This window comes from Daucus carota, chromosome 7, assembly GCF_001625215.2.
Source record: "Daucus carota subsp. sativus chromosome 7, DH1 v3.0, whole genome shotgun sequence".
In the NCBI taxonomy this organism is placed as follows: Eukaryota; Viridiplantae; Streptophyta; class Magnoliopsida; order Apiales; family Apiaceae; genus Daucus; species Daucus carota.
This window is the reverse complement of record NC_030387.2, coordinates 4,919,312-5,047,314: the sequence shown is the minus strand read 5'-3', so window position 1 is coordinate 5,047,314 and position 128,003 is coordinate 4,919,312. Positions and strand designations below refer to the sequence as shown.

The 128,003-nt window shown below is 33.8% G+C and overlaps 15 protein-coding genes across 22 annotated transcripts; 1 reads left to right on the top strand and 14 right to left on the bottom strand.

Annotated features, from left to right (window-relative positions):
* Nucleotides 1–4,751: 4,751 nt before the first annotated feature.
* LOC108195685 (uncharacterized) lies at nucleotides 4,752–6,304 on the bottom strand. The gene is made up of 4 exons (XM_017362663.2): nucleotides 6,219–6,304; nucleotides 5,659–6,102; nucleotides 5,373–5,516; nucleotides 4,752–5,267 (listed from the first exon to the last, which is right to left on the bottom strand). Exons 2-4 carry the CDS (start codon nucleotides 6,088–6,090, stop codon nucleotides 5,037–5,039), a joined length of 807 nt encoding a protein of 268 aa, XP_017218152.1. The 5' UTR covers nucleotides 6,091–6,102; nucleotides 6,219–6,304; the 3' UTR covers nucleotides 4,752–5,036.
* Nucleotides 6,305–10,178: 3,874 nt separating this feature from the next.
* On the bottom strand, nucleotides 10,179–10,965 carry LOC108194519 (thaumatin-like protein 1). The gene is made up of 2 exons (XM_017361480.1): nucleotides 10,914–10,965; nucleotides 10,179–10,825 (listed from the first exon to the last, which is right to left on the bottom strand). The coding sequence occupies exons 1-2, from the start codon at nucleotides 10,963–10,965 to the stop codon at nucleotides 10,179–10,181; spliced, it is 699 nt and encodes a 232-aa protein (XP_017216969.1).
* A 3,161-nt stretch (nucleotides 10,966–14,126) lies between these two features.
* Nucleotides 14,127–18,327, bottom strand: LOC108193428 (uncharacterized). Its single transcript, XM_017360077.2, has 4 exons — nucleotides 18,025–18,327; nucleotides 17,804–17,928; nucleotides 15,661–15,765; nucleotides 14,127–14,771 (listed from the first exon to the last, which is right to left on the bottom strand). The coding sequence occupies exons 1-4, from the start codon at nucleotides 18,094–18,096 to the stop codon at nucleotides 14,345–14,347; spliced, it is 729 nt and encodes a 242-aa protein (XP_017215566.1). The 5' UTR covers nucleotides 18,097–18,327; the 3' UTR covers nucleotides 14,127–14,344.
* A 5,042-nt stretch (nucleotides 18,328–23,369) lies between these two features.
* LOC108193318 (zinc finger CCCH domain-containing protein 22) lies at nucleotides 23,370–26,782 on the bottom strand. Of its 2 annotated transcripts, none has more exons than XM_017359923.2 (9): nucleotides 25,763–26,782; nucleotides 25,280–25,465; nucleotides 25,019–25,198; nucleotides 24,852–24,934; nucleotides 24,515–24,763; nucleotides 24,282–24,426; nucleotides 23,968–24,162; nucleotides 23,823–23,885; nucleotides 23,370–23,711 (listed from the first exon to the last, which is right to left on the bottom strand). In XM_017359923.2, the coding sequence occupies exons 1-8, from the start codon at nucleotides 26,674–26,676 to the stop codon at nucleotides 23,870–23,872; spliced, it is 1,968 nt and encodes a 655-aa protein (XP_017215412.1). In that variant the 5' UTR covers nucleotides 26,677–26,782; the 3' UTR covers nucleotides 23,370–23,711; nucleotides 23,823–23,869. The 2 variants fall into 2 exon arrangements, with proteins under 2 accessions (XP_017215412.1, XP_017215413.1); XM_017359924.2 differs by having other exon boundaries at nucleotides 23,503–23,711; nucleotides 24,539–24,763; nucleotides 25,763–26,781.
* An 8,712-nt stretch (nucleotides 26,783–35,494) lies between these two features.
* Nucleotides 35,495–36,198, bottom strand: LOC108195203 (uncharacterized). The gene has a single exon (XM_017362157.2). It carries the CDS (start codon nucleotides 36,110–36,112, stop codon nucleotides 35,591–35,593), a length of 522 nt encoding a protein of 173 aa, XP_017217646.1. The 5' UTR covers nucleotides 36,113–36,198; the 3' UTR covers nucleotides 35,495–35,590.
* Nucleotides 36,199–37,621: 1,423 nt separating this feature from the next.
* Nucleotides 37,622–47,747, bottom strand: LOC108194038 (V-type proton ATPase subunit H). The gene is made up of 11 exons (XM_017360929.2): nucleotides 47,604–47,747; nucleotides 46,624–46,749; nucleotides 45,965–46,067; nucleotides 45,820–45,889; nucleotides 44,841–44,906; nucleotides 44,620–44,737; nucleotides 41,517–41,678; nucleotides 41,133–41,258; nucleotides 40,871–40,996; nucleotides 39,819–39,998; nucleotides 37,622–38,139 (listed from the first exon to the last, which is right to left on the bottom strand). Exons 1-11 carry the CDS (start codon nucleotides 47,637–47,639, stop codon nucleotides 37,891–37,893), a joined length of 1,362 nt encoding a protein of 453 aa, XP_017216418.1. The 5' UTR covers nucleotides 47,640–47,747; the 3' UTR covers nucleotides 37,622–37,890.
* Nucleotides 47,748–49,188: 1,441 nt separating this feature from the next.
* LOC108194292 (uncharacterized) lies at nucleotides 49,189–52,740 on the bottom strand. The gene is made up of 5 exons (XM_064080745.1): nucleotides 52,231–52,740; nucleotides 51,485–51,769; nucleotides 51,182–51,369; nucleotides 50,059–50,272; nucleotides 49,189–49,742 (listed from the first exon to the last, which is right to left on the bottom strand). The coding sequence occupies exons 1-5, from the start codon at nucleotides 52,591–52,593 to the stop codon at nucleotides 49,308–49,310; spliced, it is 1,485 nt and encodes a 494-aa protein (XP_063936815.1). The 5' UTR covers nucleotides 52,594–52,740; the 3' UTR covers nucleotides 49,189–49,307.
* Nucleotides 52,741–57,643: 4,903 nt separating this feature from the next.
* LOC108194037 (pentatricopeptide repeat-containing protein At1g62350) lies at nucleotides 57,644–62,190 on the bottom strand. Its single transcript, XM_017360928.2, has 2 exons — nucleotides 61,797–62,190; nucleotides 57,644–58,348 (listed from the first exon to the last, which is right to left on the bottom strand). The coding sequence occupies exons 1-2, from the start codon at nucleotides 62,100–62,102 to the stop codon at nucleotides 57,932–57,934; spliced, it is 723 nt and encodes a 240-aa protein (XP_017216417.1). The 5' UTR covers nucleotides 62,103–62,190; the 3' UTR covers nucleotides 57,644–57,931.
* Nucleotides 62,191–63,203: 1,013 nt separating this feature from the next.
* LOC108193458 (dehydrogenase FPY6-like) lies at nucleotides 63,204–68,688 on the bottom strand. 2 transcript variants are annotated; one of them, XM_017360119.2, is made up of 12 exons: nucleotides 68,449–68,686; nucleotides 68,215–68,355; nucleotides 67,547–67,595; nucleotides 67,221–67,238; nucleotides 66,248–66,363; nucleotides 66,064–66,177; nucleotides 65,767–65,817; nucleotides 65,023–65,111; nucleotides 64,877–64,937; nucleotides 64,720–64,797; nucleotides 64,133–64,243; nucleotides 63,204–63,475 (listed from the first exon to the last, which is right to left on the bottom strand). In XM_017360119.2, the coding sequence occupies exons 1-12, from the start codon at nucleotides 68,572–68,574 to the stop codon at nucleotides 63,347–63,349; spliced, it is 1,083 nt and encodes a 360-aa protein (XP_017215608.1). In that variant the 5' UTR covers nucleotides 68,575–68,686; the 3' UTR covers nucleotides 63,204–63,346. The 2 variants fall into 2 exon arrangements, with proteins under 2 accessions (XP_017215608.1, XP_063937137.1); XM_064081067.1 differs by lacking the exon at nucleotides 67,221–67,238 and having other exon boundaries at nucleotides 68,449–68,688.
* A 455-nt stretch (nucleotides 68,689–69,143) lies between these two features.
* On the bottom strand, nucleotides 69,144–78,313 carry LOC135147742 (uncharacterized). Of its 2 annotated transcripts, XM_064081065.1 has the most exons (9): nucleotides 78,121–78,313; nucleotides 77,654–77,713; nucleotides 76,652–76,880; nucleotides 76,365–76,567; nucleotides 75,827–76,274; nucleotides 75,373–75,729; nucleotides 75,110–75,288; nucleotides 72,068–75,031; nucleotides 69,144–71,983 (listed from the first exon to the last, which is right to left on the bottom strand). In XM_064081065.1, exons 3-9 carry the CDS (start codon nucleotides 76,851–76,853, stop codon nucleotides 69,392–69,394), a joined length of 6,945 nt encoding a protein of 2,314 aa, XP_063937135.1. In that variant the 5' UTR covers nucleotides 76,854–76,880; nucleotides 77,654–77,713; nucleotides 78,121–78,313; the 3' UTR covers nucleotides 69,144–69,391. The 2 variants fall into 2 exon arrangements, with proteins under 2 accessions (XP_063937135.1, XP_063937136.1); XM_064081066.1 differs by lacking the exon at nucleotides 78,121–78,313 and having other exon boundaries at nucleotides 77,654–78,002.
* Nucleotides 78,314–82,191: 3,878 nt separating this feature from the next.
* On the top strand, nucleotides 82,192–95,907 carry LOC108194017 (uncharacterized). Its single transcript, XM_017360905.2, has 18 exons — nucleotides 82,192–82,316; nucleotides 82,407–82,503; nucleotides 82,590–82,643; nucleotides 82,824–82,879; nucleotides 83,079–83,112; nucleotides 84,752–84,842; nucleotides 87,851–87,942; nucleotides 88,691–88,765; nucleotides 89,382–89,473; nucleotides 89,864–89,993; nucleotides 90,194–90,283; nucleotides 90,743–90,808; nucleotides 92,312–92,403; nucleotides 92,859–92,924; nucleotides 93,019–93,085; nucleotides 93,437–93,525; nucleotides 93,812–93,938; nucleotides 95,338–95,907. The coding sequence occupies exons 1-18, from the start codon at nucleotides 82,258–82,260 to the stop codon at nucleotides 95,413–95,415; spliced, it is 1,455 nt and encodes a 484-aa protein (XP_017216394.1). The 5' UTR covers nucleotides 82,192–82,257; the 3' UTR covers nucleotides 95,416–95,907.
* Nucleotides 95,908–97,656: 1,749 nt separating this feature from the next.
* On the bottom strand, nucleotides 97,657–104,468 carry LOC108193935 (uncharacterized). Of its 2 annotated transcripts, XM_017360790.2 has the most exons (5): nucleotides 104,358–104,468; nucleotides 102,719–103,320; nucleotides 98,708–98,991; nucleotides 98,370–98,597; nucleotides 97,657–98,217 (listed from the first exon to the last, which is right to left on the bottom strand). In XM_017360790.2, exons 2-5 carry the CDS (start codon nucleotides 103,185–103,187, stop codon nucleotides 97,780–97,782), a joined length of 1,419 nt encoding a protein of 472 aa, XP_017216279.1. In that variant the 5' UTR covers nucleotides 103,188–103,320; nucleotides 104,358–104,468; the 3' UTR covers nucleotides 97,657–97,779. The 2 variants fall into 2 exon arrangements, with proteins under 2 accessions (XP_017216279.1, XP_017216281.1); XM_017360792.2 differs by lacking the exons at nucleotides 102,719–103,320; nucleotides 104,358–104,468 and adding an exon at nucleotides 99,184–99,388.
* Nucleotides 104,248–109,207, bottom strand: LOC108193937 (uncharacterized). 2 transcript variants are annotated; one of them, XM_017360796.2, is made up of 7 exons: nucleotides 108,763–109,207; nucleotides 108,095–108,304; nucleotides 107,858–107,992; nucleotides 106,922–107,038; nucleotides 106,747–106,833; nucleotides 105,014–105,426; nucleotides 104,248–104,472 (listed from the first exon to the last, which is right to left on the bottom strand). In XM_017360796.2, exons 1-6 carry the CDS (start codon nucleotides 109,075–109,077, stop codon nucleotides 105,025–105,027), a joined length of 1,266 nt encoding a protein of 421 aa, XP_017216285.1. In that variant the 5' UTR covers nucleotides 109,078–109,207; the 3' UTR covers nucleotides 104,248–104,472; nucleotides 105,014–105,024. The 2 variants fall into 2 exon arrangements, with proteins under 2 accessions (XP_017216285.1, XP_017216282.1); XM_017360793.2 differs by having other exon boundaries at nucleotides 104,248–104,542; nucleotides 108,763–109,204.
* Nucleotides 109,208–110,307: 1,100 nt separating this feature from the next.
* LOC108196940 (transcription factor bHLH130-like) lies at nucleotides 110,308–113,208 on the bottom strand. 3 transcript variants are annotated; one of them, XM_064081616.1, is made up of 7 exons: nucleotides 112,008–113,208; nucleotides 111,397–111,752; nucleotides 111,146–111,319; nucleotides 110,935–111,000; nucleotides 110,778–110,846; nucleotides 110,601–110,686; nucleotides 110,308–110,546 (listed from the first exon to the last, which is right to left on the bottom strand). In XM_064081616.1, exons 1-6 carry the CDS (start codon nucleotides 112,513–112,515, stop codon nucleotides 110,633–110,635), a joined length of 1,227 nt encoding a protein of 408 aa, XP_063937686.1. In that variant the 5' UTR covers nucleotides 112,516–113,208; the 3' UTR covers nucleotides 110,308–110,546; nucleotides 110,601–110,632. The 3 variants fall into 3 exon arrangements, with proteins under 3 accessions (XP_063937686.1, XP_017219935.1, XP_017219936.1); XM_017364446.2 differs by having other exon boundaries at nucleotides 110,308–110,686; XM_017364447.2 differs by having other exon boundaries at nucleotides 110,308–110,686; nucleotides 111,397–111,620.
* Nucleotides 113,209–120,995: 7,787 nt separating this feature from the next.
* Nucleotides 120,996–127,532, bottom strand: LOC108195523 (cyclic nucleotide-gated ion channel 4). Its single transcript, XM_017362492.2, has 7 exons — nucleotides 123,793–127,532; nucleotides 123,035–123,244; nucleotides 122,595–122,914; nucleotides 122,411–122,519; nucleotides 122,079–122,315; nucleotides 121,818–121,904; nucleotides 120,996–121,729 (listed from the first exon to the last, which is right to left on the bottom strand). Exons 1-7 carry the CDS (start codon nucleotides 124,309–124,311, stop codon nucleotides 121,232–121,234), a joined length of 1,980 nt encoding a protein of 659 aa, XP_017217981.1. The 5' UTR covers nucleotides 124,312–127,532; the 3' UTR covers nucleotides 120,996–121,231.
* Between the last annotated feature and the right edge of the window lie 471 nt (nucleotides 127,533–128,003).

The window sequence follows — 128,003 nt, the reverse complement described above, 5'->3', positions numbered from 1 at the left end:
GAGAATAAAATCATATAGAATATATATAAAAATATATTCTATCAGAAATAAGTGCTTATAACTTATAAACTCAGAAGCAGGTTTTTAAGCCACAGTCAAACACCACCTAAATCCAAGTCCAACAAAATCTTCTCGATTTAATCTAAAAAAGTCGGAAACCAATAAAAAGGTGTAGGATCAGAATTTGATTTGCTACTATCACGGCTCGCAATTTTACGTGGTTAAACATGATTTTTTGAATAGGAGATCACACTGGAATAACAAGAGTATATCATAAAACAAACTCTAGTATGACTGTGGAAAGTGGAGAACATATGTTATTCCATAGAATTTGCTACAACTTGATATAACAAATGGCTTATCATAATCATATCCAAGTACAATCGAAGAATTATTTGCCTCTTTTATATTCAAAAATATTGTTTGAATTCGTGATACGCAGAAGCATCAACAATTAAAATGTGATCTTTTTCTGAAAGAAATAAAAGATGATTTTTGACTGACCATATCTCATAATTTCATACTCCCTCCGTCCCAATTTATTTGTCTTATTTGACTTTTTGTGGTTAAATTGACCTAATTTTGACTGAAATTTATATATAGAAAGTAAATAGAAAAAATTATGAAATATATATTATTATAATCTACGTCTATTCTACTTTAAAACTTATTTTTTCGATTTTAAAGATCATATAAGAATAATTACTAATTAGCAGTCAAAGTTTAGTCAATTTGACTATAAAAAGTCAAACAAGACAAATAAACTGGGACGGAAGGAGTAATATTGTTTCATCTATATTGTATGTAATATTTTTAAATTTATTGGTTTTCATATTTTGTAATACGTGCTTCTATAAAAGTGTTCTAAAAATAAGAATTGGACTTAATCGGTGAAGTCACGGAAGGAGAATTAATCAGAGATTAATGTTGTCAAGTAATTTTATGGGTATCGTTCACAGGGAAGGACTAAATCCAATATCAAGTCAAGTGTATTATTCCTTAAATCTAGAAGTGTAGAAGAATAATTGGGTGTTTTGTTACTAACTAAATTATACGACTAAGCAATTAAAATCTAAGATTTTAACGATGGAGAAAACAATCCAGGAACAGGGGTTCTTCAATTGGTTTCATGAATGTCTAATATATGTGATATCTTGTTCTCTCACTTTGCTTAAAACAATTCTTCTAATGCTTATATTGTTCTCTCCCAAGATACAATATACTGCCTACAACTATATCTTGAACGCCACTCCCATGATCAATCAAAATATAAGGCATAAACTATTGATACCCAAGAATTTATAGTTTCATAACTCGCATATTAATCTCCCGATTCAATAATTGAATTATGTCCATCATATCATGTACTAGAATTACAAATCTTCTCCCGAATCATTATAACTCCTATGAATACAATTAAAGGTTCATGACTCCTCTGGTTGTGTTAAGCGCTCAATGATAGATTAGCAAAAGCAAGAATAATCACAGCATTATCAGACAAACATATTAAACCAACGAATACTCCCCAATCCCCGGATTAGGGGATTAGTTACTCATAATTGAATAAGAAACTGTATATGTATGAGTAAACCAAACCATGAGTACAAGAGTCAAGATTAGAAGAATACAACTTTAAGAGTTCCTTAAAACACCGGATGAATCCCTTCAATCTTTTGCTCTATCTCCCTCTACAAGTGTTTCTCTCTTTCTCTCTCAATAAAAAATAATCTCCGGTCCATCTCTAATAATCAAAACCCTAATAATAATAGTGTTTTAATGGGCTCTTTGGAAAACAAATCTAATTTCCTAAAATAAATCGGATTCTGAAAAGAAATTCGTATGCAGACTTTCAGGCCTGATTACTGCTCCATTCGGATTTTGATATTTGGACCACTTGAGACTTGTAGAAAATTACAATATCTTCGCGTGGGCTGTTGAATCGCCCAAATCTGATGTCCGGAACTCAAGTTATGGCCCAAATAAGATTTGCTGCGCATGTAGCCCATAAAATCCGAATTTCCATCTAATTAAGCCTAAATAAGCTTGATTTAATCCAAATTTAGGAATATTTATTTTCCTGCCATTAAACACTTAAAATCAATTAGTAAAGCCATGATTATTTACAAAATACTAATATTATAGGAATAAAATCATATAAAAACATATATAAATATATGCTTTATCAATTAATTGGATTGATCGGGGAATAATCGTATGATTAATGAATAATCGGCTATTTAATCAATTCGGCGAGATCAAAACATTGATTAATCTGTGATTAATCACCAACTTTTAGAACAAAGCTTCTATTCCGTAAATTTAATTATGGCTTTTTCACATTTATGTATTTTGATTTTTATAATAATCATTTATCATTTAATTAATATTATTATAGTAAGAAGAATATTATCTAATCTCTAATATTTATCAAAAATGATATATGAAGTTAACAAGTAAGACCTATTTGCTTTTGCTTTATAAAACCAACTTTTTAGTACATATAAATGGGTTCCAAAACAATTTACCTGGGCTTTTACAGTGAAAGTGGTCTAACCGCAAGTCAGCATGGGCCTGATTCGTGATGTGAAGGGTGTAGACTGATCCAATTAGTTGGTCAGACCGTGTGGTCAGGGGTGTCCGACTCGGGCAGGTTTTACTTTTTATCATTGTTGACAAGTACTACCTCCGTCCCTATTTACTTGTCACTTTGACTTTTTGCACGTAACTTAAGGTGATTAAAAAACATAATTCCGCTTATTGTTTTTAAAATTTTCTTTTTCTGAATTAAAATTTATAGTTTATATTTTAATTCAGAAAAAGAAAATTGTAAAAATAATGAGCGGAACTATGTTTTTTAATCACCTTAAGTTACGTGCAAAAAGTCAAAGTGACAAGTAAATAGGGACGGAGGGAGTATTTTAAAGTGTATGAAAAAATAATTTTATAATTTATTTTCTAATTATTTTGAATATAACAAATTATATATGTACATACAAATCTATATTCAATATAATTCGTAAAAAAAAAAACTTTAGAGGTAATTGCATATCGCACTCCTTAACTATCGTTCAAAAACGATATTGTACCCATACTTTAAGAAACTCAACTCGCACCCCTTATCTTTAGTGTTCAAGCCGAGATGCACCCTCTGCCGTTAACTTCCGTTAAGTCTGTGCACTTCGTTAAGTCACTGTAATTGCAATTCGGACCCCTTAACTTATGTTCAAAAACGATATTGTACCCATATTTTTGGAAATTCGAATCGCACCACCTATCTTTATATCTCAGGAACGATACGCACACCCTCCGTTGAATTTCGTTAGCTTCCGTTAAAATACTCTTCCATCTCAATTTACAAGTCTCTTTTGCTTTTTGAGGGGTCAAATTGACTAATTTTTGACCAACGATTTGAAAATATGTATTTATTATGTTAGAAAATAAAAAGTTACATATTAATATAGACTAGATTTAATTTTTGATGATATTTTTTTAAATTTTTTTGATCAATTTTTCCAAACAAAATAATTAAAATTTATATATCTTAATCAATAAAACTAGTACAAATGAAGATAATGAAACTTCATTATCTTAAAATAAAGATAATGAAACTTCAGTACAAATGATACAACCTGTAAAGCAATTCAATAAAACTAGCAAATACAAAATTTAGTATTAGAAAGAAAACAGAGCAACTGAACAATTTCCACTCAACACGATACATTAAGTGCAATAATCTAGGATATATTATAAAGCTTTACGCAGAGCTAGATTGACATTGACATGAACACAGGTGAGACTAACTGAATAAGATTAAGGCTTTAATTTCAGTAGAAAAATATGAAAACTTAACAGGAGCTTCTAATATGAGCTTATTGGATCAAATGCAGAACGACAATGGCATGGAGAAAAGCACAAAAATTGTACTAAGATCTAACACTGTCCTACTTCTTGAAACAAGCTGAAGAGTACTTTCATGACTATCCAGCTCTTTTCGTCTCATCCAAGGGTTAACAAATAGCTCAAACTATTCCACTCATATGATACTGATAAAAAATGTAGAGCTAAATCTTTATAACAAATACCAAAAAAAAAATGTTCTTAAACTGAAAACAATTTATATCTAGCCTTCAGAACTACTGAGAGCTTCTATAACTTTTAGGACATTCAAAAGCTTGGCCAGATTATAATCCACCCCAGCTTCTAATTAAGTTCTACCATCAGTAATGTCTAACGTGTGTTTAAATACTGGATATTTGTTTTCAGGTATCTATAGTGCTGAAATTTAAAGCAGTGCAAGTTAAAAAGAAATTTTTTTGTTATGTCAAAAACCTTAGTTTTAACAACTCATTTTACTATGAAACAATATAGACGTATATATATTTAAAAATATGTAATTATCATACTAAGGAATAGAAATATTGTACTTCTTATTTAATTAAGTTATTATTTATGTAAAAATATAACTTACAAATTTAATTTCATTAAACACTTATAATTTATTAAATTTATCTGGACATTTTACTAACTTATAAATATAACTTTAGTTATTATTACAACAACTTATCACTTACAAATAATAAGTTAGTTTCTTTTAACTATATAAATTAAAAAGCATCAAAACTTATATATAGTTTCTACCGCGCTGTGACAAACTCATTAGGTGAATATGGTTAAGTGGTATGAAATTATGAATTGTCTCACTTTTAAGTGAATTTAGATTGATAAGTGAAATGAATAGCTGAAATCATCCCTACTTATATTAGCTCATACAGTTGCACTCTTGTGAGAGAAATGTAAAGACAAATATTTATCACAAATATAGACAAAACAAATAGCTAGAGACAAACTATCACTGGTCTTCAAAAATACTGAGAGCTTCTTTGATTTTCTGGACGTTCAAGGGCTTGGCGAGGTTATAATCGACCCTGGCTTCTACCATGAGCTTGATCTCTGGACCCTCAGTATATGCACTGACCGCAAATATGGGAATGTGCACCCCATATTTGGCTTCTTCATGCCGTATTTTTCGGGTTGCTTCAATGCCATCCGAGGTTGACTCGTGAGCCTTCTGTTAGTTCAGAGCTACTACCTTGTGGTGAAAAAGATTGGCATGGAGACATGTAAGCACTGACATGTGATCCAGTGTCGTCGGATTGATTCCTTTGATCTGTTTCACATATAGAAAAATAGGCGTTGAATTTGAAGCAAGTTCCTTTCACGCCTATCTCCTTGTCCACAATCTCTATCTCCCCGCCCATTAAACGTACCTGATGAATAAAAATGATATAAGTAATATAACGTTATAGTAATGCAAGAAAGTGAATTATTTGTTTATGGTACGACAATTGTTGATGTATTTAGTTGAAACATACCAGAGACTGCACAATGCCAAGCCCTAGGCATGTGCCTTCTTGCCCCGCAGACGTACCTTTAATCTGAGCATAAATCCTGAAGACTGTTTCTTTCTTATCTTTGAATGTCTCTGGTCCCTGAACTCGCATAGCCAATACCAAAACCTGTCAAAAAATATATATTAATAAAGTCTAAGACAATGTACAGAATATATTATGTTCTGTTTGATGATCAATTCTAGAGTAAAACAATATTGGAATCTTAGTTACAATAGGCAAAATAATAATTAAGAGAAGTTATACTTACCAAATCCACCCCAGGGATTTCAACTGTTGAACAATATAAATCATACTCCGTTTCCAAAATGTTGATAGGCATAGGTTGTATTGTGCCATCATTTGGTTGGCAAGTAAGGTCACCAGCAACATCTCCTGCTTCATCACCATTGTGATTCAACAATTTCACTGCAACCAAATAGTTACCAACAATAATAATTCGAGTGTTCGGGATCTTAGCATTGGTGAGTACTTGCGCACCCTTTGTGCCCAAAAACAGACTTCCATCGTTATTTATGCTGCCACATAAGGACTGTATTATAGCCTTTACTTCAAACTCCAGAAATATGGCTCCTCTCCCATCCACAACAGATGTGTTAAGGATTAGCAGATCATCGTTGTTGATCCATGACGGTCTAACAAAAGCAGTTCCATTGGTATTTTCCACGTCTTTTTGAAGCATTGATGGATTAACCTACAAACACATATGAAAAACAATTACATAAAAGAGAAGTTTCCCAATGAAGTTGAGAATCAAAGATCATAAATCATGATTTCATAACAAAGTGACGGTTATATTTTGGGACTCACAGGATTTCTTGGAATTAATCAGCTTCACATTGCCTTCCAGATCAGTCCTAGTTCTGGTGTGCCAGTTGTTAAGCACCAAATCCCTGTCTGCACAATGTATAACAATTAAACAATCTCTGTATTGCAATTTATAGGTGGGGATATCTGTTTGCAATTTATAACCGGTGTATTTAATTGAGATTTTATGAGATTTTTTGTATTTGTGAAATCTGGGTGTATTCAATTCATGTATCAAAATCTTGGATATGTATCAATATCTTGGATATTCAATTAATGTTTTTGATTGTGTAACAAAATATCGTGGTAATTGATCAAGATTTTATATTAGGCTTGATAATCTGATGATATTTAGGGGCTGTTGGGTGAGATTAAATTAAGTGCATTTTGCTTAAAGTAGAAAAGTGAAGTAGAAGTCAGAAGCAAATTAAGACTTATAAGTGATTAAAGTGTTTAGGAAATAAGCAGAAGTCATGAAACAAAAGCTTACATTCTTAATTTCTTTTAAGTACTTCTTGACTTTTTACACAAACGGTACAAATAAGTGCTTCTAACTTATAAATCCAGAAGCCCGACTAATTTTAAGATTTTCCCAAAAACCACCTTAGTTAAGATTATTTAAAATTTATTAAAATCTAATGGTATTCAAATGCTGATAGATTTTTTTTGACTTTTAAAATGATGGATTTTGTGAAATTGTTTAGTATATTTTAAGTTGTTGGAATTCCATCAAAATTTATGAGATTTGAAACATTGTACTTAAATCTTAAAACATGTGTATCAGTTTTACGATATTTTATCTAGAATTCGGATAAAATCAAAATAAAATATATTTTATAAAACGGATTTTTTAGTGTGTGACCATGGACACGCATCAACAACTACTTTTCAGGATACACCTTTTTTAATATTATAATCAAAACAAAATAATCTATGAATGTTGTACAATCTAGGATACATCCTTTGTAACTACAGTTGTGAATTGTGAATGTATGTGTTTAAATGCCCATGGTGTGAGAAATTTATACTCAATATCTAAATGATTTCGTGGAGATTATCATAGTTATGGAATGTATTCAATTGAGATTTTTAAAAAAAATCATTCATGAATTCTTTTGGATATTTAACTCGGAATTTAATAAATATATCAGAATTTTGGAAATCTGGTGGTATTCAATCAAGATTTTTAATTAGGCCTAAAAACGGATAGTATTCAATTCCAAGATTCAATTCATGAAATTCTGATAGAAATTCTTTTACTTCATAACCGGAAAGATTTTGTAAAATTGTTTGATGTATTTTATGATTTTTGAAATTCCATCATAATTTATGATATTTTTGAAGAATTGTGCTTAAATTTTAGAGACACTGCATAAATTTTATGGTATTTTTTAAAAATTCACATAGGAGCAAAATTGGATTCAATCGATTAAAATTTATAAATTATTTAACCATTAAAATTTTAGTCATATAAAATTGTTATGTCGAGTATAATCTTGATTCTTGCATGGCATCATAATTAAATTTATGAGGTGATAAATATTCGGAATCATATGGTGTGTCCATGAGCACATGTTAAACACCAAATTCTATGCTTTTGAATCATTTTGATTGGCTTCTCTTTCTTGATAATCGTTGACCCCCTGCATATATAACAACCACACTAATCAAATTAAGTTAAATATATAGAATTTAGTTCATAGCATATGACCATCAGCATACGCTAGATAAATCGATTATAATTTAATGTACATTGGATGGATCTGCAAATCACAAACACAAAACCATATCATATTTTTTTTAATTTTTCTCTTGAATACAACTTGTGAACCAAAACGTAATATACATTCTTATATAAGTTTTTGTTCGGGTGTGGTTTAAAATTATTATGTTGTCAGAAAAAAATGCTTGTAAGAAAAAAATGTTGTTGAGAAGTCAGATAATAATTTGGTAATTTTTTCCAGTATTTGCATATTTTAAGTTACAATATAAAAAATAATGTTTTTTGACGAGATTTGACAAATCTATGACAGTTTCCTGCAAAAATTGAAAAATTAGTTTTTTCCCCCAAAAATATGGGAGGACTTGCTTTTCTTAACAACAGTTTTCGAGTTTAAAATTGCTCTACGGAAAAGTATTTTTGGATTTATTAAACAGCTTTTCACCCTATTTTTAACAAAAAATTGATGTTGCTGTCTATAACAGAATGACAAACCGTGCCTAAATCTTGACAAGAATTAGATCCAATTTATTAAAAAAAAGGTTCATGATGCATATGATCATGTAAATAGATATAATTTTTTCAAATTATTTGTTAGTAATGAAAATATGAGACTACCGTTTTAATATAAAACGCACACACAAAAACATATAATATGAAAAACTCACTCCCACCTTGTATCACACGAGTTAAAATTATTATTGATAATATACTCAATAAAATTAGGTTACTCATGTGACAAAAAATAAATAAATTAGGTTACTCAAGAATACGCTTTCGAGCGATACCTAAACCTATATGTGTATATAGTCATCTCAAATCCAGGTAAATCAGAATCTCATTCTGAAATACCTAACGTTATTTAAAATACAATTATAAAATTCCTAAATCAAATCAGAATTTAATTTATATTGGGTTGATATCCAATAATCTTTTCTATTTTGTTACCAAAACATACCTTTTAAAATAATTGTTTAAATATATAATTATTAACCTGACAAAAAAATATAATTATTAACGAATTTTTTAGTGTATGACGATGGGCACATGCACCACCCACATTTTAGTTAGGTTGCAAATTTTTATTAGATTCAATCTCATTATTGATGATGACCCATACATCTACATGCACAAAAATCTTCAATAATAAATTACAAACTCCTTTACTCTACAAACTACACATCCAACAAGAGTATCATCAATTTTTAAATGGATATTACTAATTTCTCCACCATCCCTTCCATCTCCGCCTCCGTCATCTCCATCACTCAGAGCGGAAGATCCACCGATGGATCCTACAGCAAAGACAAAGGTAGTTGGAGAAGCTTATCTATCCTAACTCACATCCACCTCCGTTATCTTCACCACCGTCAAATACACCACCATCATAATTGAATTCTGGAGTTCCTCCCTATCATTATCAACAACTATCAGAACCAACATTGATATTAAGAAAATTACACATTGACATGAAGAAAATTAGGGAAGAGTTTAGAGGAGTGGCGGATATGGACTCTCACTATGATCATTTTGATGGTGTAATGGTGTAAATTCCGCGTGAGTTCGTCTTATATATTTATATATGAGGTAATTGCATATCGCACCTCCTAACTATCATTCAAAAACGATATTGTACTCATACTTTGAGAAACTCAACTCGCACCTCTTATCTTTACAGTTGAAGCCCGAGATGTACCCCTCTGCCGTTAACTCCGTTAAGTCACTATACAAGTATTGCAAATTGGACCCCCTAACTTACGTTCAAAAACGATATTGTGCCCATACTTTTGGAAACTCAAATCGCACCACCTATTTTTACATTTCAAGAACGATATGCACCCCCCTCCGTTAACTTCCGTTGAAATACTCCATCCGTCTCAATTTACATGTCCCTTTTGCTTTTCGAGAAGTCAAATTGACTAATCTTTAACCAACTACGAGTCTTTTTTGAGAATTTGGAACTTATTTTTACTCTTTTGTATGTTACTCCATTAGTGACATTTAACGGGAGTCACATTTTTAAAAAGTGGAGTCAAAATTCGGCCACGTTTCCGAGAATTTGGAACTTTGGCCAACTTTTTTAAAATCGGTGTAAACTTTGGCTTTTAAAGTTTACTCGAAAGAAAACTCGTGGCAAGATTTGGGCTGCTCTGCTGTAGGTGCAAAATCAAAATATATCTGTCATTAATTTAAATTACATACATGAATCACATAATTCAAAGTAGCCTACATATAACTGGTGATTAAGGGCAGAAAGTGATTGCATAGTCAGGTCCAGTAGGACATGTAAAGGTGCTAGACTGATCATATGCATAGCTGGAAGCCTGTGGACATTTCCCCTTGAAGTACTTAGAGTAATCTGTCGGTGGGCACGTATCAGGCGTCCCATGGTCACCAGTGCAACAATACTGCGGCTGATTGAACGCCACGCAAGCACTCTTGCACCCGATTGTTCCGCCACTCTGATCCTTGACTGCGAGATCCCCCGGGCAATCAGCGTTCACATCCACAGGGCAGCTTGTTTGCGGGCAGCCTCCCCCTGGAACCACATTAACAGGGAGGTTGAACCCGTCTACGAGACTCACGTCGTAGAAGTCCTTCCCACCGTCTCCGTTTAAGGTGAATTCGATTAGGGTGGCGGGTGGGGCTCCCCCGGACCCGCATTGGAGGTTGCCACAGTCCCCTGTGCCGCAGGATGTGCCTGCGTCGTTGCAGAAGGATCTGGCCCAGATTCTGCCGGACCAGGAGGCTTGGGCGTCGAGGGTGTTGGAAGTGTGGGAGGCTAGGGCGAAGCCTGAGGATGAGATGGCGGGGCCGCTGCTGGTGAGTGTGGCGGGCCAGATGGTGTAAGGGCAGTTGTTTGTGATTGTGAATGTTGCTGTTTCGCCACCTGATCATGATCGAGTAAATTATGTTAGAATACAATTACATGGAAAAGGCCTAATAGTAGGAAAAAATGTAAGTACAAATTAACTTGCCAAGAATTGATGAGGCGACGAATGAAAGAGCAAGAAGAACTCCGAATTCCATGATGATCTGCAGTTGTTAACTTGTTATGTGATATGAATGTGTGCAACTATAGCAGAGAAGAGCATAGATCAAGGGTTTATATAGCTGTTGAGATGGATTAGTTGGTTCATTATCTTATCCATGCATGCATGCAATTAAGATATGCAAGTATAGATTTAGAGATCTAAGATCTTCCATTCAATGTGCAGATAAGTTAAACTTAAAGAGATCGATCTTCACATATTCATATCTCCATCACTTGCTTATGAATGGAAACTGGAGTCTCTGGAGACTCCATTTATCTTTATTGTCTTGTGCAAGATTAGTCAAAAATTAGAGATAATTTAGTGTCAAAATTCATTAAGTTGTAGTCATATGCAACTTAGCAAGGAGTTAAAGCTAAGCTGATGTAATATTCCATATTTTGTCAAGTAAGAGTAATATGTTTGTTATCATAATTCATAGGAGTATATGCTAATTTAGTAATGGGTGTGTAGGCGTCAATAATCTATTAATCTGACTTGCGAGGTTCCCTTTGGATTCATTTACTCTTTTTCATGAAATTGATGTCAAACTTAAATAAAGACTTATTTAGACATTTAATAATAATATAAAAACTCTACTTTATCTCTTCCCCTTTTACGGATTATTATCGATATATATCTATATTTCTTAACAGTATTATTCCCAACTATAACATGCCTAGCTATCACTAGAAAAATAAAGAGTAATTAGCACTTTACGTCCGTTAATTTTGATCGTTTTTGTGATTTGGTGTCGAACTTTGAATTATGACAAAGCACCTAATATCTTATGAATTTCAATTACATTGCACCCGTTTGACTAACTTCCGTCAAAAATTAACGGTTAACATTAAAAGCAAAATGTTTTAATTTTACAATTAACACTTTACACCCATCAACTTTTGTCGACAAAATGAATCCTCCAACATAAAAAAATTTAATCATTTTCTAACTTTTTAACGAATTCCCGTCAAATATTAACATTTAAAGTTAAATGACATGGGTAAAACCGAATTATTATTAATTTTAGCAGATAACGTTGAATATATTTGGTATTATCAATAATTAAACAATTATATATTTTCTTTTTTCTTTTTCTAAAATTAAACACTCACATCTAATATAGCATTGTTTAATAATAACACTATTATATATGTGTCAGCATTACACTTCTCAGTTACATTGTCCTCAATCCTCCGCAAACAACCAAAATATTGCGTTTTTATTAATAAACCGTCGGTAGAATCATCGGACATGCTCCGAGACTCTTGGTCTTAATTAGTCAATAAAACTTGTACTAACATGCTGATCTATCATTTCCAAAATTATTACATGTCCATCTACTGAGATTTTCTCATCACATATTTTGAATAAGTGAACTATATCTCTCCACTCGACTACAACTCAATTTAAAAGCTTCCATCAATTAATCTCTAAATCTTTCCAGTATGGATGACAGGTGTGATCCAGAAAGAAAGATTTGAAGAGTGAAGTGTTTGGTTTGGTAATATCTCAACACCGTCATGGATTTCAATATTGTGGTGAACAGAATCGAGATCATGGGAGAAATGATTGAGTTTTATTGATGAGAGAGGTGTGAACTGGAGTGTGGAAGGGGATGGATTTGGAGAAACAACCTGATCTCGTCAATGATTCCATCAGCTCATGAGAGATGAAATCGAGGGAAATGAGAAGTTGAGAGAGGTTATGTTTAATAATTTTATAAATTAATGTATAGGTTAAAGATACAAATAATTATGATTGCACCTAATTATCACAATTCCAGTTTTACCTGAGTGGATGTTCATAGGGTAAAATGCCATTATAAACAATATACAACTTTTCATTCCTGGCTCCAAATTGTGGATGTTTATAGGGTAAACAGTTTATTCACCAGAAGTGATGCTGAAGCTATTTTAGCTATGCCTATTTCCCAAAGATGTAGATCGCTTGGCTTGGATTCACACTACTGATGACAAATGTAGCGTCAAGACAGGATACCAGTTTTGGTTGAATACTAATGGTCGAAGTGCTGGTAGATATTTTGGATGGAGTAAGCTGTGGAATCTGGAGATTCCTCAGAAAGTTAAGATTTTCCTTTGGCGGTTTGGTCGAAATAACATTCCAGTTCGGAACATGCTTAGAAAAAACAGGTGTGGATTCTCCAGTGTGCAATTTACTACACATATTCTTTGACTGTGAGTTTGCTAAGATGTGCTGGCGAGAGTTGAATTTAGAGTTTGATATGTCTGATGTGAATTTTGCTCCGGATTGGCTGCTGCAGAAGTTGTCCGTGGAGACTGAAGAGAATAGAATCAAAATTGCTACTGCTCTCTGGGGAATCTGGTGTGCGAGGAATTTGAGAGTTTGGGAAAACAAGATTATCACGGCTAACCTTGTTATGGAATGGAGCAAGAAACATATACAGGAATGGCAGGAAGCTCGTAGAAATAAATTGCACCGCCTATGCAGCAAGGCGCAAACAGTTAACCCAAGTACAGCATGATGGGCTGCTCCTCGAGTAGGTAAGCTCAAGCTTAACGTCGATGCCTCGTTTATGCCTGGAACTCCTTCCTTCTCTGTTGGAATGGTTATTCGTGACCACCAAGGTGCCTTGATCAGAGGGCGTACTAGTAGAACAGCAGGTGTACTCTCAGCTTTTGAAGCAAAGGTTTGGGGAGTTCGTGAAGCTCTCCAGCGGCTTCTAATACTCCAGGTGAAAGATGTGGAAATTGAATGTGATTCTTCACTCACAGTAACAGCTTTGCACAAGGAATCAGTGTTCCATCTTGAAGTGTTTATTCTCCAGGATTATTTCGGCCTGATTTCACAATCAGTTATGTTAGGAAGCAAGCCAATACAGTCACTCATTCCTTAGCTAGGGTGCCCTGTTCGGTTAAAAACTCCGTTAATTTTCTGTCTCCTCCACCATGTGTGTTGGAAGCATTAGAATATAACTCCAGTTTTCATTATTAAATCATCCTTTGCTCTCAAAAAAAAGATAGAATATTAAAAAGAATCAACACCGACACCTTCTGCCTGTGAGGGAGAGTGCATATTGCCTTCTCTGTGAGCGAGAGTGCATATGGCCTTGCAATATCACATTAACAAAGAAGATTGACGAAATCTACTAAATTACTTTTGGAAACACAGCGGAACTGAATCCAACTACTCTGTTATAGCATTATGGTGTAATGAAAATATCAAACTTGAGAGATACAAGGTTTAACCTTTCAAACAAACCCATTCAATGGGCACAGGCAACAATTAACATGTCATTATTATTTCCTAGAAATGAAAGAAATAATGTACAGAGCATTGCTAGATAATGCAGACTAAATTTTTATTATATAATTTACAGATGAAGGCAACAAGGATCACGTCCGTCCCAACCTCGCTAAGCGCTGCTGGTGTTTTGCAGCAGCTGCTTTGTCAGCAGCTTCACGTTTGAGAGCCCTTTTCGCTCGTCGACCCATGGCAGCTGTATCTTTCATCGTCTCTTTGTTCTTAGGCTCACGAGATGATGAACCACCACCTGAATCCTGAACATTTGGTCGAAACACTGGCCGTGCTTCTTGCCTTCCTCCTCTAACAAATCCATTATCTCCCCACCTCCGATTGCCAATACGCAGACTAGATGAATTTCCCAAGTAAACTTCATTCAGATCATCCTCCTCATCCTCATAGGCATAGTAATCATCTACCTCATCTTCTACCTCATCCCGGCATTCCACAACCATAGGCACAAACCAAGATGCTCGAAGAAGAAGACAAACGCTTTCCTCTATCATGTAGTCATTAATGCTGTAGAAGTACATAAGAATAGAGAACACAAGTGAGAACAATACACAATACAAAGACATGTTTATGTTTTTAGTACTGCAAAGCTTTAATATATCAAATTGAGGGAAAGCTCATGTATCTAATCACCATCACCTAGTTTACTAGATTTCCTATTCATTGATACTATTATATCGCTGATACCCTATGGTTAATAAAAAGTATCGTATGTACAAAACTCTGCTTCAAAGGATCTTAAAAGATAAGGATGAGCAATGCTAGAGCTCTTAAAATGGACCCCAAATGCTTTCGTGGTGAATTTTACTTAGTTACACCTATATAAATAGGGGGGGAGGTCAACAAGTTTACTAGAGGTAGAACCAATCAAATTTTGCTGATTGCTACCTAAGCAGTGGGGATAAATTTTGAGAATCGTCTTACAAGACTGCTAAAGTTGAAAAACAACACTACCAAACAGTTTAATCATGAATGCTATAACAATCAAATCATTCACCTATTATGCTCATGCGTAACAAGCAGCCTGCTTCATAACAGCTTTTAGGTTATAGCTGGATTATTTCTCAGTCACTCCAGGGGTTTTCAGTGGAGCCCTTATGCAAATCAGATCCAATTCTTTTAAGCCTCCTTAAGTCAATGTAGCTACTGTTATGGTTATTATACATTTTCTTTAGGACTACTATGTCTACAATTCCCAGTGCAGTACTGCAGTATAATTATTGTGGACGATACCTATAAGGAGATGCAATTAAAAGGAATCTGAGAGAATCATAATTTATATTTTGAAAGTATATTCAATCCCAATTTTATACTACATTAGATCATTGACCTATGCTATGTTAAAATTAAGAGAATATAATTGACCATAAACATATATAAATTTACAGAACAATACCTGCCATCAAGTGATCTGTGAAGATTGAGAAACTCAAATGGATGTTTACACTGCGGGCACGTTGGATCATCCTTATATGTTGCCCATCGGAGAATGCATGTCACGCTATGAGAACAGAACAAACGAAAAACAAATCATTACATAGGAGAGCCAACTTTAATGAGCAGAAAACATCATCCCAGTCCTTCCACAGAACATAGATTTCAAGGAAAAAGAATACACACCTAATACAACAATCAACGAGGAATTAAAAAAATACAGTTCTCGTTTAGGAATTAAAACAACAATTAACAAGGATCATAATCATATAAGTTTGACAGCAGAATCTGTTTAACATAGATTAAAATTCCATACCGCAAAACTCAGGGATCATTGATATAGGTAATTAGTTACATGTGAATAATACAATAAAGCTAAAAAATCATTTAATTTGATTGCAACCAGTATATGGAATATGTATTGATAAAGTCAAGTATGCATTGATAAAGTGCCTATATCAGATACCAATGCAGTAAAAATAGTTTAAAGAAGAAAAATCTTGCAATCTCTCACTTAATCCCTTAAGTCAGCAGCATAGTCGTGATTTAAACAAAAAAAAAGGTTTGCTTAATGTCGTTATGCCAATGCCATCGCCTTGCCTGTAATACCATCAACCAGATATCAAGTCTCCTCATTGTGGAAGCTTGAACTAGGGTTGCTAAGAAGTATATTTCCACTTCTTTGGCTCGCAAATACTGAATTTCCCATTACTGGGGTGGTCATAGGGAAATATGATACTCAACACATAGCAATCTTAGATCAGCCCTCCAGCAACCAAAATTTTTCACTGGAAATATCCTTATGACTTGTTTCGGAACTTACTTATTACTTATTACACGAAATATAATGCGATAGCGGTTATGAACAGTACATTTTATTCTATGGTGGAGAAATCATTGGGTTTTCTCCACATCCTCAAAGCTTGAGAAGATTTAGAGTTCAATCACCCTATGCAGTTGTTCTTTCTATTATATTCTCGTATCCTATGTATGTGTTTGACTGCAACCATACTACCATAGTTGCATTATTGCATGAGAATGGTGCAGGATTTAGCATATACTGTAGAGATATAGTCATTCACTCATTCTGGGCTAGGAATAATAATTTTAGGTGTGAGTTCACATAGATACACAAAAAGCATGGGAAAGAGGATTTTAATAGAGACAGAGAGAAAACTAAAATTCAAAAACATAAAAGGGGCAGTATACTATTCATGCTTTTCATGCTGTTCTTGTGCAATAAAACACGAGAATTAGATTAAGTACAGACTCCAATGCTGGCTGTGACAGCAGAGCCGAAGTCAGGACATACAAAAACAAAGCCTGTTATAAGCTATGACACAATGTTACCAGACAGGACCAGTAAACAAGAAATGATGAAAGGACTACGACCTTTCATGAATTTTCATAAAATAACTTGTCAAATCAGATTAAACTAAGAACTCATGATTTTCAACAAACCACTTCATGCTACATATTTCTTAATGCACCTTTAATCAACATTCCACATTACACATCACACATGACACATTTATACATGAGTACATGACCCCTTTCAAAATACGTGCTTATTTGACTTTTAATTCATCAATGTTGTGCTGGACTGCTGGTCCCTTCCTAACTTTGAAAATTACTCTTTTATCAACACAAAAGAATTGCAACAACACGAGATATCACAAGAATTGCATTAAGTCGAGACAGAAGAAATGAGCGAATATTTAACCATTAAAGCTTTTGAAGCATGATCACTACAGTATATTTTACAAAACAAAAAACAAGAAAACATGAGATAGAATAGCTGATTCCTTTGCGTTTCATAAGCCCCATCTGTGTAAAGTCCATTTCCCCTTCCCTAGTAAATCAAACAATTGTTTGATTTACCCTTGCACAACTGAATACATCTCGCACAACCAACCTTTCAGAGCAAGTTAAAACCTCCAAACAAGGCAAATCAGACTCTCTTCCCAAGCAAATTCGATAAACACATTTTAACATCGAAAAATACAAACCAGTAGGCAAACATATATCCTAATAAATAATGACAAACACCAATAAACATACATATATAACCACAAAAACAAAAATTAAATGGAGGGGATACAAACCAGTAGGCATGCTCGCAACCTTTAACAAGGGCAGTTTCCTGCAAAACAATCTGATTCAAACAAATCGCACACACCCCATGATCAGATTTCACATTCTCATTCCCATTCTCCCCTGATGCTTTTCCCTGTAACAAAAAAACCCAAGTCAAATCAAACAAAACCCATCAAGAAAACATCATCATACATCTAATTTCACACCCAAATGAAAAGGGTTTTCAAACCTCAACTTGTATCGCCAAATCTTCAAAGGGGTGTGTGATTTCTTCACCGTGGATCTCAATCTCTGCAGACATGACGATTGTGAGGAGGAGGAGATGGAACGAACACAATCCACAAAATCTATTAGCTTTCTTATAAGTATTATTTTGATGTCGGTGTCTATTTACGCTATGTATGTATCATAATTTTTAATTAAAAAAAGCTAAAGGAAAATAGAGATGAAGGTGAAAGATTCTGCACGAATAATCCTGATTCCCAGAATTGGGGAAAGTGAACAAAGGCGGGCTCTACGTAATAAACATCTTGTAATTTCGATTTCACATTTTCACATAAAATAAAATATTGGATAACTTCGATTCTTTTTATTTTATCATCAATTTTATCTTAAAAAGTAATATTTGACGTTGTTTTCTATTTTTTTGTTTTAAGAGATGTCGACATTTTTTTGATATGTCTTTATCATCTACCAGATAGAGCATGTGTCTATAAATGTAAGTTTAATTATGTATTTTATTTTATATTTATATTAAAGTATTAAATTTTTCGATTGATTTGTATTTGGACGAGTTTATAAGTCATTTTCTTTATAAAATATTTTAACATTGTTATAACAATAACATATATAAATATCTTATTAAAACATATCTTTTTGACTTTTTTATTTATAAATTTCTTATAATTAAGATTATAAGAAATTTATTTACCATGTCAAATAAATATATACAGTAAATATATATAAACTCAAACATGTATATTAATTATTTGAATCAATTTTAATTAGAAGATGAAAAATAATATATATGTTATTCTAATATAAATATTTTTTTTACGAACTGCGGATATATTAAATCATAAAATTATGACATATACAATCTTTAGCATTGATCGGAACAGACCTCCAATCAAAAATACGATCAGAATACATATAAGACACATGTGTAAGTTGATGAGCCGGCATATTCGCAGACCGCTTAATAAAATGCAACTTAATGTTGTTGAATTGACAAACTAAATCTCTGCACTCCTCAGTCACCTTGCCCATCCGTGACCGCATAGGAATTGCACTGCGTATGAGCTGGATGACTATCGGACATTCGGATTCTAGAATGACTGGGTTCCATTCCATCTCTTTGGCCCAACTCAGCGTCTCCTTAACCGCCAGCGCTTCTGCCAATGTTGGGTTTGTGATTCCGAGACTAATCTTTAATTTAGCCAGGACTAAGTGACCCTCATGGTTGCGAGCAAAAAGAGCAAAGCCAGAAGTTCCCAGATTTCAAATGAGAATAGCTCAGCATCTTCTAAGACAGGGCCTGAGGTGAAGAGTAGGTGATGGCAGATCAGTGCAAATTGAGAACGAACTGTGGTTACTGAGCATTAAAAATTCGTTTGTAATGACTGAAAGTGAGTCTATTACTCCCTCCGTCCCACCAGGTTCTTTACAGTTACCTCTTTTGGACGTCCCATCCATTTCTTTACATTACAAAACTTTCCCAAAATAGTTAATGGGTTCCACCACTTTATCACTTTTCCTTCCTTTTCACACTACTTTTACTCCACTATCTCTCTTTTATATATTAAAAATCGATGGGTCCCACCACTTCACCCACTTTTCTTCCTCTTTTTCACTACTTTATACATATTTCTTAACCTCCGTGCCCAAACCCAATGTAAACAATTGGGTGGGACGGAGGGAGTAAATGACAAACAATATCAGCTTTGATGGTCCCTAATGAGAGGCAGTGGGATGCAGATTTGATTGAAGATATTTTTACGGAACGAGATGTTAATCTTATTCTTGCTACTCCGCTATCAAATGGGAATATAGACAGCTGGTATTAGAGAAAGGAGAAGTGTGAGAACTACTCAGTTAAAACATAATATATTTTGCTTCAAGAATCAAAGCACATGCCCAATCAAATTGATAATACTAGTTTCTGGAAAAGGCTTTGGAATTTAACAGTCCCTCCAAAAATCAAAAACTTTATGTGGCGTGCTATTACGGGGTGTCTTCCAACGAAAGACATGCTTAGAATTAAACAGGTTAGTGTTAATGTGGTGTGGTGCTCTTTGTAATAGTGAGGTGGAAATAGTGAACCACTTGTTGTTAGAATGCTCATTCGCAAAATCTTGCAGCATGATTGGTATTCGAAATGACAATACTACATTACTACTCTAGTATCTTTTTTTGATTGGGCTTTAAACGATTACAATGTGTGGAGTAGTGATGAACGTCAAATGGGTGATATGTTGTGCTTGACGATTTGGAAGTGTGGAAACGATTTAGTGTGGAATCAAAAGTACATGGAAGTAGCAGAAGTCATACATTCAGCTAGAGTGGCTCTTAGTCGATTAAAAGAAGCTCAGGACAAATTTCTCGATCAATCTTGGTGATTGCATAACCCAAACGTTGGTGATGAGTTATAGACTCCTCCAACTGAAAATACGACGAAGATAAATATTGATGCTACGGTTTATGACTTCTAGTCGATACACCTATGTGTTTGTTGCAAGAAACTATAGAGGAGAGTTGTCACAAGCTCGATCAAACTGTAAAGAAGGAAAAACCACTCCAAAATGTGCTGAAGCCATGTGCATAAGGGAGGTTTCGAGTTGGATCAAAAGAAGGCAGCTGCAGAGGGTAGTGGTGGAAACAGACTGCCTTGTAAGCGTCCAAGCTATCAGAGATAGTGCAACAATGTCATCGTACTTTGGAGTCATAGTTCAGGAGTGCGGGAACCTTCTGATGGAAGTTAAAGACAAAGGCGTGATCCTTAAGTTTGTAAAACGATTCGCGAATAGCTTAGCTCATGCATTTGTAAACTATGGTAATTCAGTAGGTAACCGCATATGAAAGGCAAATGATGTCTCTCTAGAAATTATTCATGTACTTGATAATGATCTGAATTAATGAAAGTATCTATTTCTCTGGCCAAAAAAATTTACACCATCTCTTTTCGATACAAATATAAAATTTGAAATATCAAAACATCATTTATGCATTTCTGGATTCTTGTAACAATAACAACCAAACGATTTCATGAATCCGCAATTAGGTGCGTATTCACGAAATTATATTATATAATATAATTGAGTTGGGTTCTTTGGAGTCTAATGATTTTAGAGTCCTTGAAGACCCATATCAACACCGTTGGATTAAGAGAAAATACACGGTGGATGGTGTTTTTATTTTCAAAAACCGTTGTCACTCAATTACTATAGTTATTGTTCTGCATTTTCTCTCCTAAATAAAAATCAAATCCCAGAATATAGAAACACTTCTTCCCTAAATTAAACCGCAGAAGATAGAAGCACGATACAATAATCAAGTATCAAGGGCGGGATTCATGTTCAATTGTCTCCCTTTGATATTGTTACGGTACAAGGAGATAAAAATTATAAGTATGAAACAATAGAAAATGAAGAACATACATACACTAGACATAGACAAGCCTCTAAATCTCCCCAAACATCTGGCTTCTAAAACAAACTTGCTGTTTTAGCCTTTGCCATATAATTCAATTCTAATTGTATAATTTACATGGTAGCAAATAAAGTCGAACTTTCAGCAATGCACAAGCCCAGTGGACTTAACAAAGTTAAGCTTTGAAACAATGCACAAACCCAGTTGGCTTAATGGAAAAAAAGTGGGCTTTAGGAAAAGAACAATTTATATAAAAAGCAGGTCAAAGTTTTGTTTTCATTTTTTCCCTTTTTTCTGTTAAGAAGAGCAGGTCAAGCGAAGTTCCGCCCAAGAGGCCCCAGACACATAATTTTTTGGCGTAAAGAACAAAAAAGGTAAAGAAGTTGCTATAATTTGAAAATTAGAAGTATGCAAAGAACCGAGTTGTGCAAGTCAATTTTATAAATAAACCAACTTAATATATGAAGAAAAAACACTATTCAATAATATAAAATAAATTTATATTGTTTAAACAATCCAATCATACAGATATAAAAAATTACATAAAATAAATGAATGTACAATTACCAATAATTTACTTGATCTATGATATGAAAAAAATAACTTAATACAACTTTAACTACAGCTAACCATAGGAATATCTTTTTGTAAGTCAAAACAAAAATAAGTTTCGAATATTTTTTTAAAACCAAAAAAAAAAGGGAAATCAAATTAAAAAAGTGTGCGATGCATCCTATATTCTAGATATTTCCTGTTCCAAAGTCAATTGATGGAACCACCGCAAAAGAATTAGTTGACACGTGTGACAAAAATGGAAAACCCAACTCAACTTACACATACCCTACGTTTTTTGCTAGGCCCTATCCTAATATACAGTTAAACCTAGTTCACAAACTTATTCTAAACTCCACCCAGTTCACAAATTCTTCACTACATAACTAGATACTTAAACTAAACTCAAAACCTATCTCTCACTAATGCATTCAAATGTTATTACCCGCCATAACAGATGAAAATTTAGCTTGATATTCTAAGTTGAAAAACAAATTTAACTACCAATTGGGCTCTTTATTCAAAAAAAACTACCAATTGGGCTAGAATCTAATTTAATCAGGGTAGATGGATCTAGTAAGAAAGTGTCCTTCAAAATTTTTTTTCATTATTCTAAATCTTAGAAAATCAAAGTTACAAAAACATCCCAGAAACCCTAAAAACTTAAAAACATTTTCCTTAAAATTATTTGACGCCCCCCCAAAAAATACCATTTTAGATCCGTCCAGGCTCTAATGTTGCACTGTATAACAAGGATCCTATAACAAAACACAGTCCCCTTGAGAAATAAAAATGGTGAGAGGCAAAGCAAGAGGCATTTACAAAAGGAGCAGAGCAGGCTAAAGTTAAAATCAGAATATTGGTGGCACCCTCGGATGCCATTTAAATGGGTGTCAGGAGCCTCCATGTGACAATAATAATAATACTATGGCCCCCTCTCACCTCAAACCCCCACAAAATGGCTCCCTAAAGTTACCTTTACTCACTAAAATAAAACCCCTTTTATTTCCCAACAACGCATTTCCCAACATCATAAGCCCATTACACACATTAAAACAAGTCCTTATTTACTGATTACCATTGTTTATATTTATTGTACTTCCCTGCATGGAAAAAGATGTGCAAGTACTCAGCACTCAGCAGTGTCATCCAAAGATTCAAAACAGCTCATAAAAGCATGGCCCCACACTTTACCATATGTTCATGTCACTGTACCTGTGCATGCACATCCTATATTCCACTTCATGGTGGATGCCTTTTAGCAAATATATACACACAAAAGCATAGATTACATTCTAACCCCTGAGGATTAGCTTAAATTCTTCACCTTTTTCACACAAAGCAAAATAATAACTGGGAAAGAGAAAAGCAAGAGAAATTTGAAAAGTTTCAACTAGGTCTAGTATTAACATTCAAAGAGAAAAACTAGAGCTAAGTCTGCTGGTGCTAATCCTTTGTTACTGAACCCTTCTGTGTGGTCCAGTACACTAACAAAAGAGAGAAGGGGTAAAATTAAACAGAGGGGGGCACCCCCCACTCCCATTAAAAACTAAGTCCTTTTATCTATGCATATATCATGTATTTTTGTAAATAGTATGGTATAGTTGATATCTTTCCTTGGGGAAGAGTACTTTTTCCTTTATCATGTCATGTAAGCTTTGACTGACCATACAGCTGGAGGCCTTGTCTTCATTCTATGTGGTCTCACTCCAAACTCTGCATCAAATCAATATATAAGCACTTCACATGTTTGATTAAATCATCAACCAAATGTCCACAGATAATAATCTTATTTTCTTTTTGGACTAATAATATTTATCATCTTACCCAAAAACTGAAGTCAAATCCCTCCATGTCAGCCATGCTCACCAGCATCATACCAAGGGCTTCCTGCTTAAAATACAACTCTTAAATGACACACCCATAATGCATAACGTAGCCTATTTTTATAGTAGAATAGAGCAGTCAGTACCTTGGCATTTCAGAGAAACGGGAACTGAGAGAAGCCATTGTGCGACCGGGAGTTAGAGATGGAAAAAGATTAGAAGACGGCAAAGTGCTTGTTGAGGGAATAGTATCATCCATTTCAGCGGCGGAGGACACAAGAGACTGCTGAGACTTTGTTGGAGATGCAAAGAGGCTATCCGGGAGGATGTGCTCCAAATTGCTGTGATTGAAGATGTGAATGATGATAATTAATTATGTAAAACTTTAAGACACGTAACTGAAGATTAAGCCATTAATAAGCTGGCGCATGAGGCTATAAGGATGATATTAGAATAATACCTTGCAGGAGGATCAGATTCATTAACACTCGGCACCTTTGCCTTGTTACTGTCACAGCCATTCCCGTTGCTGTCATTTGATTCATTATCCTGAGGATCATCAGGCATGGTGGGCGAAACAGCTTCATCGTTACCAGTATTTACACCTTCAAGTAAATTAATAATAATTAATTGCCACAGTAACAAATGGAGTGAAATGTACCTCAAAAATAACAAATCAAATTCACTGTTTACCAATTAACTCCTCTTGATTGATACCTTCTGTTTCTATTGAATGTCCAAGACCTGGATTCATCTGTGGGTAACCCGGCGCTGGAAATGGAACCTGCATAACTGCCATATGGCGGTGCAGCGGGTTCATCATTTCGGGGAGTTGCAGATTCATCAGTCTTCTCCCCTGGAACTCAATAGCCTGCTGCAGTTCAGCCTGCTCCTCCAGCTTCCTCCTCAGCATCATCTCTTGATTGTAAATCATTCGTCTTCCTGTACAGAGGAACAAAGAACTAAAGCATCTATAATTGGAGTAAAAATCAAACATTGAAACAGGCATAACTAACATATATAGACTAACCAAAGTGAAGATCAAATGGCTCCACTGAGCTGGGCCCAGATGGGCTAAAACATGCTGGAAGGTCATCAATCTCCATGTGCTTCCTGTAGATTCTTAAATTAATACTAGAAACTAATACAAAGTTGCGCCGGATCAAGAGTAGTTTAGGGTGAGAAAGGTTGTCATACTTATCAGGGAGTTTGCCCTTCTCCTTGTAGGGCTTAACAAGCACCCGTGAATCACATACAAAGTGAGGGTTCCCTTTAGCCAAAATCTGCTTCACAGTTTCTGGATAGACAAATGTGACAAATCCAAACATTCTTTTCTGCTGATAAGGAATTCTCACATCTTGCACCGGTCCAAATGTGCTTCAAAAAATTTAAAAATACATATTCAAGTTACTGGATGAAATCATCAGTAAGTAGTTGTAAGCAAACCATATGCCTTACCTAAAGTAGGTGGAAACATCCTCTTCCTTGAAAGTGCTATCAGCCGGAAAGGTCAAGTAAATCTGTCGAGAGCTCGAATTTGGATGCTCTCTAAATCCGAACCCAGCAAAATCACTTCTATCATGTCTGCAACGACCAAATGGAAGATAGTCATCCCCCATCATCAGTGCTGCTGCTGCAGCGGATCTACAATGTAGCACAACACCATGTCAAAAGAACATAAGAAACCAATATTCATCCAGATTTCTCAATATAGAAAAATGTATATAACATAAAGATCACATTTTCTATACATAAGCCATCACTACAATTATTTTACAATGTAATATGTACACCTAATACATCTATACTAATCATGATCAACAATTCATATAGAATGATTCATACACATATGCAAATTATTACCCACCAAACATGCAATGATTACATATCCAAAAAAACAGAAAATCTAAAATCATAGCAATTAATAAGTGTAATTATTACCTTGGACTGTCATTGAGCAAGCTCATACACCTGTTATTGAAAGGCATTGGAGCTCCAGCAGCCATAGCCATTCTTTGATGCTGAATAGCCTTCATTCTCATCAATTCATCAAACCCATCAAACTTAGGAGAGCCATCAGGAGAATCACCACCAAACCCACCATGCACAAACTTACAGCCACCCCCATTCTTACAAAACCCCTTTGCAAAATACATACAAGGCTTCCATCCAAACCCCCCACCAAGTACATTGCTGCTGCTCTCATCAGATTGACCAAGAAACACATCATTCACAGAAACACTCCTCCTGTGAAGAAATTGGGGGTGATTCTCACTGCAATTCCCAAAGGGAAACAACATCGAATCACTCCGGCCCCCCGGGCTAACAATTGGGTCAGTAAAGTCCATGTTTTTACCACCATCTTCGAGAAACAAGGCCTCATCATCACCATTCTGGAAAAATGGGGAAACAAAAGAAGGGTTTGAAGGAGAAGCAAAAGGGCTGGGAGAATTGTTCCCAGCAGCCCCATTAACAACAGCAGCATAAGAGAGTGATGAAGCTGAAGCCCCTTGTTTAGGGCTATGAAACCAAGGAGATGAAGGTGAAGAAGGGCTCATAAACCCATTGTTCGGAACAATGATTCTGGGAGATGATTGGGCAAAAGGGTTGGGCCTGTTAGGGTTTGCGATGGGGATGAAAGGAGAAGCAGATGGAGTGTTTGCTGCGGCAGCCATCTCGGCTTTCACTTGATTAATGAGAGAAATCAAGTGATTTTCCGGCCCAAAAGCAAGCCTTATCATTTCTTTCTCCCCAATCTCTTTTATGAGAAGATACCCCACGATTTTGCTACCATTTTCTGGATCTAAGCTTTTGATTCTTGACAAAACTGTACTCGTTGCTTCATTGTTATCCATGGTTTTTACCCTCTTTACAAGAGAGAGAAGAGAGAGAGACAGAGAGAGAAAGGGGAGAGAGTGAGAGAGAGTGAATGGGGGTGGGGGAGGTAGGGTTTTAAAAACAAAACAAAAGCACTATAGATGTTACTAAGAAAAACCCCTTTTGTCCTAAAAAGAGAGTAGAGGGGAAGCAATTGAACATCTAATTTATGTTTATATTAGGTAAAGTATTAAATATGAAAAAAAGTAACTAAGATTTAATATTGTCAATATAAGATATCATGGGCCTGGTCCTATACCATAATATAATAATCATGTGTAATACATGGAGGAGGGAGTGGATAAATGAAGTAAGCATTGAAAAGGGTACTCTGAACCAGGGACAGGAGTCAAAGGACCTCTATTTTTTATTTTCCATTTTCCATTTTTCGAAAACATGTATGAGAAGCTGAGGGGAGAGTTGTTAATTAAATAATTCAAGAAGAGTAAGTGGGGAAATGGAGTAGAAACAAATTTACTTTGGTGATTGTGCTTTATACGAGGCCTGTAACATTGACAGACTTTAAAGAAAGACCCATTGTTTTGGTTGCAGCAAAACCTGCAGGAACTCTGCCTTGATTATGTGAAATATTTATGATTAGTTCATTCGCACTCTACCATTAGACCAACAATTCTTACAACAAACCTTGGTCGACAGTGTCTGTGTTCATGGTACTGTTTATAGTTCATGGTTCGAATACACCCGTAACATTTAGGGTTTAAGAACGTTCGCAATAAATACTACTTATTCAGTTAAACACGTTCGTGATAGGTCTCATATTCTAAACTGCATGTACGCGCTAGGGTTTAAGAGGGCTAAGAGCCTTATTAAGTACGATCATTACTGTCATCCGTTTTCCTAAAATTACAGTGATCATCTAGTTAGGTTGTAACAGGTGTTACATAATTTTCTAGCAAAATCAAATTATCGGGTTTATTCAAATTTTTATAAAAAATCATCTTATTTTCAATTAATTTTGGAATTTATTTTCATTGTTTATTTTCTAGATCAAATAAAATAATGTTATCACATAATTTATATTTCAAAATAGTGCTTAAAAAGAACACTAACATTTCTAGTCTTGTGCACTCAAGATATTTGGTTCAAATTAATTCAATTGAATAATAAGATATTAGCCAAATGTTATTTATATTACAAAATATATAATATGATATAATATTTTCAGAGAAAAAATAATTTTATTACTTAAAATCTAAAATGAAAAATTTATATATTAAGACTTTGTAATATGTTAAATGGGTATTAATTTTATAAGATGAAAATCATGTCAAAAATAACGTGGATGTATATGTCGTTTCTGACATTTCATCGTGTAGTTAAAATACATTTTTATAAATATAGATACATAATTAAATTTTTAATTAAAAAGAATAGTTAAAAATAATATTATTAGATCAACTCACCTAAAAATGTGCTAAAAAATCAAAAAAAAACGTCATAGTATTCTAAAATTAGCATATGTTTTTTAAAAACACCCAATGAAGGTGTAAAATAATTATTAATATAAATACGTGAGAAATATATGTCTGAGTTATAATATATTGTTATTTTTTTAAATTCCAATATTTCAAATTGCTGTGTAATGTCAAATCGCGTTCAATTTTATTAACCTGATATAATTATATACATAACTAAATTTTAAATCATTAATCAATTTATGAATAATTCTTTGTGGCTCGCTGATACACATCGAAACGTTCATTATGCAGCTGCCATGCATCTCATACGTTTTCGGGCTGCTTTCCAACTCATAATTAACTGTGCAACATTATCATATCAACAGCTAGATGTCAAATAAATTTGTAATTAACGCAAATCATGGAAGGTTAATTCACATGTGTATACAGTTGTCTAGGTGAGTGATAAATATTTTAGAATACGTTACAAAATCCAGTTCCAAACAAAACTTAGGAGTACAGTCTTTCGAACAAAAAACGAAATCTACTTTCTGAAAGTAGTTGTGAATACTACAACCAAACAGCGGTTTGCTGTAAATACAAATAAATATTTATTCTGAAATAAACACGGACTTGGATTTACTAACAAACAACCAAAAAATACAGTATCGGTTTCCATTCGAAACTCCTCTTTTTCCTCGATATAAACACCAGTTTTAGTTTACTATGCAAATGAACAAAAAACCAGCAGTTTGCCTTTCAAAACTCCTTAATTATTATATCAAAATTTAAAAATATATAAGTTGGATGGTATTTAATATGGATCCTATAGATCTATTGAAATCTTAAATTATTTAAGAAAATTGTTAGATATCTCAAAAATTGTTTCTAAATTATTAATATATGATCGACTCTTTACATACTAATATGCCTATAAAACACCCAATTAAAATTTGTCATTTATCAGTCACATTATTTGCGGGGAAATTGAATATAAAATTTGAACCTAAATTTTTTCTTAGAAATTCATAATATTTAATGTAGATTTTAATTGTTTTTAAAGATCTCTAAGGATGCAGACGGAAAATGGTTGGTCAAATTGGATCTAATAATATGTAAGAAATTGTATACTGATGATACTGGCTATAATGGTTGTCTGTATTTTAAAAAAAAAGTACTCCCTCCGTCCCTTTTTACTTGTCCCTTTTGAAAAAATAACGCATCTTAAGAAAATGTTAGGTGGATATCTTGTTTTCATACATATCCCTAATAAATGTAATGAATTAGATAGAGTTGTGTATATATATATGCTAGTCAAACATTGGAAGTTGTTACATTTTGAAAAAACATACAAAAAGTTGCTTTGAAAAGAGAAGTGGACAAGTAATTTGGGACAAATTTTTTTTTCAAAAGGGACATGTAAAAAGGGACGGAGGGAGTATATTATTACTGTATTATTTCAAGCTATTATTGGTAAAAGGGTCTTTATAATTTGTGTCTAATGGCATAGAATAAACACTAAATTTGATGAGTTTGGTAGATTTTTATTGATGTGATTGGTGTAAATGCATGGAAGCATCTATATTTATGATTGGACGACTAATTAAAATGCACCAAACTCATAAAAGTTAGCGTTTATTGTGTGCCCATTGGCACACCATAAGAAAAATCGTTAATAAAATATGTTATTTAATATATTAATAGATGATGTGACATTTTATTACGGATTTCTAAAAGTTCGACAAATATAGCTAATATAGAAGCATTTTCAATGAGTTTAACAAAATTGGTTGGCTAAGTTGTAAGTGTAAATCGTTGTGTAAAATTTGTTGAGTTTGTAAGTGCGGGTGCCCATTACCCGATCAAATTGATTGAACCGACTCAACCCACCCTGCTTTTGAGCCGACCCAGTTTGATATTATGTAAGTCGAAGTTAAAAACCGAATTAAATGGGTTAGAGTCAGGATTTTGATAATTTTAGACCAATCCAACCTAACATATATTATGCACTAATGAGTCATGTTACTAGTATACTACTTTACTTAAGATAAAGATTTTTTTTAGATATATTATTATCATATGACACAATGATAATTTTAACCTAATCGCACATGAGATATATCATGCACTAATGAGCCATACTACCGGTTTGCTATTAGACTTAGGGTCTATTTGGTAGTACTGTTAAAATTTGATGTGCTGTTAGAAAAAGTGCTTGTAAAAAAAGTGTTGTTGCAGAAATCAGATAATTATTTGGTAATTTTTTTGATATTTGCTTAATTTGTGTTATAATATAAAAACAATACTCTCTTCGTCTAGAAAAGAATGACCTTTTAACCTTTTCACGCATTTCAATGTGCTAGGTTGGGGGTACTTATAAATAATATTTTTCAAATATTTTTGTTTTGTATAAAAATATAAGATCCATATTTTTAGACAAAACAAAAAAAATAATATTTACAAGTACCCTTTCCGAACATATTCAAATGCGTGAAAAAGTCAAAGGATAATTCTTTTTGGGACGGAGGGAGTAATATTTTAGATTAGGTTTGATAATGAAATTTGTAACAGGTTTCTGCAAAAACTGAAAAGCTGCTTTCTTCAAAAGTATGGGAGGACCTGCTTTTTCTAAAGCAGCTTCTCAGCTAAAGGCTGCTGTTCGGAAAAACTGCTTTTAGATTTACCAAACAGCTTTTCACCTGCTTTTTAGCAAAAAGCTGATGTTGCTATTTGCAACAACAATCCCAAACAATACCTTAAAGTTATGATTTTTTTAATATATTATTATATACACACTGAAATTATGAATTATACTTAGGGGTTTTTTTCATAAATACTTAAGTCCAAAATTGTTTTTGCAAAAATACTACATCATTTTTAAATATTTTTGCAAAAATATCAAAATTTTGAAAATATTTGCAAAAATACTGTAGGGTTGCAACCACATTCAACTATATTTGCAACCAGATTCAAACATACTCGCAACCCTGCGGGGCCAATTTACTGAAGTTGCATCTGGTTGCATACCGTATTTTTGTGAATATTTACTAAAAATTTTGTATTTTTTTAAAAGATAGTAAAATTGTAATAAAAACTTGAAAGATATGGTATTTTTGATAAATTCCCTTATATTTAATATAATGATGTTCTACTTATGTGTAATTAGGGTTAAAACTGAGGAGGGGAAAATGGAAAACCCGCCCCAACCTGCCCGAATGGGGCAGATCCGCCCCGCTAATATGGGGAATGGGGTAGTGACGGGGAATAATTTTCTGCCCCGCTAAGATGTGGGGCAAGTATGATATATGTTTAATCCCCGCGGTGATTCCCCGCCCCACCCCACATATATATAATATAAATAAATTATAATATATAATATAATTTAGAGTTGGGTTCAATGGAGACCAAAAATTTTGGAGTCCATAGAGACTACAAGATATACCGTTAAAATAATTTGACAATTAATGGACATGATTAAATATTCTTTGTCCTGCATTTCTTGTCCTGCATTTCTAGTAATGTAATATTAATAATTTACACTGTTCTTGTCCTACATTTCTAGTACTGTATTATTAATATTTTTGTCCTGCATTTCTAGTAATGTATTATTAATATTCTTGTCCTGCATTTCTTGTTTTAGTTTTGATTTAAAACTATCTTTATAATTTACACTATATTTGTCCTGCATTTCTAGTAATGTAATATTAATAATTTGTCCCGTATATTTGTGATATATATAAGTGTTATTTTGTTTGCAACAAATTCAATTCGTTGCAGGACAATGACGATGAGTTCAGTGCCAATCATAACAATATCCAACTGCATCTTTGTTTTGTACGTAATTATCATTTTTATTTGTTAGGATCTCTATGATTGAACACCAATATTATGGAATTATTATTTTATGTTATGCATGATTTAGAAGTACTGATTGTTGTTCGCTGATTTAGAAGTGTAGGACAGGATCGGCTAGAGAAAACGAATGTGCAGGATAAATATCTGCAGCCATTTGATGTGTGAAAAATGGATGGTTGTGATTAAGTCTCTAAAGCCTCCACAAAATACAGTCTCCATAAAACTTTTCTCATATAATCTATTTATTATATTTAATATAATATATTTATTATATTTAATATTGTTATTTTATAATACACAAAAGTATAACTTTACAACTAGTAGATAGTACATCAATTTGACATGCATGTATTATTTTAGCATTACGCTCTTAATATACATGTATCGTATTTTTTTATTAAATTCAGAAGAAAAAATTACTAAATTTATAAAAATTATTTAAATGTAATATTACATATAGAAGTGGAGCCGAGCGGGGCGGGACGAAATTATATTAAATCCCCAGTGGGGCGGGGATGGGGGTTAAAAATATATCCCCGCGGGGAATAGGGCGGGGACGGGGCAGGAAAATTATATATGGGGCGGGGCTGGGAAATGAAGTCCTTGCCCCGAACCCGCCTCATTTTTAACCCTATGTGTAATGTAATTTGGTTTGGCGGATTATAATGTATTGTGATTTGCATATGTGATATGAATTGTATAACTGAACACTATATTAGATTAAGTTAAACGTGATTTTGATTGTCGGACTCCTGAATATTTTATCACTGACCAACAAATACAAATATGTGTTGCACTAAATTATATATTTATATTTATTTCTATCAAGTCGAACCAACAAAACCAGACTTAAATAAAATTTACGAAATTGTTTATCCTCTGTCCAACCCGACTCGCGGGCACCCTATTTGTAAGATATTTTGATTCGATAGTATTGGTTATATGGGTTTGCTATATCGAATCTTCTATGGTGTGCCCATGGGCACACAATAGTCACTAACTCTAATGAAAATACTAACTTTTGATTGGTAGATGGATATTAAATATTGATGCCCCCCCTGCATTCACATCAATTCCACCAATCAAATTAAGTCATTTTAATGAGAGTTGGTGCTTAGCATGTGCCCATGAGTGTGTGCCCATAAGCACACACTAACAACCACTTTTTAATAGGAGTTGGATTCTTATTGGCTCTCAACCCATTAATAAATGATGGCCCCTGCATACACAAAAATCCACACCAATCAAAATCTTCCACCTAAGTAAAAAGTGGTTGTTAGTGTGTACCCATGGGCACACACCAGAAAGACCCATTTAATAATACTCCCTCCATCCCGGTCAATAGTATACTTTGGAGTCCTCATTTTAGTGGAGTCTTGGAATCTTCATTCTTTAAAATTGGATAAATTATAATCTAGTAATTTCAATTTTAATTTATTTCGTTCTACAATATTTTTAAACATGTAACAAACTAAAGATTATGTTCTGCAAAGTAATCAATATACACAACAATTAATTTTATAAATCGAAGGACATATTAAACATATTGTAGAATATATAGTGTCATGTGATTTAAAAAAGCAATTGTTATGCCTGTTGATTACGTTGTAAAACATAATCTTTAGTTTGTCGGATGTTGAATAATATTGTTCAAACGAAAAAAAAATTAAATTTGAAACCACAAGATTATATTTTATCTAATTTTAAGGAATAGGGACTTTAAGACTCCACTGAAATAAGGACTCCAAGGAACTTAACTATTTAAAAATAATATGTTATTAATATATTAGTTTTTTTATAAATAAAATATAACACTTTAATATGATAGTAAATGATATTGAATTTTCTTACAGGTCTATAAGGTTCGACAAATATAGCCAATATCAGGGGATTGATTATACATATAATTAAGGGGAATTTACAGTTGGAGTTGAGTTTTTTTTATATAATCTCTATACTTTTTATTTAAAATATATACTAATGATTTTCAGATTAGGGTTCCACATGGTTGCAGATGTTCTATATAAGATTTTCGTACCATTGAAACGGTGAAATATATAGATATATATATAAATTTTATATTTGACCTGCCACGCATAAACTTTTAACCAGGGGGTTTATTCAATCAACTTCAATATTCCTCAATAATACTCTCTGAAATCACAAATGTAACATTACACTCATATATTATACAAATAAAAAAATAATATACGAACAAATGAACATCTTTGAGATACAGAAATCACAAAAGCTCAGGTGAAAGTAAACGACAACTCACAAATTGTAACAAGCTCATCCCAAACTCGACTTGACAAATTTCACGGCTCGTTTAACTAATCGAGCATAACTCTCTGTCCAAACTCGATTAGACTAATTTCACGAGTCGAGTTGGCTCGTTTAACTAAATGAGCTGATTCTAAAGAGTCAAGCGAGCTAGCTCATATAATTTTATATTTAATTAAGCATAAACTTCTACCCGAACTCAACTCGTTTAATTTCATGAGTCGAGTCAACCCAACTCGTTTAATTAAACGAGCCGGAACTTTTATCCGAATTTGGCAAAGGTAACGAGCCGAGTCGAGTCAAGCCCAGTTAAACGAGTTCGAGCAGGACAAGCTCGCGAGCCGGTCGACTCTAAATACAGCTCGGGGATGTCTTTCGCAAGACCGTAAAATTTACAGAACCTGATCTTAAAAATATGAAATGCCTAACTTTCGTATTTGCTTGTTACTTGTGATATCTCGTTTAACAGGTCGAGCGGAGCCGAGTTCAGTTAAATGAGTTCGAGCCAAACGAGCTCACGAGTCGCTCGACTCCAATTACAGCTCGATCATATCTTTTGCAAGACTATATAGTTTATCGAATTTCGTAACCTCCCTATTAATCAAAGACCCATAAAGAACCGTCTATAACAAACAACAAGCTCCTGATCTTAAAGATACGGAATGCCTAACTTTCATATTTGCTTTTTATATGAAATTATATTTAATAGGATTTTTTTACAAACCTGTTTTTTGTAAACCAAAATTCTGAAAATGATATTTTTACACATGTGTTTATTTAAAAATTTATATTTACAATATTTTAAAAACAACTTTCTAAACCCGTATTTGTGAGAAAACCCCAAAGAGTTGATATACACAATCCTTTTTGTTTTATCTTTTTGACATTTCTACCTCGAGCAATGCTAGGTACCCCAAAATATTTTCCCAAAAATTGTTACCAAATGATGTGGCAAACAAGTGGAGAGTTATGATTGGGTGATGAATGAATCTACAAGGGGGCCTCATTATTTTGGGAGTAAATGCAACCAATCAGGATTAGACACCTCATTTGGGAAAAAAATTTGGGACAATTTTTTGGGGTCCCTAGCATTTTCCTTTCTACCTCTCTTTAGCATTTGTTTAAATTTTCTATCAAAATTTTGTGTAGTTAATGTTAATAGATCAGGGGACACCTAAAGCTCAGTCTTCTACATGTTGGACTAATTTCTCAAACCAAACAAAAACACAAATCTGTAATATGCCAAAATAATTGAGCATAAATCTTCAATAAACCAATCGAATCAAATAAATAATATTACAATCACATGAATATCAAGAGATTTAAATACACAACCTTAAACCGGGTAAGGCAGATAATCCAATTCTTGTTGAACCTTAGCACTTCTCTTCACCTCCACATTCTCATCCAACGAATAATATTTCACAAAGAAGGCAAGTGTTAAAACAATCCACTCCAAACAGAAGATCAAAACACACAATCCCCCAGCCAATTTCAAGATCATGACACCATCTTCTTCTCTAACATATGATTTCAGTTTACCCAAAAAGTCCTCACTACTAGTGAAAATTAGCACCGAAACAGAGCCCTGAAAGATTGCGGAAAGCACGGTGACCATCATGTGTGCAGCATACCATTTTCCGGCGCCGGAGGAGGCGGCGGCGCAGCCCGCCACAGCGCCGCCGATGGTGAGGATGTGGAGGAGGATGAGGAAGAAGCCGACAAGCGAGGGGATCAAGCGGAGAGAAAGGGTCAGGAAAATGCAGCTAGAGGCTGCGCCTAAGAGAATGTAGTTTGCGAAGAGGAAGATTTTTTGAGTGGGATGTGTTGAGGAATCGCCGAGTGTGAGGCCACCCATTTTGGAAAATGTTGAGTTGGGAAGAGGGTATTTGTGTATTTTGGAGAAGGTGTGGTTGATTGTTTGATGTGGAAGGGGAGGGAGGGAGGGAGTGGTTTAAATAATGGTGTGAAGTGAAGATGATGAGAGGTGTTTAAACGGTCATATTTGAATGTATGTGACCGTTGTGGTGGAGCTGGAAAGCAATTCTAACGTTCCCTGTTTTTGTCAATTAGTATCATTAGAGCATCTCCAACGGCGTTGGCTATAATCGTTGGCTAAATTGGATCTGTAAAACATCATGTAAAATTTGCTGAACCTGTAAGACATTTTGCTACAATGGTACTGACTATATTGATTGGCTATAATTTAAAAATAGTATGTTATTAATATTTTAAATTGTTAAAATAGAATATATCAGTTCAATATGGTAATAAATGATGTACAATCTTCCTACAGATTTTCTTACAGACCTGTAGAGGTTCGACAAATTTAGCCATCCATAGGAGGTTGGCTAAATTTATAGACAACAGCTCATCATCGTTGGAGTTGTGTTTTTGGAGCTGTTGGTTAAATCTTTTTATTTTAAGTATGCAACTCACCTTTTAGCTAAGGGTTTTAGATGGTTGGAGATGCTCTTATTACTCAAGTTTAATGAACAATCTATTCGAACTTCAAAGTTAATTAGCATCAGCAATGAACGTTCGAAAAAGAGTACCAATAGTCCAATACCATCTGGATTATTCCGTGACCAAACCCGATATTTTAAATTGAATTCATTGGGTGAATAATTTTCTTAAAAAAAACTGATTAGTATATCTAAAGGTTTCAAATTTCCAATGACGTTGGCTATAATTGTTGGCTAAATTGGACCTGTAAGACATTATGTAAAATTTGCTGAACCTGTAAGACATTTTACTTCAACGGTACTGGCTATATTGGTTGGCTATAATTTTAAAATAGTATGTTATTAATATTTTAAATTGTTAAAATAGAATATATCAGTTCAATATGGTAATAAATGATGTACAATCTTCCTACAGATTTTATTACAGACCTGTAGAGGTTCGACAAATTTAGTCATCCATAGGAGGTTGGCTAAATTTATAGACAACAGGTTAGCATGGTTGGAATTAGGTTTTTGGAGCTGTTGGCTAAATTTTTTTATTTTAAGTATGTCAATTCACCTTTTAGCCAAGGGATTTAGATGGTTGGAGATGCTCTTACAGGTCCAATTTAGCCAACGATTATAACCAACGCCGTTGGAGATGCTATGAGGTGTACTATAAGTTAGAATTTTCTGTGGAAAAGATCTCCGATCAAAGAAATGTCACTATCTAGTTAAAGGACCTGCAAGATGTTCCCGAAATTTTGAATAATAAAATTTATATCTGAAATGGTCCGAAGACCTGAATTCCTTCTATTTCATTTCCCCGCAATGCCATTATCCCTTTTATCTTTATCTGGTACAAACACTTTGGACATACTGAAGATTATGTAGTATGAACTATGAAGGACATTTAGCAGAAATTCGCAATAGTTTATGTCCTGGATTAGATTTAGTAAGTACAATGAAAATAATAATCGTTCACTTTATTGTATAGTACTACAAAACAAATAACTCTCCGAAATAAATTTAAACAGCCGAGTGACATGACCCACATCTTTTTTTTTTGCTAAATACATGACCCACATCTTTACCTCTCACATTATGATGATTATTAGAGCAAAAAAAATGCACAATCAGGTCATATAAATTACTTTATTCCGAAAAGCCAAATATATTTTCAGGAATGATCTCAGACCTGCAAAAAACTTGCGTACTTGGCACCAAGGAATAGCCTCTGGATGCAAAGCAAGGCATTTTTGGTGACCTCCGCATTCTCATGGTTCATCAATTTCATTACCTGCTCCTTTGCTTTTAGGTCTGTCACTATGATCCGACCAGCAGGGTGGTACTGGATGAATTGTGAGAGATCATAGCAAGCAACAGCAAGTGATCTTGCATCACTGGATGTGCCCAGAATTGTAATGAGTACTCTAAGAATCTGTCAAAGCATGAGTGTCACAATAATTTTAGATTCAGCTAATCCGACACAACTCTGTTGACAAGTTATTAAGATCGAGCAAAATCACAGTTTGCAACTGATGGAAGAAGAGACTAAGGATTATCAGGATCTAATGTACACATGAATTATTATAAGTATTAAAATAGTGAAAAATCTAAGGAAGATGGAGTATCTATTATAGTGTTAGACACCTACCCTTATTAAATTATACTATATAATATGAATATATGTAGGCTTGAATCATACTCCCTCCGTCCCCCTCATTTGTTTACATTGGGGGACGGGGGCTCGGCACGCATTCTAATGCTCTTATAAAACGTAGTTTGATAAATTATTTTGAACTTTTTTTTCTTCCGAATAAAAGTTTGATGTTTATATTTTTATACAAAAAAGAAATTTTCCAAAAAAAAGTTGTATAACTATGTTTTATATACGCCTTGAAACGCGTGTCGAACAGTGTAAAAAAACTGTAAACAAATGAGAGGGACAGAGGGAGTATGATTTAGATACATATGCATGAGGTGCTTCGAGTATCAAACTCTAGTTCTGACTTGTAGTATTCTTAGTAAAACTACTCTCAACCCCTGCACACCCACCAAGACAAGAGACATTTGTAAAAGATTAAAAAAAAAAAATTACTAAATAAAGATTAAAAAATTTGATGCATACAGGGGCTACAACTTAAGTTTCTTTCAGAAAAACTGGAAGATCCCGATGTGACGCAAGCCTCATACATTATCGCCTTTAGCTCTAATCATCTGGCATTACATATATTAACTAACTATTGAAAACACAATGTAATTCCAGCTTTTATACATTAATGACAAATTGTACCCAACAGGTCTGTAAAGAATTTCCCAGGCAATAAAGTATAAACTCATGTTTACTAATCCTAGTTGTCATACTTTGGTGCATGCTTATCTACCAAAAGAAAGTATTGTAGTGAGAACATGCAACCTCATCCAAAGAAAGTGTTAAAAGAGGGATAAAAGCTAGCTATTATTGTTCAATGGAGTAAGGATGGATCACCTTTTAATACCTAAAGCTCTACAACCTAGTTAGAATTATTAGTATCTTACCGTTGCAATTGAAAAAAAGAGAGACAAAAGATGAGGTCCCTGGGAAATTACCAATGAAATCTACCATAATATTGTGAATATAGAAAGAGGTTAACTACTCAATATATTGAGGCAGACCACAAGTGCTATGCATATGCCTTTCGGTTTTTCTTCTTATGATTGATATAAATTTCAAGACAGGGAGGACGGTTAGATAATAAGAAAAAAACTCTATTGATAAAGTGTCTCAAAATGTTCTCAGTTGATGCACATGCACACTATTTGCAGTGTAAAAACCCTTTTAAAAACATTCTAACTTTATTTTATAGTAAAATTTGTTTAACAAATTGCTATTAACTTGGGTAATTTATGTAGCATGGACATGTTTGTAATCAACTTATCTGGATATCATTAAACAACTGATTAAGGAATAGGTAGTTGAATATCACCTTGTAACATTAGGACAGATACTTCTTTATCATAGATAAAATAATGGGATCTAAAGTACTTGAAGAGTTACTCGAAATTTTCAAATAGAGCAAGTGTATGTCAAATCAGAATTAAGTTATGCCAAAATACTAGCAATAGTACAAGCTATACCTGGAAATCATTCTCTTCAAAGTTAGAAATGTTATCTCGCCAGAATATGGAATCTTTGTGCATGGGGGACCAGTCAAGCTGCCCCAGAAGGACTTCCTGCTTGTACTTGTCAAAAGAACTTAACTTCTTAATCTTGTCTTTCAATCCTTCATCCAGTTGATTCAGAGCTTCCAACAGATCCTGGAAAAGTCAACTAATGCAATTGAATAAGAGTTGCTGTTTTAAAATTAAAAAGCAAGTATATAGGATAATTGATTCTAGGATATAGACTTAAAAACAGGATTCACTCTTTACAAACTCATTGTAGGGATTTTATGGAAGTCTACATATTTTACATTAAATGCTTTATCGGTACTCTTATACTCTATGTATTTCCTTTGTTACTTAATTGAAGAAACTTGTAAAGAGCATGTAATTAAAACTTAATATATTTCATCTGGTTATAGTTGCTTGACCTTGTAGGGAATGTCTTTATGGAAGTCTGCATCTTTTATGTTGAATTTTTTTGTCAGTACCTTCTAAAGAGCATTCACTAAAACTAAATATATTTTACTTAAATCTTAGTTTCTTGATCTCTTTTTCAGATATCAACAAAACTAAAAAACAAGAGCCATCTCAAGTATTAGTTGTAACAAGGTGGTGCATAAAGCAACTAATAATCATCAGGCTTGCAGACGGATTAAGATATACGTGTTAATTACTTCTACTCAAAAGTTAGTCGTGTCAAGTGAAAGCTGTAATATAAGATGCCGAATCAAGCAGGTAATAAATAATAGGCTTCCAGAGGTATTCAAATACTACTGCACTTACATAGTTGAAAATTTTGGATAACAGATATCAGTTAGAAAACTCCAGCAAGATATCTATTAACTTGACATATTGCAGATAGTAACATGTCCTAAGCAATGTTACAAGTTATAACAAAATCTGAGAATGAATATGCGCATATTCCATCTATTATGTTATACGACCAGATGTTTGATGTAATGACAATATCTTTTCTACAGGTTTATTACACTTCTAATGCTTTAAGATAATAAATGTTTTAACACCTCATCACTCCATGCTTGCGCTTTCAAATTCTGAACAACTTGTAGCAATCCGAGGTCTACCATTTGAGCACCAAAAGTACCTTTAGAAAGAAGATTCTTGAGTGTCAAGACAATCACCCGGACAACCTACGCGCATTTAGACATCAAACATATAAACTCAAATTGATGAATTTAATTGGTATGTTATCTATTGATTGAACAGCTAAATGCCAAGATTGATATTGGCAAAAATGTGATCTACGTAGAAAGAATAAGAACTTACCTTTTCTTTTGTTGAACCTTTGACGACCTCAATTAGACGCTGCAGGCTTCTAGAAGTAGCCAAGTAATCAATTGCAGGTTCGTAGAATGACAAAAGCCAAATGGAAAGACATGTTTCATAAAGGAGCTGTTAAAAAAAAGAATTGCAATCACATGTTCTGAACTAGGGACTAGGGAGAGCATGTCAGAGTGACCAAGTAAAGTTATTTGAGCCTGACTAGATGAAGTCAACATAGTACTAATGGTCACATATCTGTTTCAACAATTAAAGCTAAATATTATTAAACTTAGACTATGCCTTTAATACGAGGGAGGGACTGAGATTTTCAAATTGGCCTAATATTGCAAAATTATTGTGTGATCCAAAAACAAAATGTGGGGTTACCTGCATAGATTGCTGAGTGGAAGCTGGCGAAATCAGAGGAACAAGCAGCTTCACTCCATCTGCTTGTACAAATGCTGATCTAACATAAGGCTCTTTCAATAATTTTGACAGACAACTGATAGCTGTATGAATGTTACAGCTTGCATGCGAAGGCTGTTTGAGCTGCACAAGCGACCCAAAATTATAATAGCATTTATAAAAAGCTTAAGCAAGTCAAGGTTTCTATATTTAGAAGCCTAACCTGAGTCTTAAATAATATTTTTCCAGAAATGAAAAGAACATTTTAAATCTTAATTTAGATCTTGCTTATGGCTTACAAACAGTTCTAATAAAGGAATTGTCCTTTACATTATATGCTTTAAATAATAAAGCACGGCAGTGAGAGTCCAGAGGTGTGGACAGAAAGGAAATGGAAAATAGTTATAAACCTTGAAGATATAGAAACCATTGTACTCTGCTCCCCTTGGCACCATACTCAGCTTTTCGATATAATTAGGCAATAAACAATTTTTTCATTTACTTTTATCTTGAATTATCCAAATACGAATCGTCAACTACATTTCAGAAAAAACGGCTTCTACTGCATAATTTAGAACACAAAAACAATCTCATTTTGGAGCTCCCCAACTTGACATGTCAATTATATCTAAGATAAAGACTACATATCCAAACGGCAAACAGTCATGAATCTCAATTAAAATTTTCAGTGTCGGGTTATTACCGTATTGGACTTTCCTATTTTCAAATGTATTCGTCTTGAGATATACAGAAGAACCTTCTACTTAGAATATTCAATGAATCGAGTTTAATTAAATTTCCAGGAGTACCACGGGATTCTAATTCTTACTCTTCTACATAATCGTATCAGTTTACTTCTCAATATATATGAGTGTTCGACACAATATGATATATGATATAGCTTGAGTAAGTTTCTCCTCTCCCGTACGACCATACTGCGGTATTGTCTATTGTTTACTAAAAATTGGTTTTAAGACAGTGAATCTACATTCGGGTTTCAAGGTTAATAGGCAGGAATCTAAATTTTATTACAACGGAGATCCGCCATTACAATTGTCTATTGAGTTTTTATATCTGCCAGCTGAATAGAAGATCAAGTCATCATAAATTCACTGTAGGTAACTTAGATTCTTCAAAGAGGGAAGAAAAGATGCTGTATCCTGATCATATGTAATATGTATAGTATGAGAACAGGCAACACAACTTTGAACTAATAATTAAGTTCAACCACAAATATCCTCTAAATCTATTATTTTACAAATGATCTAGTATACAGGAGTTAAATGTCAACTTTACCCATGGGAAAATACAAGTACCGATTTCCAAAAGTCGATGGAAATACCTCAAGCTCCATACTATGTCTAACCACAAGTCAGTGCGTTTGATAAAAGATCTATTTGGGAATGTTTATACATCGTCTTTTAAATATAAAACTATGTCTACACATGCGTCGAACAAACGCGTCCAGAGCTCCAAGCTAGACAGGTATAATATGGCCCTAAGAGCATGTCCAACGCAAGCCCAAGTGCAGCGTTGGAACATGTGAAATGGATCCGATTTCTACATTCAGCATTGGAGCATATATATAAGAACTGTCCCAATCCCACTAGCCCAAGTGCCAAGTTGGAACATGTGAAATGGATCCGAATTCTACATTCAGCATTGGAGCATATATAAAAACCTGTCCAAGTCTCACCTTGCTGGCCTGAGACCAGTACAGTAGTTGGTGTGATTTTATAATATTTTAATCTACTCCTATATTTTACATAAAATGAGTTTAATGTAATTGTGGGGTCAGGTAGTTTTATTATGTGCCCTGCGTTGTAACTCTTTATCAATTCTTAGCCAAGCCTAGTTTTTGCCTAACTTGTATATCGTAGGGGCCCAATAGAATAGGAAATGGCCTCTGTCATTGCCCAGCTCTAATAGGCTCAGCAAATTGAACAATCAATTATAAGGACACCAGGACATGTTTTAATTACAAATGAGTCTACAAAGCGATATTTGGGTCTTTTAGTTGGCTGTGTAGTAATTTGTTGATCCATTTGCTAGCACGCTATCCTCTCGATCCACAAAGTTCTAAAATGGGCTAAAATAAGTGTATTATGAATTTTGCATAACATAAAATGGTTAGAACACATGTTTAAGAGAAAAAATTTCACATCTTCTTAACCTGAAATGGCTCCGTCCTATTTTTAGCAATTGGAGGTATATGCTCACACTCCTTTCCGTTAGGTTCGGTGCGGTTCTTAACATGCAAAGGATAAGGTTATCACCACATGGAAACAGCACACAAAAGCCCACGCTCACATACATACGCACATAAATATAGAGAAACAGATATTAAACCTCAACAAGCCAGCATTCTCTTATTGCAAGAATCATTTATAGTATATACTATAGTTCCCTTCACCTATGTCTACTTAAGTGGCCACTTGGAAGAGACCTAGGATCTAGGATATGAACATTCTAATATAGGTTATTCTCATTATAATATCTCATAAAAAAAAAAATATAGAGCATTAGAGCCTCAGCAGTTCACATGCACACCAAACACACTCCCACTTATAGGTTATCAAAACGATAAAAAAAAAAAAAAAAAAATTAAAACAAGTGATCTCTATCAGTCTATCTATTTATTGATAGGGTATCTATTTATATATATACAAGATTTTGTCATATATTAATAGTATTCAGTGAGTAGTTGGATAATAATTAAAATGTATTGTTTTATGACATGAAATAAGAATTTTATAAAGTTGGAAGAAATTGAGCACGCAGAGTTAATTTAGACTTGGATTAAAAGGAAATTCGGTTCAAAATTCTATTCTTCTAATCATGATTTTATTTACTGATGATATATCATATTAATTTCATAAACTTTTATGAGTAATTTACTCATATTATAGTACTCTATATATCTTAAATCTCATCAAAGATTCACTCTCAATCACATAACAATTTTTAATTTATACATGTTAATTATTGTTTAATATATTATTGCACAGGCCGTGCAATACTTGTATAAAGAAAAACACAAAAAGTCAAATTCAAAGTAATTTATAGTATATGGTTATCAACGAACCTGAGCACAAACCCAATCCAACTGTCCTCTCAGAACTTCCTCAACAGTGGTAAGTTTCTTCTTGGAATCAGAAGGCTCACCATTCATGAGTGCAGCATCCTGAGCTTTTAATCTTGCACTAATATGAAATATCATGTTTGTAAGAAGTATGGTACATCGAGTCAATATTTTGTCTCTGAATAGTTCTAATTACACTGTGTAATGATTTATAACTCAAGTACCTTATTATCAAGGTAAGTATGTTACAGCTTTTCTCTTGTATATACCAACTTCCCTTCCAAAGCAATCTGAAGCAGACAATACACTGTTTAATTAGTTGCAGCTGAAAATAGATTACCACAAAATATGCTGGTATAATGCAACAGATTGTATCATAATGACTACTTGCACTGTTCAGTGAATAAGAAACTGGGATCCGATTTATGATAATAGAACAGAGAACAATCATTGTTATGGTCTTCTGTTGAGATGATCTCATAGGCAGCGGTATACAAAGTATCTTCATATTTTGCATAGAACATTATCAGAAGACGATATTCGGATACTGCAAGAGACTGTCCAATAACTTTTTCATGTAACTGAATGGATGGAAGTCACTAATTTTATCATCATATTCATTTGGTTTTAAGATCTTAAATTAATACATAGGGAGAAAATCTTAAGGAGATTATTTACCAATCCTACTTAATAATCCAGTCACTTCATTCAGATTTTCCAGTTTTACTTAAAGCACCCAAATGTAGGCAATCCTTTTCAGTTGATCTGGGGCAGTAACGGATACACATCAGCATTTACTATTACTGCTGTGTAAGGATACTCTACACTAAATTTTGACATCTAGTGAAATAAAAAAAAATTACAGTTCAAATGACAATCAACAAATGTATTACTTGTAAGTGTATAACTAGCTAGGTTTCCAAAGATATAAAATCAGAGTTTCAGCTTTAAGTATAAGATGTCTGCTCCAGCAATTTCAGTTGCTCATTACAGAGCAATGATAAATAACTGATATAGTACTCTAATACTTTCAGGAAACCTTGAAGAAGGTAGTTAACACTAATAAATTGTTTAAGCATATTCAGGTGGATATGCAGATCAGTATAGAGAGGAAAGGAGACTTAAAAAACCAAAGATGCAACCACTTTTCTTGTATCAAGTTTGGTGGCTAACATTTACAGATAGACAGTTCAATAACCAGACCTTAAGAAAGGTTCATAAGCTCCACTTCCAATGGACTTGTCATGAAATAATCTGGCTCGTGCAGGGTTTTCTGCATATATAAATTATTGAGATGGTAAAATCTAATTTGTATTAAAACTCAAATTAGTATTCATCACATTTTTACCTGCTAGCATTTCATCAATTAAAGCCAGTACATATTCAACTGTTTCTTCTTTGAAGATCTCTTGCAAAATAGTTATAAACACTCGAACATAAGCCGGACCATCCTGTAAGAGAATTACTTCATATGAAGCTCCGTTGATTATAACTCATTAAATAATTACTAACCAAAATTTCTAAGATCAACAAGAGACATCTTTAGAGAGAAGATGGGATAGAAAAAGGTGACTCGTCGAAGAAACTAGATAAAGAACAATCATAGGCTGTGAGCATGTGACAAATGAAGATAATCAACAATTAATGAGATCTTTTCCATTTTGATGATGCTGAGTTCTTTTTTTTTAGAGAGAAATGATGCTTAGTTAGTATGTGTGACTATTAAGTCTGGTCCACAGGAAAAGGTTAGACAATAGAGTTAGGGTTGATTTAATTTACAAGATGAATAAATTTATAACATTCTACACAAACTATAATCTCACTTATATGATGGGTAACTACTATGAAGATAAAGGAGTTGTTACCACATTTGTATAGCATTGCAGTAGTAGTAACGTGTCAATTGTCATACACAGTTCACCGGAAAAATAAAAAATCGGAGCATTTTATGTTGAAGGACACTAATACACCTAGTAGTATCAGATAAAAGTTCAGGTAAATCATTACTTCATCCAGCAACTGCGCCTTGATACTTTGAGGCTTCTTATCATAACGCTTTAGCAATTGAAGGCCTGTCCCAGAAATGAGCTTAGTTGACATGTATGTTTCCCATGGGATATCCCTCGTCAAAATCTTAACAACAACAGGAGAGAAATTAATACAAGCATAGCAACACAAGCCTGTATAATAATAAATTAAAAAATATATATTAATAAATAGTTTATGTATGGTGCTCTTAAACTTTTCTTCTTCAAACTTACCTAATTAATTAACCGAATCATACACTTGATCTCCATTGCATTTCATTATACTATCCGCGATACTATTTTTAGAAGTACATTGTTTTAGCTTAAACCTACAATTGAACCTTAATTTTATGTAGCATCTAATATTCTGTTTATAAAAAGCCCATCCTTATTAACACAACAATATTTAAACAAACTATCAAGCATCCTATTAGCGAAATCCAGCCATATATTTTAAAAAATAGACTATACTAGTTCTTATCTCAGTTACGCTCAAACTATATAACCCAATTATTTATCCAAAAGTACTCAATTATACTACTCCCAAAGCCGATTACATTTCAATTGCAGCTAACCCCATTGTACCAAGCAACCGATGATCTTCTGCTGAACTTAAATAAGTAAAAGATACAATGACTTTGATGATAAACACAGAATTTGACGAAGCAGAGGTAAAAACGCCAGAATACATTTATCATAATTCATAAGCTTAACCTGTGATCATGCATAGACAAAGTAATGATAATGTCCTGGTTTATAAATGAGTAAAACTAATCAACAATAACTTGTCGAGAAATGTTTATGGCAATCTAGTAATAAAAACACATACACACACAATTCAAATCTTGGAATGAAGACACAAATAGGAAATGGAAGTGATTTGAATGAATTAATCTATACGTACAATTTTGTTGTTGTAGTGTGTGTAGAGCGAGAGTTATAGCAAGGAGAGTGAATCACCTGGTCGGTAGTGAGGTCAGCTTGATCCATGGCCATTTTTTGATGTATCTCACTTCTCAGTATGTGTTTGTTGTTCAAGGCGCAGGTGTGTGGATCTTTGATTCTTTGTATCACTCGCACGGCTTAATATTTTTTTTTTTTTTTACAATGCAGGCTTATATGCTTTACATTAGCATCTGTTCAAATCTCGGGGTGAGGCAGACTCGAACCCGGGTGTACCGAGACAACAGAGGATATGCACGGCTTAATATGTTTCTCTGTAGTATTTTCAATTTTTACTTTAGAGATATATCCAATTAAAGTTTTAATGATTTTTTTTTTCATTTATAGAATGTGAGGGTAGGTATTCAATTAAGATTTTAAATTACAATACAAAATCTTATGATATTCAATCAGAATTTTGAATTATGCTTAAAAATTCAATGTATTCAATTGGGATTGTTTAAAATTCATCTAAATCTGATGGTATTTAAATGATGATGGATTTTTATGAATTTAATGAAATGATGGATTTTATGGTATTATGTTTTTTTGTCATAATTTTTTTTGTGACGTTACTTAATGTATTTTAAATTTTTTGAAATTTTATCTAAATTTATGAGATTTTGAAGCATTGTTGTTAAAGTCTAAAAAATTTGTACAATACTTTGATATTTTATTAAAAATCCACATAAAATCAAAATTATATACAATTTATTGATTATTAATTGATTTTTTTCGAGAAGACTAGGTTGATTAATCAAAATGTAGGAGGGCGAGAAAAGAGAAAGTTACAAATGAAGAAGAGTTGGAAAAAGAAATGAAGAGGCCTTCATTTGTTTATTGATTAAATACAACTTTTGTGCAACTATACTAAGAGGGGTGTATTGGATTGGGATTTTAAAGCATTTTTTTGCATTCATGAAATCCGAGGGTATTCGATTGGGATTGTTTGAAATCTATTAAAATCTTGAGGTATTCAATTGGGATTTTAAACTATGCTACAAAATCTAGTGGTATTCAATTGGGATTTTAAATTATGCTTTAAAATCCGATGGTATTCAATTGGGATTGTTTAAAATCCATTAAAATCTGATGGTATTCAAACGCTGATGGATTTTTTTTCATTTCATAAAATGATGGATTTTGTGGCATTCTTCAGTGTATTTTAAGTTTTTTGAAATCCCACCAAATTCAATGGGATTTTGAAGCATTGTACCTAAATCCTATCAACTCTGCGACATTTCATCAAGAATCCGCAAAAAAATCAAAATCCCATACAATCCATTAAAATCCATAGACTAAAAACAATGCATTAAAATCTCAATCGAATACACCCCCGTAAATCAGATTCAATTTTTTTCTTGAAAAAATCAAATCATTCTTAAAAACATGTCTTTGCAAATTTATAAAAATTATATCTTTACAAAGTAATTAAAAAAGTATGCATTCTCAAGAAACCTTTTTTTCCCCCTCCAAATCTTATCGACACACTTTATCTTCACTCTTTTTTCTTTCAAACTTTACCCTGCCTTCATTATATTTCCATCGGTGTTTTTTTTTTCATACACTACATTCTATTTTCCTAACCAAAACCCCCACAAAATGTTTACACCATTATTTGCAGAAAAAAAAGAAAAGAAATTTATGGGCTATACATGCACAAAAATGTTTGCCAGCTTCAGCTTCACATCATCATGTTACTACTATTATTTATTCATCCATCTAAAAGTAGTGCTTAACATTTCCAATATCTCGAAATGCAGTCCTTCTATGAGCTACAAATTCAGTCTGTAAATTACTACTAGTATTCTCTTTGCCACCACCACCACCACCACCACCTTTCTGGTTAACCAGCCGGTGAAGATTGTCATTTTCCTTTTCCTTCACTTTCCGAAAATATATTCGCTTTTCTTTTTCGAGTTGTCTGCCTAATGAAATTGGAGCAACATCCATCTGTTTCATGTGACAAACAAGTTTGTGCTTCTCCTTCTCAAGCTTTTTGGTTAAAGGACTTGACTCCAAATCTTCCGGGATCACTGTCACTCTTTTTGCTTCTGTTTTCGTCTTTTCGAGCTCTTTCCTGAGCGCAGATACTTCAGTTTCAAGCTCCTTTGTCTTGGTTTCGGATTCCAGAGCTTTTCCTCTCCATTCTTCTACCTATAAAAGACTCGAAAATTATCCCCAGGCTTAGCAATTTAAAGAAACACATTAAAATGAAGGTCTGATGCAGTGAAAAACACATGGCTGAATTTTTAGTAATCTGAAAGTTTATGCAAACATCTTTGCTTCTTGAACTTTAGAATTGCAATAAATCTGACACTACATTTTGTACCGTGTAACATTGTATTAGTACATGACATTTTATTTGGCGAGTTCTTATAGCAATTACAATATAGAAGTTGCTACATGAGTCTGAGAGCAGAACAATTGTGAAGACGTATAGTATAATTCATATGTGTAGCCTAAAACTTACCGAAGCTTGCAGTGAATGGATCTCATTATCAGAAGTGAGTGCTTGGCCTTCCCAAAAATCCCGAGAATTCTGGAGTTCTTCCATCTCGGATCTTACTTTTGCCAACATGTCTTGCATTTGAGACCATTGCTCTGTCTCAGCTCTCACTTGTTCTACAATCCTTCTCACCACGTCTTTGCAGCGCCCTGAGCATATTTTCTCCTCAAGTGACACTCTTTCCTGTCACATTAACAGTTTCGCTTCAATACATTTTACTTTCACATGATTACATTGTGCACTTTCAGTATCACTATGTAAACGTAAAATAGAACAGCCATAAACTTTTAAGAACTGAACACGAAGTCATAGTATAAACGTCTTTACCACTAGGCTGTCCCCCATCCTCTCCCGATGTTGTTCATGAGATTTTAAAACCCTGTTTTGCTATTTTATCGGTGCATAAATTGTCATCCCAATAGACAAGTTCAACTATTAGACTCCAATGATTTCTAGAATAATGACACTAAAGTATGAACATAATAACAGTCAGAAAATACGGAAAATGGCCATCATGGCAGAAAATTACAACAGCTTATCAGAGCACTTTATTGTTTTAACTTTGAAACAGGTGCCAAATATACAAGCCAAAAGATTTGTTAGTATATCTTGTTTTTATCCCAGCCAGTCACATGCATAATGCATAGATGTTTCAGTTATGAGCTCTTCACAAAATTTAAATTGTCTTGAGAATTGCACGATGGTGTAATAATGCAACTGCTGTCAACACTGAGACTATTTATTTGTAAAGGTTCTGCATTCACTGGAATTGCCATAATGTTTACATATTAATGAAGCTCACAAACTGAACTTTGCCAAGAGTAAAAACAAAATAAGATGAGAGAGTGATGAACCATAGTGGTCCAGCTATACATGTACCAGCATATAAACATATAATAGAAATTTCAAACAGATTCTGGACACTCCACTACAACCAAGGCCAACCATGCAGACAACATAGACTAATTAATTAGATTTTGTACTTTTAATAATCTAATTAGATGTCAGGACAATGTACAGATAATTAAGTAAGAGTTGTGCATTTGAATTAAATAATATTTTAGACAAATTGAGAAGACTTAGAAACTTTGCCTGATGCTGTTGTCTGGTAGAGAAAGAAGAGGAATCTAGATGATCAATTCTCATGGAAGTAGAAGCAGAACTACTGGCTACAGAACTGTTCCCTGTCGTCGAGAGCATCGATCCGTATTCCTCCTCCATTCTATCTAGCATCCCCTTTGACACTCCCTCCATCTTCATTCTCAGTACCTCTACCTGCACAATATTTATTTACTCAATATATCGAGGGTTCGAGCCTCAGTGGAGGCATCCTTGTGACTATTCGAATAAAACTAACATTAGTATCAAATGAGATGTACGTGAATCTTACCTCACTAAAATTCGGATTGCTTTCATGACTTGTGTCAATAGACAACATACTTGTCTCAGCCATTTCCGGAGTCTGTTGAGTACATTTTTCATCAGATAATCCCCCAAGCTTTTCCAACTTCTTCTGCAAAATCGCGGTTTTTCTGTCAAAATTGCTACACTTTTGAGCCTCATAGTCTCCAACTCCGTAGCTTCTCTGAATTTCCTCTAGCTTCTCGGATAATTCTTCGATTTCTTCCTGCAAAACCACTCCCACATTCTCCCCTTCATAGATTTTTTTCCTTCCCTGCAGATTAATCATCATATTCGTCACTCAACTGAATCTTAATACTAATATTAATCCACATGACTTATTATGATTACATGATTATTCAAGAAGGAAAGAGAATTTCCCCAACTGTAAATTCCCAGTACAGTTAAATTAAATAGAAAGCAACAAAAAATTTAATGAATTATTCAAATTTTAACTTTCTTCTTTTGTCTTTTCTCCCTTTTCTCTTTATTCCCACATAAACACAAACTGTCTGCACATCATTCTTTAACTCACTTTTTAGTTTTTCACACACAAAAAGTAAGAATCAAACATTAACCAGCTTTTCAAATTTGAACAAAAAAATCAAAACTATAATCACTTCCACAATTATAGATAAGAATAAAATTCAAACAGAAATACCGAGCATGTTTGGTTTGGTTTGATTTACCAAAACCCGAAAAATACCCGAAAACGAAAAATAACGTAGCACTTACAGTGACCAGAGCGTTGACAGCAGAATGGAGAGTCCTTTCCATCTTAACTCGATTCCTCTCCAGTTTCTTCAATGCAAACTCTCTTTCCATTCTCAAAAAATTGCACTCAGCCCTCAGCATTTCCACTTGAAACCTCCACTTCTCCGCGGCAACTCCAGTAGTATTATTCGCGACCACAACGTCCGGAGAGGTCCTCGAGAACTCGCGTTCTTGATCAAACAAGCTCTCGAGCTTGCCCTTGTAGTAGTCATTTCTGTTAGGCTTCATGGCTGCGTTTCGAGATTTTTTCCGGCGAGTTTTTGCGGTGGGGAGGTTGAGGATTTTGTGCGGTGGGGGTGGGTGGCGTTTGGGGTTGGTTGACATGGTGCGGTGGGAGTAAATTTTGAATGAAACGGTAACGAGTTTGTGAATATATAGACTGAGAGTGAGGTTGGGTTTAGTGGCGTGCAGTGCAGCCTCGTGGAATGAAAACAACAGGGAAAGATTTTGAAATGGAAAAAGAGGGTCTTGCGTGGCTGTTTTTTTTTGATTTAAATCGATGAAAATGTGAAAGCCCTTGTTTCTCGTTGGATTTTGTGCCATATATGACTCGATGTAGTTACAAAATTAGTTATGGATCTTTATGCTTTTTTCTTCTAATTTGAACTAGTTTGATGATAATTATAAGGGTTTGTCTAGTGTGTGCCCATGGGCACATTCTAAGCGCGAAATTTTATAAGTTTGGGAGGTTTTGATTGGTGTGGTTGTTGCATTTGTAGGGGGGTCCACCATTATTAACATGCAAAAGCCAATCAAAACCTCCCAAATTTATAAAACTCCGCGCTTAGCATGTGCCCATGGGCACATGCTAGAAAAACCGTAATTATAATACTACTCTTTTTGGCTAACAGGGATTAGTTAGAACTTAGCATAAAAAAAAACTTGATTAGTTAGAGCAAGTCCAATACATTATTTATCACATTACCTGTACTATAAAATAATGAATCTTGATGAGTCCTTCAATTTTTATGTTGCGTTCACTTGGGGAGAATTGAATGAAAAATTGTATAGAATTTTCATGGAGAAAGAAGAAAGTACGAGACAATAATAACTAAATATGAGCGAGTTAAAACTTTTGAAGATGATAGGGAAACATGATGAACAAATGAAATGAACATTCCTTCCAAAACATGTAGTTAGTTTTGCAGTTGAAATGATTGAATGAATACAAATTAATATTATAAATAATTTCTTTAGTCACCCCTAATTTATAGTAAAATTTCATTTCATTGTCTTCTCGTTCCATTCAATTCAAGTGAGATACTGTCCAATTTCATTTAATTGAAGTCGCATATAAATTGTATTGTATATAAATTTATAAGAGAACATATAAAATATTCAAATCGCATATAAATTGTACTCTGTTTTTTGAAAGGAAATTTGAATATTTTTTTTAAAAAGCCATTTTTTTAATTTTAAATCAAATTCAGTTAAAATTAAGTTGAGTTCATTTATATATCAAAACTGAGTAGGATATCCAAATTCACAGAACCGAATTGCCAAGAAAAGCATGATGCGGGAATCGTTCTACAGTAGTACTAAGGAGACATCTACATTGATGTTTCGTGAAGGAAATAACGAAAGCTAGGCGAGTGTGACTGTGTGAGAAGAGCCAACAAATTTAATAGAGAATCACACGAAATACGAGATGTTTTGTTCATTCCTTTACTTTCACTTCAATATTTAATTCCCATTAATTACTATCTAATCAGTAATTAAAGTGGTCCGTGCCGTTTAATCCGTATGCTCCTCTTGTCATTAATTCACATTTCCACTCATCTTTATTTCTATCACATTCTTCTTTTGGTCTTGTAATCCTTTATTGCTCGCATTCACTGAAACCCATACCTAAAACTCGCTTATCAATTACTGGGAGTAGGAAATAGCATTGAATTTTATTATTTTTGTGAATGTTATGACAATCTCTTCAAAAATAATGCATCCGTTTCAATTTACATGTCCACTTTCAAAAAAAAAATTTGTTTCAAATTAGTTGTCCACTTCAACTTTTAATGCAAAATCATATTTCCAAAATCAATTTCACTCCACATATCTCTTATTTATATTTTCATAAATCAGTCTCACTCCGCATATTTTGATCATTTAATACAATTAATTGGTGAACATCCACTTTTCTTAAACTGTGTGATTTTTTTTAAAGTGAACATCTAATTTGAAACGGAGAAGGTAACATTTACCGTGCATGAGTCAACCCATTATAAGAATCAAAAAACTTTTTTTGATAATATTTTTTCCATCCCAAATTAGGTTAGTTAGTCGACTTGAACATATAATTTAAAGTGCATTGACCGTCTATTTTTATAATTTTTCTTTATAAATAAAAATTTTACATTTAAATTTTGTTTACAAGAATTTTTTTAATGAAAAATCACATACAGTAACTATTTAGTCTATGTACTTTAAACAGTATATCAAATTCAAAAAGTATATAAATAAACCCTGCCAATATTTTTACTTGAGATGGAGCTTACAAAGTTTTCCACAATTTGCAAAGGAGGTGAAACAGCATTTTAATTTCTAAACTCCACAAGTTCCAATACTTTCTTCTACTAGTAGTAGTACAATAATCCAACTAGTAAATAAATAAGGACAAATAGACAATTCAAACTTAACTCAGATTCTTCTGCATGGCTGTACCTGTGTATTGTTACCGTTAAAGATTTGTATTGGAGCAGCAAAGTCGAAATGTGTAAACTAAGGAAAAGTAATAAACACATGTATGTTGAAATACCCAAGTCAATGTTAATGATTTAGATTTTACACATACCAAGCGTGACTTCTGTGTTTCTTATAAAGTAAAGGACGGTTTTGTCGCATATATTTGCTGTGCTTTTGTATAAAATATGTGTGTCTTTATGTTTATTCTTAATTTTGGTGTTCGATTTACGCAAATTGAAGATGCTTTCGGAGTTTGAACTTGCTACCTAATCGCATTATATTGTGATTATTATGTACGAGTAACGGTTATCCATGGTCGAGCGATTTTGTAGTTTGAAATTAGTGGATAACACTGCATGTTAAAATGCCTTCCTTGATTTCCAGGTTGATTGATTTCTATATTATTGAAATATTACGGAATTCTTTTATGTTTTGAAATTCTTTTATGTTTCCGATGCTATCACCGTTCGAGAAGGTTATTTTGGAGTGTCGCAATATGATTAGTGATTCAAACATTATATTGTTATTTGTTAGACGATCTGCTAACATGGCTGCCCATTTCTTAGCTAGGGAGTCATGTTCATTTCCAGGTCGAGTATTTGATAGGGGGTGTGTCCCTATCAGGTTACATCCTATCTTGTTGGATGATTTAATGGAGTAATACAAATCCTTTTCGTCAAAAAAAAATAAGGTGTAAAAATGAGCACAATTAATAATTATCTTATACCATACTTCATTAGATTAATCATTTTTCGTAACTATGAATAAGGTGTAAAAGCTATCATATTGTCACTAATCATCCAACTATGTAATCGAATTGGATAATCATTTATCAATATCGTGAAAGGCGATTACAATCAGGTGTATAATTACAATGATTAAAGGTTGCTCACATTAATCAATAATCATCTACTGAGGAAAAAAAATAATTTTCCCTCGTCTAACCTTGTTATCTTCTTAGTAACCATTACTCCCTCTGATATATTACGTTTGATTTTTTGGCACACACTTTTAAGTACTTTGACCGGATAGTTAAAAATATTATTTTTAAAATTTTCTTTTTTTGAATAAAAATATATTATCAAAATTTTAATTTAAAAAAAAAGTCAATCAAAAATAATAATTTTTACTAGTCGATCAACCACCTAAAACTAGGTGTGCAAATCAAAAGTGACATATAAAAAAACAAACATGGGAGTATTTACTTTGATCACAATTGTTGGGCCGAAGCTTGAAAGAGGAAGCCGGCCCGGCTATCAAGTCCAGTAATAAAAAAAAGCATAGACTCTATAAATAAGGGAAAAAGAGACTAGAGCAAGGGTTGGAAAATAGATATAAAAAAACTCTTCCCTTATGATATTTAAATTCATAAATTAAAAAAATTTCAAATTAGTAAAATAAAAAACTTTAATAATAAATAAAGTTGAGGTTTTCTCATAAATACTCAAGTACAAAACAATTTTTTGCAATAAAATTATATCTTTTACAGATATTTTGCATAAATGTCAAACTTTTAAAAATATCTTCAAATACTATATGCAACCCGTTAGTCACATCCAACCATACTTCCAACTAGATCAATCATACTTGCAACCCCTGCCGGGCCAATTAACTGAAGTTGGCATATGGTTCCAGATCGTATTTTTACAAATATTTTTTAAAAAATTGTTATTTTTACAAATATTTTCAAAAGAAAGTTAAATCGAAAAATAATAATTAGAAAAACAGTAGTTTTGGTGAATTCCCAATAAAGTATATTACATATTAAAATTTTAAAAATTTCATAATACAATGCAAGGGTCGCGCTCAGGAGAGAACCGGTCCTTAAAATGAAACCACCACAAAAGTTCTGTTGCAAAACCCTAAATTTTAAATAGATTTTTAGGATCTAAATCTCAATACATGTTTTTTTTTGTTTTTTTCATCATTATGTGTGTTCAAAAATAATTTAAAATATAATACATAGATATTGACATTTTTTGCATGTGAAGTTCTGCTGCTGAACCCAAATTAATACTAGAAATAAGGTAATGGTTGGGTTCTCTTTCTAATGGTTCTCTCTTGAACATGGCCCTCCAATGCAAATCACTAAAAAAAAAAAAAGCTCCAAAAAAGCTAACACATGTGACTTCCAATTTCCAACTTAAAAAACCCAAAAGAAACACTTTTATTTTCTTGAAAAACACTACCTAAAAAGTAGAAACAACTTAAAGTGTTAAAAGAAGCCCAGAAGTGCTTATTTTAAGCGTTGTCAGACACCCACCGTTTTTATTAAGCTCCGATTCTTTTAGCACTTTAAACTACTTCTCCTTTTTTCGTAGTGTTTGTCAAAGCAGGAATGCTTCTATTTTGGGGTCTTTAAGTGTCTGCAGAAAGGAAAAAGGTGATGGTTTTGAAATCTTAAAAAATTTGAGACATCGTAATGAAAACAGAAGCATGATCATGCAGGAATAAGGTGGGAGTGAAAACGTATCGTTTCAAGTTCATTTGCATCATAGTTTCAAGTTTCAACTACACATGCTTTTTAATGTAGTATTTCCATGTAATCTTAAGATACTTATGAATCAGGAATGTCGAAGCTTTTGCTTTTGACCAGTGATCGCTTTTAATTTAGGCTTTTGAAATGAAGCACGCATTCATTCACCTTTCAAGTTTTCCGGACATCAGAAATTAAGAACTGATTAAATCGATTGCAGGAACTGGAAAAGCATTGCATCACATTGATAAAAATCGCAGAGCTAATACATAAAACGGCAACACAAACATTTCATTAACGTACATTATACATATACTGCGACGTAACCAGCCACTGCTGCTGGAACTGAATTTGATGTATTCGCAACACAGGGACAAACACCAGAAATAACAAGCCAAAACCATGCTTTCTACTGTATTAGGATTTACAATCATATAGTAATGCTACTGATGGTCAAAATACTCAACCAGTTGAACAGCTTAGACGTTGTAGGGACAGAAATCCCCTCTAATCTTCTTCACTTTCTCTACTCGATTCTTGATCTTCGAAGAGATCTTCTGGTGGGTCGTAAATAATCATACCTGGAAAAAGTTCCAAGAAGTCGTCCTTCACTTTCTCCCTTAATTCTGGATAAGAAAGGAGCCCCTTAAGTATGACTCGGTAAGGCAAAGATATTGGGGGGTCCGGGGATTGTCTCATCTCATCATATATCTCCATTGCCTTTGAAGGCAAACCATTATCTAAAAACGCTCTAACAATATCACCAAATGTATGCTGATCAAAATGAACTTCTTCCCTCTTTAGATCTTCCCACACTCTATCCACTTCATCAACCTTTTTATTCCTTGCAAGCATCATCAGCATATCCCTATAAAAGAACATATCTGGGCGATACCATATCTCCTTACGGACCACTTCATACAGCTGTACAATAATGGAAAGATACAAATTTCAAGCACATCACTTAAGATTAAAGAACTGATAGGAAGGAGATTTTACTCCTTGAAGTTTTAACCAGTGCTCATCCCTTGTGGTGAACTGTTAAGGTTCTCTAATGTAATAACCAAACCAACACTTTCAGCTCGAAATATAAATTATGCAAGAGGCAATTTGTAACATATGTTGCCTAGAGCAGTTGATAACTTCTGTTTGGTTTAAAAAATTGACACAGGTTCCTGCTTGAATTCATTAATTACATTTTAAACAAGATAAAGTGTACAAATTTCCGGATTAAAATTCTGTGGGTACCAAGGGACAAGTCACAACCACTTGACTGTATCCTGTCATTACATCTTTATAACTCTTTATTATCAACTATCAGCTATTTTTTCATATTTACTTGGCCATTTTGAACATTAGTAATATTATATAACACTATACTCCCATTATATAACACTATACTCCCACTGTCCACTCATTTCTATACAGTTTTTTCTGCGTTGCTTGGCACGCATTTTAAGCTTTCTATAAAATATAGTTCTATAACTTTTATTTCTAAAAAAATGTTTCTAAATAAATATTTCAAAAGAAAAAAATTACAATAATTTATAAAACTTTATTATATAAAAACCTTAAAATTCGTACCGAACCCTCAGTCCCAAACATATACAACTCACTGGAATGAGGGAGTAATTTTATTTTTAATATACATAAAAATAATTTTGACATAATTCATCAGATATTTTGTTATAGTGTTAAGCTAATATAATTTTGATTTGTAATTGAAACTTCCTCATTTGACAACGAATCTTTATAATAATATCCCATTTATTACACAATTAAAGTGGAATATTTCTGAAGTTACTTAGAATTCTCTATATTAGTTCTAAATTTGACTCCTCACTTAAACTCCCCCCGAAAAAAAAATAGGGAGCAAGGTCTATAGTAGGTTTACCCTACTCCAGGGCGTAAGGCATATGTTTCCATAAATTCCCCCAAGGCCACAACTATAAGATAAAATCTTAAAAACTTATTAAATGTGTTGGAGAAAGTTAAAAAAGTAATAGAATTATAAATCAATTAAAACTAATTTACAATTTTCTTACAAGCTTTCAAGTTTTCCATTTTGCACCCATAAATGTAAGATCACCAGTGAGTAGATTGGCAAGATACTAACAAATACACAAAAAAAGGCTTAACGTGATGAAAGCAGCAAAAAATGAATGGCACTTATTCTTCATTGTTGGTGCAATTACCTCTTTTAAATGCGGGCAAATTAATTTATAGGTCCTTGAACTATTGACGTTTTATTGTCTAGGTCCCTGAACTAAAGATTCCGTATTTCAGGTCACTTAACTTTTCTATTTTCTGATCTAAGTCCTTCCGTCAAAAAGATTCTAACGGTGTTAACTAGGGTTCTTGAGTTTCATACAGATCAAAGCAATTTTGAAGGTGTTAGTGATATCCAAACTCAAAGTTCAAATAGTCAAATTGAAGCTTGAATCACTAGCGACACTCATATGACAACAATTTTCACAAATTAGATTTAATTTTAAAAAACCCCAAATTTGACCATAAATTTAGGGTTCTTTATCGAATTTAGTGACCTAAATTTATAAAATTTTAAATTGAACATAATTTTTTGAAAATTGGTGTCATATGAGTGTCGCCAGCGACTCAAGCTTCAATTTGACTACTTGAACTTTGAATTTGGATATCACTAACACCTTCAAAATTGCTTTGATCTGTATGAAACTCAAGAACCCTAGTTAACACTGTTAGAATCTTTTTGACGGAAGGACTTAGATCAGAAAACAAAAAAGTTAAGTGACCTGAAATACGGAATCTTTAGTTCTACTAGTTGCATGTTTCATAATAAAATGTCTGAACATGCCGTGAATAAGGAACCCAATGAAAGGAGATGAAGTTAAGATTGGGAACTGTAAAATATAAAGAAAGATGGACAATCCATGTACCATGTATCAGTATGACTTGAGCCTAGGTGAAAAGATTGTAAAAAAATTGAGCAACTGTGATGGTAATAAACCGTAATTGAAGGTTTGTGTATTAGTCATGGTATGAGTCGTATGACACTGCATTATAGATGGTGGCTGCAAGATATCTTCATTTGGATACATGTCAGGGTTTTAGATGGTAAGCACTTAAGATAAGAGAGTTTTCAGGATTGCGATTGTTGGAAGAATAGCATCAATCTATAAATGATGTGGACACAGTTTGGGGGAGGGGAACCCGGAAAAAAGGAGAGGGCAGACGAGCAAAAGGTATATTGACTCAATTCTCAGAATTTACAATTATGAAGCTAAATGAGCTTTATATGATTCAATAGTACAGACTACGGACTTTTAACCAAGTAAAATGCTAAAAGTCCAGTTTTGATCGGTAAAATTGTCTAATGAATATGGAAAGAGATAGGACGATTATCCTAAAAAGTGACCTTATCGTACTTGAATCTTTCTTGAGTCACACTTCTAGACTAATGAAACCCTGAAGCCGGTTGCAGTTTTTAGACAAAGTCTAGTAGGAGCTCTAACATTTGCTACTAATTAATGACAAGACTATAAAGTTGAATATAGGGTTAAGTATCGAGTTGGTCACTGAAGTGAAGGCCATATATCACTTCTTTCATTGATCTTTTAGAGGTATCATTTTGAATTTTGATCACTAAAGTCATATGAAATATCAAATGGATACCTCTAAAAATGTGTCGAGAAAGTAAAATGTTTTTTCTTGTTAAGTTATAACCAAATGAAAAATGGTGAGTTGTAGTATTTAAGATAATATATCTAGATTTTTTTTAAAAAAATTATTATATATTTTAAATTTTACAATTACTTAATCTTATTTAAATAAATATATATGATAAATATGTTTTCAAATATCTAAATATATTATCTAAAATACTAGAATTCACCACTTTTCATTTGGTTATAATAGCATTGCAGAAAAATGTGCATAACTTAACCAAAAAAAATATTTACTTTCTAGACACATTTTTAGAGGCATCTATCTGATATTTTATACGACTTTAGTAATCCAAAATGAAATCTCTAAAAGCTCAATGAAAGAAGTGATATATGGCCTTCACTTCAGTGACCAACTTGATACTTAACCCGTTGTATATATGGTTCTCACAAAAAGAATAAGCTTGTTTTAAAACAACAATCTCCCGGTCTGTCACCTAAAACACAATCGCGTTTGCACAAAAACTCAAGTTCTTACTGAATCAAAATAAAGGGTGTTCATTTTCTTACAAAATCAGTTTGATTATTCAACAAAGGGGAAATAGATTACTAGTTAATAAACTCGTAAACAATTGGAAATATTGTAGTAATACACAAAGCAGCAACTATTAACATGATTCCATAGAGAAAAACAGAATTCGATTACACAAACATAAACAAAGTGATGGTACCTTGAGGGAGAGAAAGACAAGGTCTTGGCGCTGAAACTCAGCAAGAACTGCAACAAGGTCAGATTTTAATAGCCTAGACACGTGAGATTTCATAAAGCGTTCGAGACGAAGAGGGTGAGCTTGGTGCCTCTTGAGTTCTTTAGCGATAATCAAGCCCTCTTTCCCCAGCTCTTTCTTCCTCCTCCATATTGATAAGCTCGGGCTCGAACTAGATGAACCGCCGCCGCCGGTATAGAAGCGCCGGTGAAATGGTGGTTGTAATGGGGTTTGGATTATATATTTTAGGGCGGAACGTATCAACATCATTACTTCTTCACCTGGACATTTTGGAGGCGCCCATTGTCACTCCCCTGCTTTCACACTCAGTTTTATGCTCCCTGTGTTTTTTTTTCTTTTTTATTCCACGTTTTGATTTTCTACCCCCAAAGTGAATTGACAGAGCAGTAGATACTCCCTCCGTCATCCTGGTTATATTTTTATTCAGAAAAAAAAAATCTCAAAAATAAGTTATGAGACTATATTCTATAAGAATATTGAAGTGATGTCGAGCAGTTAAAAAGAAACGTATACACTTAAATGGGACAGAGGAAGTATTTTTTTTATTGAACTTTCTCTTGGATTAAAATTTTGATTATAATTTTTTATTTGGGAAAAAAATTTAAAAAATTATTTCTAATTATCTGGTCAAAACACTTAAAAATAAGTGTCAAATTAGAAAAATCAGAGAGTACCTAATTATTGTAATTATTTATTTTGATTATTAAATTATTTTTTGTTTTGGACAATTTCTTTTTTATATTTATTATTCTATTAATAGAAAGGAATCGAAGGTACAATCCTTTATTTAAAGAAATCTAACAAAAGTAAGCAGATAATTCCGGATATTTTGACAATATCATTTTCGATATCTCAAAAGATAACTCATAAAAAAAATCATGTTAAAATCTTGTACGGATAAAATCTATGAGAAAAAACTCAAGCGGAAAAATAGTATCTTCAGAAAAGAAATACATTATTTACAAAAAGACTAAAAATAAAACTATTATCAATTTTTTAGAAACAAAAACTATTACCTTTTAAAAACTAAAAGAAAGCCTAATAATTTATAATATGATCCGGCATACAACTGCCAACGATTTGTTAACTCACTAAGAGATTCCTCATCGGATGAATATTCATCCGGCGATTGATTATAACATTTTTTAATCGTTGAACGGGATCATTTTATCATTTTAAATATGTTTATAATGTATTAGTTGGACCAAATATCATGGAACTCGACACGCATTTAAAAATTTACATAAATATAATTTTATAAATTAAATATTTTTCCTTTTAAATAAAAGTTAATGTATAAATTTTGATATATTAACAATAAATTTTTTGGAAAAAGTTATGAACCACTACTTTATAATACCTTAGAAATGAATGTCCCGACTTATTATTAAACAATACATACCATATCAGAGCCTCTCTGAGTGTCTGATGTCATGTACAACTTATTGCTTTAGGGGTACATCTAATTTACAATAAGATATCACAGTACAATCCTAAACTCTCTGAACTTTGACCTGGATTCCTTGCTTCATCCCAGATTCTAGCATTGCTTCTAGAACTGCAATATCTCGGGCCCCTTCAATGAAGGAGCTGCGAGGCTCAGCTTCATAAGTACTATCCTTCTGCGAAAAGTGTAATGAAAAATACAAATAAGGAAATTGATTAAACAGATCCAACTTATTCCGAGCCAGAAGATTTTGTATTAACTTTCAAAGGACTCTTAGAGTTACTCTGATTGTAGATTGCGAATAAGGTCAAATATAGGGACATAAATAGTACTCCCTCCGTTTCAATTTACATGTCCACTTTTAAGAAAAATTTTTGTTTCAAAATACTTGTCCATTTCAACTCTCAATGTAAAATCATGTTTCCAAAGTCAATTCTACTCCACATATCTCTTATTTATATTTCCTAGATCAATCTCACTCCACATATTTTGATCATTTAATGCAAATAATTTGTGAACATCCACTTTTCTTAAACTATGTGATTTTTATAAAGTGGACATGTAAATTGAAACGGAGGGAGTATGATTTTATCCTATAGTATTAATTATTCAGGAACTCTTATGTTATCATGATACAGACATACCACAAACCACAATAGACACCAAATTATTAGTAGAATTTCCACCTATCACCTCATTGAAAGAAACAGCATGGCATGAACCTGACTTAAGTAGTTGATTGGCATTCATTGTATGCAGAACAGTGACCTCAAGCTATATGTAGTTTATTAGAATTTACAAAGGACACTAGTAGTTGTTTGAGTATTTTTACCTGAAGAGCGGCATGGGAAATGTCATGTATAAAGGCTTTTAGCTCTTCGGTTACCCCGCAGAAAGGGTAGAAGGAGTTCTTCGTTTGACCATCAGCAGTCGAAAGGGATACCTGGAACATTTATCATGAGAATACAACTAAAGGAAAATAATAAGACCAGGTCCCCAGGACATAGAATGTCTTATCATGTACAGTTATCGTTACAAACAGTTCTGATTCTGTAAATTGTGTTTGGTTGGGGAGAATGGAATGGAATGAGTAAAAATACTTGAAACTAATAGAGATAGGAAGAAAGTTTTGAAAAAACTTTGAGAAAGTGCAAAATTGCTATGATGAGATTTGAGAAGAAATTGAGGATGGGAGAGAATGGAGCATTCCATCTCAAATTGAAGGTGTGATATCTAGTAGATGAGGTAAGGAATGGAATGGAGGAAGGAATGAAATTTCTTAAAAATGTCCATAAGATAGTTCATTTTTCATTCCATTCCTTCCGGAATCATTCACCCCAACCAAACACAACATTAAGTATCACAAAATTTCCATGCTACAGGAGTACAATGCAGATGCTGCTTGAACTTCACACTTACCAGATACCCATGTTTTCCTTCTTTATTTCCACGCTCAACTTGTAGAGTACCATTTAGACCTACAATTCGCCACACAATCTAAAGGTAAAAGAGTAAATTAATGGATGAATTCTAATAAGTTGGCATATACACATAACAAAATAAGCATAATCCTTGCCTTCGGGGATTTGGAGGATACAACCATCACAAAAACTCCAGAACAGCCATTCTCCAATTGGCTGAGGAAACAACCGCTATTACATTACACCGAAATTTGAAGCTCAATAGTTTATTTGTGGAAATAATTAAGAACATCAAACTTACAACAAAGATGAGATAATATCTGGTGGAGGCAAACTAGCATCTACATGAGATGTTGTAGCTGATACAGAGTCTACTTCAGATCCAACAAGCTGATACAAGTAGTAAGTATTAACACAATAAAAACACAAGAATTAAAAAAATTGAATTCAGCATGTTAGTAGCCTTGCTGAATACTCGAATCCTGGGGACAACAAAAAAGTGGAATGCAGCATCCCCTTTTCAGATATTATAACTATACTCGTACACCAAGAACTTGATCACGAGAATCTTTATTGGATTACAGAATGTGGAGTCACTAGATCATCAAATTGGCCCATCCGCTAAATAAACATTAAAACTGACAAGTCTTTTACCCCAAGGAAACAAAGGACGTACACTGTACCTAAAGCCCTTTTTTTTGACCATATGAGCACCTTCAGCGCTTTTACCATTAAGGTGATACAACGTTTTAAAATTAAAAATTATTATATATTGTCCGCCTTTTTTGAACCTAATAAGCCCATTTTGAAGTTGTTAGATTTCTTAACTCGTTGTTTTGTGAAATGCAAAAGCCATTTTTCTCTCTAGTTCTTTGCTCATTTAAAAGGACATATGAAAGCAATGAAAAGTAATGTGCATCAGGCAAGCGGACTTGTCAACTATATGAGCAACCCTTAAACAACCTGAACGTTTGCAAATTTTTTAAGGTCAGTCAAGTAAGTGAAAGGCACATATAACTTTTTAAGGGAAGAAAATGAATTCTACCATTCTCAATCCTGCTATAAAATGTACCCCCATATCCAATACAAAACCACCCTGTCAAACAAAAACAAAAGTTAGTTTGGGATAGAAATTACAGCAAATAGTTTCAGAGGATTGAAATTGCAGTGAATAATTTCAGAGTTGCATGCTTCTGGTATTTTGTCCCAATATGTACATCTTCCACTATAACATAATATAAATACCAAGTACTAGTTAGAAATATTCGACTGATATTAAAATAACCAAACTTTATACTGTTTGTGTTGATATTGATAAGCAACCAATTAGCTTCAGACATACTGTAAAATTCCGCCGCCAAGTGCTTGAAAAGTAGGGGTTTGAGCTGTTCATTGATCCTTCAACGATGACTTGGATGTTCATCATATCTCCAATTTCAGCCATAAGTTTTTTGCTCTGTACAACGACTAATAAGTAGTGTACAAAGACATCACACAATTCAATATATAAGTCTGAAAATATATACCTCAACAAAAGCAGGCTCGAATCTGTAATTTTCGGCAACGGCCCATATAGGCTGACCAGGAACTTTGGCGCATATAGAATTATAGCATGACAGTGCAGTTTCTGCCTCTCTCACGGCTGCATAGACAAAATACAGATGACATTATTCATAATTTTTTTTTTAAATATTACTAATTTTGTACACTATTTTATTCTTTGTTTGTCTGATTATTATAATATTATTGATAAATATATATAATGTCCTGGTCCTTGACAGGGACCGTTTCTACACCAATCACATTTGTATTACGCCTTACATCCAAAGGCTGGGACTAAGACACCTCCCCTGTCCAACCAGCATTTGTATTGCTGGTAGGGGCCTGCCCGCAGTTTTTTAACGCTGAGGGTAATATTTTAAATTAATTATGAAACTGCCATTACTACTAACAGCGGAAGAAAAAAAAAGCGCTAGTAGGACTGGGGAGGTGTTTTAATCCAACAGCTGGAAATGTGATTGTTGTATAAAAGTTTAGTTTTACAATCAAATTTAGCAACAAGCAATCTATATATTTTTTCTATATTTTTATATATAATTTTTTACATAATAAGGCCCAACTTTTATATTTGGCACAGGGGCAGGGCCTCCCAGACGAATAAGGCAGGCTTGCTCCTGGAATGACTTCATACAAACATTTCTATATACATGTTGAGTGCCTCTTTTTAGTATCACTGTCATGTAATTTGCGTCAACTCATCCACATATATAAGGAAGATTGTTGAAGCAACTTTACTAGTTCCTACAATTGTTATCATATGCAGGCAGCATGAAAGACGTATTACGCCTTACATCTATAACAAGTTGCTTTTATGTCGTGCAACACATCTACTAAAAAGATAAAACACAAAAAAGTTTTAACAAATAATTACCAGAATATGTACATAAGCATAATCTTGGTTTAGGCATTTATAATACTAAGATTAGGTAATATACTTACAAGCAGCAGCTGGTTTCTCTTCACAGGCAATGTTCCGCAAATCATCACATAAGACATGCAGAAAGAAAACTTTAGTTTACTGTATGCAAACATATTATATAGTTTCTAGCATACTATTTGTTTTCTCTCCACTCTCCAGTTATGTATGAGACACAAATCAACAGATCTGATCGTTTCTGCTAGCAAATAACATAGCAAAGTAATATATAATACACCAAGCTCTCTGAAATTTTCAAGTTAATAATAACAAAGATAATTAGTGAAGATCCCTGAAATTTTAAACTTCCTGCAACCTTTTGCTAGATATGTTGTTTCTGTTAAATTACCTTGAAGAACATGTTTCCCTGCCTTCAGTAGCTTTAATGATATATCAACCTGCATAAATTGGGTATCTCAACAATAACCTTAAGCAAGCAATTCAATGAGAGTATTATTTTGTAAAAAATCATAAACTTTGAACTCCAGTGAAATGGATTGCAGAATGGAACCTACAGTGGTGTTTAAATTACCGCAAATAAAGGTAATTAACATTTTTGATGGTTTATTCATAATGATCCTAAATACGATATTCATAGTCTTATTATAAAATTAATATTACATTATATCATTTTTCTATACAAGTTAAGGTCTTCAAGTCCAATGTTACTAGAGATTGTACATCTGCTTGTTCTATAATAAAACATCTTCCCCTGCACCCTATTATCAACAATATTTTGTCAGTATTTTTACCCTTAAGTCAACATCTATATTAGAGTATTCATTAGTGTCCACATTATCTCAATCATTCACATCAACATTAAAGTATCTCGACGATAATCATTTACATTAAATGAGCTTGTGAACAAAACATTTATCTTAGTTGTCCAAGACCAATCTCAAGATTCATATAAAAATTAATTACAGGCCGTGCTAAATTCTGACTTAATAACTACATAATAAAAAGTGCAATTTACTTAAAAGACATAGAATAAAATGTATAAAATAAAGAACTGACCTGGGTTTGACCAGCGAGAACAACAGCAACACCAAGAATGGAAGCATCCAGTATAATTTCATCAAGACCAGATTCACCCCATTTTGCCTCTACTTGCGGAAAATGCTTTCGAGCAACCCCAACTGCTTCTTCTGCTGATTCCTACACATACATACATACATTTACTGAGGAGTAAGTAAATGAATAAGTAAGTTGAAGATGAAGGCCATTTGATGAAATTGAAAAAAAATGTACCTGTGATCGACTCCAGATATATTTGACAAGAACCAGATGAGCAATCTCAGATAGCCTGGGAATGTATTGAGTCCTTACGAAGATTCCAGCCCCGAGAATTGCAATTGTAGGAGGTTGCTCATTCATATTAATGTCTGTTTGTAGCTGAATGAATCTTGAGATCGGAATTTTTATGTGCTCAAGATTGAGTCTACTACTTGTAAGTAGTTTGTGTGTCAGTATAAATAGGTTGGTGAGAATTTGTGTCTTGTAAGCTTTGGACCAGATTTGTGAGCACAAGGGTCGGGTCGGGTCTTATTCAAGTCAACTAGTCTAATAAAGTCAAAGAGGACTCAGAGGAGTTAAACACTTAAACTCGAGCGAATAAATTTAATACTTCCTCCGTTTCAAATTATATAAAAAATCACATAATTTAGTAAAAGTGGATTTTGAGAAAAAAAAAAAGGTGAATTAAGTCTTTAATTGAGCCTAATATGTGGTATATGGTTGATCTTGGAAATATAAATTTAAAATATGTAAGGGAGAGTTGATTTTGGAAATATAAATTTACATTGAAAGTTGATGTGGACAAGTATTTTGAAACAATTTTTTTCCCCAAAATGTACATGTATTTTGAAACGGAGGGAGTATAATGATTTATATGAATTATAGTGATTCAACATGAAGCATTTTGATGACAATTAATCACTCATTACTTACAGCAATATTTGATCTTTCATTTCGTTGAAAATGAACCATGTTACAAGCTGCCATTTATGTAGTTCGTAGTAGAGGTCATGGGTGCAGAACAGCTTAATAATCACTTAACACTTGATTATGAAAGACAAAGAAAGCTTGTGACTTATTCTACTATCAAGCTGCAGAGGTAATGAATCTAGCTACTCATTATTACATGAAATCAAAATGGACTATATATCTGTTACAACATAACATCAAGTCGCAGTTACCTGGATCGTACAATCTCTCCTTTAAAAGCGAGAGACAAGGCACTGAGACTACCTCCGGTTTCAACTATTGCTCCAGGCATTGCAATAGCTCTGCTTCCTACAAAACCACCTTCTTCGATCTTTATCTTGCCGAACTTAACTTTGCCTCCTTCACCTTCATAAATGTGTCCGAAAAGAAGGGCTTCTCTTCCCACACATCCACCTCTTTCAATTTCTACCATCTCAGGGTTTAACATGGCTCCCATGCTGTCCACATAAGCACCTTGACTAATGTCGACGTTCGAGCCCATAAGCTTCATTAGCAGGACAAACATAAATGACCCACCTGTCATTTCCATGAAATAATCTCCTGCCAATGTCCTAAAAGCCTGCCATATTGTATCCATGAAAGCACCCATACCCCATATCAACATAGTTCCACCATCTTTGTTTCTCCCCACCAGAATCCATTTCGCTGCAACACATGCTAATGAAGCTGCAATGCCCGAAAAAACCCATATCAAAGGAAGCAAGCAGTAAATTGGATATCCCATAGTGTCCTTTATGTAAAGAGCCCCTTTCAAGGGACCAAAGATGACCAAGCCCATCAAATAGTATGGTAATAATGTCTGTAGTAGTGGTTGAGCAAACACTGCCCATAAAGCTTGATACCACTTTCTTGATAAAGTAACTTTACCCGAGTCCTTTTTCTCTATGGCTGCAGCCATAGGACACCCAGAAAGGTCTACTTTCACATCAGAATGCTCCAGGAAAATCCTCCAGGACTCCGGAAGGGGTTGCTTATTCCTCAAATGTTGGCAAATCTCGTAGATCAGTGACCGACCATGATCAATGGAAGCACTCTGTGAGGATGATGTTGCTTGTGCTATATCAACCTCATGGCATCGAAGAAAAGGGTTGAATTCCAGTTCTTCTGATTCTTCTTGGGTGTTATTTTGATCAATTAATATCTCTCCCACGTCAATAAAAGGAAATTTAGTCTCATTCCATGGCTTGGTGCAATCAAGTAAAATGTCTTGAGTGGCTTCATCGTGAGGCACCGGTTGAAATTGCAGTTGAAAAATATAGCCAACACCACCAGGGAAACTCACACGTCGTTGAAAATCATCAGCAAGAAAAAGTAATGGCCGGGTATCACTAGGGTCCCGTGGAATTGCACCCGTCTCTGGAGGCAGTATACTAGTCGGCTCAACCTTTCCAGAGTCTTCATGAATCTTTTCGTTACATGGCCGCAACTTGAATTTCACGTACATTTCTTGTCCATCTGGGAATCTGAAGATCCTGCATATGTTAGAGTAGTAATGTAGTTCAGCATATGAATCAGCATTGCGAAGGGAAGTCCAGACCGCTTCCCGCACATGTGGAACTCTTTTGACGTGCTCTTCTCTTGCTGGTAATCCGCAAACAAGCCATGTTGCAAAATCAGAAATCGTGCGAGCATAAAAAGCCTTTCCTGTTTTTAAAGTCAGATCAAGAATTGCTGTATTATCACCAGATGAATTATCTGATAGTATTCTGACAGCGGCACCACGTGCATCAATTCTTGCATCATCATCTGCGCTCAAACTATTACTGTGCCTGATAATGACCGGGTAGCTCTTTCCAGGGCAGAATATTTTATGATCTGGAAACCCTTCAATTTTATCGAATATCTTCAATACTCCCTTTCCACTAACACCAATTCGATGAAAGTATCTTGATCTAACCTGAAGGGTTGTGGCTGCTAAACTAGCAGAGAGGTTTCCCACTATCTTCTTATATTTTTGGTCCATCGCCTCTATTCGTTCATCCAGAACATGCAATGTATTCTTTATCATGATTGGAGCTTGTGATCCAATGTAAACCCCGCCTCTTTGGAGGATCGTATTTGCTGGAGCAACTGAAAGAGCTCCAAGAATGACATCTTTTTCAAGCACTGAACCAGGGAGAAGTAGGCTTTGACTCCCAACTACCGAGTTATCCTGCACCTCAATTTTACCACTTTGAAAACCACTATAATTGTATGACCCTGCAATAATTCGGCAGAAGTCACCCAGGTGGACACCATCACCAAGAGAAATCAATTTTGGTTCCGAGATTGGATTAATGGCCCTAATGGAACAATGTTTCCCAACTTTTGCACCTAGCAGCCTCAAGTAAATGCAAAAGGCTTCTGTTCCAGAAAGAAATTTGACAAATCTAAGATGATATGCTATGGTGATTCGGTGGCGCAACCAAGTTCTTAAATGGTTTTGTTTAGTCTCTTTACTTCCATATAGAGCACTTGTCCAGATAGATGTTAGGACACCAAGTATAATGCCATGAGTTATATACGCAATTGCAACTGATATCGGGAATATAGTTAGGGTCAAAGAGGAATCACCGATCATGGCAGCATACGCAATTACAGTGAACGGAAGCCAGTGGAAAGCTCCAGAGATACAGAAAAAAGCATAGATTTCTGGGGAGAAAGAACTTTGAGATAGCCATACATAGATGATATAAACGATAGCGGCTGAGACAGAGCTGAGTAGACCAACCATGTAAATGCCCATGACGTGATAGATAGCCTCTGTTTGACTATTAGTAGCTTTTGGAAGTAATGGACCCTGTGACCAGATTTAAAATTTCACAGTTAGAGTGACCAGTATGCCGATGTATTACTAAAATTTACAGTATTTAAAGAGTTGTACCTTTTGTCTGTAACTCCCATTGGTAGACCTGGGAAGTGGTTTGCCTCCTTCAGTTTTTTGTAGTGCTGATACTTCATTCCCTTCTCCAATAACACTTCCCTTTTGGATTACAGAATATGGACCAACTAGAGAATTCTTGCCAATTCTAATTGGAAGGAAACTCAAAATTCCATTTTTCACCTCATGGCTTTGGACAAGCGCTCCTTCTGCAATCACAGCTCCATCTCCGATGGACACAAGAGATGGGTCAGTTATATCCACAGTATCAAGCAAAACTGATGATCCTATCCTAGCCCCGAACATCACAAACCAATACTTTAAGAATATTGTTCCCCGTAAATGCACTGCTAACACTTCTGAAGAAACTTTGTGAGCTTTGTTGAGTGCCCACCACTTAACAAATTCCACGGACCAAATAGAAACTTCAGGGGTCAGGGCATAATTCGGTTTGAGGAATGAATTTCCGAAGAAAGAAATTGAAATGCATGTGGAGAACATGCAAAGGATCCAAGCAAGTGGGGCACAAGCTACCCAAATAGCATAACTGGCCCATGAGCTTATATCAACTGAAGCATGGATGAAAGATATGCACCTCATATAAGCAAAAACGGATAAATATGCTGGAGAGACTAGCATGATGCAAACATATGTCAGAGCTAGAAGTTGAAGGAACCAGATACCCATTTGGTGAAAATTTGATATGTCAGTGAGCATTTCAGCAGAATCAGTTTCGTATTCTGTAACATATGAAGGAGCCACCATAGTTTCAGGGCGAGACTTCATCACGAGATTCTCAGAGAAGCTTGCCAAGTCGGCAATGCAGGTCGCAGTAAAAATATCAACTGCACCAACTGGCACACCAAGGAAATCTGAAAGCTTTTGAGCTGCTCTAACCACCCCAATTGAATCAATCCCGTAAGAGACCAGGCTCTCAGTTGTAGAGATCTTGCTGATAGCAATCTTTGTCTGGTCGGAAACTAGCTGCTTTAAAAACTCAACAATCTCGGCATGACTAAGACGTGGATTTGCTGATAGAGGACTTGGTCCCCTGCCTCTTGGCGTTATCCCCTCCTTGCATGTTCCTGAAGTGAAAGACCGGACCAATGTTCTCTTGGATACTATGGGATCCGGAACCAAATTCAATGTCCCCTCAGAAAACTGTTTCAGGCATTCAAATCTTTTTATTTTCCCTGATGTGGTTTTACTCATGGTTCTAGGCCTTATTAGCTTGATCGAGGCAATAGTCACACCATGCTCTTCTGCAACTCGTGCTTGTATCTGTTCAACAACATCTTTACTTATAGGCTTACCATCTCTCACCTCTGCAATTACAACTAAGCCAACTTGATCAGAACCATCTGGCACTGATATCCCTTTTGTCACTAAGGTTTCCTCTGGAACCCCAATGACAGCACAACACCCTGGACGTAAAAGTTCAGAAGAGCTCTCAACAGTTTTTTCTACATCTGCCGAGTATATGTTTCTTCCGGCAACTATGATAAGATCCTTTATTCTTCCAGTGATAAATAGATTTCCATCTATAATCCGTCCCAAGTCTCCGGTGCTTGTGTATGTTTTCCCAGGGCGACTGCCTATAACATTTCCGAAGGTTCTTTGACTGAGTTCCTTGCGGTCCCAATAACCAATTCCAGCACTTGGGCTACAAATCCATATCTCCCCTTCCTTTCCAGCTTCTTGCTCTTTACCAGTTTCCGGATCAACAACTATGATGCTAACATCCGCATTATCCGAGTTCACATACCCACAACACACTCTACCTTGCCAGTCTACAAGAATGGGAGTTCCCTCTCCATATGCGCAACTGACAAATACACAATTTTCTGCCAGTCCATAACCAGGAGCTATTACATCTTCAGACATGCCATAAGGACCCGTAAGCTCAAGAAATCTTTTAAGTGTTTTCTGTCTAACAGGTTCAGCGGCAACCATGAGAAATCTCATGGAAGAAAGATCATAATTAAGTAACTTGTCCTTTTCAATCTCCAGTCTTCTGACCACAAGCTCAACAGCAAAGTTTGGACCTGCACTATGAGTTGCTTGGTATTTGCTCATGGTCTGGAGCCACAAGAGGGGATTCCGAATGAATGTCATCGGGGAAAATAATATTGCAGTTGCTCCACTAACCATAGCCGTAAAGAGTCCTCCAATCAATCCCATATCGTGGTACTGAGGGAGCCAGCTGATAAGTACTGTCTTTGATGTGCTCCTGTATCGCTTATGCATTAGTTTCACATTATGAATCAGCCCGCCATGAGTTATCATCACCCCTTTAGCATCACCAGTTGATCCTGATGTAAATTGTAGAAAGCACAGGTCAGCGTCCTTTGGTTCACAAAAATCATTCATGTCATCTAGATGCATGTTTTTGGAATTCTTGATCAAAGAATCTGTATGTATCCATGGAAGATTAGGCCACTGTGCAGAGCTTTTACTTGGCAGTGATATCAGACTCTTAACAGATCCTGCCCGAACAGCCAGATGATAAGCAGCTGTTGACAGAATTGCCACAGCATTGCTTGATTTAGCAATGTTTTCAATCTTCAATAAGGCTTGTCCACCTCTTTGAAGCGGATCTGGAGGAAGCACTGGGACAGGTAATACTCTCGCTCTTAAACACCCTAAGAAAGCATCGATAAAATCCAAGCCTGGGATATGAACCAGAAGAACTCTATCACCTGGCTTTATAATTGGCTTTGAGCTTTTTAAGAGATTTTTCGCAATGCAAGTAGCATTGGCATGGAGTTCTGCAAACGTCCTCTTGGAAACTGCTTTACCTTCCTCGTTAATCCATGTATAGAGCATTCTGTCTTGAGTAACTTTATGTGTTCCCCAGTGCCTTAAGTAGCCATCAAGACTAAACAAATTAGGGAACTCCACTCCTGGTAATTCATCTAAGTCTTCTCGTTTCACATTCCAGCAGTTGGATTGTAGTGGAAATAATCTCTACACATATAATGTATTGTATGAGTAAAAGCGTTGAGTACTTTAGTACAATGGATATTAGACGTTAAGTTTTTTTACCTTAACATATGGAAATTTTGGCATCGACATATCTTCTGTAAAGTGCTTACGAACTAAACTCATGGCATATGATGAATTTCTCTCCGTGAGCTCAAATGCAACAATTCCACCAACGTAGTATGTGTTTTGCTGCCCTTGTAGCTCCGTTTCCATTTTTTCGTAGAAACCATCTTTCATATCTGCAACCAAGTTGAACTTAATTAGAACACAAAGGCTCTTCAAGATATATACTAAACTAATATGAAAAAACATGTTAGCAATACCTTGGCTATTTACATGAGGGAAATATTTAAATCGACGTTGTAATACTATTTTCTCAACTGTGCCTCCCATTCTGTTCACTACACTGATTGCCAGTTCAGTGACCTTTTCACCCATTATATCCGCCGCATTCCCATACGACCAGAAAAGGTATACATTTGTATCCGCATAGAATCTCTGCATAGCAACTGGATTACCAATAGTGGAAGGATCATCCATAAATTCTCCAAAGTAATAAAACCCAACTGGCATGTGTTCTAGGCCACTAATTTTCAGGACAGTTGTGTAGTAATCAATTGTCTGTACTTTACTAAACAGATCCCTCTCGAGCTCGCTCAAATCCATTGAATCATGTTGAACTGCTTCAAAGGAATCTCTTATAAGATATACTAGCATGAAAAAAGAAACACATACATCGTAAGATCACTTCCATATATGAAATAATAGTTTACTGACCTGTTGGTGTGCATACAGGTGACCTGTATATTTTTCCATTCTTAAAAGGAAAAGATCCAGAAACTATAAGCTTGTCGAATTCCATAATATTAATTTCTCCCTCACTGCTTCTTGTATGGAGGGTAACGCCAGAAGTAGTACGTCTAACTGAAACCACTTCAGTATTGCAATGGACTTGTACGGGAAGGGATTTGCTAATGGCTTCCCAAAAGTTCATATACCCACCCTTGAAACGCCTAATCTTTCCAGCCATAGAAGTTCGGGTGAACTCATGAATATAAGCATAGGGCATATCTTGAACGAATCCATATCCAGAAGCAGTGTATCCATAGGCCACAGACTTTGTAACAGAACTCAGACCTCGACTTTCAAGGAATGCAGGAGTTAATTCTGCAGCAATGTCACTCATGGCATGCACACCGATTCGACCTGAGTCCTTTGCTTTATCCTGTAAAAATTAAAAAATAAATGGGTCAAATTGCTTCCATTCCTCACATGCTAAAAGGACCCTGCTCCTGGCACTAGATAGGAAACCAACCTGGAGTTCTAATGTAAGTGAGATTACAGCCACATAATCATCTGCAACTTGGATGTCCTGATACTTCCCATTAGAACTGTTGATTAGAGCAAGTTTGTGGGAGTCCAATTCTTCTAATTCTAAACCTATCTCTTTTGCCAAATGAAATATTGTGGGTGCACTGTTCGCTGCAAGGACTTGACCTCCCAGATCATAGACTTTTCCTGTTAAATGCAGTAAATAAATTGATTTCTCATGAACTTCTTGCAAAAAAATAAGGAGAATCAAACCCATATAACAATATTTACCTTCAATATCAGCTGATTCACACATGCCACTAACAGTGTGATATTTCTCTAATACAGTTACATTATTATAACCAAGCCTAGATAGTGCATAAGCAGCTGACAAGCCACTTGGACCTCCCCCTATTATCCCGATCCTTGTTTCCACCGGAAGACATGGATGTAGCTTCGAAAATTGATCTTCTACTGAAACTTTTTGGTCCATCTTCTCTTCTACTCAAGCCTCTCTTGGCTGTTAAAATCAGGAAGAGAGGAAAAAAACAGTTTTCATCATCGCTTTTTACTGATCTTCTGTGACCAACTTCGTAATATATCACAAGTACTAAATCTTGAAGTTCAAATATATGAAACATACAAGGAGAAACACCAAGTTATAATCGTCGATATTTACTCATGTTTGTTACTCCAATTAAATTATATATCCAGTAAGGAAAGGTTAAGTTTGATAATATAACACCTTCCCTGAGAGAAAATGCACCAAAATGGTGACACAGGCAAATTATTAATTTTGATCAACTTGTAATATCAGTTATTACAAGAAAATTTCTATATTTAACCGGCATTTCCTTCCCTCTCCTCCCAAAACAAAATCTTCTTATTTTTAAGGATCCATATGAATTAGAGCTATTGTGATCAGACATTTAATTAGATAAAGTTCCATTTTCATTGAAATTCAGAGTAGGCAAATATGATGCAATTTTCAAGCTTCTTTGATCTGAAGCAGCTTCGGAGATAAAGAGGAGTCCACAACTTGATTAAACCAACAATTCAGATACAATGTATACAGAAACTTCAAGCTATAAATTTCATTTTTGATACAAATTAAATGAGTAACATGAGGTGTCCGACCATCTGACATAAAACACAGGTTCCTTAATAACACATGTATCAATTGCTAAGCATAACTCGTCATACACCAAGATTATTCAAAATTACAAACCAGTCATCAGTGCAGGACGCAGGAATTAAACACCACAACATGTACTAACAGCAAGCAAAACATACCTTAGATGTACACTATCCTTGTAGCCTCGCCTAGGCTTGCGATCATCAACACAAAGCTTCCTGGAATTTCAATAAAACTCGACGATTAATCCATCTCCCCCAGTACTTCCTTTTACCTATATCTAAGAATCTACAGCCTTTCTACCCAGCTCTACAATTCTAAAGCTCTGCGAAAATCTAAATTTCCTCTCTGCTATGCACAATACAAAAAATCAACAAAATAAAAGAGTCGATGAAAAAAATATATCTCCTCCTTTTTCTTTAATCCCTCAGTAATTACATTGCAAAAACCATAATAACAACTGAGTTGCTAAAATATGTACAATTATAGAAACCACACTATTGTATAAGAAAGATGAACTGACCAAGAACACATATATAAGTAACATAACACATAAACAATATTAAAATAGATACACTGAGAAATTAAAAAAAAAAAAAAATGGATGCATGCATTTGAAGCTAACCTGAAAGCTGAAGAGGGCCAGATTGTAACAGTAAAAACTGAAAAACAAAGCCAAATGGCAAAAAAGGCTCGTGGGTGCTGACAAGTTCTTGAAAGTGAAGCAGTTGAATAAACAGAAACCAAAACTCAAAGCCAAATGGCATAGAATACTCAAGATTGCTGACCAGAAGTCTAGTGTTATTGTATGTTGGTGAGATCATTTTGGAATTTATATAGATTAGATCCTTTATGGGTCCAAAGCAAAAGAGACAAAGAATGAAACTTGGTAAATCCGAAACGATCAAGGTATATTAAGTTAAAGAAGAAGAAACAAAATTTATGTCTTAGAGGATCAGGAGATATTCCCCATTGTGCTTGTGGTACATTTGTGATGTCCGTCTTAACTTAACTGTACATTATTTTATTCAACTAAAACCATCGACTTTTTGTCATGCATGTTTGTTCAGGATAATACTTTCTTATTCATCTACGTATTTTTTAACTGTTTCACACGTATTTTATGTACTGATGCACAATAGTTTTAAAAAAAAATTTATATAAAAATTTAAACATTAAATTTTTATCAAATTATATTTTGTGAGAGTCTTGAAATGCATGTCGAGTGTCGTCTCTTAGTGTAAACAATTGAAGGGACCGACGACGTACATGTATAAGAAAATTCTTACCTGCAACTTCGCATGCGTTTTTTTATTAAAATCTGAAACTTTGTATATATTTTAAAAGGATAATAATTTTGCAGCTTTACATGCATTTTACGATTGTGGTTTTAAACAGTGACATAAAAGGACATGTATAAGATTAAAATGCATAGAAGGATATGCAGTTTATTGATTTGAAAGATCATTATACATAGTTTAGTTCACATGTTGACATGATTAATTTGAAGAAAACGAAAATAAAAGTTTTTAAATTTATATAATGTCACCTAAAATATATTGTTTTTTAATCAAGTTCATAGTTATCAACTTGCTATAATAAAAAAATATAGAATAAGTCATGTTTATAAAATTATTTCAACAAATTTGTAAAATACTTTTACTCAATGACAGATTTGAAAATTAAATACAGAAAATAAACCAACAACATATACGAGGCATGTGTCCGAGGATTGGGAGATACTTGTAGTTGTGCTTGTGTACTGTAATTTGTGTTAGTGAAGTCCGCCTCCTGATATATACAAGTAAATCTACGTGAGGAACAAATAAATCTAAAAATCGTTAACTATAAAAAATTGAAATGTATGAAATAAGATTGTTGGGATCTCAGGGGCATAGGATTAGGCGACGAATCTTGTTTATAAATTGATTCTGCTTTGTTTTCTCTTTCGAAGCTTTTATGAGGTATGGTGGATAAAATTTGAGCCAACTAGCTATTTCTCAGTAAGCTGTCCTTTTCAATGCATCGTGTTTTAGATCTCAGCAGTGTATTATATTTAGAATTTTAGATCATCCCCTCTTGGCTAAAGTCTAGTACAACCTCCGTTCCGTCCTTTTTTACTTGTCAGTTTGACTTTTTGCACGTAACTTAAAGTGATTAAGGAACATATTTCTATTTATAAATTTTAAAATTTTCTTTTTCTGAGTTAAAGTTTATAGTTTATATTTTTATTCACAAAAATAAAATTTTAAAAATAATGAGCGGAATTATGTTTTTCACTCACCTTAAGTTACGTGCAAAAAGTCACTTTAAGTAAAAAGACGGAGGTTAGCAAGCCCAATGCAACCCTATAAATTATGAAAGGTGCTATTTTTATAATATAGTATCACTCATAGAATATAATATCACTCATAGAATTTAGCACTCCGATGCAATGTTATATGAGATGCTAAAATAGAAAAAAATTATCATTGATTCTAAATATAGGATCAAATATAGATGTAGCTATAATTGTCACATGGACAATGCAAATAGAAATTTGGAGGAACATGAATATAAAAATAGTTTTTATTTAATTTTTTGTACTTGTGTTCATATTTTACTATCTTTTTTATTTTATTTCAAAATTATACATTGGAGCATGAAAGTTATTTTAGTACCAAAATGTATTTTTTGATTTCACATTATAGAATAGCTACTTATATTTTAATTGGGTTAATAATCAAGTGAGTCACCAGAGTGGGCTCAATATATCAAGTTGGTCACTGAACTCAAAACCGTCTCAAATTGGTCACTTAAGTCGGTTACACGTATCTTTAAATATGAGCTGAAGGATTAAAAATATTATTTACAGGAGTTTACGCATTATTCTTGAATGTGTGAAGACAACCTTACTCTTGTATAGAATGATGATAAGTCGACAATAGAAAATGATATGTAAATAATATAACGCCCGCAAGAGGTGAGCATTCGGCCGGTCGATTCAAAACCAGAACGAACAGAATAGATAAAAAACCAAAATTCTTTTTTTTTCCAAACCGAGACGGACCGAAATTTATTATGGACTGAAACGAAATAATTCAATTTGGTCCGGTCTAAAAAACTACCGAAAATTTCTATAAAAAAAGTTATATTATAAACAAAATTAAAATTCATATGTATTTAAAAAGATAATATTAATTAATTATCACTGTTTCATCTAGTTAAAATTATAAATTAAATATATAATTATAGGATACAATATATATTCAGTACACACACATATAATTTTATATAATATATTATTTGTACAATTCGGTGTATTCAGCTCAGGCCGGTTTTTTTTTAAGATTTGGACTAGAATGAATTAATCTCAGTATATTCGGTCCGAACTGAATAAACCGAATTTTCAAACAATTTGGACCAAACCGAATTCACACACTTCGGTTCGATTTTGCTCACCCTTACATTGCCCGTAGGAATCGGAAAATACGAAGGCGAAATATAAAGAAGTCATTTACAATTTGAGAGAATAAGTTCGCCGAAAGAAATTTATTAATATGTCCAGACATCAATGAAGAAATGAAAATTGAAGTATTTGAGATTGTGGAAGTAATGAAGATGCTGTATAACTACTCAGAAGGTCCCACCACGTTTTTATTAAAGATATATGGGTTTCTATTCATTTATAAAAATATCAGTGAGTAAATCGTAAAATATTATACACTGGACATATACGTGAACCAGAATATAGTCATTCAACATACGAGTAATATCAAATAGAATATCTTATAAATAAAATTTAATAAATTTTACAAGACATCTATGAGTTCCAATTTAACACAATAACTGACAACCCCGTATAAAATGCAACGCCAAGCCCTGTAAAACAATTGTAACGCCAGTAAAGCATTTATAACTCTAATTGTTGTCTCCAAAACAAACGCCGATCTAAGCATCTTATTTTCAAGACCCCCACTTTTGTTTTTTCCTCTATCTTTACACCTGCAAATTACATCCACTGTCATCAGAAATGTCGCGTCCAGTCAATCGTGATTCTAAAAGGTGAAACATGCGCTTTGCTCATATTTTATTTGAAATTTATTTTTAAAAATTTTATTAATAAAATGTGTGGTATGTATTTAATTCGGATATTAATAAAATGTGTGGTATGAATTTAATTCGTATAATGGGGAGTGCAGTGAACTACAGCAACTCGATTTAAAAGAACTTCGCTCAGCTTCCTTGGGGCATCTCGCAGAGTGGAAAATTCTTAAATAAGGTACCTGGTTAGTATATCATAAACAGAAGAATTAGACAATTATATAAAATATGAACTCCGTTTAGTCATTTTACTTAGCAAAAAAATATAGTAGCTAATAATTTCATATCAACTGATCAATCATTTCTTAATAAATATATTTAACCAACTTCTAAAAAAATTTAACACTATTTTATAATAATTATTATTTTATTCAAAAAATATATTTTATTTAAAAAATTTAAACTAACAATAATATACAATTTTTTAAAATTTAATGGGCCAAGTGCTCTAACTTTTTTAAAATTTAGTGGGCCAAGTGCTCAAGCCAAGAAGTTCAAAAACTTATAAAACAACATAATTTTAAGCCCAAACAATTCCAAATATAATTCAAAAAGCCCAAACAAAGCCCACAAATTACTGGCGGGAAACAAAAAACTACATATAAATTAACAAAAAATATACAACCCTCGCAGAAAACGAAACTTCATTTCTGCTCTTCACTTTCTCATTTCCTCCACAATGGACAGCTTCGTAGTTCCTCTATCTCCGTCGAATCGAAACGCGAAGCCGCAGCGGAGGTAATTAAACTCTTTTTAATTTGTTTATACCTTTATTTCTCACTTAATTATCTTAATTTCTACTTATATTGATTGATTGATTGATCGTAGACCTAGATGGAGAAGACTTCTAGTGGAACTCAATGGCAAATCGGATCCTCGGTACCGCCGCGACTTAACTAGTCTACTCATCAAATCATACTACGAGGTGTTTACAGTTTCAATTTTGTGTGTAATTGGATGTATGTAATTGTTTTGGTGTTGTTCTGAATTATTTTGTGTGAATGTGTGTAGACCGGAGTATTCGCTCATTCGTATCGTATAGATGGAGAGCCGTGTCCCACTCATGTATGTGGATTGTGTGTTAAACCTTTTCTTATCTGTGAATTGTACACTGTGTATGAGAAAAATTGGAATGTGGGTTTGGGGTTTAGGGTTATACTTGGTTGTTTTATGTATTGGTAATTATAGGTTACGTGTGTCGGGAATGATCGTCATTGAGTGATTAGTGTTGTTTTATGCATACAGGTGAGTTGGTTCGTTAGTGGCGGTCAGGAGTTTAATAACATATACAACTTGGGAAAGTAAGTTGTACTCACTTGGTAGGATTTATATTTTATTTTCCCTATGTCCATTTTTATAACTTGCATATCCCTGTTTCATAACTAATGCTATTTGACCATGTCCTTGTACTGTCTTCTTCTGCCAAAGGCGCTTGTGTATGATTATTATGATACTCTTTTGACACATATTAATCAAATTATTTTGTTTTCAATCCTTCAGACATGGTGTTTCTTGTCTAGAGCTCGACTCCAAGGTGAACTCTCCATCATGACGTTCATAGTAATAGCATTTAAATTGATTCTCTTCATCATTGGTACATACATTTACAAGAGATTAGATAATAATGTGAGTGTTTCCTAGTGATTTAAGCTACATATTAAATCACATGAAATTGTTCGTAGCTTAATGAAAATATGCTCCATGTATGAATACAAATTTGATATATGATTAAGATATGGTTTTACATTCCTATGAAGCATATGCTAAAGTTTCATTCGATGATATATATGCAAGTTATAGCTAATTGTTTCATAGATATGAGTTGTTAGTTTTTAGAAGAAATACTCTTCACACCCAGATCTTGTTCATGGTATTACTAACAGAACCCCTTAGCATTCTTTATGCTAGTACACTATCACAAGATAATGCCTCATTTGCAATGCCATATTCGGGGTATTGTATCTATTAAAACTCTTCCAAAAATTTATTCCCTAAAGATGTACTGCCACTCTACATTTTTATTGAAGAATTAAGGACTCTTTTCGTCTAACGTGTGATTTTTTTTATTAGAAAAATGATTCAGCTGCTTCCAGACATTGACATCTGTTGGTTTAAAATTGAGTTAGAAACTACAAGTGAATATACTTAGTAGCTAGTGCACATATGTTAATATTCATATTACTCTTTATGAAAGTATCAGCTTCAGAGTAATTCTTAATTTTCAATTTGATTAAATAAATAGTACTCCTTTTTTTTTTTGGTCAATGCAATAGGATTTTCAACACTACCGACAAATTTAAGTAATAATACGACCTTTACATGATATGTTAATGATCAGGGATGTCTTGTAGAAAACCGTATGGCATCACTTGCAAACTTTTAGGTGGTTTGTAGAAGTTAGTCGATATGTTTAGTCTCATTTTGTCGACAATCTTTCAAATGTTTTCATTTCGCATTTTTAACCACCTGTTATGAGAATTTTAGTTGTCATGACACTTAATGTATCTGCTATTTACATCTCCATCGAAGGGAAATAGGTGAAAATATGGTTTTTAAATATACTTTCTGGAAACAGGGCAACATGTCTATGCCGATTAACTAATCTACAATATCAGTTTTTAACATTGAAAAAGATTTGGCATGGATAATAGATTGTTTAATAAGTTCATCTTCTATAAATTAAACGATAAGTGGTGACAAGAAAATAGGTCTGCTGAAGAAGATTCTAAATGATACATATACTGATCAGATTGGCTATAGGTTCCAGCATCATCATGACATGGGTTTTTGCTGCTGCCATGTAGAAGATCGTGGTAGTTTTTTCCATATTTTTAAATCTGTATTTGATATAAGAAAGTATGGTACTTTGAACCATGAAGCAATCTATTAATATATATTACTATGTAATACACATGTACCTTTCCATTTAGGATGGTGCCAGTGACATCTTGTTATATGATTTTTCCTTTATCCCCATTTAATAACCAAGTATCTTTTCTTTTTTTAAATTTGTGCTTGGTCCATTTGGTTACATCTCTCGAACTGTATAAAGATTAATGTTGGAATCTGTGACAAAACTAGTGCTGAAATAATGACTTCAATTCTGAATTGTCTAGTTTTCTTCATATTAGTTGGTTTATTAAACTTGTGAATTTCTGATCATTTTTATTCAGGGAATCTACCTAGCATCGGCGACAAAATTAGGATGCTTATCAGTTCATGACTTTGACACATTATATTGTCAGGCAACTACACCAATACCAGGTGAGTTCCTACAGCCAATATTGTGGAAAAACTAATGAAGTGGAGCATTAGTCACAGCTATTGAAGTCTCGTAAGAGACTTGCGAATCATGTGTAAATGTACCTGTTACGATGGTAAAATTGTGTTGCTCAAAGTGCACAGTATCAATTTCCGGGCAAGATAACCTAGAAATTGCAAAAGTGCTAGTTGCTCCTGCTTAGTTTGCATCTGTTTTACATCAGTAGTATTAGGCAACCGTAAAATTATATTCTTCACATAACTTCTTAAATTACGGAATAAACTAATGATAGGGCTGCATTTCCTCTGAATCATGAAATAGCCTTGGCCTTGAGACACAAAATTATTTTTGTCAAAGTTCAGCATCTTCAAACATAACCACCACAAATCTTCCACTGTATCAATGTGTGCAACTTATTCCACAAGTTGACTGTCCATAGGAATGAGCATGTCATAGAGTTTACAAGCATCCTCCAAATTGTTTATTGCTGTTGTCAACTGATCTTTTAAGTCACGACCAAGAGCCAATTTTACAATTTTGCGCTATTTTTTGTAGTCGTAAATGCCTCGCTTATATTTTTCTTGGACATATAAAAGTATTCTGCAACAGTTTTAGATAAAAACGAAGTAGCAGTCTCTTGTTTGGAACTTTTAGTAGAAGAGTCGCCCTTAATGCTACAATAAACCAAGGCTGTACAAATTGAAGCGAATAAACTAGACAAATACCCTTATTAAGTCATATCCACAATCTGAAATCTGAAGAATAATACCTGATAAAACACCTTTTGTAAATCATATAGAGGTCCAAATATGTATCAAAATATACCATCCTAAGCAGGGAAAATCCACATGACTAAAAAAATTAAAACTAAAACTTAGTCATAGGTCATCCATGTGAGCTGGGCAGATATAGTCCTCGAGGCAAAACCAGGGTGTGATACGAGTCCATTTCTGAGCTGGTGTCTTTAGCAAAGTATTCTTTACGACTTTATATAAATTTATATATAAGGTACCTCATTGTTAGCTGATTGCTTAGCTAATATCTATCTAGAATATACTAGCACTATGTCAAACTTCCGAATAATTGCAGCAAAATTGCATCTCCGAAGAATTGTTCTCTGTACTTAATATTACACACTTATAAATCTTTATAGAAGTGAGAAGATAGTTAAATTATGAGTTTGGTTCAGTGAAAGAGAATATAAGAAATTATTAGTATAAAGAGATTTACGATCGCCCATAAAGTTTTAAAGAACATGCAAACTAAATGTAAATTTTAGTTTTTATGCATTATGTGTCCAACTTACTAGAAAAGAAACATTTTATATATTTGTTACTTATGAGTTATGAGGGTAGTTTTTTGGACAACATGTAACTAATCATAATTAGTTTACTGCCGTATAATTGGGTGTTGGCCCTCAATATCCAGATTTGGAAGATTAATGCCCCAATTACCAACATACTAGATATATGGCCATGATTAACATTTAGTGACGGCTCACTGTGTAGCGTTTTGGTTTTTAACCAAAACGCTACATCGTGTAGCGTTGAAGGTTTTTATAAAAGTATAAAACGCTACTCACTCTTGCATTTAAGGTTGGACTAAAGGGTGCTTGGCTAGACTTAGGGGTGCTGGGCCGTGGACATTGAGCTGGGCAGTGTATGTATATCCACAAATTCAATGACAACGCTAGACACAATAGCGTTTATGGTGTTTTCATTTTTTTAAATTTAATTTCAACCAAAATGCCACACAAATTAATATTTTTTTATATTGTTTATTTATTTTATTAAACTGGTTCCTCGGCTTACGGGCTTCGGAGCCTCGAATTAATTAGGGTTTAGGCTCGAGGGGTTTAGGGAGGCCCTAAACCCTAACCGTCAGCCAATTTAATTTAAAGTATAACTTGATCATTTTAAAACCCAAACATAAACCCTAAATGTTAACGACTGTTAATTTACTTTTTTAAACTGGTTTCTCGGCTTTTGGGCCTTCGGCCCCAAAGCCTCGCATTAATTAGGGTTTAGGCTCGAGGGTTTAGGGCCTTAATCCTAAACCCTAACCGTTAGCCAATTTTGTTTAAAGTATAAATTAATTATTCTAAAACCCAAACATAAACACTAAATGTTAACGACTGTTAATTTACTTTTTAAATTGGTTTCTCGGCTTTAGGGCCTTCGGCCCCAAAGTCTCGAATTAATTAGGGTTTAGGGCCTAAAGGCCCTAAAGCCTACCCCCTAACCGTTAGCCAATTTAATTTAACGTATAAATTGATCATTCTAAAACCCAAACATAAACCCTAAATGAGTAATTAAATTGCGTTATGTAATTTATATAAAAATACTCGAACGCTTCTTTATATAGCATTTTAGTTATTTTCAAACACTTGAACGCTTGTTCGTTTTACGTTTTTCATGTTACTAAAACTATGTTACTAAAACGCCACATCAGTGACGTCTCTAAATGTTACATTGGGGCCTTTTTTTTGAATCATCTTAATTAGGGTATTACTTGGGTGTTTGGTGAGATTTGGGGCCATTATTCTGTATAATTGCCCGTTCTCTTCTAAAATTTCGAACTTAAAGTCAGTAAATGTAGCCAAAAAGTATTTTCTCGCAATTTTCATTGAGTTTTACCTCCAAGTAAAAGGAAAGTTGAACGAACTTTAATGTCATACTGTGTGTTGAATAAAAAAATATATGTTTTCACTACCTAGAATTTGGTAAGGAATTGTTGTCTCCTACAACTTCTTAATGACAGACCTTTAATTGTTTTTTCGATTAGTAGGTTATGAAATGGAAGGATCATTGCTGGTAAATATTATACTGTGTCATTCATGCTCTCAGTTACATAATCTTCCTGCAACCAAGCAACTTACTGTTTTCCTTTTCTTTTTTATTTGAAACCTCTTAGGTTGTACTTCTGTTTGAGTTCTCTTTCCTGTTCTTTGGAGATGGTGCCCAACTTACTCTCCACCATATCTATACTTAACTCTCTGTTCATTATGCAGACCTCAAGGAAGACGAGACAAAACATGTTCTGCATATAAATACAGGTCACCAAATTGATGTTGTTCGCTGGAATATTGCTAATCAGGATGAGGTTGGATGATAAATCGATTCTTTGTGTTCTCTGCCAACCTTTAATAAGTTATATGCGTTTCATTGACATGTTATGTTAGTCTGAACTTTACTTTTATCAAGTATTTTATCATTGTAATTATTTTTAGAGCTGTTATAACATTTATATATGTTAAGATGTCTTGACTGCATACATTTTAAAGCTATTCAGTAAAGGATAATGTTTCAAAAGTTGAGTCATGTAATTCTCCTACACAGTATCTAGCAGATAGTTTCATCATTCGGAAATTTCTAGACTATTAGAAATGTAAGCAGCAGAAGTAAATACTGTTAAAATTTGACCCAACTTTGATAGATCTAAGCACCAGACACTGTAAGTATCTAGAGGTTCTGGGATGGTGGTAGAATTGACTTAGACTTGTATGCTTGTTAGGTACAATGAGTTTGATATTGTAACGTATATGCATATATGCACGTACACAATGTCACAGTTTCTACTAATATATTGCTTATTTAATGCTTTTCATGTTTGGTGTTGGAGTGATGTGGTTATCTAGCTGTTGACTTCTGCTATTTCGTACGCATTAGTATCGGATAGCCAATAGATATTTTTCTAAATATTGTAAGAAATTTCAGTGCTTGCGTCTACGCAACAGTGATGTTGCATTCTGTTGTGTGCTCTATATAAGAAATTTTTGTCATCCTGATTTGTTGGTGTTTATACTAAAAGCTCTTGAGTTAGACTCTTTGTTTTACATTCAATCATGCAGGTTGCATGTACCTCTATGAGAAGCAGTGAAGTTTACATATTTGATATTGGTTACATGTCTTCAGAACCAGTTAAAGTGAGTTTCTTGTTCAATTTAATGCTAGTCACGTAGATTAATTTAGACATGACTTTGTGGATATGACAATAGCTGGACATTCGACTTACTACATCAATTATTTAATGCCTGCTATTATAGAAGCTTAATTGTTGACCGACTTCTTAGAAGAATCTGTTAAGAATTGTAGTAAAATAGAACCAAGGATGACAAAATTGTAATAAATTCAAGTAACATTTGTTTAAATAGAAACTATTATTTTTGGAGGTCACTCAAAGAAGTCGACTTAAAATCAACTTGAACATTTCCTGATAAAAAAAACTAATTATTGTAATACTGTATATAAATTTAGCTTTCTACAGATCATTATGTTTTTAGTTTCTCCAAGCTCTTGCTGCTCCTGCTTTCGTTGATTTTAAAAAAGGTATAGTAGAGCTAAGGAAGAGAGACATAAGTGTGAGTGTATGTGGCTTAGTGCTTAAATACAGTACTTTATCCCTGCGTTGTGCTTGCAGCTTTCATTTCCTCCCAAAGTTATTTTGAAGGTTTACCATATACCTCTTTTTTTGGCGTGACTAATCAAAATGTAATTTGTATTCTTTAAACTATGACAAGATTTTGTGAAACACTGATGCAGGTATTAAGAAAAAGACCTTCTGTATCTATACATGGCAGTGGTGTTCACAAAGGTTTATCAGATGTAGCTTTTACTTCACGTGATGACTCCAGGTACGTAAAGAAGAATATGTTATTCAATATGTTATAATAATGTTTTATTGTCTCTTTTCAAATTTAAAGAGCACATTTTCTTTTACTCTGGTTATGTATATTCCTTAGTTCCAAAATTATGTGATAAGACATATGAAGGAGCATCGTAGTGCCTCTGTTGTGTTTAAAAAGATGATCATGATTTTTTTTTCCAAAAGGTATAATATAAAGAAATTTAACGTTTTGATCAAAATTTTCTGTGCCTCAAATATATGTTGGGTCATAAAATTTTATTATGTTTTTATGGTCTTTCCCTTGGATACTTTAAGTGGTTGTCTTGGTTGCTTGCATTATTGAGTTGAGTTGGTTTCCTAAAATTTTTACACTGCTATCTCTCATCTGCTTTTATAGGGTACTTGCTTCAGATACCCATGGCGTGGTTAATGTCTGGGATAGAAGATCGAGTGAACTTCCTTGTCTTGAACTCACCACTAACTCCAGTAGTCCTCTAAATAGCATCCAATTGGATGTGGAAGAGCAGGTCAGCAAATTACCTGGAGTTACATGCGTATGCGTATGAACATGTTTTTATTGGCATTATTTATCAGTAAAGGATAAAGTAAACGTCGTATAGTATGATATCTATCAAGCTACATGTGATTCCGACTCCTGTCATGAATACTTTTATTGTATCAATAGATTATTCAGTTGCTGTATTAATAACCAGATAAATGCTTGTAGATAATATTTGGAGCTAGCAAGAATGGGATGATATATATGTGGGATCTAAGAGGAGGAAGATCGTCAGCAGCTTTTCAAAACCATAGAGAGGTTGGAGTTCTCCCTCCCTCCCTCCCTATTGTATATTAGTACTCACCCTCACTTGAAAGCCCAAATTTGGGTCGGAGACTTTTTAGGATCATAGAATATATATTTACAGGATGTTTTTTTAATGCATAATGAAATTTGCATGTTCAGCTGTAACATCATTAAGCAAAGCTGCCTACATGATATGATTGCTTGTATCATAGCTCAAATTCATACACTAATAAAAGGATGCATGATCAACTATCAACTATACATCTGTTATGTGGATATATCTGGTTCAAGAATGATCTTGAGTAGAAGCAATGTACTTGTGTTTGTATATCTTTTATTTTTCAATCAATTTCTTTTGCATACCACCTAGAGATTTTATCAGTTAGTCTAATAATATATCAGAATAGTGAACTCTGTGTTGTTTAGTAAGATGTACCTATTTATCGGACTAATACATGTATCATTCTACAGGCTTGTTATTCTCCTATAATATCTATGAAGTTAGCATCGATGCTGGATAGAATTAAATCCTTGAAGGTATGATTAATATATATTCTGGGCACATTCTTCAAGACGTCCTGATGCTATATTAGTCAGTAGCTATATATGTCTGTCATGATCAAATTCACTTCTCTAGGTTTCTTAATATAAAGTCTTAAAAGTAGACATATCATATACTCCACAAATGTAATCCCCTCCCTCACAATATCAGTGTTTGTCAATGCTTACAAAACTCTTTCATGTCTATATTTTTAGTTTTGATTGTAATTTGTATTTGCAAGAATGGTGAAATTTGTATTTTTAAATCTGTCAATAATACTTTCTGACCCTTACAGTACTGTCAGTGTTAGCTGGAAACAAATTTTTTAGCTAAATTTTTGTCAAAACTCTTCAGTTAACTAAACATGAATGTGGAATTTTGGTCCCATTTTCCAGCTGTGAACTATAAATTCTAACAGAAAAGTGGAACCCACGTGTTTCTATTAGCATCCACCCAATAGTATTGATCCGCATTATCAAATCGGTAGGAGTCTGTGTCACCTATAGTTAACCCATAATTTCAGGTTGACAATTTGGTCAAATTATCAGGTCAATAAGTGTATCCAGTTTATTTATCAATACAAAATCTCACACACACACATATGTTATACGTGTGTGTGTGTGTGTGTTTGAGTGAAAATCGCAAGGAATCATTGGTTCTTTAAATAATTAAGTCTTCAGGAAAAAACTTCCATTAACTACCAAGGTCAAGGAGAGGAGAACAAAAAATACTGGATAATTTTATTTATAGTTGTGGTGCTCAAGCTTTATAGTCATGCTTTATGTAGTAGGCTATTAGGAATTGCACTGAATAGTAGAAATCAACATAAAAATAATCGAACTGCGGTTGTGATTGGTGTCTCTATATTGTTGATGCGTGCTGAGGTGGAGATTTTTATATCCAATGTTATTAGACAGTGATGCCTTGACTCAAGATTTACACACCCAAAGAACTGTATTATAAGCTTTGCAGCTCTTAAGAGGCAACGTGTATCCAGTGTAATACATTTTATAATAAACTTAGATGAGCACTTGTATAATAGATAGCTTATATGTGGCTATATTTTCTCTGTTCATTTGTTATAAAAGAATACAATTACAGAGTATTCTGAGTTGCTTGAGATCATTGGTTTCCTAATTTTAGTCCAAAGACCTACACACATTTTTACCTTACCTATCCCTCGCCAGTTTTTCTTGGATATATGCAGATCCACTATTATATTTTTTCTGTAGAGCCCATTATTAAGATAACTACAAAATTAGATAATTGTATGGGTTGTTCTCATTTGCATACATAGTTGTGCCTATTTATGTCAGCAGGCTACACACATTATGAACTCCAGTATTAAATGAAAATCATAATGCAACCTTTTCAAATTATGTGAAACTGAAGTTGCTCTCTGAATTGAAGATAAGCATCTCAGAATAATTCTTTAGCGATAGTTAGAGCTTTTCAGCATCCTATATATCGTTTCATCTGATCTTTTGGGTGATAAGCAGGCACAAACAAGTATCGTTCCCAAAGAAATTCACTCGATTGACATCAATACATGCTGCCCGTACCAGTTGGCCTTTCATCTTGATGATGGTTGGTAGGTTCTAATTAAATCTTGATGCCTTGTTCATATCTTTAGTTGAACTACCTTTTAGTAATATTGTATATTAATCTTCCAACACTTATGCTATGCTAAGTACTTGATATTTGTATCTAATATCCCATTCCCGGCCTCATCAAAATTAGTTCGTCAAACTACATTGTCTGATCTTATGATGCCCCACCTTCAGTTAATTAATTGTTATTAGTCTCACATAAGGGTTGCTGACTTTTATTTATTGCTTATAAGTTTTTCTCTGTTGCTTAGATTGTTAAATGGGAACCTCACTCTAGGCTTATTCATCAAGTCCCCCACCGTCTTGCTAAATTTCTCCATGTTTTAATGGACTATGGAATGCCTTCTTTTTTACGACAAGATTATGTTGATTTTTATTTAGTGCTTGCTGCAGGGATTCTTTGAAGATTGTTTTAACATACTTATTTGTTCTTTAGGTCAGGTGTTATTAATATTACTAATTTCCAGGTCACTCATATTCATTGCCCTCCCCCAGCATGGTTGTGAGTACTAATTTGTCCAATATGATCAACTTATCATTACGAGAGTTTCAAGTAAATCGATATACTTTTGTAATTCGTAAGTTATTTTTCTCAGAGATGGGTTAAGTGATTCAGGGAATCCATTATACTTCAGAAAACCAGCATGGATGTCATCATATCCAGTAAGATTTGTTATATTTACCTGATCAAATTGTTTTGACTTTTCACTTATAATATACTTCTTTATGTGGACTGCTTATCTCATTGAGACTCGAAGGTTAGATGATCATTTATATATCCATATAGCTCATGTCTATGAAAGAGGCCTCTTTCAAAAAAATTTAACAGAATCTAGTTGAAATTGTATTTTTGTAAATACTGTTGCCAGGCTTCCAAACTTGATCTAGCTCTTTAGTTTGAATGTACTTTTCACAATAATAAATTTTGCTTACTACACAAAGTATAGTGATTATCTTGCTTTGTTATAGACAGTCCAGCCAACAATAGATCTTTTCTGTGACGTGTTCTTGCAGATATACGCAGTTGGATCATCATCCAGCAACGGAATCAATATTTTAGATTTCTTTCCAGACTCAAGCTCTCCTTGTCATGTGGACTTTGAGTAAGTAATCAAGCTTATAGCTGTGTCCGCCGGCACCTTCTTAATTTAGTCCAAGGAAACCGATCTCATTCTCTTTTAATATTGCTTTTTGCATATCCAACATCGGGGTTGTAATAGTTCACATGTTTTTTTGAATATAATGTCAAGACTTGAAAATGCGCGTGCACCCACACACACACACGTCCTGAAGGATGATGAGTTTTTGTTTTTTTTTTTTTGGGTCATGGAAGGATGATGAGATTTATTGGTTAAGAAATATGCTTTTACATATCTATTGTTTCTGCAGTGATAATAAAGACAATGTTGAAGAAGCAAATATCCAGCATAGGCAAAATAAATTTGTCCCAACATCTGAAAGTGTTACAGCATGTTCCATTCACCCTCTTAACGGGACTATTGTAGCTGGAACCAAGGTTTCTTTTTTATATACTTGACGAGTTATCACTATCTTCAGTTTTTTTGTTTTCTTTTTAACATTTTGCTGTGGTACAGTATTATAACAAATTGTCACTCTGTTTCATCATGTCATTTGCATTAAAATAATTGTGTCCCTATACCCATGCGATAGTTTGCTGATTTATAGTTTATACAAATCGAGTAGAAAACATAAGAGGCAACCACCAGAAGCTAAGCAAATATGTGCTTACAAGGGTTTGAACCTGCCAATGAATAAGTGAAAACCCTGACTTGGTGATGAATTAATATTTTTGAGAAAAGGTCATACATCTATCATTTTGAAATCAAAATACTTGGATACTCTATACATCTGTTTTATCTTCAAATTACACAAAATTTTTGATACTCTTCGACATTAAACCCTTGCTCCACTGAGATTTCATCTTGCTCCACTGAGGTTTCAACCCTAGACCTCTTACCACCAAGAGGCCTCCACTGAGGTTTGAATCCCAGACTTCTTACTACCAAGAGGGGATAGGCTAAAAGCAAAGAGATTCTACATGTTAATTTTGTGGCCCGTCTAATCCTAAATATTATGGTTGTACATACACATGAACTTTAGAGAGGGCTTGAATGGATAGTGCCTATATTCGTTTTGATTCTTTAAACTGCATATGTGTTCTTTTAGTTCAACGCAAATTCAAGAAAATCTTGATGCTTAATTCATATACACTATGCTTTTAGGAGTAGGCAAAGATCAAAATAGTGAGGCTACTTGAATAATGAATGCATTGATACTCTGTTTGGTTGGCAGAAACGAAAATAGGAGGGAATGGAATAAAATTTGTACTATTTTATAAGTAGATATCTATACTTATATATTATCCTCCATTAAGTAACCTACCAATTTTACAAGAAATAATCATAATCCTTCATACTAATTTTTACACAAAACCTCTTTAACAGAAAATTTTCAATCTTTCATGTTTTTTGTTCTCTTGCATAATTTTCTCCTCTTTTTTTCCATTTCATCCTTTCCAACTAAACTGAGATTAGTGTTGTTGTGACCTGCTATTAATATCTTGAAAATTGCAGTAATTTTGTTGTATCATCCACTTCTTAGATATTTTACATGAAAAACAGAATTAGGCTTAAGCACTTGCTTCCAGCATGTGCTACCCAATCAAAAGAATCATATATAGCCAAGGCATTTTTGAAATAGTAATATTAATAAGTGCATCAAACGAAACAAAAGATCAATCCAGTGAGATGCAAAGGTGTTGAGAAACCTCTCTAGTTGAAATTAAAATATTATTATGTAAGAGAAGATAGTTCCTCTTTTTTACTGGTACTGTATCGTAAATTATTGAATTACTAATGAAGAAGCCATCAAGTTTTCTTGTTTGATTATTGCAGCAATCGTCCATAATGATGATATCTCAAAGGAGGCAGTCATGCAAGGGAGAGGACCATTATGTTGCTGAGCAAATATAAAGTGGAATTTTTAGAGTTCATTTAAGTCCTAGATTGAGGATGTCCTGCAAGTTGTTCTCCAGCATCTCAGGTGATTTGCTGGCAGGTCTCAAAGGTGTTAGAACTGCTTGGAAGTTTGATCTTTAGGATTATGCAGAAACGAGCTAAGGCACCGAGGTTGAATGTCTTCGTAGGGGGTAGGCTTAGGGGTTTTAATTTTCATTAGCATCAAGCTATTCTCTTTCAGAACCATGTGACCTTAATAAGGGTGTGGAGCAGATCAAAATGCCCTGTTTGTATGGTACATTCTCCAAAAATAGTGGTGTTGTGCAGGCAAAAATGAATATAGTTTATTAATGTAGATGACTTGCCTTGGGTGATTTACTTCTTTTGTTATTGTTTAGATTGCTTCTTTTGAAAAATATATGATTTTTAAATGTAAAATGCATTATGTGGAGTCTGTAAATATGATTTTGTATCATGCCCTGTTTCATACTTGGATTCGAGACTATACTTCGTTATGATTTCAACTATATTTCTTTTCTTAAATTTTTGAACAGTTTCGTCTTTCTCCTTTGAAATATCAAAAGACATATCTCTTCGTCGAATTGAATTCTATAAAATCTCATTTGGACATCTCACTAATTATATACATTCCAAAAATAATAAAATTTAATAATATAAAATTTTAACTTCGATTGTTTCCACCACTTTATCCATGTTACACCCATTTTAAGTAGTACTACCTCTGTCCCATTTTAACTGCTGATGTTTGACTTTTTAACACGTATTTTAAGGTGTAAAAAAACTATATCTACACCCAATAAAAAAACTAAATTCTTATATCAAATAAAAGTATAGATTCTAAACTTTTATTTGATATAAATTTTATAAAGAATAATTATGTGTAGATGTGATTTTTTTAACATCTTAAAATACGTGTAAAAAAAGTCAAAAGCAGTTAAAATGGGACGGAGGGAATATAGAATAACAAAAGACATAGACAGCTCATGTTAAAGTACACTCGAAGTTTAGGAGGTACAGACTTTGGTTGACTCTCTCCACACTCCAGTCTCTCTTCACAAAGTTGTAAACATGATTTTTCGAATAGGTCTCATTCTGAACTATATATAATTTGACTCGGTTTGTTTTAATTGTATATATGTGTAGTTTTTTTTATCCACGTTGATTTAAGAACTCCCGAACTGAAAGATTTCATCTAATCTCACTCTTTTCCGTTCGCAATCTTGGTTGAGTCGAAGCCAAAGCAGGTGTCTGGTCTTCTCCAACCAAAGCTTGGGACTCTTTGTTTCTAATAAATTGCTTTTACTTAAAAAAAGCATAGTTCATTTATGAATCACATGTCCAGAAAATAATGTGAATAGAAGTGAATTCGGGCCTTCTGGTCAGAAGTCTCATCCGTCTTAAAGACGTATTACAAGGTTACAATTGTAGGAAAACCATGGAGAATCGTCACAAGTCTATTATTTTATTAGACTCAGGTGGATGATTCTTTGGTTAATGTGGTTCATCATTTTCATTTGAAACAAGGGTATGCGGAGCTTCCTTATCGTCGAGCCATAGGCTCGACATCGATGAAGTCGATCTACGATGTTCTGTCTATTTGAATTACATCTTTCAATTGATTTAATCTTTATTTGTCGTCGTTATTCTTTTTATATTGATATTCATCTATATGTATATATATATGTTCTGGTATTACTAATTGTTATAGACATTTTTAAAGTTGCGTAAGCCTGTCCTTTCATATTATTAATAATCTGCTTCAAATTTGAAATGTTAAATTCAAGAACTTATTATTGGAGGTAATATCTAAGTTTCCAAACTAATAAATCTGTCTACTGGTATTTGGAATGTTGATACAATAGAAGCTTTACTTCGGGGTGAAGATAGGAGAGAAATTCTTAGCATTCCCATGGCCATATGCAGTCTTTTAAAACAGGGATTTTGTTTGGTAGATTAAGTGCCTAACAAGATTAAAGCATCTGGCTTTTTTACATGATGCAATTTTGGTTGCTCTGAATTTGTTTCATGAAGGTGTTTTGTTAGATAATGCAAGATGTCCTTTATGCAGATTGCAGAACCTTCAAACATTGTCATATTATGCTCATTCTTCTTGGCTCTTTCAATGATTTTCCTGCTGTTATCTTTATACTTATATCAGATTTAAACATTTTTATATTGACGAGTCGAGAGCAGAGAAAATTATTGTTTAAATAGGCTATATATAGGGCTTTGCAATGCATGCAAATCAGATCTTAATAAAAAGAATTCTGCTCAATATTTTTTAACGTACATGTATATATTTAAAGTAATTTCTAGCCATAACAGATGTCAACAAATCTAGTAAAATGATGAGAAAAATCAAACCCAGTTATATGGAACTGTAAAATTATGGAATCGGAAAGAGGATCCTGCAGAAGTCTCTCTGTTTAGTACGCCATCTGATCCTTCAGTGCTGTCGTCTGTGCTCTCATTTGAATCTTCAGTCACCAGTACTGGACCTGTGGTCCTGACTTCGGTCAGGGAAGTACTTGTTCGATCCCACAAGAAGAGGTGAATGAGTATAGGCACTTTTGCATGTCGATGCAATGAGAATTTCTGACTAAGAGAAACAGTGTCAAAGCATCTGATAGCGCCTGTTGCAGACACTATCCAAGGCAGCACTTTTTGATTATTTATTCTTGAAATTGCTAATAGTTTGTTCGCTTGGCTTGCTTCTCTATACATATTACTGAGGCCTGATCGTGTTGAAGGTGCGTTATCTACATCTTCTGATACAGAAGAAATGTAGATGAATCCCTGTGAATTGGAAAACCAGATAATAAGGGGAAGTTTTAGAAATGTTAGGTTCAGCTAAATGTTTTCCAGTAGACTGTGATTAATTATCACTTGTAATTGGATTTAAAATGCATTTATTATCTGTACGATTAATGGAAAGATTCGGCACTGACCTCTTCTGTGCGACTAATTGCAAAGCCGAGTTTTGTGTCACTCTCCTCGATCATGATTTCAAATGGTATTTCCCCTTCAGATGGAGAATACCATAAACGAACTGCTCGGACTACACCAATGTCCACTCCATGGTAATCCTCAAAGCCATATAAACTTGCATTAGCAAGATTTGACAAATCAGAAAGTGAACCAGCGTTTACAGTAGAAGAAGCCGTGTCTCCAGAGATCTGTGTTTCCCAAAACGCATAAAAACTTGTCTACTTATAGTGCCACATTCATGGCTAAATAATGAACATCAAGTCTTAAAACAAGAAAAACTGGTTTTATAGTGGTTTACCTTGGTAAGTAAAGATTCAGTTTGGATGTTCATGAATACAACAGGGACACCTGATGCCTGAGAGGCAGAAAGCCACGTATTTGCTCTAGCCAGAGTGTCATCCAGATCATTGTAGCGCGAAGGATTGGCATCTGAAGATTTTGGGAGGAAAAGCACAGAGAGGAAAAAACTTGAATTTGGAACTGAAAGCATCTCCTGCATTCTCTTCTCCCATGGATAGGAGACATGTCCTTCTTGAAGCGGAGTCATCGCTAAAGCATTCACCATTCTTGAGTTCCTTGAAGCTGCATAACCATTTTAAGAAAATCAATTTAGAAATAGTTCAGAAGTCCTTGAAACTACTCTGCACCGAATCAGCACAATTACGAATACAGTTATAGAGTAAATTCTTGAAAGGAGATGCATGCTAGCTAGTATAAAGTAGAATAACATGTTATTCTGAGAGAGTCCATGTATTTTATTAGATCTAGACATACATTCCATTTCTGATATCAAGAAAGCAGCACTAGCTAGTTCCAAAACTCCAAGATGGAAAAACTAACAAGGCCTGAGTTTCCTCAAATCGATCAACCAAGACTAAAAAAAAATCCTGTTCCAGAGCTGCAGTAGTAATAACATACTATATACTATTAAACATTCAAGTCTGTTAGAACTATATAGTGTTTTTTTTTCAAATGTTGTCCAGGACTTGATTTCAGTAAAAGCACGTTTTCAACTAATGATGCTAATACAACTACCACATTCCACAAAAAATGAAGCATATGAATGAAATATTGTCAAGACGGAAAGGACGGTCTGTGTAGGCTGTGGAGGCAGGAAGAATCTGATTTTGACACCCACCCACTGTTGAAAAGCTTGGGAAAATTCTAAACCGAGCCCACCACCTTACAAATTGGCAGGAATATATTTCATTCCGCAAGGAGCAGTATATATAAATTATTTTAGTACCAACATTGTGCCTTTTTCGTTTATTCGGGAGGTTTAGGGCTCATTTAATAACACCTTAACGAGAGGAATTATATGACTCGTTCAGAATTTCTTTGATTAAGATCGTTTGATAAACTTTAAACAGACTGGACGACAAAAAAAAACTTCTGAACCACACGACCTCATTTTCTCTCCTCAGTCATCTAGCGTAGGCTGTAAACGGATCGGATTTGGATCGGATCTAGCTAAATCCATATCCTAATCCATTTAAATTTATCGGATTCGGATCGGATCGGATCAGGAGTCGGATATTTTACAAGTCAATCCATATACGGTCCACTCGGATCATGGATAATCGGATCGGAGCCCCGATCCACTAAAAATTATGAAATATATTTTTTCACCGTGAACAATGTTTTAACTTTCATACAAAAAAAAGGTGATATTTTCTAGCTATATTAATACATAAACTTTAGCGTAATAGGTAAAAAAAACTAATAAAGCAGTATTTAATAAAAACTTTGTTGGTTGTTCCTATAAAAACTTCAACACATAATTAATCAAATAAATAGAAAAATAATAAATAAGTTGCTTAATACTTTTGGAGGAAGTAAATTATGATTTGCTCCTCTATTGATAAGGATTAAAATCGATAAATATGTCTTAAATACGGAACCATGTGATTGAGGAGGTTTTAAGTGGAAGAGTTAGCTCCTGTGTTTATACTCACTCTACATAAAAAAAAAAGAGTGATTATTAGATTAATCGGAAGAATTAGGAGCGGCTGATCGATTATAAGAAAATATGATTTAAGGTTTTGTCTTGTATCTTTAGAAATTTTTATTTTGTATGTGATATATTAATAATAATATATTATATTATATTATAATACAATATAATATATAATATATAATATAGTTAAGTATGAATCAGATCGGATTTGATCATATCCATATCCATTCTTTATCGGACCGGATTATTAGCAGATCGGATTTTTTTAATAAGGATCCATATCCATTTATTTAACCACGGATCGGGTCGGGTCGGATCGGATATCCGATCCATTTACAGGCCTAATCCACCGGAGTGTCTAATAAAACGATCCACCTCTCAGCATGGCTCCCTCCGTTAGTAATATATTCATCTGCTTCCTGATCAAAAATTTATATATGCTATATTACATGCTCCTTTGATCTATCGTCTGACTTTTTACAAGAATTTTTAAGAGATTTGACCAAATATTTAAAATTAATTTTTTTTAATTTTTTAAACAAAATATATATATTATTTTTTTATTTTTAAAAATATATATATAAATATTTACTATATGATCAACACACCTAAAATTATATTTAAATTAAAGGACTTATAAATAAGATCAGAGTTAGTATCATTTAGTAGAATATATTAATTAAATATTATTCATCATTCAGCTAAATTATAAAAAATATTAACAAACAACCTTTCTCATCCAGAAATAAAGATTAACAGATCATCCAGAAGTCTCAGAGATCCAGAAATGACTGTTCAGATTTAACAAATGACCCCAGTTGGAAGCCCCTGTCATTTGTTCTGAAAAGTTTAGAAAACACATCAGGCAGTCGTCTATATATATAAATATTTATTTTATTTTAATTTTATACTAAATATTAACTAAGTTTTTTTAAAAATTAAACGGATTATCAAAATAAGCAGTTAGTGAACGAAATAAGCGGTCTGATGTTGACCTGTTAATTTTGAAATATTAAAATATTAATTTTATTATAATATTGACTAAAATTATATTAAAAAGTTAAAAAAAATTATTTGAATTTATTAAGTTTAACTTCTAATCACTACATGATTTTGAGTTTAAATATAATAATATTATATCTAAAAGTTTAAATACTACAGTACTCCCTCTGTGTCTTTTTTCTTTTCCCCTTTAATATGTCGGCACTGTTCATGACATGAGACAAATTACTTATTTACGTCTAATCTGTAAGACTAAATATAGTCATGAGTGATCTTGTTGGATTTGTATTTACGAGTACTTTAATACTGTGAAGTTTTTATATTTAACACTAATACGAAATTAAAGATATTAATGATCAAAAGTGTGTGTTGGCAAACGTGTCAAAGGCAAACAGGAAAAGTATTTAGGAATGGAGGGAGTATATTATTATGCAATTTAATGATCTGTTTAACTATTCGAAAAAATATTATATCTAAAAGTCAATGGGAGGATTATATCATCACTGACATTCGATGGCGTAATCATTTAATCAAATTTAACCATTTAACATGATCTAAATAGCTCTTGCTAAGAAATAACAAGCCATCTACCAGGAAACTCAATAGTAAAAGATAGAACTCGTCAAAGTCACCTGCAAGGCTGCCATGATGAAATGATGACAGTAATCATGACAAATTGACAATGACTTGATATTTGATGGAGTACTTACAAATGTGAAATATCACATGCAATTACGGTGTCAATATTAGAATTCCATAAGAATCTTAAGATTAAGATTAAGCGGGTGTTTGGCAACCCATTTTAAATCGGACTTCTCGGCTTATAAGTTAGAAGCATTTATTCGTAGTGTTTGTATAAAAAGTCAAGAAGCACTTATAAAAAGTTAAGAATGCTAACTTTTGTTTCAGGACTTCTACTTATTTCTCAAACATTTTAATCACTTATAAATCTTATCTTGATTCTAACTTATACTCCACTTATAAGTTAGGCTAAAGTCTAAACAAACCTTCTCAAGAATGACCCACAATAATAATTCCTCTTATCACAAATTTTATAAAAATGGCCCAATTATTTAAATATACATTATATATATAGTAAATATGTTACATATATATTTATTTATAAATATTGTCAATTGTCAAAATAGACAAAATTACAGTATGATATGATGTTTGTTTGTGAAGATAAATATCAGTTGGCCGAATATTTTTTAACTGTGATAAATGAATTTATTCATTGAAGTGCTTTCTTTACTAGTATATTTGGCTAAAATAATAATATTTACCATTAATAAATATTTAACAGCAGAAATATTATATAATTTCAAATTAAGCCAAACCAAAGTTCACCTTGCAAAGCTAAGCACTCAGCCTCCGTTCGATCAACAAATCCAACAGCGTAATTCGGATCATCAATAGACCTCACCATGTACTTCTTCTTTCCACCTGCAGTCTCTTTAGGCACGATACACGCCTGTAGCTCAGCCAACTCATGCTCTCTGCCTCGACGTACTCGGACTCGAATAAAAGTGTCAGATGATTTGTAATAATCTCGCAGGATTTTTTGCACTCCAGAGCTTCCGTTCTTAAAAGGAGACTTGACTACTGTGTTTCCGACGATAAATTCTTCGACAATGTCTCCTGTTTGGAGCATCTGGTCCGTCCACTCCTCGGATTTGGAGCTTCCTTTCAAACATTCGACTGATAATACATATTTACTAGTGCGAGTAAGAGAGAAAGAGGAGGAGAAACTAGAGGAGTTGAAACTTGATCTTCTTGATGAACTACTCGCGGTTGAATTGGAACGCTCCATGATCATTTACTGGTGTATGTCTTGTGTGTTTGCGTGTTACTGACTGTGAGAATGACTGGAGCAATATATGGAGATGGTTGTTGACAAATGACAATTGACATTACTTTATATACAGGTCCGGATCTCTGACAAACGTATGCTGCAACATACTTACCACGTAATAAGTTTATTACACGTGTTACATAAACCCTAGTTTACAATAACACTAGTTTTTTAACAAATCAATAATTGATAAAATAGTTAATGTTTATAACTCCTTGAACCCAGAAATACTACTCAAATTACAATTTGATCTTCACATATGTAATATTGTATTCTTCTTATATTGTGTTTGGTTGAGTGAATGAATATGGAAGGAATGAAATGAAATTTGCAATATGTTGTGGGCAAATGTTTAAAAATTTCATTCATTCTTATATTCCATTCTCCCCAACCAAACACAACATAAGGATACAAAATTGGCTGAAAAGCTATATCTAGAGAAAAGTTCAGCTCAGGATTTCACAAGTTGTGCCTCATGTGACAGTAACCATAAAGTTTGGCTTAGGATTCTCATTTGAGCACCAAAGCACAATGCTCGTACGAGATGGACTTTCTATAGAGCATCTGTAGTTCTGCGTCAAAAATGGTTTCACATATGTGCACTTCTTACCAATGGAAAATGCATCTAGATACACTTGTCCTTACTACTGAGATTTCAAATTCGGTTTATGATTTCCAGGAGACGATAAAAAACTGAAGGGGTGTTATAGATCGCATCATCTGGCAAACTGTTGTTCTCTGTAATGCCCTTATTAGATGTATACTAGAATATTGTTTTACATCACACAACAGAATACACTATATAAAGCCCCTCATAATTATGTATATAGAACAACAAACTGTTGTGCTTCAATGATGATCAATTTGAGAGTGATGCCGTATATCATTTTTAAATAATTAATCAGACAGATCACTGCAGCTATTACGTATTCCAAGCAATTTATTAAGATTTCTACTCAGACCGACTAGTTTTCCACTTAAGCAAAAGGTTTTCCACATTAAAATTTTTGATTTGGTTAACAACTTCAGGAAAAGCATGTTAGATCCAATTTATTGCTTTGTTCCCTGTAAGCCTTTTACGAACATTGATTACAAATTTAACATAAGTTACATGAATCTAAACAAAGTTTGTACCTAAACGTAGTCAACTTGCAACAAATTCAGAAGAACTCCAGCAGCTTCATATTGATAAGCATATATGGGCTTCTACATTAGAACTTTTATGGACAACATATTCTGCAACTATAACCTGGCACAAAGCATTCAATCTTTTTGGTTAATGAGTAGGCACTTGACATGGATCCCAGAATAATCTGAAACTGGCACAAAAAAATTTATATGGGATTAGTTTACCAAGTAAAGCACTAATCAGAACACCAAGAAAGCAAAACTTGTAACCACACAATGGGGAAGGAAGAGAGGACACTGCAGAATATCGTTAAACGTACTTTGTTGATACATATAAGTAATGAAGCTATTTTACTTGGTGAAATAATGGTAAAAAAATAGGTCCTGAATTGCTTTACTTTCAGAAAGAACAGTTAACCAAGGTGATCCAAACATATTTGCTTGTTTAACTGCACATATTAGCAAATACTGAATGCTTTGGACTCATTGACTTCATATAAGCAACTTTAAACACCTCTTTTACAGTTTTAAAAAGAAACCTAGGCTGTATACTGGAAAAGGAAAAAATATACCATTTAGCACAGGAAAAGGTGTATTATTAAAATGCGAGAACTAAACTATTTATTCTATCATATATGCTGAGTTGTGAGTACAGCACTTACTAAGCATCCCATCACTTCTGTAGGATAGCATCCTTGGACCTGGTCGGCAGTCTCAATCTTGGCAAGGATTCTGTATCAAATATCTCATTCGGCGAGTTTTCTCCGACAGGACTTTCTTGTAGAAAAGTTTGGTATTGATTGGTCAATTTGTCTACATTGTTTGAACTTTTGGCATGTCTTGTTTTCTGATCTCCCACTAAAGAGTGTTTAAAATTTTGAACTATAATCTCCTCACTTTTGGCATTAGGTGCTTGAGAACTGGTCCTTGGGGGACAATCTGAATCAGAAGATAATGCACGAGTTGCACTATCCACATCATATAAAAAGTTATCTTTTATGCCCCGGAGTTGCTTCACACCTGCTTTTGAGCTTGACAACGAAGAAGGTCTACGAAGCCGGGTTAGATAGGACACCTGTTTCCAATTGACACATCCTCAGCAACGAGTAATAGACAAGGTTCATATAACATGAAAGTTTCCTCGTGACAATGCTCACAATGCACACCGTGACAGGCATATATAAATGTATACACACATTAATAGCACATTGTTCCATAAATTCTGGATCTGATACAAATGTAACATTAATTCTAGACTCATTGCTAAAGTTGAGTGAATGATCTGCATCTTAATAATCAATAAGCATCAGATTCATTTGGCTCTATTCAGAAAAGTTTTTGTGAATGATCATGTATTGTGTACGCATTATTTGCTTATTTAAAAACCTATTGCTAGCAAACCAAACTATAACGTTTCTAGAAAACCACTTCCAACTTTATAATTAAATAACTGTTCTGAATACATTACAGTATAAGAGTTTATTGTGGGTAGAAAGATTTTGCTTTGATTCTGTTAACTCGAAGTAATTACCAAATTTGATTCACTTCGAAAATTTTATCAGAAATTGTAGTTGTTATCGACACATACTCAGAAACGAGTAATAGACAAGGTTCATATAACATGAAATTTTATCAGAAATTACCATCTGGTGTCGTTTGCAGATCATCTTCTATTCAAAACCCCACTTACTAGTGTTCTGTTGTTGCCTATTGGCTTGTTATCGCAATTTTGTACATTCATGCCTAAAATGCAGTACTGTAGTATGTGAAGTTCTTTCCAAGTAAAGCTCTTTTTAGGTGAGTTTGGAGCTTTTACTACGCGATTGAGCTAAGTTGTGAAGTTTCAAGGCAAATTAGTGTTGTAGTGGTATAAAGTTCATTCCGGAGAATTTTCACATTGATTTCTTTATTGAAGGTCTGGGAAAACCAAAGGTGATACAGATAAACTAGGATTAAGGGCGGAATTAAACCACACACGTTGAAGAAACTATCCTGTTTATTAGTAATATGAAGTTTAACACGAGTCTCTAACTCACCATACTCTCTAAACAACTGAATTTAAGTTGCCTCCGTTTCTCCTCTTACAGTTGATGAAGACAAAAAAATCTTCTCTCCCTAATTATAATGATTTTAAATGATCCAAGTCTTTAAATACTAGAAACCCAAATTGCTAAATTTTGAGCCCAAACATATTATGCCCAAAATACATTAGTACACTCCGGACATAATGCCTAATTGCAAGATGACAAGTTGCCTAGCTATTTCCAAAGCCACGATAAAATGCTTGGACTTTGAGGACTCAACATTCAGAGAGAAAAATGTAAATGATTCATATCCAAAATAGATGTACGAAATGTTGGATGTCTTTACAGTTTGTTATAAAGCATAATAATACCTTCTGTTCAAGAACCGCCATGTCTTTCTTAAGCTTTGTAATTGCACTTTTTTTCGTACGAATGATGCCTTCCAATTCTGCGATTCTCTTCATAAAATATACAATAGAAAGGTCGATTGAATTAATTAGTAAATATTCCTTTCTAGAAGATCGAAAATCGTTTAATGAGTGATACCTTGGAACTAATAGCTTCGGATGAGTGGAGATTTTCGGACAGCTCCTTTATGGTGGTATCCTTTTCTTCACATTCCATCCGTAGATTGTATATATCTTGCTCACTGTCTAACTGTAGCTGTTCACATATAAGCTTTTGTGGTTACAGAAGAACTTGGTAATGATGTAGTATGTACATGTGTTACTTTTCTTTCAAATTAGTTTAGTACTACAACAGTAAGTGGAAGCTTCAGCAAGCATTGATATCAAATTACTTGATTCTCAAAATGACTTCAACTAGATTCAGAAATTGCTTCATGCTACAAAGTAAAAGGCAGCTCCGAAGTGTCAAATCAAGAGGAGTCTATGACACTAACATTATGAAAGCTAGAATTTAAGTTGGGTTCATGCTGCATTGCTACTGAAAGGAGAAGACTTTGTCCAAAGAACAGAAAATAACTGAATGATCTGTTTATCCCTCAATTATATGTTCATGTTTCAATTAATCATATATCAGAATTATCTCTAACCTGGACCCACTAAAAACACAACAATATGCTTAGACTTCAAATTTCGAGTAATTGGTCAGGCTGGTGATTACTAGAAACAGTAGTTAGCTCTATTCAAAATATATCAGCCTCCATTAATTATTCAGAACAGTTTAGTGTTAGTGCATGCGTCCAGAAGATAGTATTAAATGAACAAATAATTTTGTCAGCTAACGAGCATGAAACTATAACTTCCCGGTCATAGAAAATGGGCATGGGCATGGGCATGAAGATTTACGACTCCCAAATAAACATAGAGTTTCCTTTGTTAGGAGATAACTATGGAAAAGGTAGACACGGAATGATTCTACTAATAAAAATTAAGTTTAAAAAACTTAATTAATTATAAACAAGCCTACAAAATAAACATGATGTTTCCCTCAGTTGCAACTATGAACTATATTTACTACCTGAATATCAACAGAGGAAACGACACTAGGAGCCCAATCAGATATATTAGACATACGGCGTTCCTCTGATGTCATAGGAGGCAGCTGACACTTATATGTGTCCTCAGAGTTGGATTCTTCCATGACAGTATTACCCTGAATCAGAATACGTAAGCTTCTACATTCATAATTTGCAAAATGTCCCATTAGAAATATTGATTAGAATCACAAAATGAAAATTTGAACATAGCTCCTAACCATCAAATCATTTGATGACAAGTGATGAAAAATACAAGACCGACACCCACAACCAGCAGTTCTGATATTCCCGCAGAGAGAATCATCATATGGTTCATCCGCATTCATGGCGGATGATATGCCCCACAATGTGTCTGGTTGATCTTTAAAATAAGCCACCTGATCACAAAGATTGTCCAGCTCCTCTTGCATGGCTGAGAGCACCAGATCCTGCAAATTGTTTAACAAAACTCATGAATCTAGCAACTTCTACGCACTGTTACTCTCTCTGTCCCATTTAATTCTATACATTTTTTTTACTGCTCGACACGCATTTCAAATAGTTTTAGATAACTTATTTTTAAGAAATTTTTTTCCTGAATAAAAATTTAACCAAAAAAAGAAGATCTTAAAAATAAGTAACATTAAATTGTGTGCCGTGTCCCCGTAACCCAATGTATACTATCCAAGGGGACGGAGAGAGTATCAATTCAGACTAGTAATTTAGAAAGCTTAAATCGAGGGTAAAAAAACATAATTCTGCATAGCACATTTGAAATGTGTAACAATAAAACACAGCACAATGTCGTGAATTTCAACACAATTCTTATAGAAGATTTGCCGAATAATTGTTTTCATTCATATAAATATATATAATGAAAGTGATTTAAAAAAACAAAAAAACAGACCCTGAGTTGAACAGATTCTTGAAGTTCAGAAATGAGCTTATCTTTCTCCAAACTAACGGAAGCAGCGTGTACAAGAACAATGGGGCCAAACAGCTCCCAAGCCACGCCATTATCTATGTGTTTAGCCGACCTGGATTCTCCGAGCCGAGTTGAAACCCAAGTGAGCTGCCGCTCGGCTCGAACTGGCTCAGTGGAGGGGATGAAACTACTTGAAAGACGGCGCCGACTGGAGCCCAATGGGGACGTCATGGAGACTGAAGCCGGCGGCGGAAACGGCGCTGAGCCGGAGCGGCTTTCACGGTCGTCGGAGCTCATAAGTAGAAATTGTGTTTCTGATCCGGTTTGTTTGAAATGAATACAAAAACAAAACCTCCGTGAACGGAAACCTATATTTCTTTATTTATATTCCAATTCAAAATTTCAGCTTTTTTCCAGTGACGTGTGTCATTTTCAATCATGGTTCTAAAATCCCCGATTTAGTCTATTAATTCTCGATTAATTTCGCAAGATATCTTCCTATTCGATTTTTAAAATCAGACTACATTATAAATTCTTCTTAAATAATATTTTATGTAATAAGTTAAACTAATATATTTAATATTATTATAATATTATAATATATCCGATCTTTAGTTAAATTAATCATTTCGATTATTCCGAGTATCCGATTAATCCGTAAACAACACCTCCGTCTATTAATCCCGATTTCCAATTTTTATAACCATACTTGTAATGGTTAATAAATATTTTTAAATATGTTACATGATGAAAAAGCCTGATGTGCAACTATTTTGTGAAATAATAAGATCCTTCTTGCAAAGTTGGCTTATGAAATTGAATTTATAGTCAAGAGAATGATGTACTTTGAAAAATATATTGAATAATTAAACAAGATATAGTATCAAACTTTTTTAGAGTATCGGAGACGTGTTTCTAATTTAGTATCATAAATCACTTCTTGATGCTAAATTATAACAATTACTCTATTTGTTTTCATAAAACAATTGGAATTCCTCTAAGATAACTGAAAGTAACGACCGAGCAGATGATGAAACTGAGAACTAACCCATTTGTAAACAGGGTTAAAGTACATAATACAACTAATCCAACATTTAACCACCTTTTCTTATTCTATGCCTCAAAAGATACATGCCTTCAATATCAAGCTTTCGCTTTTTAAGAGTCATATATATGGAGAACTGAAATGCAAATTATCCATACAGTTCAAGGAAAGTTCATCAGTTGGTATATGCTCCATTAAGACATTAACTTCAAACAATATAAGCATGGAACAAGCCCTTTAGCAGTTATATAAGCATACACATGCTGATATATTTAAAGGCTTTCCACAAACATATGCTTAATCACTTTCATGCTGCCACCGACATCCAACTCCAATCCAGCGTAATTCAACCGAATAGGCACTTGCTGGTCTGTTCTATACTTCTATTTTACCACAAATTACAATTTACAATGCATTAATACTAGCATGCTGCATCACCCTTAAACGAGAAAGAAAGAGAAAAACAGAATAAACTCTGAGACTTCCACCAACTTAAACTTCCACGTCAGGGAAAACGTTTTACATAATTTACATTTGCGAGTTGTGTGGTGTGGAGTGTGTAGTGCGGTGTTCTTTAGTGCACATTTCAAAAGAAAACATAACTAAACCGCTAACAAGAATTCGCGACCTTACCTATCTGTTGCAACATGATACAAATTTTCTGATCCTGAAGATAACTAAATACATTCTTGTCATGGAGAACTATTAGGTTCCACTAACACCAATGGGGTGAAATTCCCCCCTAAACATTAATATGAAGAATTTAGAAAAAAAAAAAGCAATTTACAAAAGCTTTACACCTAAGCCTTATAACTTCTTATTGTTTGAGCAGGTACACTTGGAACGAATTTCTGAAAGGGTCTGAAAAGTTCACACAAGGAAAAGATATAAATTAAAATGATGTGATACATGTATTTTGATGATACTTTAAGGCTAAAAGTTCAGTATATACCTTGACTTGCTTCTGAAGGTCTTTAATGTGATCAACAGCCAGATCCAACATGTCTGCTGTATTTGTTTGCTGCAAGGTTAAGACAACCACAAGTAAATGTCTTGGTTTATAAAAGCTACTGCTACTATATAACACTGGGCTGCAACTGTTACCATACCTTGTCCATATTTGGGACAAGTTCCTGTAGCTTCCTCATTCTCTCACTAATCTTGGTCCTTCTAACCTGAGGATAGTTCACTGAGTTAGAGGAATTACCAGTAGCAACCCCATTAGAAGAAGTAAGCTTCTTTGTTGCAAATGTTAAAACAGGTGCAGATTAATTCCAATCAACCATCAAGGTTTTAGAGATTTGAGACTCAGATAATTACCCTTTCAGCTATGCTTCGAGGATGAGTGGCACAACCCCTCTTGGCTCTAATCTTTAGAGGTACAGAATCCTGAAAGTTCAGTAACCTATCCATGGCTGACAATTCCGCTGAACTTGTTGGCAAACTCAAGTGATGAGCCAATGTTGGGGGAGTTCGGGTCCCACCCTCACCACTCTGATCAGCAAGACAATACATGATTGAAGCATGCAGTAAACATGAAAATACAACAGACTATTAAGATAATTCCCTACCTGATTCTGGGACGAGTTTAAATTTGTAAATGTCTTTTTATCATCTTCTGCAAAATCTTTCAAGTAACTGTCAGATAAGAGTGCCGAGTCATCCCAGGATGTACTTGGGAAACCACCAGTCATGTTGCCACCATCATTTCTACGACTTTGGCCAAAACTTCTAGTTTCAGTGCTACCCATTCCCATGGTTCTCCCTCCAATTTCTGATCCATGAGGCATCATACCTGAAGTAGAAGGTACCCCCTGTGGGTGATCAATTTGATTTTTAAATCTGCTTGCAGAGGAAAATGATACTTCTGCATTACGACCACTGCCAGCCCCAAAACCGCCCACACCACCCATTACAGCATAGCCATCTGTTAATTGTTAAACATAATTGTAAGGGAAGACTTGAGCACGTCTTTGCTAAACCAGTAATTAGTCAAGAAGTCAGAGTAGCTACAATATATTTTTCATGATTCCTCAAATAGGATGTGGACTCCAACAATTGGATGTAGCTAGCCTATGTTCTGATACTTCTAGTAATAAATAATAATATTTAATACTGATATATGCTGCATGTTCTGCATAAGCTACAGCTAATAATTATTAGAAAGACGTTCAAAATTTACCTTTATTGACATTTATGTTGGCAAATAATCCAGCAGGTGAACTGCTATGACGAATGAGATTTGAATTACTTTCACCAATTACACCCATCTTCACCTGAGAAACACGATCCATCCCCGCCGAATTGGCAACATTATAGGGGTTCTCCATAGCTGAGCTCATCCCAACTGTCTTATGATCCGATTGTGTCTGGCTATGATACACCATCTGCTCCTGCTGATCAAATATATCAGGTTCATGCTTCATTGGGGCTACAAACTGGGATTGATTTCCCTCACTTGCTAAGACAGCTGGGGCATTTGATTCCTCATCACCACAACTCGACATAAATCTCGAAAAGAACCCATCAGTTTCAGGACTTAAAGCTTTAGTGTTCAAGAACTGATCACAATCATCTTCCCCTGGATACCCATTACTATTAATCAAATTCGCAAAATATGAACTCGGTGCAGATTGATATCGAGTCAAGCCCCCCGAGTTCATCTGATGCTGCTGCTGTTGTTTTTCCATCAATCCAAATAAATACTAAACTAATAGCAAACCAAAATTACCAAACAAGCTCGATGTGCAAACTCGTAAAATACCCAATCCCAAAAATCATTTCTAGGGTTTCATTGAACCCAAAGCAACCCTGAGCTCAATAATTCAAAAATCTCTTAATAGATCCCACTTTTATATATAAACCAACTACAAATATAGGTACAGAAATAGACACAATTCTTGCACAATCAACAAAACTGCCATCAACCAATCCAAAAATTAAGAAAGATGCAAACTTTACTTGTTTCTTGATCAGATATGCACATTGATTAACAGCCCAGCTTCTTGGCAGCAACTAAAAGTGTACATAAGTCTATATTTCTCAATATATACGCGAGACAGAGAGGGGGGGAGAGAGATTTAAAGCAGAAGCTGAGAGATAAGTGGAGCAAAGAAGATAAGATTAAAATATATGAGCACTAAATACAGAGGATATACACACAGTTGATATCACTAGAGTACTGTAAGAGTGAGCAAAAGAGTTGATAATCTTGCACTTACTAAAAATACACATGATATATGGATGAAGCAGTATCTCTCTGCAGAAAATTATTCTCTCTCTTTTTGTGCAGGGAGAGAGATTGGGGGAGAAAGAAAGAGTGGAGGAAATGGGTTCCAGGGAGAAAAAGTTGAACAAGAGAGAAGAAAATTTGTGATTATTAGTGAGCACCGCATTTATAGCCTGTACCTTTCCAATCGAAATATGAATTTTTGTTTCAGATCTTTTTTCACATAAATAAATTAATAATTTTATGATTCGGTGAAAAGCATATATGTTTTGCTGTATTAACATATCTCTGCAGTGCTTGAATTATTGTGCTGTAAAGACTAAGGTGGTGTTTGCCCACGACTTAAAAGCCGACTTCTGAGTTTATAATTTGGAATCATTTATTTCGTACTGTTTGTGTAATACGTCAAAAAGTACTTATAAAAAACTGAGAATGCTAATTTTTGTTTTATGACTTCCTATTTCTCAAACACCTTAATCACTTATAAGTCTTAACTTGCTTCTAACTTCTATTTCTTTTATTTACTTTAAGCAAAAAGCATTTATTTTAAGTTAAGTCAAACGGTCTTTAAGTGAGAGATGGAGCCCGATCATGTAACTCAGTTGTTCAGAGACACTCGGGTTTAGGGATGGCAACGGGTTGGATCGGTTCGGATATTTGAGATATCCAAATCCAAATCCAAATTATTTTTAAAATCCAAATCCAAATCCAAATCCAATCGGGTTTCAAATATCAAATCCAAATCCAAATCCACGGGTTTCGGATCGGGTTCGGGTTTGTTCGGGTTTATCCAAAACTTAAATTCTGAAATTTATAAAGTATTGTAAAAATATTATTTTTGATTTTTTCGCCCTTAAATTTCATTATATTTAAAACTAAACTACTTTAATAATAAAGTATTGCACATTAATAAAATCTTGAACCGTATTTAATAATTTTTGAACACAAATCTTCACTATATGGAGTATGAAATATTAAAGAAACTCATTAGTTAAACAAAAAAAGCCACTATAACCCAAGAATATATACATTCACACTCTATATATAAACAAAATTTAGTAGATTTAAAATTGAGAAAAAGTATATTAGTATACATACATGCATACATACATACATACATACATACATATATATATATATATATATATATATATATATATATATATTTGGATTTTTTTTCGGGTTTCGGGTTTGGATCGGGTTTGGATCAGATTTGGATTTCGGGTCGGGTTTCGATACGGAATACCTAGTATCCAAATCCAAATCCAAACTCGTTCGGGTCTAAAAATCAAATCCAAATCCAAATCCAAATCCAAAATATCGGGTTCGGTAAGATCCATTCGGGTCGAAACGGTCGGGTATCCATTCGGATCGGTTTTTTTTGCCATCTCTACTCGGGTTCATCCTAAGAAGTAATTAGAACCCGTAACATGTATGGATCTAAATTGTCAAAAAGAAAATTAGTGAGATGAGTGAAATAAAGTAAATTGTTAAACTTTTGAGTTATTACAATGACCCAATTAAAGGCGAGAACGGCCGAGGATCTAAATTGGCTTTCACGTTCCTCATAAAACATTTAGTTCTATGTATAATTATAGGAAAATGATAGGTACTTTTAAAAAATTCAGTTAAAAATTTTACATACTTAAAAGATGTTCTATTAAATATAATTTTGTCATATAGTTTAATCGATTGCATTTGATTCATTCTTGAAAGATATCCTCGTTGTTCACGTGAGATTAGAAAATTAGCCTCCATTATCTTTGGTCAACAAGTATTGTCGGAACTTCTAATCGAAACAATTCAAAACTTTAAAAATAAAATTCATAACTACTTTTACTTTTACTTTCACGTCAATATATTATATTGAAATACAATATCGAAAGTAAAAATTTCTTTCATATAATATAATTAGCAGCCGAAATATCTCAAAAAGATTTTGACAAAAAAATTTGATGTCCGGAAAAAACACTTAAATAAAAAAGTAAAATACGTGAATCTAAAAAACGAAGGGGAATTATCTTGTATACTGTTTTTTCAATCTTATTTTCAAAAATACTACCTTATCCAATCTTATTTTCAAATCTCTAAAATATTTTCAAAAATACTACCTTTTTGAAAATATTTTCCAAAAATACGGTGGTTGCATATGCAACCATATATGCAACTACAAATCCTTATATATATATATATATATATATATATATATATATATATATATATATATATATATATCGACTCCAAAGATGAGGTCGAAAATGACATTTGAAAACTAGAACTCGAAATCAGGAATTCAGTTGCATATATAGTTGCATATGGTTGTATTCAGTTGCATATGGTTGCATTCAGTTGATTCTATTGCAATCTAATGGCCCCGCCAGGGGCACACCATGCATCCGTTGCAACTTACAATTTTCAGTTGCATATGAGGTTGCATTCAGTTGATTCTATTGCAATCTAATGGCCCCGCCAGGGGCACCCATACTTCAGTTGGAACTTACAGTTTTCAGTTGCATTTAGTTGCATATGAGGTTGCATATGAGGTTGCATGCAACCTCATATGCAACCTCATATGCAACGGAAACTGTAAGTTGCAACTGATGTATGTGTGCCCTGCGGGGCCATTAGATTACAATAGAATCAACTGAATACAACCTCATATGCAACCATATATGCAACTGAATCCCTGATTTCAAGTTCCAGATTTCAAATTTCATTTTCGACCTCATATTTGGAATCGATATATATATATATATATATATATATATATATATATATATATATATATCGATTCCAAAGATGAGGTCGAAAATGACATTTGAAATCTGAAACTTGAAATCAGGATTTGTAGTTGCATATATAGTTGCATATGCAACCATAGTATTTTTGAAAATATTTTAGAGAAGGTAGTATTTTTGAAAATAAGATTGGATAAGGTAGTATTTTTGGAAATAAGATTGAAAACGTGGTTATGAATAAAAAAAGCCCAAAAACGAAGGAGAACTTTCATTCTGAATAGTCTACCGACTAATCAAAAATCATGCAGAGATTGTCCCAAGATTTAGTTAATAAAATTTTAATAACTACAAAGAAATTTTAGAAAAATAAATAAAAAAAAGAAAGAGAGGGAAAAAAAAGAGAGAAAGGAAAAAATGTATCAATCACAAAGACTTAAGCAAGGTACCGAAACAAATTTATATTAAAATAACACAATCGTTAATTATAGATAAACGAAATCACTGTAAACAATCAAAAACCCATCAACTATGGCACTCCTTGAAAATAAGAAAGGGAGATACGACTTAAACATATGATACAAAAATACTTTAACACAATTTGCAATATGAAAACCTTATATATCTAGTTATAAACGAATCACGAAAATTAAATTACAAAATATATAACCAATAACAAAGGACATGAGGTAATAACTTAAAAGCATTAAGACAAAAGATGTTAGACTCATACCATTATCGTTGGATTAATTCACATTATTCTTACTTTAGAAATGGCAACGGGTTGAATCGGTTCGGGTGTTGTAAGATCCGACTTCATCCAACTCCGATCCGTTATCATTCGGTTCGGGTTTGGGTCTGGATATTGAAAATGAATATTCAAATCTGATCCGTCATATTTTTTTAATTTCGGTTTGGGTTTAATTCAGATCTTATGACAAGAATTAATGTTAAAAATACAAAAGTTGTGGTTAACAAAGGACTGATACAGTGATTGAGGTTTTAGTTTTTCTAAATATATGGGAAGGATGTGATTCAAACCTGGTGTGTACGTGTGTTTAATGAAAAAAACAGCACTTTGTATACTCTATATATTTATGTAGTTCAATATTAGCGTTGAATATATTATATTTATTTATCAACAATTATCCAAATTACCAGTTATAACAATTACATTTAATTATATGTATTAACGTCATGTATTTTTGTTATAAAATTATATAAGATATTAATTTATTTAATAATTCATGATATATGCATTATATATATGTATTTGTTATCGGATTATTTTAATTTCGAGTTTGGATTGGGTTTGAAACGGATTTCGGTTTTCGGATCGGGGATCGGTTCGGTATACTTAAGATTCAAATCTAAATCCAAACTTTTTCAGGTCTGAAAAAAGATCCAAATCCAAATCTAAGAAACCGGGTTCGGGAAAATTCCAAACGAAATAAAACAGGTCTGGTATCCGTCAGGTTGGATAAAATTGTTATCCTTGCCTTACCTTAATGAATGTATAGACACCGGCAGGGACCACAATCCTTCAAATTTTCAAACTCAAATAAATAAGAACCGATAGATACGACACGAAAAGTATTATCATGTAAATGCCTAAGCTTAGATTCTTTTGAGAAACATATTAAAATTTGATTCATGACAATTTTTATCATATTATTTTCATAGATAATTTGTAAGAACTAAATTTTATTGAAAATGTAGCTTATGTGATGATTAGAATATAAAATATTTGACCATCGTGATATCTTAGATAACATACGAATATATATTTATAAATGGTAATATTATATCACACCATATAAATATATTATCTATCTATCTATTATATATATAATAGACCAACATGCCACATTTTATTCACCATAAAAATTACTCTTTTAACCTTCTCTTTCATTAATACACTTGCAATTAATACATCTTCCATTAATATATAATTAATAACTTGCAATTAATACATATAATTATATCTAAAACTTTAATGAGTTCATAATTAAACATGTAATTAACGTGTTTACATGCTTTATAGTACATTAAATTAATATTTATAATTAATATGTCTGATTATATCTAACATATTAATTTATTCATAATAAAATTTTTAAATAATATGTTAATTATTAATGGGTTGGTAATTAATTACATCATCAAAGCATGTATCGCACTAACTAATTTATGGTCAAAAAAAACAAAAATACGTTAATTAAGTTCTTGGATGAATGCATGTCTGAATTATCCAAATTTCAACAATGTCTGGCCAAAATATGAATATTCCGTATAAAAAGATCGTAAATACCAACAAGATACTTCACTGTCGGAGGAGTATCAAGATGATACGTCACAACCAGTTGAATATTAAGATGGAACTCCAGTAATAGATGTATATCATTGTCATACTTTGCTCGCATTGTGAATTATCTAAAATTCACATTAATGGTTAGTGTAGCGCTCGGGTAATAAAATACATGTTTGTATCGTATTATAACAACATGGACAAACTCTTTACCATCTGCATTGTTGGACGGTGAGAAGAATAGTAATATCCATTCACGCGTATGAGAACATGCATGTGTCTCAACAATATTTAACCAAAATACGAATATTCAGTGAAGTGGGCCCTAAATATCTCTAAAATATTTTATTGTAAAACGATTATTATGAGGATATGTCACAGTTGATTGAGTATCATGTGAGATTTCATTAGAAGTGGAGCAACATATATTTATAGAAGTTTAATTAAATTCTTGGGTGAATGCCCGACCAAAACAGGCCACTCTCGGTTTAACCAAAATATGAATATTTAGTAAGAATGGGCCCTAAATGCCCTACATATATGCTCGTGCCTCAACAACACTTAATCAAAATTTCAAAATACGAATATTCTATATAATAACATTCTCGTGTGGCCGTGTTTCAACAATATTTAATTTTAATTATATATATTTAGTAAGGGAGTCTTAAATATTTGCAAAATATTTGACTATAAGAGTATTATCATGATTATACGTCCAATTAATTGAGTATCAGGATGATACTCCAATGATAGAGGAGTATCAGTGTGATATTCCACTCGGAGTGAAGCAACTTATATATTTATAAATATTTAATTGAATTCTTGGGTAAATGTCCGGCTAAATTACCCAATTTTCAACAACATTTGACCAAAATATGAATTCAGTAAGATGAGGTCCTAAATACCCAGCATGCCCATGCCTAAACAATATTTAACCAAAATAAGTATATTCAGTAAGGAAGGCTATAATTACCGACAAAAGTTTTGACTCTAAGAGGATTAACATGATGAAATATCATAACCAGTTATTAGGGTGATACTCCACGGGTAGAGGAGTATCAGTGTATTTCCGATCATGAGTGGAACAACATAATAAACTTAGTTATATTTTTGGGCAAATTTCCGGCCGAAATAATCAATTTTCAACTATATTTAATTAAAATTAAAATATTCAATTAAGAAGGGCCTTAACTACCCACAAGATACTCTAGTATTGGAGTAGTATCAAAATGATACGCCACAACCAGTTGAATATAAAGGTGATATTTTGCTAAGGAAAACTTTAAATATCTACAAAATTTTTACTATAAGAGGATTATCACGATGATACGTCATAATCAGTTACCTATGAAGGTCATACTCCATGTGTCGAGGAGCATTAATTTGATATTCCACTGGCAGTGTAACAATACATTATAAGTTTAATTAAATTCTTAAGCGAATTATTGGTCAAAATAGTCAAATTTTTTTAAAAAAGAATAATCAAAATACGAATATTAAGTGAGAATGAGCCTTAACTACCCGCAAGATGCTCTACTATCGAAGATGAATGAGGAAGATACGCTACAACGAGTTGAATATCAAGATTATACTTCACTGATAAGCGATACAGGAATATCATTGTGACACTTTGCTTAAGTTATTTTAAGGAAAACTAATGGTTATTGTCAGTTAAATAATAAAAGATATGTTCATACTGCAATGCAATAACAATGATCTAAAATTTAAATTCTCTATTTTTGACATTGTCGAACAATAACAAGAATAACAATATTCATCACGCATATGAGAACATACCCGTGCCTCGCACGGGCTACAGTGCTAGTTTACTATTTAAATAACAACATCTATTAAAGTCATAACGGTAATAATAAACAACGAATAAGTGATTAATTCAAATTACAACGACTGTTTAAATTATAACAGGTGTTAAAATTACAACGGTAATAACACGACTTTCAAGTCGTGTAATTCAAATTAACAACGGCTATTTGAATTATTCGAACCTAAAAAACAAGTAATATTACCAACGGCTATTTTTCATTCTGCTATATATATATAGGCACTTGCTCAAATGAGAATTTTCTTAAAATGAGAACCGTGAGAACTTTTTTAATTTATCAAAATCTCAATCATTTGAAGGGCCCCGCCAGGGGCACCTTCACAAAAAATGTATATCATTAAGGTCTCCACCTTTTTTGACTAGCTAGGGAGAGACTAGTTTTATATACATTTTTTATATTGGGTACCCACTAGTTTGATGTTTAGATTAGTCAAAATATGATAAATTAAGGAAGTTCACATGGTTCTCATTTTAAGAAGTTCTAATTGGAATAACTTTTTATATATATACACACACAGACATCTTGTTGTATTCATGAAATAACTGAAGTTGTTAATGTAGCTTGTATAATGGCCCTTCCTCCACTAGGAGCAGTAGAAATGTTTGAGTTTCTATTGTGTTAAGAGCATCTCCAAGAGCTTCCTTGTTGGCTCCTAAATATAATATAAAAAATGTGGCTCTTAGCAATTTAGGATAAAGTTAAGAGTGTAAACTCCAACAATACTCTCTACATCTCTTCTCTATTTCATATTTTATACATATATTGGGCTCCACTATAACAAAAGAGATGGAAAGATAGAGGTGAATTGGAGGGAAGGATTTTTTTTATTGTGAAAAAATAAGTTAGGAGCAATGTGGTGGCTCTTAACTTTGAGGAGAGAGGAGAGAGAATCAAGAGGCTCTTAGTGATTTAAGAGCCACTTAAGAGTCTCTTGGAGAGACATTTTTCTTCTCCCTCCTCAAATCTCAAGTTAGGAGCCTAAATGAAGAGCCTCTTGGAGATGCTCCAAGAGAAGCAAATTTCTAATTTTGTAGCCCTTGAATTTGAAAACCGACATCAATTTAGCAAATATATCGTAGAGGCCGATGAAAAACAAGCTGTTCACAAGCAGCTTGATATGATTCAGACTTGTACCAGCTCCCTGCAGCATCAAGGTGCAGAAATTTACAAGTAAGATCATGCAAATTTACAACATATTTATTCATTCCAAATGTAATTTAATTCGAGAGAAAGTGACAAAACTAATATCTAAAGTTTTCAATTCCTAATTATTTGGTCTAGGGAACATTATCATCTTGATGAGCTAGGCTTAGGTGAAGTCAGCAGTGCAGCAAAAAGCCTGAGCCTCTCCTTCCCAAGCGAAGCAGACCTCGACAATCGGCCTTCAGGCATGATGTATAGAAGTGATGTAGGTGTTAGACGGTGCCTGTAGCGTAGCCAAGCCAGCTGAATGGTAACTGCTGCCCAGATTCTCCAGCCAGGGGAATAATATCGAGCACTCATTTTCACCTTTTCATTCAAGTGGAAATGTTGTGTCACATATTGAACATCTTCTGCTTCGAGCCCGAATGCTTCAGTGGCTTCAAGACTGATGAGCGTGTATGAAGATGGTGGGAGAATTTCTACAAATGGCTTTCTCAAAGACCAAGACAATAGCTCATCCCCGCTGAAATTTCCAGGGCCTAGGATGCAGCAACTGTTGACTCCGTCTCTAACTACTTGATTGCATTGGAGATGGCCTCTTACGATGAATAACATTCTATGTACCGGATCACCTTCTTTAACAACCTGAAAGTAAAAATTAAAAATGATGCGTAAACCAATGGTGTATGTTCTTAATCATATTTGTATGTATCAAGTGAAATTCACCACTCACAATCTCTCCTTTAGGATAGACAAGGGATTTCAATCTATCGCAGATGTTCTCCAGTGCCAAACTATCCATGTGGTGAAACAAAGGTACCTGGTACATGTACAACATTTCAGTTAATCCTAAAACCATCATCTTAATCTATTCAAAATTACAAAGATGGTGTGTTTATCTAATTTGGTTACGGATTATGTGGTGTATCATGTGTTTTTGGAGTTCAGGACTAACAAACTCTGTATAGGTATCATAAGTAAGGTGAATATCTACCTGTCTCACAAAATCCAGGCAGAGATGGTACTTGATGTCTCTCCTGAGACCCTCGGGGAGGCTTTGAATCATATCACCTTCATCTATGCCCCATGTTGCCATCCAACGGTGTTGCTCATAGTTACGTACTCTCTGACGCAATCCTTGTGGCATGTTCCTCCTATTCATCCACCATTCGATGTTGTTAACGTTTACTTTCCTTGCAAGTTTCTTAGATGATGTTGCTATCAAGAACACCTGAATATAAGCACATTACTTGCAGCAGATTAGAAAAACATTTTCATAGGGCAAAGTAACTGCTTAAACCTGCAACTTTTCTATGACATGTTTACCTTAATGTTGCCAATTAACATGGTGATCAGCACGAGGCTGCAGGCAGTCACAATTATCATGAACACTATCTCTAACCAGTCATCAGTGCTAACCAGATTCCCAAAAGTGCTGCATAACAAAGTGTGACTATGTAAACGTTTATTTAATCATCAATTAAAGAAAAATAATGGATGTTCCACTCACCAAAGCATCATGACACCCCAAAAGAGTGGAAGAAGCATCTTCTCCATACGTTTGTTATTGCAAACGAGTAGAGTGATCCACTCAAATGCTCCGTAATCATACTGACTATTGTCACTGCTCTGGAGGCACCAAGATCTGGCATCATTGTTACTTCCCCATGACAATCTCATACTGTTTGTCATTTTATATCTTCTGCCGAAAGAGAAAGGGTTTTCACATGACAGTGCATCAAATGTACAACTCTCTGTTTTCATACATTGCTCCATCAAGCATCTAGCTGACCTCTGTGTTCCTAGCAAGTAGAAACATGCTCCCACCACCTGCACATGGTTTATTACATAACTCGAGTAAACACGCAACAGGAAATTGATTAATGGAGTTAATCCTTGCAATACTAATCAAAAGAAAACTGTAGTCATCTCTGTGTGTGATGTACTTACATGTGAGGCTACAAAAATGGCGATGATATTCAGGCCGATCCCCCACCAAGCTGCTCCAAAAATGTACTGAAAGAGCATGCGGCGCAACAGGCAAACAGCATTGTAAATCTTGGGAAGGTATTGAAACAGAAATATTACGAGCATTACAGTCATCGCTCTTGCTTGTTCACCATTCTTCAACATTGCTGGAACCACAATCCATATTACAACCTGCAGAGAGATTACAAAATTCATACGAGTAATAATTAATATGCGCACAATAATATAAGTTCACAAATAATCAATTTAAACAATATTCAAATATCGTGCAATTATAAGAAACACAAAAGACATTTGTAATTTATAAGGCAGATATAAGACAACAGAAAAAAGGAAAAAATTTAAAAAGAAAAGAAGAGATAAGCCCAACTTATTGCCGCTATACTAACCCTGCACATTTACACGGACATACTCTTTGTGCGCGTGTTGGACTCGTTAATATGGTGACACGCATATATTTGTCATTTTTGGAAAGAAGCACTTTATCATTTATTACACATTTAAGTACATGTCTCCAAATGAGGGTAATATATTGTCAGTATTATCAACTGCAATCTGATGCAACAAACAATTTTGGGTAAATCTGATGCAAAAAACTTTGACTAAGTAATTTTATTTAGTTTAATACATCAGATTACACTGTGCATATATATTTGGATTGTACCAGTAATTAAATGTGTTTAGATAACTACAAAGGACTATCTTACAAAATTTCTGACCTGTGGCAAAGGTAAGATGACAAATGCATAAAGGAAGAAGTCCATTTTGCCCTTGAAACTCTGCAATGCTAGACCACCGTACCTCCTCCGGACCCCCTGCAGAGCAGGGGATGATCTGCGGTACTGATGCCACATATTCCAGATGTGCAAGCCATCTGTAACTGATCGGAGAAGGGAGAGGCCTAGAGCAAACCAGCCATCAATGAAAAAACACATGCCATCTTCGTTAAGAGACAGTGTGTAGAAGAAAGTAGGATCAATGAACAAACAAAGAGCTGATATTAAAGGAAACACACGGTCCCATTCGAGTAACATCTTTTTAGATGATGATCCTAACATCTTTGTTCCCTGGTTTCCACCTCCACAGAGGTAGCTAGCAGTGCTGCTGTTGTACTCTTCTGCCAGGTTTTTTTCGTCATCGTACTCCTGCACTTCTTCTTCTTCTTCTTCTTCTTCTTCGTCGGTGCTGTAGTATCCATGTGGATGATTATACTCGTACTCTTCGTTGATAGCCTCCATTCTTATCAAGCTAACTTGCTAGTGCAACACAAGTATAAGATACTAATGTATTGTATATACAAGGATCAGAGGAAGCCTTAATAGTTTGTGTGTGTGTGTGTGTGTGTGTGTGTGTGTGTGTGTTTGAGGTGTTTATTTGCAGAGAAAAGTTAAGGTTATATGACGAAGATTGATGTTGGCTAAGGATGAAGGTGTCAAGAGGATTGTGTATTTTTCTTCTTAAAGGAGTAGTAGTGAGTAACTGCAAAAGGACCATCTATAAATAATAATCTTATAAATCAATAAGTAAAGAAGAACTATCTAAAATGGCATCAATCATTTATTAATTTAAAGTACCTGCATATCATTAATTAAAAGACTTTATAGTTATCAAACTTTCATATTTTTACTGATGTTTCAAAAAAAATTCAAATTTTTCTAAAATACAATAAAATAAAATAACAGACCCGGTGTCTAGTTTTAATTTGTAGGCGCATGTGTATACACAAGATCTAATTTTAATAGTAGAAGAGTCACCAGTTATGCAGATAATAGGTGATTCGAGAAAATTTTTACTACAATTTTTGGGATCTCTATCATTTTTCTTTTCGCCGTCTTCCAGCTGCGTGGAACTAGAATGCTAGTTTCAGTTCACTTTGGTTCTAGCATTTTCCCTTAATTGTGTACAACTGTAATGCTAGTTTCTATTTAATTGGCTTCAGGTAATACTAACAGTGTGTTTAAACAAACATTGCCTCTGTAGGCCAATGGTACTAATACACACACCCAGTATCAAACTGTTTTTACAAGGGTTGTATAATAGTAGTTACAGAAAAGAGGTAGTAATTCTTGAGTGTAGAAACTTCATTATGTTCTTCCTTTTGGCCTTTAGAGAAAAGGTTCGTTTTGTTAGAAAATATCAGCTGATCTAGAAATAAAATTGCACAACAGATATACTAGGCAAGATGCTATCGGGCAAGGGTTAAGTCAACTGAAGTATATATGTAATTAATGGCTAAATCTTTAACAAGAAGGACATTGAAGATTAAACAACAGATGAATGTGTGACGAAGGCATGCAAGTTCTTAACACAAAATTGAAACTGAAATTGCATTTCCGCCTTTCCGGTGAGTATCCCAGAGCTTTAAGGCTGGCAGCCATGGCCTTGTTCATCGGTGGTGGTTTACACCTCAGAATCTGCTATTTTAATCAGAAAAGAATAAGCTACTTTCGGAATATTTTCACAATATTATTTTGTATAGAACAAGATCTAGCTGAATATCGGATGCGGGTTCAGGGCAAGGAGTTTGGACCATATCCATGGTTACAAGTCCTACACCACCATCCCATATTTCCGGGGGTTGCAAAAGTACACATCATTATCAGTCCTCTACACTCTATTCAATAGTATAAAGTTTTAACACGATGCCATGGGAAAGAAGGGAGATGATGGCTAGCATAAAGGAGTAACAAACCTGATTTACTTAGTAGTAAACTTTAAAGCGGTCAGGGTAGTTCAAGGTAAGCCCGTCTATTTCTTTCTGAAAATACATAATAAATTGATTAATTTAAAGTACGGGGTCATTTGTTAAATCTGCTTCTGGATGAGAGGAACATCTGGATGATCTGGATGATTAGTGAATTTGAGTTTCTGAATGAATGATGTCGTTTGTTTGAGTGTCTACTGATTTATCTGGATGATGATAATTTACTTATATAACATGTTAAATGATTAATGTTATATGAAATTATATTTTGATTGAATAACATTAAAAAACAAGATATTCTTATTCATAGAGGATAAATAAATAGCAAGCGTCAATGTTATTGTTGAAATTTTTATTGCAAAGATGAGGTCTTGAAACACAACTACGTAACAATTAGAAAAAAGTTACAATTTTAAAGCAATATGATCTCGAAGATCATTCATGTATTGTGTAGCTTGAGATCCCCATGTCTTTCTCATTTATAATTATAGTCCTGTTAATTCTGTTAAGAACTTAAGATGCAGGAGGAAACTGGTGTCTAGGCAAATTAGTGATCATAAGGACTGGGATTAGTTTAAAGAAACCTCTACAGGAAACTATAAAAACCTCTATGTCACAGGCAAGCAGCTTAGCACAGAAACTCATAAAGTAATACCGAAACAGAAATTTAAGAAAAAACAGTTAAGAATATTATTCCAAGAGGAGATCGACGCAAATCTCAGAAGCAAAATTCTTTGTAATAATACACGATAAGCATATTTAAGAGATGTTCTGGTAAGACAGTGAGCACTAGATCTACAAGCAAGTAGGTTGGTGAATAGTATAACAAAATTACATGACAGAGTACCATTATTAGGGACTGTTGCTCTAGGAAACTAAATGACTGTGCCTCATTTATGCAAACTATCAGATTTTGTAACCTGGCTTGAGGGTAAGATTTCAGAAAATGGAAATTTGTATGAGATTCTGCTAGAATGTAAATGGCTATTCTTGTCAGATCGAGGTTCTTTCTTGGAGTTTATCTCTATAAAACAATAACATGAGTAGATTTCAGAAAACAATCACGGCCAATGACTGTGATTAAATTGATTTTACAATGCTGACTCTGATGATGAAATATCACAATGCTGACTAGCAGCACAAGGTTGCCAGCTCAAAAATTACTGCCTGGACAAGGTTTATATCTGAGTATTACTAGTGTATATAATTAGTGAATTAGTTATTAGCATAAAGTGTGAACTACGGAACTATGCATACATATAGCTAACTAATCTTGTTTAATATACGACTTTGTTCCTGGACGGAATTCATTTGTAGGTTGCGGTGTTATTTTTATTCTGAATAATTGTTACTTTATTTCATTAACAATGACTCTTCATAGAATTGTGTGTCTGCTCCAACTTTTTCTAGTTTAACTAATAATGAAAGTAATACCGACTTGACAATAAGTTGCATTGCATACTTTAAGAATATAATTGATGTCCCTGGTTGTAATTCATTCACTATTAATTCTATGTAGAAATTGGACAAACTCTCTGTATAGTTGCTACAGTGTCGAGAGAACACTACTTTGGTTATTGATTATTAATCTAAGCTCTCACTCCTGCACTCCTGCTTTCTAGCATTACAAACCTCAATTATATTCTTTAAATTTTACTGTAAACTTAAATGGAGAGGGCAACTATTACTGTAAACTGCACAATTGACAGTCTGCAAAGTTGCTGGAGCGATGAGATCATGAAAATAATAAACAAAACACACATGTAAAAAAAAAACACAGAGGAAACAAGAATATACTAATATTAACAATTTAGCTTGTACCTGATAGAATTAGAAGTGAAGACAAGAGACTGGGATGGGAAGAAACTACAGAGCTTGGTAAATACCTGAATAGCAGAAGTGATAAAAATAGGCGCCAAAAAACCTATATATACCGCGAATCTGATGTATAGGATAGCAGCGGGTTACCTTATGAATAGATTAATTGGAGAGTTATCTGGACGATTGAGCGAGAAACTTGAGGAGGTATTGTCCAGCAGCATTTTACTTGTCGTCCAGAAAGTCCAGTCCAGATAAATTGATACCAAATGATCTTAACGAGGCCAATTCTGAATGAGCCCATAATATCTATCATCCAGGTATTATCAAATGACCCCTAAGCTGACATTGCATCTTCTTACTTCTAGACTGTAATTCTTTTTAATCAAGTTTAACTTGGAATTTTGT

What these genes read in the sequence shown, in the direction of transcription:
- LOC108194017 (XM_017360905.2), top strand. Translation starts at nt 82,258, where the DNA reads ATGGACAGCTTCGTAGTTCCTCTATCTCCGTCGAATCGAAACGCGAAG. An exon ending in ACTTCACGTGATGACTCCAG is followed by an intron (nt 89,474 to 89,863) that starts GTACGTAAAGAA and finishes CTGCTTTTATAG; the next exon opens with GGTACTTGCTTCAGATACCC. An exon ending in TTTCATCTTGATGATGGTTG is followed by an intron (nt 92,404 to 92,858) that starts GTAGGTTCTAAT and finishes TTTGTTCTTTAG; the next exon opens with GTCAGGTGTTATTAATATTA.
- LOC108193937 (XM_017360796.2), bottom strand. Translation starts at nt 109,077, where the DNA reads ATGAGCTCCGACGACCGTGAAAGCCGCTCCGGCTCAGCGCCGTTTCCG. An exon ending in AAGAATCTGTTCAACTCAGG is followed by an intron (nt 108,305 to 108,762) that starts GTCTGTTTTTTT and finishes AACAATTTGCAG; the next exon opens with GATCTGGTGCTCTCAGCCAT. An exon ending in TGTCATCAAATGATTTGATG is followed by an intron (nt 107,993 to 108,094) that starts GTTAGGAGCTAT and finishes ATTCTGATTCAG; the next exon opens with GGTAATACTGTCATGGAAGA.
- LOC108196940 (XM_017364446.2), bottom strand. Translation starts at nt 112,515, where the DNA reads ATGGAAAAACAACAGCAGCAGCATCAGATGAACTCGGGGGGCTTGACT. An exon ending in TAAACTCGTCCCAGAATCAG is followed by an intron (nt 111,320 to 111,396) that starts GTAGGGAATTAT and finishes CTTGCTGATCAG; the next exon opens with AGTGGTGAGGGTGGGACCCG. An exon ending in CTCGAAGCATAGCTGAAAGG is followed by an intron (nt 111,001 to 111,145) that starts GTAATTATCTGA and finishes AACTATCCTCAG; the next exon opens with GTTAGAAGGACCAAGATTAG.
- LOC108195203 (XM_017362157.2), bottom strand. Translation starts at nt 36,112, where the DNA reads ATGGGTGGCCTCACACTCGGCGATTCCTCAACACATCCCACTCAAAAA.
- LOC108193458 (XM_017360119.2), bottom strand. Translation starts at nt 68,574, where the DNA reads ATGAATGAGCAACCTCCTACAATTGCAATTCTCGGGGCTGGAATCTTC. An exon ending in CTTGGCGGCGGAATTTTACA is followed by an intron (nt 65,818 to 66,063) that starts GTATGTCTGAAG and finishes TTTGTTTGACAG; the next exon opens with GGTGGTTTTGTATTGGATAT. An exon ending in TTTCCCATGCCGCTCTTCAG is followed by an intron (nt 63,476 to 64,132) that starts GTAAAAATACTC and finishes CACTTTTCGCAG; the next exon opens with AAGGATAGTACTTATGAAGC.
- LOC108194038 (XM_017360929.2), bottom strand. Translation starts at nt 47,639, where the DNA reads ATGGCCATGGATCAAGCTGACCTCACTACCGACCAG. An exon ending in CTGACCTCACTACCGACCAG is followed by an intron (nt 46,750 to 47,603) that starts GTGATTCACTCT and finishes GTTGTTGTTAAG; the next exon opens with ATTTTGACGAGGGATATCCC. An exon ending in GCTTATGAACCTTTCTTAAG is followed by an intron (nt 44,907 to 45,819) that starts GTCTGGTTATTG and finishes TGTCTGCTTCAG; the next exon opens with ATTGCTTTGGAAGGGAAGTT.
- LOC108193318 (XM_017359923.2), bottom strand. Translation starts at nt 26,676, where the DNA reads ATGGATAACAATGAAGCAACGAGTACAGTTTTGTCAAGAATCAAAAGC. An exon ending in CAATCAAGAGGAGTTAATTG is followed by an intron (nt 24,427 to 24,514) that starts GTAAACAGTGAA and finishes ATTTACTTGAAG; the next exon opens with GTGTAAATACTGGTAACGAT. An exon ending in GAATCTGATCCTCCTGCAAG is followed by an intron (nt 24,163 to 24,281) that starts GTATTATTCTAA and finishes CTTCAATCACAG; the next exon opens with CAATTTGGAGCACATCCTCC.
- LOC108193428 (XM_017360077.2), bottom strand. Translation starts at nt 18,096, where the DNA reads ATGTCTGCAGAGATTGAGATCCACGGTGAAGAAATCACACACCCCTTT. An exon ending in ATTTGGCGATACAAGTTGAG is followed by an intron (nt 17,929 to 18,024) that starts GTTTGAAAACCC and finishes TTTTTGTTACAG; the next exon opens with GGAAAAGCATCAGGGGAGAA. An exon ending in GGTTGCGAGCATGCCTACTG is followed by an intron (nt 15,766 to 17,803) that starts GTTTGTATCCCC and finishes CTGTTCTCATAG; the next exon opens with CGTGACATGCATTCTCCGAT.
- LOC108194519 (XM_017361480.1), bottom strand. Translation starts at nt 10,965, where the DNA reads ATGGAATTCGGAGTTCTTCTTGCTCTTTCATTCGTCGCCTCATCAATT. An exon ending in CGTCGCCTCATCAATTCTTG is followed by an intron (nt 10,826 to 10,913) that starts GCAAGTTAATTT and finishes GATCATGATCAG; the next exon opens with GTGGCGAAACAGCAACATTC.
- LOC108194292 (XM_064080745.1), bottom strand. Translation starts at nt 52,593, where the DNA reads ATGTCAACCAACCCCAAACGCCACCCACCCCCACCGCACAAAATCCTC. An exon ending in CTGTCAACGCTCTGGTCACT is followed by an intron (nt 51,770 to 52,230) that starts GTAAGTGCTACG and finishes ATTAATCTGCAG; the next exon opens with GGAAGGAAAAAAATCTATGA. An exon ending in AGACAACAGCATCAGGCAAA is followed by an intron (nt 50,273 to 51,181) that starts GTTTCTAAGTCT and finishes GTGACAGGAAAG; the next exon opens with AGTGTCACTTGAGGAGAAAA.
- LOC108193935 (XM_017360790.2), bottom strand. Translation starts at nt 103,187, where the DNA reads ATGATCATGGAGCGTTCCAATTCAACCGCGAGTAGTTCATCAAGAAGA. An exon ending in CTGAATCTTTACTTACCAAG is followed by an intron (nt 98,598 to 98,707) that starts GTAAACCACTAT and finishes TGGGAAACACAG; the next exon opens with ATCTCTGGAGACACGGCTTC. An exon ending in CAATTAGTCGCACAGAAGAG is followed by an intron (nt 98,218 to 98,369) that starts GTCAGTGCCGAA and finishes TCCAATTCACAG; the next exon opens with GGATTCATCTACATTTCTTC.
- LOC135147742 (XM_064081065.1), bottom strand. Translation starts at nt 76,853, where the DNA reads ATGGACCAAAAAGTTTCAGTAGAAGATCAATTTTCGAAGCTACATCCA. An exon ending in TGAATCAGCTGATATTGAAG is followed by an intron (nt 76,568 to 76,651) that starts GTAAATATTGTT and finishes TGCATTTAACAG; the next exon opens with GAAAAGTCTATGATCTGGGA. An exon ending in CAAAATTTCCATATGTTAAG is followed by an intron (nt 75,032 to 75,109) that starts GTAAAAAAACTT and finishes TTATATGTGTAG; the next exon opens with AGATTATTTCCACTACAATC.
- LOC108195685 (XM_017362663.2), bottom strand. Translation starts at nt 6,090, where the DNA reads ATGCTTCAAAAAGACGTGGAAAATACCAATGGAACTGCTTTTGTTAGA. An exon ending in AAATCCCTGGGGTGGATTTG is followed by an intron (nt 5,517 to 5,658) that starts GTAAGTATAACT and finishes ATTTTTTGACAG; the next exon opens with GTTTTGGTATTGGCTATGCG. An exon ending in TTGGCATTGTGCAGTCTCTG is followed by an intron (nt 5,268 to 5,372) that starts GTATGTTTCAAC and finishes TTTATTCATCAG; the next exon opens with GTACGTTTAATGGGCGGGGA.
- LOC108195523 (XM_017362492.2), bottom strand. Translation starts at nt 124,311, where the DNA reads ATGGAGGCTATCAACGAAGAGTACGAGTATAATCATCCACATGGATAC. An exon ending in TGGGGTGTCATGATGCTTTG is followed by an intron (nt 122,520 to 122,594) that starts GTGAGTGGAACA and finishes TTTGTTATGCAG; the next exon opens with CACTTTTGGGAATCTGGTTA. An exon ending in GCCTGGATTTTGTGAGACAG is followed by an intron (nt 121,905 to 122,078) that starts GTAGATATTCAC and finishes TACATGTACCAG; the next exon opens with GTACCTTTGTTTCACCACAT.
- LOC108194037 (XM_017360928.2), bottom strand. Translation starts at nt 62,102, where the DNA reads ATGATGTTGATACGTTCCGCCCTAAAATATATAATCCAAACCCCATTA. An exon ending in TTGTCTTTCTCTCCCTCAAG is followed by an intron (nt 58,349 to 61,796) that starts GTACCATCACTT and finishes ATTATTGTACAG; the next exon opens with CTGTATGAAGTGGTCCGTAA.